We start from the raw sequence: 144,179 nt of genomic DNA, 5'->3' as shown, positions 1-144,179 counted from the left end.
ATCAGGCTTGACCCTTTTCCTCATGAGAACAGTCCAGCCTGAAATGCCAAACCATGTCTTCTCTGGACTGGAAACAAGCATCCTGTTACCGGCTCCCTTTATGTTTTTTATTTTAAATTAAAAAAATGGCTCGTCCCTTGGGGATGGGGTCACCAGGGCCCAAAAAGTGTTAAGGGAAGTTGGGCTGCACAGCGCCCCTTCCACAAAGAAGAGAAAAAAGAGAAGCCGACATCTCACCAGAGGCCCTAGTCCCTCCCTGCATCACTATGCAAATACACCTCTTGGCATGTTTTGTGTTAGGGGTTTAAGTCCCCATGATTTGTAAGGGTCCTTAGGGGCCAACTATCCCACCTGGTAATCCAAGTAAGCCCCACACAGTGGGATTGATAAGAGGTGGTAAGAAGCCATGACCCTTTTTACACCACTCTGCAAACGCGCCTCTTGGCACACTCCTGGTGAGGCGATGAGGTCCTCTAGTGTCCTGAGGACCTCAGGACTAAAGTGAACTTCATCCCCCGATCAGCAGTGCACCAGGTGGAGCATTTGCAGAGTGGTGTAAAAAGGGGGCATTTTCTCAGACCCCTATCAGCAATCCTGCTGTGTGAGGCTTACTGGAGGTAACGGGAGGGCTAGTTGGCCCCCAGGGACCCTCAGGAGGCAATGGGACTTCATCCCCCAACCAACAGTGGTGGACAAAGGGGGCATGGCCTGTGTACACCTCTTAGCAAATCCCCCTGAGTGGGTCTTACTGGAAGTAACAGATAGGCTAGTTGGCAACTAACGACCCCCAGCTGCAAAGGAGACTTTAATCCCCATCGAACAGCGCAAAAGGGAGCATGTTTGCAGACTGGTGGGCACAGGGGGTGTGGCCTACTATGAGAACTTACCAATGCTGCTGTATGGGACCTACTGGAGATAATGGGAGGGGTAGTTGGCCCCAAAGGATATCCTTGGGAGCCAACTATCACCTCCTGTTACCTCCAGTAATTCCCACACAGTGAGATTGCAAAGAGGTTTTTGGAAGGCCATGCCCCCCTTGTGAGAAGTTGGATTGGTATATGCTGTCCACAAATTATAGTGGGTACCCTGTACCAGTCCAAACAACCCCTTATTGATCATAGGTTAAAGACAACCTTTATTGAAAGCTATCCTAGTGGTAGCTATGGAGAGTAGCCTTCCGGCTAAGTCTTGAAGGAATGTAAAGCAGCTTGTTTTACTAGTCTATAATCTCTTGAATGGCTAAATAAAAGACTACCACACCAGGTATATATATAAAATGTATGTATTTATTTTTAAACACACCCTACTACTCTCTTTATGAGGCTAAAGGTCCAAACACATAAGTTACACTTCAAATAAGTAAGTAGCACAAATACACGTTAGGCCCTAGGGGCGAGCCAAACCATATGCTAAAATAGTGGTATAAGAACCACGACTTAACTAGACACAAGGCCTAGAGCCTGTAGAATCACTGGCACCCCAAAGAACCACCCAAAGTAGTGACACAGGGGACCCACGGGGGCAGTGTGCAGTATGTGAACACAGCCACGAGCTCCTGTTTGCTTCTATGGGGAAAGTCGCGGTTAGATTTTTAAAGATTAGGGACACTTAGAATTGAGTCAGGACCAAAGCCTTTTGGACTTAGGAAGTTCTAGGGCTAGCACCCACGGGAGCACCAGAGTACTTGTGTTACTTCACCCAGGGAAGCTGGGTGCATTGGTGTCTTTTGGTGTCGGGTTGCGTTTTCGATTTCAATGAGAGCTGGAGAAGAAGTGCTACTGCATGAAGATGCGAAGTATCCAAAGAGATCCAAGTCTGGATCGAAGATGATAAGAACCTGAAAGCAGAGGGGACAGAGTCTGGGTCACTAGCCAGTGACCAGGAAGGCTATAGGCAGATGCCCACCAATGTCGGGTGATTTCAGGTGAAGAAGGTGAAGCTTGACTGTTCAGCCACGCGGACCATGAGGTGTCAAGGATGACCAGGAGCTGGATTCAAGCTGTCCCACAAAGGATGTCGAGTGCTGCAGTGTTGTGCCCAGATTGGACACAACAAGCCCTGGCAACAGCAACCCACGCAAAGACGAGAAAGATGCTTTGGTGCAGACCAGCAAGGTATGTGGGACTCTCCACTTGGTTGGTAGTCAGGGTACATCTGGAGCAACCAGGGAAGCCCAAGGAAATACAAGGTTACCCTCTCAGGGACCCACCAGTCAACGGACCAGGGATCGCGAAGGGACGTCTAGGCGAAACACAAAATGGCACCGCACTTGGCAGGTGTAGGAGAGAAGGATCTGCTTCTCCTGCATACCCCCACTTTTTGCTGGTGTTTCACAGTTTTTCGACTTTAGTCTGGCTGTGACCCTGCTATTCAGGGCCCCTGCCTACCTGATTCCTCTCTAAATTGATTGCATGTACTTTAGGTACACCATAGATTGAATCCTGAGGTACTCATGTGAGTCCCTAGTATATGGAACTCTATGTACCCAGGGCATAGTTGCCCCAGAGGCCTACCAGGGGCTGAAGCATGTATTATGCCACCCCTGGAAAGCCACCCAAAATGATACCACAGGTCTGCTACTGCAGCCTGGGTAAGGTGGTGCATGCACCCCTTACGGTGAGATAGGTTACCTATATCACTATATCTATACACACATATACACCGATAAGTCACTCTTATGGCAGGCCTTATCAATCCTGAAGGCAGAGTGCTGGGTTCTAATGTGAGAGGATGCTCCGGCATGAGCAGAGCCCCTTTGCAGGGTTCGTAGACCCTTCTTTGATGCTGTTTGTAGTGCAGCCTGACCGTATACTCTTAAGTGCATTATAACCAAACGTTAAATGCTAACTTTGGACTGGCTGCACAGAAACATGCTGTGTTGGGTGACAAACACCTTGGAATCATACCCCCACACCAGTAACTAGTGTGGAAGTATGATCCCACCCTTCTAGAGTGAGAGACATGACAGCACTGGTATACCCGTAGAAATTTAATAGAGCCCTGGCATCACAAAATGGATGCTGCAGAAACAGACACGGGTCTAGCCTCAAGCTGCTGACCGAAACTCTGGCAGGGGAGGCCTGGACAATAGGTTTCCTGTCACAGGGAGGTCTAACCACCTCCCAGACAGGCTTATGTGTATTGGTGCTGGGTGGGAGCACTCTCTGAGTGCTTTGAAGTCCTGCACTGGGGGTACATTTGGTGTCCCTGTGCATAGTCCAGCTCAAACCGGTTCAGGGGCTTCCAGCCCCTGCTCTGGCTTGAAACTGGACAAAGGAAATCGGTGAAGCCACCCCTCTTTCCAAACCCTCCCATAGGTGGGTCCTGAGTGTGTTCAACCCCCTAGCTTAGTATAAGTATGGGACCCCTGTCTTTAGGACTTTAGATTACCCTGAATCCTGGACCTTCGACGCTCTGCTCAAGATCCGAGGACTGAAGAAATCTCCCTTGGGGTCAAGGAGTGACTCCCCTGCCAGACTCCGAAGTATTTTCAGCCCAGGAAGAGGATTTCCTTACAGCACAGAGGCCGACCCGAGTCCCCAGCAAAGCTGAGAGTTGTAGCCCCCGTGAGTAGCGTGGAACCGGAACTCCTGCTCTCTGTGCACTTTTGCAAGTGCATTGGCTTCTCGATGTCCCTTAAAGTCGTGCTTGGGCTAACTTGTAGTCCCCACCTCAAGCACTGAATCCACTGAAGATTGTTGGTATGGTCATTCCGAGTGACCCGTGGGCCACCATTTTGTGTTTCATCTCTTGGTCCGTTCGCAATCCCTGGTCCATTGACTGGTGGGTCCCTAAGGGGGTATCTTTGCATTTCCTTGGGCTTTCCTGGTAGCTTCAGATGTTCCCTGACTCCCAACCAAGTGGTGAGTCCCTCAAATCTTGCTGGTCTGCACCGTAGCACCTTTCTCGTTTCTGCATGGGTTGCTGTTGCCAAGGTTTGTTGTGTCCCATCCGGGCACTGATGCTGCAGCACTCGACATCCTTCGCAGTACAGCTAGAATCCAGCTCCTGGTTGTCCTCGACACCTCCTGGTCTTCGGGGCTGAAGAGTCAAGCTTCACCTCTTTCACCTGAAATCACCCGACGTCGGTGGGCATCTGCTCATCGACTTCCTGGTCACTGGAAAGTGACCCAGACTCTGTCCCCTCTGCTTTCAGGTTCTTCTCATCTTCAATCCAGGCTTGGATCTCTTCGGACACTTCGCATCTTCACGGCAGCAGCACTTCTTCGCAAGCTCCCATTGAAATTGACGACGTGACCCAACACCAAAAGACACCTCTGCGCCTGGCTTCCCTGGGTGAGGTAACACGAGTACTCTGATACTCCCATGGGTGCTAGCCCTAGAACCTATGTCCAAAAGGGTTTGGTACTGACTTATTTCTAAGTGTCCCTAATCTTTAAAAATCTAACCACGACTTTCCCCATAGAAGCTAACGGGAACTCGCGGCTGTGTTCACACACTGCACACGGCCTCGTGGCTCCCCTGTGTCACTACCTTGGATGGTTCTTTGGGGTCCCAGCGATTCTACAGGCTCTAGGCCTTGTGTCTAGTTAAGTCGTGGTTCTTATACTACTATTTTAGTATATGGTTTGGCTCGCCCCTAGGGCCTGACGTGCATTTGCATTTGTGTTATTTTACTGTGATTATTGAAGTGTAACTTGTCTGTTTTGACCTCTAGTCTCATAAAGAGACTAGGAGGGTGTGTTTAGTAATAAATACATATATTTTATATATATACCTGGTGTGGATATCTTTCATTTAGTGACTCAAGAGATTATAGACTGGTAAAACAAGCTGCTTTACATTCCTTCAAGACTTAGCCTGAAGGTTGCTCTCCATAGCTACCACTAGGATAGCTTTCAATAAAGGTCATCTTTAACCTATAACCAATAAGGGGTTGTTTGGACTGATACAAGGTGCCCACTATAACTAGTATACAGCATATATCAGGCCAGCTTCTCACATTGGTGTGCAGTTTGTGGGATTCCAGCTTGCTATTGTTTTACCAGATAATCTCAATTGAGTAACTAACTGAAAACCACTAAAGGTACCCTAGTTGCAAGTTTCAAAGCTTTATTCGACAGCATGTCATAAAAGCAGGTATACATCCTAACAATACTATAAATACTATGATAAAATACCATTTTTAAAACACATTAAATCATGATGCTGGCGAATAATTTTAAGAAGAAAACATCTTCAATGAATAAAATCAATTTAAAAAGATAAAGTCTTGATATTTTAAAATTAATCAGACATCATTTGGTGTCAGGAATTCATTGGCCAGCTTCTAAAAATTTTAAGGTGCGAGAACGTATTATCCAGGCCCACCCTAAGAACTTTGCAACAGCAATAGCCAGACAGGGAGTGCAATCGGATTCAAGTATTCTTAGCGCCTCCTTATACCTGCGTGTTCCAAAATTTATACACACTGGTTTTAGCCATCTATGACGTGGAATAACATACAAGGGACATACAAACAACAAATGTCCTATGTCCTCAATCAGATCTTTGCAATGGGGACACTTATTGTCCTGGGTAGATGACCATCTATGGGTAAATGCTTTTACAGGGAGGGACCCGATTCTAAACTGGAAATACAGTTTTCTATCAGTGGTCCTTTCTATAATGTCCCAATATGCCTCACAAGATGGTGTAGATTTAATATCAAAAAAACGGCCCGTTAGATTGGCATTTTGGCCAGAGCTAAGGGCAGATGTTAGGGTCATATCCCAGTACAATTTTTTAAGAATTGACTTAGATGGGAAACTTGAACCATTTGAGTCATTCCATAAATGTCCTAGTTCTAGTTTTATTAGCAAATCTCTAATTTCCTTCAGCCATAAGATGGAATGGAAACGGTCAGCCCTGATAATATCTTTCAAGGCGATGGCATAATGGACTAGTTCAGGGGTTACCATGATCCTTCGCCAATAAAGGAGTGGGCGTAATCGTGCCAAATCTCAACTTTTTTCCTGCCTAGATCATATGTAAGCGGAACCATTGGGGTACTTTGGGGAACTCCAGTTAGGCAGCGTAAGAACTTGTTTTCTGCCAGTCTTAGTTGGTTCAAATTGGCAAAGCCCCAAGGTTCCGAACCATACAAAGAAGCACTAATAACTTTCATGTTATAAATTTCCAAGGCAGGAGTGATAGGCTTAGTCAGAGAGGATTTGAATTTAGAAACAATTGCACCTGCTAGCTGGTGGAATTTTAAAGCAGCCATGTCAATATGGTTTGTCCATTTCATGTTATTCTGGAGGGATATTCCTAGGTATGTGAATGCCTAAACCTGTTCCAGCGGGGTGCCATTAAAATTAATAACACCTCTAAAATGTTTCCGCTAGTTTAAACACATAAACTTAGTTTTGGAGGTGTTTATCTCGAGACCACGTTCTTGACAAAAGTCACCGAACTTGTTTAATGCTTTCTGGAGCCCGCTTGGTGTCCGCGAAACTATCAGCGTGTCGTCCGCGAACATGAGGACTGGCACACGGGACCCTGCCAATACGGGGGCATCCGTGGGGGAACTTCTAAGGTGGTCGACAATGCCGTTAATATACAAGGAGAACAACGTAGGTGCCAAAACACACCCCTGTCGAACACCACGCTCAACAGGAAATGGGTCAGTCACCTCCCCCTGTGTTCCCCACATGCATAATTGTTCTCATGCAAGCGGACAAGTAACGTTAACAGTTCTGGCGCCATCCCAGCATCATCGAGAACCCTCCAAAGATTAGATCGAGGCACTAGGTCAAAAGCTGATTTCAGGTCTATAAAGACCGCATAAAGGGTCCCATTAGTCAACTTCACATTCCTCCAATAAAGTGCTAGAAAATAGAAAACCTGATCAACAGAGCTGGTACAGGGTCGAAACCCAGCTTGATACGGGGATAAAATGTTGTTTTCTTGTACCCAAGATTGCAATTTGTTTTGCACTAATCGACCTATAAGTTTTTGCGCTGAGTCTATGAGACTGATAGGTCTATAGTTACTTGGTAGTGATTTATCACCTTTTTTAAAAACCGGGATTATTTCCGCACCTTTCTATGAACGGGGAATGGGTGCACCCATCGCTACGGAATTAGCTAGCCATTGAAAATATTGGCACCAAGATAATCTGTCAGTTAAAAACACATCAGCAGGTATCCCATCCATTCCTGGAGCTCTGCCCCCAGTTACACAATCTAGTGCTAGATTGACATCTTTGATCGAGAACACCTGCATTTGATAATAAATAGTGGGAGGAAGTGAATACTCTCCTTCAGATGAATTAGAAGCATATTGCAGTCTGAAGAAGTCAACCCACTGGTTTTTAGCAACATTATTTTGAGGTGATGGTGCCGTCCCTCCTCTATCCCACTTAACTATGGCCCAAAATTGTTTTTGGTCTTTAGCTAAACAGGCAAGTTTCAGATCTTGCCAGTGCTCCTCATCCCACTCTTTCTTAGCCACTAACTGTGCTTGCCTATATAACTTTCTAGCGGTTCTCACACCTTCGATATTTCTTAACCTGAGTGCTACACTCAGGTTCTGGCGAGCAACTTTACAAGCATTATTGAACCATCCAGCCTCGGGTAATTTTCTCTTATTAGCTTTTCCGATCTTAATGGGCTTCGTAAAGAACCCTTGAAGTTTTGCAAAAAAGAGGGTGTGAGCCTCAAGCATGATTAAGGGGAAATTTTTATTGGCAAATTGGATGTTTAAATTAGCCACTTCGTCGATGACCGCTTTTTAAGGTCCTCTATTTCCTCTGGCTTCTCAATGAATCTGTCCCATTTGACATGTCGCATATTGTTCGATACGACAATATCCAGAGTGGTTTTCTCCCTTCCAATTTTGAGTTCTATGAGCCCGTTAAGAGCTTTGAATTCCATACAAAGGGGATTATGATCGCTTTCCTCTCGTGGAATTATAGTCATATCGCTCAGTCTATGCCAAACTCTGATATCCACCAGGAAACAGTCTATGCGACTAGAGGACCTACCATTATCAAATGTGCTAGCGCCCTGGCGATCAGACCGAGTACGTCCATTAACTGCTCTGAGCCCCTTCTCTAAGCAAAGAGCTTTAAGTTGGATGGCTACTGCTGACCATCTCTTAACTGCGGGAAGGTCCAACTGGGGAACACCCCACCTACAATCCTCCTCTGCAGCAAGAAACTGGTCCTCGGGGCCAAGAGGCTCAAATGTTGCATTAAAATCTCCTCCCACAATTATAGACATTTTAGATGAAAATACTGAGAGGTGATGATCGAGGGCAGAAATCACGTCAGATAGAGTTCCTCCAACCGTCCCTCTGGCATAAATGTTAAAGATTGCCATTCCCTGGCCATTGGGCCATGTGATGTTCAATGACAGAATATCGTTCAGTGGAGAACTCTGTTGCTTAATTTTACAGCATAATGATTGGCGGATCCAAATTATTAAACCACCTGATGGACAACCTTTAGATTTTTTAATGGCAAGTGTATGAAAATTGAGAAACCCCATGCGAAAAACTGGGACCAATGACCATGATTCCTGGAATAAGATGATATCAAACTGGTCAACAAAGCTACACCATTCAGTAGAATTCAACTTGTTGCCAATTCCTGCAAGATTCCAAGAAAGAAAAGTCAGCCCTGCCTCAGTTGCGGGAAAACAGGGAGGCTCTTTTATTATTAGTGGACCTTGGGTCTCACCTGCTATCCTGTTCTCATGTTCAACGTTGTTGCATGGAATACCTGGCGGTTCAATTGCTGATACCTTGGGTCCTAAGCTATCACATTCTGGAGGGTGTTAGTGTATGTAGTTCGGTTATCTCTAACTGGTTTTCTATAAGGTTACAAACTGCCCTCCTTTCATGACGGAGGGGGGAGCAACATTTAATGCATTCGATCTCTGCACTATAGGGACGGACAAGCCAGCGGACATGATTATATTCTTGTTCACTGGTTTTGCGTCCCTATCAAGTCAATCACAATCATTTAAATCTGACAAGACCCCAAACCTATTTTCTAAGCTAATATTCCAATTGCTTATTGAATCACTCCTACCCCCTTTGTCGGGGGCCGGAATCCACCTTAACCTTGATGTCGCTTGATTGGCTTTCCAGCTTCTCGTGCAATAAAAATATTTTAGGGTTAGTGGGATAATAGCACCATACCTTCGTTGAGGGGGGAATATATTGCTCAGGACATTGGGGAGAACACCAGAATTTGAAAAGTTAAGAACTACACAGTCCCCCTCAAATTTTTGGGGGTTATGCCATAGCCATGATACTCTCCTTGCCATAATTATTTCCCCTGCTAATTGTTGCTCACCCCATGGGGACATCCTCATATTGTTTGTCATCCAATGCAGTGATTTACTAATCAAGGAGGATGTAGATTCTACTTTGCCGGACAACAGGGTGGGTACATTAGCAAACACTAATGTAAGGGGGTAGGCCTCAGCGATACATTGAAATTGGTCGCTCTCTAGATGTGAAGCAGTGGAACTGGGAGGGGGACCGTCTTTGGGTACCTTCTGAAGATTCTCATCAGTTGTAGTTTGCAAAGGAGGAGGATTCACTATCTCTTTTTCTGCAACCCTTACTCCACCCCTGGCGGGCACCACATTTGGTGCACATCTACTTGACACCGGGGACGAAACACTAGCCACTTCATCCACTGGTATTTTTATCAGAGCACTCAATCTTAATACCTCTGCCATAAGCTGATCGATTTTAGCCACCAATGGTGTGATGATGCTCTCTGTTTTGGAATCGATCATGCTAGCTATTTTTATGGATAGCTCGTTCTCTGGGTCTTTATTGACATGTAGCCCCGATACATCTTCCTTATTCGAGCTTTTAGTTACAGAGGTTAGCTTTCTCCTGCCTGAGCAAGACCCATTGTTTTTGGTCTGGATTTTTCTGCATGCTCTGACTGCTCTAGTTCTGGGAAGAGGAACAAGAGGCGGGGAATCTGTTGCCTCAATATCCAAAACTAGTTCTCATTCAAAATTATATTGCAGGTTAATGGCTGGGGGTACACTTTGTTCAGAGATATCACTGTCTAAGACCTCTATGTCAATTACAGTACTGCTATTAGCCTGTGATGGAAAATCCAGCGATGATTCTGACAGAGGATTCGTCAAAAGGGGGTTAGGGGAACAATTTAACCCTAATGACGCCCTCCTGTCATTATTAATTTTGCTAACAATCTGCACCAAATAATTGTCCATAGTATTCGACGTCGAGGGGGTCTTTTGTTTAGACATGCCACCACGGTTATATGACAATACCTTGCAATTAATCGATTTTGGATAGCACAATCCGAAGTAATAGTTTTGTACACTTACAGAAAAATGCCACTGCTGTACAATGTTACCCAACAGAGTACAATGAGTATTAATACTCAAACACCAACAGTACCTGTATGTCCAAAGTCTTGTGGAATGGGGGAACAATGCAACAGATGAAAATAATGTGGCCCGTCCCGTCCTCAATCGACCTCGGACGGCCTCAGACGGCCCGCCCTTTGCCTGGGCTTAGCCCGGCGCCTGCCCGCGCGCGTCCCGCGACGCGGGAGATGCTCTTGATTTTATGGCGCCTCCGGGCGCGTGATTCGCGTCACCTGGGCCGCTCTCAGGAGCCAGGAATTCTGGGGACTGTAGTTTTCCTCAATGCGGCGGCCGCGTAGTCAGCAGCGCGGCGGTGGCGGGAGAAAGAAGTCAGGACAGCAGCACCCACGGCGCGAATCAGGAAGGGCAGGTAGGTTTTGCAGGCAAGGCTCCCAGCATTCAAAGGGACATCAAGGCGCAACCCACTCCCCCGGAGATGCTCTTGATTTCATGGCGCCTCCGGGCACGTGATTCGCGTCACCTGGGCCGCTCTCAGGAGCCAGGTATTCTGGGGACTGTAGTTTTCCTCAATGCGGCGGCCGCGTAGTCAGCAGCGCGGCGGCGGCGGGAGAAGGAAGTCAGGACAGCAGCACCCACGGCGCGAATCAGGAAGGGCAGGTAGGTTTTGCAGGCAAGGCTCCCAGCGTTCAAAGGGACATCAAGGCGCAACCCTAGTTGCATATAATGCAAGCTTTAGAATACAGTAAGTTCTACTGAACTTAGAGTTGTGTGTTAAGGGATAGCACACCCTTTCTACAACTCAAGAGAGTTTAGTAGGCCACACTAGAGTAGGTAGCGCAATACACCATACCGCACTAGTAATGTCTTCAAGACCAGGAGCAAGTAGGTCCTTGCCAGAAGCCAATGGGCTTCGAGAGTCTCAGTATGATAGACTCCCATTCATGGAACTGAGAGCATTATGTACAAATAGGAAACTGAAGACAGGCAAAAGTCCAACCACCCAGCATCTCATTGAGGTACTCAGGCTGGATGACCTTAGCAGATCTTTATGATCTGATGGGCTAGGCAGAGTGGGTGGGACAGCTCCTGAGGAAAGGCCTAGGGGAGTAATTCCCCATTGACCTGACCTCTGAGGCTGGCCAGGCAGATAACAATGATCTGGACCTGGAAAATCAAGCTCCCCTAGACAGTGATGGAGAGGACCATAATGGACCCCTCCTTTTCCCTCCTGGGAGAGTTGGTGGTGGGCCAAGACGGTCAAGATCTCCCTCAGTGGAATCTAGCCATTCTAACTCATCCACAGGGACCTCAATCTCCTCTCATAGGAGAGAAACCTCTCAGGAGAGAAGGGAGAGACTGCTTAAGTATGAGGAAGTTCAGCTTAAAATCAGAAGAAAGCAGGTAGCCCTAGATAAGGAGGCTCTAGAGTTCTACAGAGATAAAAATAACTTGGGACTCAAGTCCCATGGTTATAAGGTAAACAGTGGTTCCATTGGGTGAAAGAATTACTTTACGCATTAGGCATAGTCAAGCGTTATTCAGAAAATACGATATTCCACTGTAAGCAACACACAAGACAGTTCATATGCAAATCAAATTCTTTATATATAAATTACGTCATTCATATATGTATGCATCGATATTTCATGAAAGGCCGTCAAGCAATAGTGTGATAATACAAGTGACACAGTGAATAATAAGTGCTCGGTGACAGTGTGCGTGATATGTACAGTAGTTTAAAATCGAGGATATTCGAAAGTGGCCAGAGGGTTCAATAGTAAAGCTGCGTGATGGAAGAGTTCCTTTTGGCGCAGATTCTATGTAAAGGTCCACATAATAGTCGACGTTTCAACCCTAGTACTGCACTCTTGATAGGTCAGTGCGGGTCTTCATCAGGACTTGGATAAAGGGTGACGGCCTTAGTAAGAGAGAAATTCAAATTCAAAATAGTCTGGGCCTGTGGAGTTGGTGGGCATCCAGCATGAATCTCAGGATGGGGTTCCACTTAAGTATTCTGTGTTGGTGAAAGGCCTATGTTGATTCACTGGTCCCGTCGCATTCGGGGCTCCACAGTTGTATCTAAAAATGGTTGCATCTAATTTCATGCGAAGAGCTGTCTAAAATCCAGGCGCTTCTAATCCCTTAGTGTGGGTAAAGTTGGCTCTTCAACCGAAGTTAACTCATTCGGAAGATCGGGCGGCAGGCCGGGGGTCCTGGCTCATCTGATTGAATGGCCAATTCAATCAGATGAGCCAGGACCCCCGAATATCCTCGATTTTAAACTACTGTACATATCACGCACACTGTCACCGAGCACTTATTATTCACTGTGTCACTTGTATTATCACACTATTGCTTGACGGCCTTTCATGAAATATCGATGCATACATATATGAATGATGTAATTTATATATAAAGAATTTGATTTGCATATGAACTGTCTTGTGTGTTGCTTACAGTGGAATATCGTATATTTTCTGAATAACGCTTGACTATGCCTAATGCGTAAAGTAATTCTTTCACCCAACGGAACCACTGTTTACCTTATAACTTACTGCCCAGGTTCTGAGGGATACTGGGTCACCCCATTATTTGTTTAACTCAAGTCCCATGGTGGCAGCAACATCCCTAGAGATAGGGAGAGGTCTTATGACCATAGAAACCTGAATACGATTGTCCCTCCCTACCAGATTGGGGATGACATCCACAAATGGATAACTGCACTGGAAAGTGCCTGATAAGTTCAAAGGGTCCCCCAGGAGCAGTGGGCAGCAATCTTATGGCTCTCCTTTGCAGGCAAAGGTAGAGATAAGTTCCTCACTGTTAGAGAGGAGGAGGCAGATGATTACAACAGTCTGAAGAGTGCCTTGATTTATGGGTTTGGCCTAACCACTGAGCAATACAGGTTAAAGTTCAGGGATACCCAAAAGGCACAGAAACAAGACTGGGTAGACATTGTAGATTGTGCTACTAAGGCTCTGGAAGTTTGGTTACTTGGCAGTAAAGTGCATGACTATCAAGGATTGTACAATTTAATTATGAGGGAACAGATCCTTAATAAATGTCAGAATCAGCTGTTGCAACAGTATCTGGTAGACTCAGATCTGACCTCTCCCCAAGAATTGGGAAAGTAGGCAGACAAGTGGGTCAGAACCAGGGTGAGGCAGAATGTACAGAACCAAGGTGGTGAACCCAAGAAGCAAGATCCTAATAACTCTGACAAGGGATGGGGAGAAAGGGAAAGACCAGAAGTCTTAAAAAGGGCCCCAAAAATCATCTTCAGGTGGGGATTCACAGTCTAACAAAGGAAATGGCCAAAAGAAACCATGGTGAATAATCTGTAAGCAGAAAACGCACTGGACCAGTGACTGTACCAAGTCCAAAGAATCTACTCCAGCCACTATTGCACGTAAGGCAACGGTTCCCCCTAGTGCAGCTACAATTCGTAGTGGTAATGTTCAGAATAAGGGTGTAGTAGGGTTGACCCTGGATTCTGAGATGGAATCCGGCCTAGTCAGAGTTCCAACTCAGGCTGTCCTAGTCTGTGATGGGGGCATGGATATGTCCCCCTTTGTGAGTCCCAGTAATTTGGGCAAATACAGACAGCAGCCTATAATAAATGGAAGAGAGGCTTTGGCATTCAGGGACACAGGAGCAAGTGTCACAATGGTGACAAAAGATCTTGTGGATCCTGGGCAGATTATACTCGGTGAAATGTACCAAGTGACCAATGCTAGGAATGTCCGAACAGACCATTCTCTGGCAGTTGTTAACTTCTCCTGGGGAGGGGTAACTGGCCTTAAGAAGGCTGTGGTAAGTGCAGACCTACCAGCACAGTGCTTGCTTGGCAATGATCTAGAAACTTCAGCTTGGGCTGAAGTGGAGCTCAGGACACATGCAGAAATGTTAGAGATCCCTGCTCATGTCTTTGCTGTGACTAGGTCACAGGCCAAAATGTCAAAAACTGGACAGGCCCTGGATTCTGGAATAATGGACCAGGTGTCTCCCAAGAGGAGGAGCAGTAGGGTTCAGGCCGTGCCTTCCCACCTGACTCAGAATACTGATCAGTCCCTCAGGGAGATGATCTTGAGCCTGAAGAAGGAACTGTCCCAGAGGAGCTTGAACCTGGCCAGGTTGAGTTCTTGAGGACAGGGGGCCCTTCCACGTCTGATCTGAGCCAGGAGCAGAAACCCTTCCACTCTCTTGAACCTCTCAGAAAGAAAGCTGCTGATGAGGCTGCTGGGAATGCTTGTGGTACCCATAAAGTTTATTGGGATGATGGACTCCTTTATTCAGAAAGTAGAGACCCCAAGCCTGGTGCCTCCGGGAGGTTGGTTATACCTCTAAAGTTTAGGGGCTTCCTATTGACACTAGCCCATGATATTCCCCTAGCAGGATACCTGGGCCACAACAAGACGTGGGACAGAATTGTCCCTCACTTTCACTGGCCCCACATGTCTGAAGACACTAAGGAGTTTTGTCGCTCCTCTGTGACCTGCCAAGCCAGTGGCAAGTGTAGTAGAGTAGGATCTGCTTCACATGTTTACCCCCACTTTTTGCTGGTGTTTTACTGTTTTTCGACTTTATTGTGGCTGGGACCCTGCTATCCAGGGCCCCAGCCTAGCTGCTTCCTCTCTAAATTGATTGCGAGTACGTTAGGTACACCACAGATTGGATCCTGCGGTACCCTTGTGAGTCCCTAGTATATGGTACACCATGTACCCAGGGCATAGGTACCCCAGAGGCCTACCAGGGGCTGACACATGTATTATGCCACCCCTGGAAAGCCACCCAAAATGACACCACAAGTCTGCTACTGCAGCCTGGGTAAGGTGGTGCATGCACCCCTTACTGTGATATAGGTTATCTATATCACTACATATATACACACATATAAACCTATAAGTCACTCCTATGGCGGGCATTATCAATCCTAAAGAAAGAGTGCTTGGTTCTTATGTGAGAGGGTGCCCCTGCATGAGCAGAGCCCCTCTGCAGCATTCTGAGTCCCTTCTCTGATGCTGTTTGCAGTGCAGCCTCACCATATACTCTTAAGTACATTTTAACCTCGCGGTTAATGCTATCTTTGGGATGGCTGCATGGAAACATGTTGTGTTTGGTGTCAAACACTTTGGAATCCTACCCCCTGCCAGTTCTGGCTACGGGGGTAGAATTCCACCCTTCTAGAAGGAGAGACATGGTATACCCCGTAGAAACATAATAGAGCCCTGGCATCGCAAAATGGATGCTGCAGCCACAGACACTGGTCTGGCCTCCTGCTGCTGACCAAAACTCCCTCAGGGGATGCCTGGACAATAGGGTTGCTGTCACAGGGAGATGTAACTACCTCCCAGACAGGCTTATGTGTATTGGGGCTGGGTGGGAGCACTCTCTGAGTGCTTTGAAGTCCTGCACTAGGGGCACATTTGGTGTCCCTGTGCATAGTCCAGCTCAACCCGTTCAGGGGCTTCCAGCCCCTGCTCTGGCATGAAACTGGACAAAGGAAAATTGGTGTAGCCACCACTCTTTCTAAACCCTCCCATAGGTGGGTCCCCAGAGCTAGTCCACCCCCTTCCTTAGGTATCAGTAAGGAACCTCTGTAACCAGAATTTTAGATATCCCTGGACGAAACTCTGAAGCTGAATCCTGGAACTTTAACACTCTACTAAAGACTAGAGGACTGAAGAAATCTCCCTTGGGGTCAAGGAGTTACTCCCCTGCTTGGCAGGCACCAACGAAGCAATTTGTCGGTCTGCATTTCCAAAGCTCCCGCCAGACTCCGAAGTATTTGCAGCCCAGGAAGCGGATTTCCAGACATCTCAGATGCTTTTCCGAGTCCCCAGCGAAGCTGAGACCTGCAACCCTTGTGAGTAGCGTGGAACCGGAACTCCTGGTCACTGTGCACTTTTGCAAGTGCATTGACTTATCGACGTCTCCTGAAGTTGTGATTGTGATGATTTGTAGCCCCCACCTTGGGCAGAGAATCCACCAAAGATTGTTGGCATAGTCACCCCGAGTGACCCGTGGGCCGCCATTTTGTGTTTTGTCTTGAGATCCCTTCACGATCCCTGGTCCGTCAACTGGTGGGTCCCTGAGGAGGTAACTTTGAATTTCCGTGGGCTTCACTGGTTGCTCCAGATGTGCCCCGACTCCCTACCAAGTGGTGAGTCCCACAGACCTTGCAGGTCTGCACCAAGGCATTTTTCTTATTTCTGCATGGGTTGCTGTTGCCAAGGCTTGTTGTGTCCAATCCAGGCACCAATGCTGCAATACTCGACATTCTTCGTGGGACAGCTAAAATCTAGCTCCTGGTTGTCCTTGACACCTCCTGGTCCTCGTGGCTGAAGAGTCAAGCTTCACTTCTTCAACTGAAATCACCCGTCATCGGTGGGCATCTGCCTATCGCCTTCCTGGTCACTGGCTAGAAGTAGTGACCCCGACTCTGTCCCCTCTGCTTTCAGGTTCTTCTCATCTTCGATCCAGGCTTGGATCCCTTCGGACACTTCACATCTTCCCGGGAGCAGCACTTCTTCGCCAGCACCCATTGAAATCGGCGGCGCGACCTGACACCATTTGACACCTATGCGCCCGGCTTTCCTGGGTGAGGTAACACGAGTACTCTGGTGCTCCCATGGGTGTTGACCCTAGAACTTCCTAAGTCCCAAAGGGTTTGGTCCTGACTCAATTCTAAGTGTCCCTAATTTTTAAAAATCTAACTGCGACTTTCCCCTTAGAGGCTAACGGTAGCTCGCGGCTGTGTTCGCACACTGCACACGGCCCGTGGGTCCCCTGTGTCACTACCTTGGGTGGTTCTTTGGGGTCCCAGCGATTCTACAGGCTCTAGGCCTTGTGTCTAGTTAAGTTGTGGTTCTTATACCAATATTTTAGTATATGGTTTGGCTAGCCCCTAGGGCGTTATGTGTTTTTGTGCTTATTACTGTCCTATTTGAAGTGTAACTTATGTGTTTTGACCTCTAGCCTCATAAAGAGTCTAGGAGGGTGTGCTTAGAAATAAATTCATATATTTTATATATTTACCTGGTTTGATTATCTTTCATTTAGGCACTCAAGAGATTATAGACTGGTAAAACAAGCTACTTTACATTCCTTCAAGACTTAGCCTGGAGGCTGCTCTCCATTACTACCACTAGTATAACTTTCAATAAAGGTTGTCTTTAACCTATAACCAATAAGGGTTTGTTTGGACTAGTACAGGGTGCCCACTATAACTAGTGGACAGCATATACCAGGCCAACTTCTCACATTGGTGTGCAGCGTGTGGGATTCCAGCTTGCTATTGTTTTACCAGATAATCTCAATTGAGTGACTAACTGAAAACCACTAAAGGTACCCTAGGTACATATAATACAAGCTTTAGAATACAGTAAGTTCTACTGAACTTAGAGTTGTGTGTTAAGGGCTAGCACACCCTTTCTACAACTCAAGATAGTTTAGTAGGCCACACTAGAGTAGGTAGTGCAATACACAACACCTCACTAGTAATGTCTTCAAGGCCAGGAACCAGTGGGTCCCTGCCAGAAGCCAATAGGTTTCTAGTTTCCAAGTATGATAACCTCCCATTCATGGAACTGAGAACATTATGCACAGCTAGGAAACTGAGGACAGGCAAAAGTCCAACCACCCAGCATCTCATAGAGGTACTCAGGCTGGAGGATCTCAGAAGACCTTTAGGGTCTGTAGGGGCAGGCAGAGTGGGTGGGACAGCCCAGAAGAAGGGTCCAGGGGGGTAACTCCCCTCTTTGTCCCTCCTGGAAGAGTAGGTGGTAGGTCTAGAAGGTCAAGATCTCCCTCAGTGGAGTCTAACCATTCTTACTCATCGTAGGGACCTTTGTTTCCTCTCATAGGAGGGGAACCTCTCAGGACAGGAGGGAGAGACTGCTTAGGTATGAGGACGCTCAGCTGGAAATCAGACAGAGGTAGGTAGCCCTAAATAAGGATGCCCTAGAGCTCTACAGAGCTAGAAAAAAGTTGGGACTAGAGTCCCATGGTGGCAGCAACATCTCTAGAGATAGGGAGAGGTCTTATGATCATAGAAACCTGAATAAGATTGTCCCTCCCTACCAGAGTGGGGATGACATCCACAAATAGATAACTTCGCTGGAAAGGGCCTCTAAAGTTCAAAGGGTCCCCCAGGAGCAGTGGGCAGCAATATTATGGGTCTCCTTTGCAGACAAAGGTAGAGATAAGCTCCTCACTGTTAGAGAAGAGGATGCTGACAATTACAAAGTCTTGAAGAGTGCTCTGATTGATGGGTTTGGCCTAACCACTGCACAGTATAGGTTGAAGTTCAGAGACACTGAAAAGGCTCAGACTCAAGACTGAGTTGACTTTGTAGATGGTGCTACTAAGGATCTGGAAGGTTGGATACATGGCAGTAAAGTGCATGACTTTCAAGGATTGCACAATTTGAATATGAGGAAGCAGATCATTAATAATTGTCAAAACCAATTATTAATGACCTGCTTCCTAAAAAAAAAAAAAGGGGATGGCCGCGGTAACCACGCCGCGTAACCACAGCTGACCTGACCTCGCCTAGGCCACGCCCCCGTCAATGGAGGCACACACAGGGATGGAGTAGAGGGATTTCGCGCTCACCTTCGCGCCCGGTTTCGTTTGTTTCCTCTCACTTTGAGAAATTCTCTTGCCAATAGCTGTGACTACGGGTGAGCAGAGGAGCCGGGGAGATTTTGTCTCATGCAGGCTCTTTGAGACGAGGGCGTGGAGTGCTGGATTGGATTGGAGTGCTGAGATGAGGAGGTTGCTCCAACAGCTGCTGTAAAACAGGGGAGAAGGACTTCAGCCTGCTGCTGGGCAATCGGTTATACCTTGGAGGGCCACAGTAAGAATTATACTTGTACGAAGCCCACTGGCAGGAGTATTCTATAAGTAAAGTAAAAAAGAAAAAAAAGAAAGGGAAACATTTTTTTTTGAATAGTGGTGCCTTCTGGGAGCTGGAGTCCTGGATAGCTTGCAGGGAATTTCTGACTGTATTTTTGAGGTAGACCTGGGGCAGGCTGTTTCTGCATGAAGAAAAATAAGCTCTCTTAAGGAGTAATAAGGAATAATAAGGCTTTAACCCCCTTTTTTGGAGGATTATAAGGAGGAAGTTGGTGAAAAAGACTTGGAACCAAGTATTTTTTTGACACTGAGCTCCTAGTTATCCCTTGGACTGCTCCTTTCTGTGTGGGGTAAGATACCTGCAGGAGGGTGTTTTGCGGGTTACACTGCGTAGATATGGGGAAAAATCTGCAAACACGCTCCAAAGTAAAAAACCGCATGCTTCTTGCCAAAGAAAGAAGAGAGCTAGCCCGCCTGGCGAATAAACAAAATTTGTCTAAGCTAACGGACCAGTACTCAACTTTTGAGAGCTCGGATGATGGGATTGAGGCGTGCTCGGGCCAGGTTGACAGTTCAGATAAAGTTGGCAAACATGAGAAAATAAATATCGCTCAAATTGCACTGTCCCCGCAGCAGAAATATGATGTAGATAATGGGGAGAAAAGAAAGAAAGCATCCGAAGAAACTAGAGAAGCAAAACAATTCCCGGTATTTTTGAAGAAGGTACCAATATGTCAATCTCCCCCTCCCCCGACTTCGGCTGTAGCTTTGACCCCGGTATTAACCTCCACTAAGGATCTATTTGGAGTGCATGTTGCCAATTCAGGGCTACCATCCAACGTAGTGGAAGCTGCGAATTTCATGAGTCAAAACGGGCCACAAGATAATTTAAATGCCTTCTTTGAACAGGAATTGACCTTAGAAAACGCAAAAGGATTATCGCAACAGCAGCAGGGTGGAATTAATAATAACGCGTCAAGCTTGGCGCCACCACTACCGAATAAGCTGCCAACTCCCCCACCTCCTTCACACCCTGCAAATCGCACTCAAGAGTCAAGAGGTGGAATCAATTTCAAGCACGGGGCGATGGGAACTCAGCCGGTAGCCATATTAGATACCTCAAACTTTCTGCCTGATCTTAACTCCATCACGGAACCAACAAGAGAACTGCAATTGAATATAAAGGATATGTTAAACCTAATCCTACAAGAAATCCGGGATCTTAAACAAAATCAAAAAGTGAAATTGACCTCCCTTCATCAAAGGCTAGATAAAATGAAGGAGGTAATGCTGAATTTCCCAGTAAGGTTAAATGAAGCAGAAGTTAGAATTTCAACTCTTGAGGACTAAATGGTTATCATATCCGAAGAGGCAAAGCTAGCGGTCAAAAATAAACAAAACCTTGAAAATGAGTTAGAAGAATTGGAGAATCATTCTAGGAGATCGAACCTCCGCATTGTGGGTATTCCCAAAGGATTGGAAGGCTCACAGCCCCTCCAGTGGATGAACTCCTTCATGAAGCAAAATATTGTCCCTGAATTTGCTGGTGATTTAACAATTACCAGAGCCCATCGGGTCCCTGCGCGTCCATTCCCTAACCCCTCTAATCCATGGACATTTCTCCTGAACTTCACAGACTTTCGGGTCAAGGAGATGATCTTGACCAAAGCAATTCAGCAAAGACAGTTTGATGTTAATGACACTGCGAAATGTCAAATCTTTTCAGATATGACGGCTGTTGCCGCAAAAAAGGAGAAAAGAATTTGTAAAAATTCTTCATCTTTTTAAGGCGAATGGGGCACAAGCATCGAGCAATCCAAGCTTAAGGTTCTGGTTAGGGGCAAATTTTTCATGTTCTCTAGCTTAGAAGAAGCACAGAACCTTCTTAAAGAAATCTCCCAGGGTCCCTCCACAGTTTAAAGGCTGTCGGCCTCTCAACTATTTTATTATTATAGTTGGGGTCCTTAGGGTTAGCCTTGAAAAGGTTCTAGAATATAAAAATATAAAAGTCTGCCCTAATGAACGTTTATAAAGGAGGAAGGGGAAGTAGAAGGGAGGGTGGGCAGTAAATAAAGAATAAAGGAGAAAGGAAAAATATATATTTTTTTTTGGGCCTTAGGACTTTAAAAGCATGTTCAATTGATAGCTTGAGGGGATTCATTGTTATCCTTCCTCCCCCTTATTATTATCGTTTTTAGAAAAGGGAGAATAAAAAGAGAATGGGGAAGGGGAAAGGGGGTTAAACAAAAAAAAAAAGAATGGAAGGGAGAGAGAAAAGAAAAAGGGATAAAAACCCAGGTGGGTCCCCAAAAAAAGAAAAAGGAAAAATATATATATCTGTTAGCAGAGGACGGGGGGGAGAGGTCATAGGTTAGGTCACCAGGGTGTAATTCCATGACACCCAACTTAGAAGGGAGGGGGCAATGTGGATGGTGTGGTGCTGAGTTAGGGGTCCACATTTTGGGAGGGGTAAGGGGTAGTGGGGTAGGGAATGCGACGGGAAAAATTAAGTCTTGTTTAAATTCCTTTGTTTATCAAACTCAATCAGATCTGATACTTGAGATGTGGTATTTGAGCTTTTTTGTTGTTTATCCTTAGCAATTTAATATGTCATTTGAGAGGTGGTACTTGAGTGGGAAGTGGTGCTATAGTAGTCGGCAAATGCCCTGGTGGGATGAATATTATGGCAAGTAAAGATGTATTTAAGGTTGTTTCATTTAATGTAAATGGTCTTAATAATGGGAAAAAGATGAGGGCAATCGAAATGTGGATAAAAACTGAAAATCCGTCTGTTATATTATTACAAGAGACACATATCTCTACTACTCGACTGTCTGATTTCTCTATCTTTAGGTCATGAGCTTCCTATTGGGGTTTTTCCTCATCCACTGCTTCACATAGAGGGACAGCTATATTATTGAATAAGAAACTACAGGCCGAGGTAGTGAAATTTGAAACAGATCGAGATGGACGTTGGTGTTGGATAACATGCACTCTCAAACAAATTTCTACACCAATCACATTTGTGAATTTTTATGCACCTATTGAAGATCAGTCACAAGTCTATGAAGAATTGTTTCAGTCCTTGATCCTAGTCTCAGGTGACATCATAATGGGGGTTGATTTTAATATTCTTATGAACCCCCTAATTTATTCTTCAAGGTCAAGGAAAAGGCAGATGAAACCTCGATCTTTTAAAATAATACAGCAATACAGCGCAACATTAAACTTACAGGATCCTTGGCGGGTGGCTTTCCCTTCTAAGAAATCTTATTCGTGCTGGTCGGGCAGATTTCAATCCTCATCTAAAATTGATTTTTTTTTGGTCGCTAGTAGGCTTTGTTTTAACCGTCAGGCATTCCTACCCAATGGCTTTTCCGATCATGCAATGCTGACTTTACAGATGGGGGTAGCTGAAGATGTTAAATGTCCAAAAAGGTGGTCCCTGAACCGGCAATATTTGCTGGAAGAAGACTGGATAGGTTCCGTGGCACTGAAAATTAAATGCTTTCTGACACGAAATGTTGAGACGGCACCATTAGCTGTAATATGGGACACACTTAAGGCCTTTTTTCGGGGCTTAGCTATCGGGAAAGAGGCCGATCACATTAAAAAAGCTAAAAAGATAAAAAAAGATCTGGAAAAAAAAGTTCAAACCCTATATGCTTCTGTTCTGAATAATCCTTCTCCAACTAATCAAGATCTCTTGGTCCAGGCGAAACATGAATTTAGTTCCAACTACTATGCTCAAAGTGAGGTGTTATTCCAGATATCTAATCAAAAAATCTACGAGCAGAGTAATTTCACAGGGGGGTTCCTAGCGTGGCAGGCTAAGGAACAAGCCGCTTCCAATCTGATTTGAAGTACTGGGTATTTTAGACCCAGCGGTGCAGGGGCACACACCCTATGACTTCTGGGTTCTCCCTGTTCCAGACCTACAGAAACACAGAGTCTTCTGGGTGAAGTCAAAGATTCATTTATTGGCTGCAGACCAATTACAGGTATCCTAGAAGTACAACAGCGTGTATGTTCTCAGGAGACTGCTGAAAATCATAGAAACGGACTTCTTCTTAAATACACTTTTTCCTGCTTCAGGCATACATTCCTAGGTTTATGATATGGCAATATACAAGTGTACATTTCAAACGAAAGAGTAGAGTCATGATGACCATCCCACATTCCAGTTAAGCCAGCCCACAATTATTTACACAGCAAGGTTCAGATCCCACATCAGATATCGATAGGCCCCAATAAAACACGGGCAGCTCCTGTTGATAGAAACAAGTCATAAAGCAGGAACAGTCAGGTGTGGAAGAGATTAGCCAGAGGCGTGTGTGGGATGAAAGGACTTTATGGTGTGTCAAGCCCTGATGCTAATCACAGGTGGCCGGAGGAAGGGGAGCTCGTGAGACCAGTTTGACCTGGGGCAGCAGAGCCAAGCTGCCCAGGTCACAGAATAGTCATGGAAAGGCAAATGTGCTGTGAGGCCCGTATTTGCTTCATTATAGCCTATGTGAGGGCAATGACAAGATGGCCACCGCTTCCAAAATGGAACCCGCGTAGTGATGCAGAATAACGTGTACACAGTGGATTCATAGCTAGAACGGCATACAAAGCACTTGTACATACCGCATTAACCATTTGCGGTTCGCTAATACCAGGATAGACAGGGGTGGGGCCCTGACCCCTACACGGAAACATAGATTAAAGTACGACAGACCCTCCTTTTGCCCTTACATAGGCAATCACTATACTCATCTCAATCCGAGTCTAGGTCAATGTTCACAAAGTCATGGAGATGTTGCTGTAGCATCATCCTATTACTTAGCTCGTCTCTCGATACAGGTTTCCTTAAACATAAGGTAGCACAGAGGCCACATATCGCAGGAGCACACTGTAGGCACAGACAGGACAGGAACAGAATGGCTAAGATCATTCCAATGACCATCAGAACTTTCCAACCCCAGGCAGATATCAGTTCCCAGAACCACCCCACCAGTGACCAATCTCCTTTATCCACGTGTATGGATTCAGATATTTTGTGCAGTTTGGAGATGGCTTGATATACTGTTGGAGCGTTATCTGGTATGAAAATGCAACAACTGGATTGGATAACCTTACATACCCCACCGCGGTCTGCAAGAATAACGTCTAGAACCATGCGGTTCTGCAAAGTCATGAGGCGGTCCGCTTGGAGCTCAGCTGTCAGATTACCGAGGGCACCAGCCGTTACATTGACAGTGGATTCAACCACACGAGTCAGTTGTCTCAGGTTCCTACTATTTACCATAGGTCCCCAAAACGGCAGGAAACCCAAGAAGAAGTCTCCCGCTTCCTGAACGGCAGTATCCTCCTTACTAATTACGCCCATCACAACTCTAGTCTTGTGATAGTCAGAGGCGGCAGTAAATGTTGGCGGTAGCAAGTTCGCAATATAACATGTGCCCGAGAAATCAGGGGGCAACCATGTATATGCTCGGTCATTGCAGATGAAATATGTGCCCTTGGCAGCCAAAAACGCAGGAGAAAACTGTGATGGGAAAGTGTACGTTTCAGTACAGTCACTTCTCCCCAGTTGAGCTCTAGGATTCTGACCATTACTGTGTAAGCAGAACCGACCTATGTGGGGTACGACCCAGATTGGGGATGAGATTTTTCGCTGTCTTTCACCCAGACTAATACTATACCCCGTTGCGTTCCATCCTACATAAGGTCTCAATTCTTCCTTGGGTATGGACGAGTATGCATCGATATCTCTGCTCATATCGGCAACTCCTTTCATCAAAGCCTTATTATTGGTGATAGGTCTGATGGAACGCGGTTGTCGAGGGGAGTACGTATCTAGAGCATAGAGAAACATGGTCTGGAATGCCCATGACGATCCATTGTAACTAAATGGCAGCACCAAATAGGGAATACCTTTATTAATGGTATGTGGCATTAACCCACACACCCAGCAATTGGTTGTATTCATTACTAGTTGGTGCTGGTGCAAGAGCTGAATAAACGAGTTATTTACAAACTCTGATCGTCTGGTTTGTTCATGTTCAGGCAGAGGGTGAAAAGAGTGTGAGGAGGCAGTAGAAAGAGGTATAGGCTGTACAGTGGGTGCGATGGGCTTTTGAAAGAAGAAAAATACAAATCCAACGATGAACATTATTATACTACATAGTATAAATAGGCACAAAAATACAAAACATTTACTCTTTATAGTTTTACACATCCTTGCTTGAAAGTTCATTTCCTCAACGGGTCTCTCCATCTTAAAAAACTCCATCCTCTAATCGGGCCGCTCGCGGCGGATGAGTTTCTTCTGCTAAGGAGTACGCCTGTCAGTCCAGGGAAACGCCCTAGACCAACCAGAACCGTTGAGCTAACGTCTTCGGTCTGTACCCCAAACTCTTGGCACCGCGACCCTGCGGCTGAACCCGGATGGTGGTTCGAAAAACAAAAATCAAGAAAGTCCTTCAGATGGGAGAGCTTATAATGTCAAAAAGGAAAAAGAAAATAGTAGGGAAATCTTTACTTGTCCATAGGCCTTGGTCTCAAATTATAGCGGAGACGGCCAGGTGCTGTTTGATCCTGGAACAAAAGTTCAGGCTCTGTAGTGTCCAATCGATTTGATGATGGCACAGCTTCTTGTAAAATATCGTTACTCTCTTGGTCTGAAGCTGTGCCTTTTATGCGTGCATCACTGAATGGTACAAAACAAGGTACAGTGTCTGTTTCAGAGTCGGCGATACCCTCCTCGACCCACTGGTCATATGGCAGGGGCAAGGGGACTACCTTGCAGTGGGTGCCATGGACCCAATTCTTTCTCCCTTTCACCCGAACCGCTGATCTCGTTGACAGAAGTACAAGGTGGGGGCCGATCCAACGTGGCTCGTCGTTGCTCTTGCACTGGAAATTTCTAATCAGCACCCATGTGCCAGGGTCGATAGGGTGTCCAGGAGTTTCGGAAGCTTGGGGAAGAGTATCATGCACCTGTTGATGTAAAACACGTAGTTTAACAGTCAAATCATACAAGTAATCGAGTAGTACTGGATGCTCGATCTCACTGAATTTCGTAGGCCTTGGTACACCCCATACGTTGGCCGGGCGGCCAAAAACCACTTCGTAAGGACTAAGTCCCACTCGTGAGTGTACGGTCATTCTGGTGGACAGGAGTGCTAAAGGCAGAGCATCAGGCCATTTAAGACCGGTGCTCGCCTGGATTTTGGCCAGTTTAAGCTTTAGAGCGCCGTTGTAGCGCTCTACTAATCCAGCTGATTGGGGGTGATTTGCAGCGTGAAACTTCTGTTTAATACCTAGCCCCTCACACACATTCTTCATCACTTTACCCACAAACTCACTTCCGTTATCACACCACATCATTCTTGGCATTTCAAACCTAGGGAAGAACTCTTTCACAAGGGCTTTGGCTGTGGATAGGGCAGTGTTATCCTTTAGAGGATAGGCCTCTACCCATTTTGAAAAAGCGCAGACAACCACCAATACATATTTCAGGTTGTTGCACCTTTCCATGTGGATAAAGTCCAGCTGCAAAACTTCAAATGGGTATGATGGGGGTGCAAAATGACCAGCTGGAGTTGGGGTTCCCCTACCAGGGTTATACTTCAGACATACCATACACTTCTTGACCACATTCTCTGCACACTTGGGAATTCCAGCATTCTGCCATACTGGAGCCAACAACTTACAAATTCCTTTCGTACTGATATGTGCCATTCCATGTGCCATTGTAACTACTGGAAGCACATATGCATCAGGCAACAACCATCGCCTATGTTCTGTCAGATCAATCCAACAACCATTCTCATCCAACTTACCCACACTTTCTCTCCACTTGCTTAATTCTTTCTCTGTAGCTTCAGCTTGAAGCGACTTCACACTCTCTATCGTGTTTTCACACATTCCACCATCATCAACCCATCTTGCGGGGCCTGCAACATACATTCTAGTCTTTACATTCTGTGCTGTTTCTTTTGCGATCTCATCAGCAAACGCATTCCCACGTCCAACATCATCTGTGATTTTCCTGTGAGCACTGCATTTCATAATCGCAACTTGCAACGGTAGGGTCAGTGACTCAAGGAGATCATTCACCAACTTGCCATTCTGAATTTTAGCTCCATGCGACGTCAGGAACCCACGTTCTTTCCACAATCGCCCAAAACTATGAGCCACGCCAAAGGCGTACTGGCTATCGGTGTATATATTCACTCTCATTCCTTCAGACAACACGCATGCTCTTGTGAGGGCGATTAATTCTGCTGCTTGGGCCGAATTATGTGGCACTCGTGCAGTTTCCACAACCGTGTGTAAAGTCGTGATAGCATATGCAGCAGTCGTGTCACCATTAGGGAGCTTGAAACACGAACCATCCACCCATAAAGTACCATCACACTCAGTCAGGGGAGTATCTTTTAGATCTACTCTCCCTTTCGTCTCTTCCTCTGTTCTGAACAGACAGTCATGTTGCTCAATCTCATCTAGGTCTGCTGGATTTGGCAATAACTTAGCTGGATTCAGCGTATTGCATCTCTTTATGTGTATGTGATTTGCTAACAGTGTGAGCTCATAGCCTGATAATCGCGCACTAGTCAAGTGTTGTGTCTTGGTCCTGTTTAACCTCTTCGATGCGGCGCCGATTCCCGCTCAGCGCTGACCGTTTCTTGCGCGGGCGTGGTCATGACGGAACGGTTCCGTCATGAGCACAGCTCAACCGACGCTCATGACGGAACCGTTCCGCCATGAGCACCGAAAAGGTTAATAATGTGTCTACAGCATGTGGAACCATAACGATCAATGTGTTGTCCATTACCAAACCAGCAGATTGTCGGATAGACATAGCTGCAGCAGCTGTCGCTCTCAGACAGCTTGGCAATGCCCTCGCTACAGGGTCCAAGGTTGATGAAAAATATGCGCATGGGTGCGGTCTGTCGCCAAAAGGCTGTGTTAACACTGATAATGCGCAACCATCTTTCTCGTGAACATACAATGTAAAAGGCTTGCTGTAGTCAGGGGTACCCAACACAGGAGCTGAACATAATGCATTGCGCAATTCCACAAAACTTTTCTGGCACTCTTCAGACCATGGGATAGGATTCGGTGTGTCTTTGCATGTTAATGCTAACAAAGGTTTTGCCAACAAGGAAAAATTCGGGATCCAGTGCCTACAGTATGAGGTAATGCCCAAGAAAGCACGCACTTCTCTCTGTGTTCTTGGCACACTCAACTGTGCAATGGCTTGAATTCTTTCTGGGGTCAGTTTCCTTCCCTCCTTCGACAAGAGATGACCTAAGTAGGTCACTTCTTGTCGACAATAATGCAGCTTAGAGAGAGACACTTTATGATGGAAAGCAGATAAATGACGCAACAATGATAATGTGGCCTCTTTGCAGATCTTTTCAGTATCCGCGGCAATTAGTAAATCGTCAACGTACTGAATCAGGATAGCGCCACTAGGTAAAACAAGTGCATCAAGCTGCGCTTTCAAAGCTTGGCTGTATATTGATGGACTTTCACAGTAGCCCTGGGGAGCGCGTTTAAAGCGGAAGCTTCGACCTCCTAAACTAAAGCCAAAAATGTCTCTGCTCTCCTCTGCAATTGGGATGCTAAAGAAAGCATTCTTTAAATCGATCACTGAAAACCATGCAGCAGAGGCTGGAATCATCGTTAACAAGGCAGTTATATCAGGGACAACTGGAAACTGTGGCACAACAATCTTATTAACCTCTCTAAGATCAATCACTAATCTGTAAACAGGTGGCTGTGAAGGGTCCGTTCGTTTTAAGACAGGTAAAATCGGACTATTGCAAACGTTGCCTCTTGTCTCTTCAATTACACCCTTATTAATCAAGTCGCTGACAATGTCTAACAACGCTTTCTGGCCTTCATTAGAGATCTTGTATTGGGGAATACGTGGCAGTCTAACATTAGCCTTTAAAGTTACCACGTATGGCGGTATCTCCAAGAGACCCACATCATTGGGACCAGTAGCCCAAAGGACATCCGGAAGGGATGACAATTCAGGCGGCATTGTATTTTTAGACAAGTACATCGGGGAAATCACTTTCCTACCTAATGTAAGTTGTACTCCTGACGGTGAACAATACAGTGTAGCATGCAATCTTTTTAACAAATCTAACCCTAGCAAATTTTCACCACAACCTGTTGTTAGAATCAAGGGTGCTTTCAGCTCGCAAGGTCCAATAGAAAGTGACATGGGACTAGAAATCGGGTTCCTAACTGGGGCGCCAGAAAAACCTACTGAAACATTTATATCGCCAGACAAAAGTGCGCCAGGGAGTTTTGAATGCATGATTGAACTCTTTGCAGCACCAGTGTCTAGCAGAAAGGGCTCCGTTACATTTGCTGTAGTCACCTCAACATACGGTCCGCTCTGATCCACTGGCACTGAAACAACTCCCTCTCTCTGTCTACGGCTGTCCTAGTAATCATTATTTTCTGCATCGCCGTCCTCTGCATAATAATCATTATTGTAATACTGAGCTGTATTACTAATCGCGTTGGCTTGCTGATCAAAGCTATTGATGGTATTTTGAGGCGGAAGAGGACGCGCGTTTTGGGGAACATTCCCACGCCCTCTGCCTCTAGGAGCTTGCTGACCACCCCTCCCTCTTGCGCCATACATATTGCCGTTACGCTGCATCAATTTAGGGCAACTATATTTAAAATGACCTTCCTCTTTACAGTATGAACATTGGTTGGGACCTAAAGGGACACGTGGTTGATAATACCCATTCATTTGCTGATTGTTCTGAAATTGTTGGGGTTGGTGATAGACACCTTGGGGTTGCCTATAATTATTCTGACCTCCACGTGGCGGATAGGCCTGCTGTAAAAGGACCTTTGTTTTTAGTTCTTTCGTTTTCTTTTCTGTTCTATCTTTCTCGTCTTTATCTCTGTTTTCATAATACTGTGCAGTAGCCAGTATTTGCGCTGAAGAGGAAACAGCCCAAGAACTTTCTGAATCTTTTAACTTTTGACACAGGTCAGGAAGTAAATTCTGCACAAATTTATCTACAAATAACCGTTGGCCACCCTCAGTACTCATATCTTGCCCACTGTGGTCAATAAACGTTTCTTCAAACCTGGTAAAGAAGTCTGACACTGTCTCATCTTTCTTCTGCTTGCATGCAGATAGCTTGTCCCAATTTACGCGCATCGCGGGCATTATTGTCTTCATATACGTGATGATTCTACCAGGGAGTTCTGCTATTAAAGGCTCTGGTTTCGCGCCACCAATCTGTCTAGCGTCAGCAGCGATGATGTTAGCCCATGTGTCCCCTAGTTCTGCAGCATGATCCATATTACGAATGGATCCCCACAAAGGCTGTGGAACCACATTCCCAAACAGCATATCTATGTCAGCCAGATTCATTACACAGGATTCTGCAGTTTGTGACAACTCCTTATAATAACCGGTAGGGTTTTTACGGGGATCAGGCAATGTCTGCTTAAGTGCTAACACCTCAGATCTTTTCCATGGAACATGTACCCAAATACGCTGAAAATGTGCTACGACAGGTGGATTAGCATTTGGATCAGCAGGTCTCCAAACTGGGGGAACCTCACGCATCGGATATTGGCGTGCTTTTACCCTTTTTCCCACAGGGACATCAGGTTCAAACAATGACTCTTGACAATCATCATTCCTGAAGGATAATACAACCGCAACTGCTTTATCTACATCGCGATCCACAATGGTACCAGTTCCAAAATCAAATCTCACTCGACACAACTCCTGCGGGCTTGGGTCTTTACCACTATCATCCAATTCCTCACAGAGTATTTCGCACATTTCTCAAAGACATACCTCTGTTTTGGGGCATCCCATTGATGGAAAACGTTGACAACTGATTCCACATCATACAGTGAAGGGAAAACAATCCATCTTCGCGCCATGCGATCTATTACCTTTTTCTCATCGGGGTTAGGCAATTGACTGCGCAATTGCTTACGCTGTAAGCCAGGAGTCGCACCGGATGACTCAAAGAGAGGTGACATTAACGTAGTAACCACGTTAGCTAAACGCTGTCGCGCTGAAGGAGAAGTTGAGGCAAAAACAGGGGGATAAACAGAGGGGAGAAAAGAGGATGCAGAAACAGGTACTGGAGTGGTGCAAGGAAGAGTGTCAGGGGAGGCAGCTGCTGAATTAGACAAAGTCGCAGGAAGCGCGGGGGCAGTTGGAAACACAACTGGCGGCCCTTGAGAGGGCTGCGCTATAGGGATAGGAGCCGGCTGCGAAGCAGCTGGCGGTAGCGGCAAGGCTTGCAGTATATTGACTGGAGGTGGCATATTGACAAGCTGGGGAGGCGCCGTGGCATTTTGAGCATACGGGGGTGGCGAACTCAACAAATGCGACATCAGGGGATCTTTCTCCTTTTCTTTTAACTCATTCTGTTTAGAGTGCGGTAAAGCTGGGTAACATTTGTCGATCCCTAACTTACGCTGTCTGTGCAATTGCTCATTCATCTGCTCCTCCTCATTGTCTTTGAATTGTACAGCTGCTTGCATTACTGTCATACCTTTCTCTCTCCTATTCTTTTTCGCTAGCTTAATTTCCTTCTGTTTGGCTTCCTTCCGCCATAAGCGGAAAGAATCAAACATCGCCGGCCGGGCTTTCTTTTTAAACAATTGAATTTCCAAATTATCTAAAATATCGGTATCGAAACTACCATTTTGGGGCCATTTTAAAACACCGTCTTTTCTGGTGTAGTGGATCTATACTTCGTTATATGCAATGGGGCCTACGCCATGTTTTACATAGAGCTCATAAGTTGGCGTTCCAACTGGAGGAACCGGGCATGATTCCTCCAGCTGGAAATCTCTTCCACAACCCAAACAAAACAATCTACCAAATATTCTAGAACCAGGCATCTTTTGCTCACTAGTCTAGATCCAAACGTCAAAGGATTATCGATTACGATAGTCTCGTGAATACACGAGTCCTTTGGCTTTGGCGTTTGCAAACTCCAAATTTCCAAAAAACGATCCCGAGGGATACCAAACAAATGGGAGATGCTTCACTTATACTTAACTGAATATTGATGATCAATGGCGTCACCAGAAGACTCTCTCGATTGTTTCGCTCTATCAAAACTCATCAAGGGTCCAAAACAGGTCGATTAATCAGGGCAGCAGTCCTTCGTAGCCGTCGGGACGCGGAGAACCTCGCAGAAAAGACTTTCGGACCACGTCGACATGCAGGGGTCGATGAAGTGGCGGCCTTCCTCCGGAATTTCCACATGAAGCTCCTCACGAACCTCTGGCTTGGACTGGTACCGCTGAAATCGTCCCGAGTTGGGCGCCAAACTGAAGTACTGGGTATTTTAGACCCAGCGGTGCAGGGGCACACACCCTATGACTTCTGGGTTCTCCCTGTTCCAGACCTACAGAAACACAGAGTCTTCTGGGTGAAGTCAAAGATTCATTTATTGGCTGCAGACCAATTACAGGTATCCTAGAAGTACAACAGCGTGTATGTTCTCAGGAGACTGCTGAAAATCATAGAAACGGACTTCTTCTTAAATACACTTTTTCCTGCTTCAGGCATACATTCCTAGGTTTATGATATGGCAATATACAAGTGTACATTTCAAACGAAAGAGTAGAGTCATGATGACCATCCCACATTCCAGTTAAGCCAGCCCACAATTATTTACACAGCAAGGTTCAGATCCCACATCAGATATCGATAGGCCCCAATAAAACACGGGCAGCTCCTGTTGATAGAAACAAGTCATAAAGCAGGAACAGTCAGGTGTGGAAGAGATTAGCCAGAGGCGTGTGTGGGATGAAAGGACTTTATGGTGTGTCAAGCCCTGATGCTAATCACAGGTGGCCGGAGGAAGGGGAGCTCGTGAGACCAGTTTGACCTGGGGCAGCAGAGCCAAGCTGCCCAGGTCACAGAAGAGTCATGGAAAGGCAAATGTGCTGTGAGGCCCGTATTTGCTTCATTATAGCCTATGTGAGGGCAATGACAAGATGGCACCGCTTCCAAAATGGAACCCGCGTAGTGATGCAGAATAACGTGTACACAGTGGATTCATAGCTAGAACGGCATACAAAGCACTTGTACATACCGCATTAACCATTTGCGGTTCGCTAATACCAGGATAGACAGGGGTGGGGCCCTGTCCCCTACACGGAAACAGAGATTAAAGTACGACAGATTAAAGGAATAAAATGCCCCTTATCAGGCACATGTTTTGAAGATCCAGCTAAAATAGCTGAAATAATGGTCCAACATTATGGCTCTATTTATAGCTTCGAGCAAAATGTAGATATGAGCTCTCTAAAAAAACATCTAATTGAGAATGATCTACAAAACTTTCTGAGACTGAATATATCGGTATGAAAGGACCTTTTACGATGGAAGAGCTAGAAGGCGTAATTAAAAATCTGCCAAATGGAAAGGCCTGTGGCCTGGATGGACTTCCACCCAAATTTTATAAGGTTTTTTTAAGCTCATTTGCAGAATTTTTTCTTCAATTATTTAACTCTATGTTAGAAGGTGGTGAGGTGCCAGAATCTTTCCGTCAAGGGAATATAGTGAGTTTTCCAAAGAAAAAGGGAAAAATATTGAAGATCCAAATTCCTATAGACCAATAACATTACTCAATTCGGACTACAAGATTTTGACCAAGCTTCTGTCCCTTCGATTTAATAAACACGCTGCGAACTTGATCCATAGCGACCAAAACGGTTTAATCGCAAGGAGACAATTAGCCACCAATACGCATTATCTGGCAGAAGCACTTGACTATTTTGAGATACATAAAACACCTGCCTTGGTGATGTGATTTGACGCCGAAAAGGCTTTTGATTTAGTGGTATAGGATACCCTATTTATGATCTTAGACCATTTCGGCATCCCCAGCAAAATCTTGTCCTTGATCCAGCGACTATATGGCAATGCGGAAGCCAATATAATTATTAACACCTCAATAGCTGGTCGGGTTAAAGTGAAACGTGGTACGCGACAGGGGTGACCCTTGTTGCCAGTTCTTTTTGCATTTTTTATTGAGCCATTGGCGGCTGTCCAGTAATTTCTCCCCCAATTCCATCAATGTCAAAACTGAAGCTTCATGCTGACGACATAATGCTCCTGATTAAGCCAGAGATGAAAATTCAAACCAGAGTTTTTAAATTGTTTGAGGCTTTTGAGACATTAGGGGGATATCGTATTAACAAAAATAAAACTGAAATTATTCAATTATTCAATGTGGCGGGGTGACCAGCGATTTACATATAGATATTCTATTTTGTATTAATTCTAACCCGAAAAGATATCTCGGGTGTATTTTTCGAATTTAGTCTCTGATCTGTACCACTTGAATTATGTGCCACTAATTCGGAAAACTCAAGCTTTCATGTATCAGATCTGTAAATGTAATCTGTTTTTTGAATAAAAAAAACATAAAAAAATAATTGTCAAAAACAATTTTTACACCAGTACCTGGTGGACTCTGATCTGACCTCTCCCCAAGAATTGGGAAAGAAAGCAGACAAATGGTTCAGAACCAGGGCAAGGCCTAAGAATCAGGGTGGTGATCAGAAGAAAGATTCTACCAAGTCCTAAGAGAAAGTTGGGGATAAATCTAAGGATAAGTCCACTACAGGGCCCCACAAGTCCTCTTCTGGGGGTGGGTCCCCAACTCCTTCCTCCCCTGAAAAGAAAGCCTATTGCCATGTCTGTAAAAAGCCTGGACACTGGAAAACAGATCCCAGTTTCCCCAGGGCTGTCAATAAATATATTGTTCCCCCAACTAACACTACCACCCCTCCTGGTACTACCAGTAGTAATCCCCCAGTTGGGAGTAGTGCACCCAAAAAGTTAGGTGCTTTTGCAAGTGTAACAGAGGTGAGCCCTAATTTAAGAAGGGCCTCTTCATCTGACTCCTCTGACTCTGATGGTGATATGGGATTTGCCACTTTTACCATAGGTCCCAATGCATTGGGCAGGTACAGATTGGAGCCACTGATTAATGGTCAGAAAGCTGCGGCATTCAGGGACCCAGGGGCTAGTGCCACCATGGTGACAGGGAAACTAGTCTCCCCTCAGCAGCTTTTACCTGAATTTAAATACCAGGTGACCAACATTGATGGTGTCAGAACAGATCACCCCATGGCCATAGTCAATCTCAGCTGGGGAGGGGTCACAGGCCCCAAGAGAGTGGCAGTGTCCCCAAACTTACCTGTAGATTGCCTGATGGGCAATTACCTGGAAATTTCAACCTGTCTGAAGTTGAACACCAAGCCCATCTCAGAATGCTGGGTAGCCCTGAAAAGGTTAGAGGGGCTGTGATGGCCACAGCCCCACCTCAGGAAACCTTTGGAGTGATGGAGCCTGAAAGAATGGCCCACTCTCTATACAAGCACAAGGGTTGAAGAAAAGTCTTCATCCCCCCAGACTTTAGGTAAGGGTCAGCCTCCTAAGGGAACTGATCCTACCCCTAATGAATGAACTGCCCCAGAGTAGTCAGGCCTGTCCTGGCAACACCTCTGATGGCAGGGGACCCTTCCAAGGTGGTACCCAGCCTGGAGCAGGTAACCTGCCCCTCTCTACCCTGCCTCAGTCAGCCCAGGGCTGCAGAGGTCAGGGAAGCCTGTGGACCCCACAGGGCCCCCTGTCAAGAGGAACCCCCTCATGAGCATATTAGGGACACCCAGTCTACCAGCCCTAGCCAGGTGAAAATTCCTCAACACACTGAGGGATCTCCAATACCTTTGTGTAAGGACCACCCCCCCAGAAGGACTCTGTTGGGCAAGGGCAAACCTGGGACCAAAAGGTTCCAAACCTGCCATGTCCCTCCAGTGTTCCACCCAAAGGGACCCAAATCCCCCAGCTATAGGCAGCCAAAGTTTGCCTCTTAAAGCAAAGTACAACTCAGTCATGGAACAAGAAGCATACATGGTGACCTGTGATCTGAGGAAGGTGAGGCCAACTTTATTAGGGCCTCACTTCCCTACTCAGACACCTCACCAGCCTTTCTCTTTACCAAAACACACCACAGGTAGTGATTCCCCATGGTGGAGACCCTCTCATATCCTTAGGGTGAGGGATAACTTAGTGGACCTTAAGACAGGGGGTAACCATGCTAGTGCAGGTACTTCCTTATATGGCCACTGTTGGACTTGGCCCTTTTTGCAGGGTTATCCCTGAACTTTTTGCCTTCCTCCTGTATTTTTTATGACCTGTTTTTTTTGGTTTTATGACTCTCGGCACATTACCACTGCTGATCAGTGCTAAAGTGCATATGCTCTACCTATTGAAAATTGATGTATGGATGAGTGATTCCCTGATTGGCTGATTTGTATCACTTGTCAGACACTAGTACAGTGCACCAGGAGTGCCCGGGGCTGGTAATCCAAATGCTGCTAGTGGGCTTGCAGCACTGGTTGTGTCACCCACAGAGGCAGCCTTTTAAAGTATGTCTAAGGCTTGCCATTGCAGAGCCTGTGTGCAGTCTGGTACTGCCATGCTGACTGGGCAAGTGCACCCACTTGCCAGTCCCTAAACCTTCCCTTGTCTTCATATCAGACACCCCTATGGTAGGCCCAAGGGCAGGGTGCATTGTAAGTAGAAGGTAGGACATGTCCTGGTGTGTGTGGCATGTCCTAATAGTGAATTACAGCCATTTTCGTTTTTCACTATTGCAAGGCTACCTGTTCCCCATAGGCCAGAATGGGCAGTTTGAATAATACCTCTTATAATCATAACTGACTCAGGGAACATGGTAGTATGCCTGAACTCAGAATGATAAAATACGTCTTTTAGTGAAGTTGATTTTAACATTCTGTGTTTGAAAATACCTTACATTGCCCCCCACCGGGGTTAACCAAACTATCCTTCACCTCACAATCCAGTGCTTTGCACACGTACTCAACACCACTCTCTTTACTGCCTCTGTCATTCAACCTACACTCTTCTGGGCGGTCTTCACACTCACATACCAGTACTTCCACCTTGGGGGAACCCCTCTCCCTGCACCTCTCATCTACAGTCAGTAGAGTATCCCTCCCACCACTAGTTGTGGCGGGGGATTCCGAGGATGAGGTGTGCGGAGGCATTTTGTATGCATTGAAGTCTTTTCTGGAGTTTGGCCGTGGTTCCTGCGTAGAGGGTGTTGCCGTAGTCCAGCCTGCTGATGACGAGGGCTTGGGTGACTGTCTTTCTGGTTTCGGTGGGGATCCATCTGTAGATCTTGCGGAGCATGCGAAGGGTGTTGAAGCAGGAGGCGGAGACGGCGTTGACTTGCTGGGTCATTGAGAGCGGTGAGTCCAGGATGAACCCCAGGTTGGATGTGTGGTTGGTGGGTGTGGGTGCAGCTCCCAGGGTGGTTGGCCACCAAGAGTCTTCCCATGAGGAGGGGGTAGAGCCATGGTTGAGGACCTCCTTCTTGTTAGAGTTCAGTTTCAGGCGGCTGGTCTTCATCCACTTTGCGACAGCCTTCATTCCCTCGTGGACGTTGGATTTAGCAGTGGCCGGGTCCTTGGTGAGGGAGAGGATCAGCTGGGTGTTGTTGGCTTACAAGATGATGTTGAGGTGGTGTGCTCTGCTCAGATGAAGTTTGCGAGAGACAAAGTAATTAGCATTTGTTTTGCCAACCTTGTTGAAGTTGGTGTAATATATATGTGCTGTTATGGAACTGCTATTAATTGTATATTGTGTAATGTGATAATGTGGTGCTGTTATTTATTGCAAACTGTATTATATCCAAAAGTTGCAATACTTCATATGCATTGTTATCTTGTGATTATTCAAATGTTCAGATTGAATTGTTTGATTCATCTGTAAATAGCATTGCGCTCTTAGTATGTCAAATTACAAGAGTGCACCACATACCTTTTTGCCCTTGTAAATAGAACAAGCAAAAACTCCAAAGAGATCTAAGTTGGGTTTGTCCACATATTACTAAAATATTCATGTACTCTCCATTAGAGGACATGAAACCCAGGTTCCACACACAGGCAAAACAGCTGAATTAGTTTTGCCAAGAATGGCAAGCACACACAAAGGCATATGCATGTCCTTGGCCCATAGAGGGAACATTTGACACATACCAAAACACACATAAAAACAAAATATACAGGTTAAAAGAGGGACAAGAGAGAGCCAGCATTCGAACTATGGGCCATCTTTGAGTAGGCCAAGAGCGATAGCCCTCCAATGGTGTTAGCAATTAAACCGTCAGTACCTCCCATACCATATGCAGGAATAGAGGTGCTCACACCAGCTTCCCCTGCACTAGGATTTTAAAATCCATCAATAATAGAACGCATTTAGCCCCCCAACAAAAGAAGGGCAGTTAGGCCCAACCATGAGGGAACAAATGGGTAGTGAACCCAGACACTTCCTGTGCAACCCAAGTTCCTTGAAAAAGTCCCCAAAATCAAGACCATGTCTATCATATATAACACATAGGAACTCTGCAGCAAGGAGAACACACACTCCTACTGGTTTGAGCAAGCTCACACGAGTGACAGGGAGGTTTGGGACAGTTCTAGGCTGTGACACAGCGAGTGAGAAAGAAGAAGGAAGCTCCAATGATGAGGGTGAGGCTCTGTGTTTTGCCCAGGGAGCTGAGGGTGAAAATCATGAACTGATACTCGGAGAAGAAAAAAGCATTCAACCAAACATGACTCATACGTTCCACCATGCTCCAAAATGAAGAGGAATCTAAAATAACAATACTCATAAACAGAACACCATATCACTTCCTAATAGACATAGGGTCAAAAAGGGCATGGCTGAGGGAGGGGATAGTTCCTTTATCAAAAGACACTACAGTTACGCACGGGTTCTCGGGCACAGGGACAAGGGTCCCATTCACGATAGAGGCCCCCATTCAGTTTAGAAAGGAAGCCATCATCAGTGGTAGATACCAGGATTCCCATGTGCCTGGGATGGTAGAATGCTGCGGACTAAGCTGAGAGGCCTCTGCATGATGTCGAGTCCAAGCCTTCTGGGGGGGAGGGGTTTCACCCGGATGACCGGACAGCCCAGGCTCCCTGAGGTAGACTGGATTTTTTCATCCTCATCTGGCAGAAATTTTGGGCCAATCAGCTCTGGTTTTCACAAGCTTGGGTTAGCAGGCTCACCAGTCATTGAGAGGAAGCAGGGTGCTCTATGAGGGAAAAGGAGTTGCTTGAAAGTAGAAATCTAAAATGTCCATTACAACCTCCAGACAAATGTGGGACAATGGGTGTGCTCAGCTTCATACCAAGCATAGCGAGTAGCAGTAGTGCAAACCTTGCAGGTACTATCCAGGAAGAGCCGTAGGCCCTAACCTCAGACACTACAAGGCTGCTTAGGAGGGAGAAAAGGGGCCACAGAAGAGGCTCCCAACTATCTTCCTGCATGACAATTAAGCAGTAGATTATGCAAGATTTAGGAAAACACCAATCAAAACAAGAAAAAATATTAAAACATTGCTTAACTAATATTTGTACTGCCAAAGTAAGAACTAGAGTGTACACACAAGTGATTGATGGAACGCTTGAATTAATCGCTGGTACTGGTAATTACTTAGGCTACATACCAGTCCATCATTATTTTGCACACCATGCCACCCCAGCTTGGACCCAGGCTAATACAAATCAGTCATTACCCTGCTGTAGCTCAGGCCGCCATGCAAGGTCCTGCCTGAAGCAAAACACAAGCAATCCAATAGTATCTTTGCTCTTATTATGGCTCATCAGTCAAGTATAGCTTGATTCCAGTGACACAGTGTGCACTGGAACCAGGTTTGAGCATCATCACCCCACTTATGATGTAGCACTGAAGTACACAAACAGTCATAGGTGGAATGCTCAAATTTACCCCTGCCACTAGTTATTACCTGTGCTGCTTCCTAGTCTCATGCAATTGGCAATGGCTGGCATTAATACACACATTCCATCCATCACCTTCTTTTTGTTGCCCTAAGTGTGTTTGTTTTGGCTTGCAAGATAAACACACATACTTGCCAACTACAAAATGATTCCTCAGCACGGACCATAGTACAAAAAGTCCAACACACACGATTAGCCTTGCAGTACTCTATGGGGCTCTTAGCTGTAATTCCTCATGACAGCGCAGGGTGATCTCATCTGCTGGCACCCACACCTTCTACTTTGTGATTTCTGACTTTTGCAGCAGAGCCTCTGAGGTGCTATGGTTTCCCAGGGCCTGTTTTCTCTGGCATGTTACCCCATGTATATACTGATTGAGTAAAGTACTGATTATTTTTATTATTTTTGCAATTTTATATAGTGCAGACATGGCCCGAAGGCATCAGAGAGCTTCACAACAACCAGGCCGAAAGGGTAACAGCTTACATTAATATTAATTAAGTTCAGACGATTACTTGCTTGGGTGTTTGCAGGAGTAGTCACAAGTACAGTTATAGCATTTCGAAGAAGGAAATACACAGTTAAAGCATTGATTAAGATGGTGAGTTTGTTTAGCGAGGGCAGGTCTGATCGCAATCAGAGAGAGTACTTAATTCTGTTAAAGGATGAAATAACCAAGATGTTGATCAAAAAGGAGTAGTTTGAGTCCTTTTTGAAGGTTAATAAGGAGGTGGTTAGACAGAGGGAGGAAAACAAAGAGTTCCAGGCTCTAGTGACACTTCCAGAGAAAGACTGATTCATGTATCATGATTGACTGAAGGTGGTGGGTTCCAGTAGCAGGGATTGAGCATTTCTGGAATACCTATCTTCTCTGAAGATTTTTCTGTTTCTCGTTCAGATAGAAGGGAGTGGAAGAGTGAAACCTTCTGTGGGTAAAAGAAGCACTTTTGAATTGAGTCCACATTCCAATGAGGACACAGCTGCGGGTTAGCAGAGCAGCAGATATGTGGTCAAATGTCTTGAGACCTAAAAAAAGCATGATGCCTCATGTAGTGTATCTCTCAGCAGGCCAATGTGAACTTTGGGAACGCCTGAGAGGAAGGCAATTCTAGTTTAGAGAGTACAAGAGATTGCACCATTATTTTGAGGTTAGCCATCTATTCTTATACTGAAGTTTTTGCTTTTGTGGGTGGAATCAAAAGACATTCTCTTTCAGTTGGGTTGAGTTTTAAATTGTGTTTTGACATCCAGTTTTGAATCTTTGCAGGAGTTTTTAAAAGCAGGGCAACATATTTTGGTGAGGAGATTTTCAAGTATATTTGGGTGTCATCAGCATAGATGAAGGAGAAAATCCCAAACTTTCTGAGAATAACACATATGTTATGTTATGTTATGGTGATTTATAAAGTGCACGATTACCAATTAGGTGTCCTGGCACTGTCCACAACTCCATGATCCTTAAGCCAGAATTAATTACTGAAACAGCCAGGTTTTTAATGCTTTCCTGAAATGCAAAGGTTCTCCATGCGTCTCAGGTGGAGTGGCAATTTGTTCCAAAGCCTTGCTGCCCCGTAGGAGAAGCTGCGGCCTCCCCAACGTGCTTTTTTTATGACTGGAACCGTAACAAGACTGGCTTCCGCTGAACGAAGGCGCCGAGCAGGAACGTACCTAGTGAGTCGTTTAGTGAGGTATTCAGTGCCTTCTCCATTCATGGCCTTGATCACCAGGCACAGAGACTTAAACTGGACTCTGCTTTGAATTGGCAACCAGTGTAGGTTGCGGATGGCCTTGAATATGGGTGAAAATTTCGGGATGCCAGTTAGTAGTCTAGCAGCCGCATTCTGCAACAGCTGCAGTCTGTGCAGCAAGTTTTCCTGTATATTCAGATACAGACTATTGCAGTAGTCATGCATGGAAGTTACAAGGGCCGTGACCACCGTTTGTCGGCTTTCATAAGGAGGCAGAAACAGGATCTTTCTCAACATTCTTAAGATGAAGCCTGTTTTGGAAGCTACTGCCTTGACCTGTAGTGCCATGGTGAGTTTGTCATCCAGCACCATCCCGAGATTTTTAACTTTGTTGACCGGGCTGGGAAGGGCCCCCAATTCCTGAGGCCACCATAATGGGGTCCAGAAGCTGGGGTTATTCCCGAACAGCATTACCTCGGTTTTGTTAGAGTTTAGCCTAAGGCAGTTGCTAGCCATCCAGCGGGCCACTTCCGACATATAGGCCTGGAAATTATGATCCATTCCCAATTCACGTCCGGGGTATAGAGACACAACGATCTGCGTGTCATCCGCATACGAGGTGACATTAAAACCGTGGCTTCTGATGATGGGAGCGAGAGAGGCTACATAGACGTTAAATAGTGTGGGACTTAGTGAGGACCCCTGCGGGACCCCACAAGGCAGAGAAAAAGGATGGGATGAGAAATTTCCCAAGGCTACTGTTTGACTCCTTTCGGAAAGAAAGGAGTTTAGCAGTTCCCATGCTTTTTGCTGGACACCCCCTCTCCTCAGTCGGTCCATCAACAGTCCGTGGTGAACCGTATCGAAAGCGGCCGATAGATCTAGAAGGATCAAGGCTGCTCTTCCACCTTGGTCCACCGCTGACCTGATCTGTTCTGTGGCCGTAATCAGAGCAGATTCGGTACTGTGCCCCTCCCTGAACCCGTGCTGGGAAGCATCCAGCACAGAGGATTTCTTCACAAAAGCTGTGAGTTGTAGATTCATTGCCCTTTCCACTAGTTTGGCCAGAAGTGGGAGACGGGAAACGGGTCGAAAATTGTTTGGATCCGATGGATCCAAGCTGGGTTTCTTCAACAGAGGGAGAATGGAGGCCTCCTTCCAGACTTTAGGAAAAGTTCCTTCTTGAAACATGCCATTAAAAATGGGCGTTAGGTGGCTAGCTATAGGCACCGGTGCCAGTTTAATGATCCTCAGCGGGCATGGGTCCAGCGGGGACCCCGAGTTGGCTTTAGCCAGCAGATCCAGAGTGTCTTGCAGGGTAAGAGGACTGAACGCCTCCAGGGTGACCGATGACATGGCCCCCTCAGAGATCCCTTGCTCGAACTCCTGTTCAAATCTGATAGAGTTGCTGAGGCTGGTAAAAATGTTATTAACTTTAGTAGCGAAAAACGATGCAATTTTTTTGCAAAGCTCTGTACTAGATGCGAGAGGGGCCGAAACCACTGTGGTTATCTTGGTGATGGTGGAAAACAGCTCTTTCGAAGAATTTTTAGCTGCTAAAATCTGTGCCGCGTAAAATTTTTGTTTTGCTTCTCGTAGCATGCGTTTGTAAGTTGCTAAGCTTGCCAAATATAGCCCTTTTTCCTCAATAGTGTAATCCCTCCTCCAGTTGCGCTCCAATCTTTTACAAGTACATTTTTGCAATTTGAGATCGCTCGAGTACCAGGGGGCTGATGGCACCGACCTTTTAAAAGTGACTTGTCTAGGGGGAGCGAGGTCAGCGCAGGCCTGCGTGAGCCATTTGGTGTAGGTCAATGCAGCCTCCTCCGTATTACTGGAAATGGGTATGGAAGCGGTGGTGAGGGCCTTTGATAGCGTCTCCGAATTCACCCTATTCCATGCTCTGACTTCTTTCCGATTAGTATGGGGCTGCCCATTGGCTATATGGGGTGTTGGCCTAAGATTAAAGCAGACTCCCGCGTTGTCTGACCAGGCCAACGGTAATAAACCTGCGAAGGATAGCTCGGGTGTGTTAGAAAAAACCCCGTCGAGCGTGTGTCCAGCAAGATGTGAGGGGCCAATTACGTGCTGTACCAGCTCAGCTGTTTCCATGAAATTTAAAAGTCGAGCCGTATCAGGCTCGTCGGCCTGCTCTAGGTAGAAATTGAAATCTCCTAGTATGGTGTGTGAATTCCCCAGAAGCACACCTTCCACAAGGGTTCCTAGCGTGGGAAAAAACAAATGTTTGGCCCCAGGGGGTCTGTAAATGAGAATACCTTTAAACGAGAAATGATTAGTTAATCTGATACTAAAGGCGAGAGCTTCGCAGGCTGGTGCGGAAAGTGCTTTAAAAGTTCCCGAAAGTGTGTTATGATAAATAGCCAAACCTCCACCCCTCTTATTCGGTCAATTGAGGACTTCGCAATGATAACCTGGTGGGGTGGCTTTGACTAAATCTGGGCCGGATGCATCGTCCGTCCAGGTTTCAGTGATAAAAGCAATTTTTATGTCGAGATCCATCAACAAATTAGCACATTCAGTGCTGTGCTTCACCAGAGATCTGGCGTTTATCAGAATGCAGGCCACAGCCTTTCCCACATTGCAAGTCACGATTACTCTCTCAGTGCAGTCCTTGTTGGTTCCTGAATTAATAGGTGGAAAAGGAGCAGCGCAATTAGGGCAGGAGCCAGTGGGTTGTGAGTAACCAAAATCGACCGCCCACCGGGTACAATTGCCCATAGTTTCTTCCGGGTTTAGCCGCAGCAATGTGGTTCTAGAGTACTTAAGACGTGTCTGTGTACCTGCTTGCAATCGGGCAGGGGTTTGTGTGCTGAGTGCGACCTGGGCGCGGACGGGCATAGACGGGCTTGCCTTGGGCGCGCCAGCGGCGCGGTCGCACCAGTGCCCCTGATGTAGGCGTCCCGAAAAAAGACTAGAGCGCCGAGCAGCGAATGGCCTTCCAAGATGGCCGACGCTGCACAGCACGCACGTTCCACAGGTGTAGCCTGTTTGGGTCCGTGCCGCGATGGAGGGAGGCGAAGCAGGTAGGAGCGACTGCTAGCTCTATAAACTGATTAACAGAGCGTAAAATCAATTTGTGCAAATAGGCAAAAAGAACAGTATGCAAATATGCAAGGCTCACGATATTTAAAAGCATGCAACAATTTTAAAACAAATCACCTTGGAATACTTGCTACCGTCAGATGCCAGTAAAGTGATATGCGTTATTCCTACTCCCGGCTCAAGCCTCAGGAGTGTGTGGACTCCTGATTCTTGGTAGAGGTTAAAGAGGGTTGGGAAGAGAATCGAACATGGAGGGACCCCTTGGTGAATGCTGAGTAGCCGTGAGTTGCCCATTTTCACAATTTAGGAACAGTTGCTTTTATAGTTCAAGACACAACGTTTAGTCCAACAAGCTCCTTAAGATCAATTGCTGGTAGTTACTTCAAATGAGTGAGTTGGTTGATAAGCAAAATGGATAGATAGCTTCATGGATTTCCCTTTTGACTTTGCTGTGTATTCAAGATAAAATAATAAACAGCAAATAACTTTTTTAAATTGAATCCGTTGAGTAACCGTTTGTTTCTTAGATAAAAATGCAACTCTGTTTGCTATTATGCATGGTATAGAAATTCCATTTACAAATATGAAGTGCATAGGCACTCGTCTTATACTGCAGTTTTCAAAGCCTGCTCGTGAAGTCAGCTTGCAATTGATTTTGTGGTCTGACGGTTCTAACCCTTTTGTTAAAACAGAACTGCAGATCCTTATTCCTCTGTCAATTAAGGCTTTTCTTAATAAAGTGACTCATGCTGTGTGCAGTTTCGGGCATATACAAATCAGAGGAATAAGATCTTTTTTACTGCCACAGAGTCGGCATGCAGTAGGCCCTTTATATTTCCAGCTTGGATAGTTTGCTACTGAGGGAAGTTTGCTGAAGTGACATCTGCTTTTTTAAAAATAATTATCAATCACCATTCAGTCATGAGGTTCATAACTGCCGGAATCAATCAAACACTCCTTCGCAAACTCCAGAACGCCGCAACCAGCCTCATCCTCAGCATCCCACGACTTGATCACATCACCCAGCACCTCTGCGACCTCCACTGGCTAACGTCGAAAAAAGAATAACCTTCACACTGTTGAAACACGCCTACAAAGCCCTCCATTACACTGGACCCCAATACCTAAATGGAAAAATCTCATTCCATGCCTCCAAGTGAAATCTCTGCTCTGCCAACTTAGCCTTAGCCACGGTCCCCTGCATCCACAGGGCCAGAATGGGAGAAAGACCCTTCTCTGATATCACGGCCATGACCTGGAACGAGTTCCCCCTCAGCATCAGGTGAAGCCCACCTCATATGCGAGTATGCACTCTATAAATCCCTGCGTGATTAATTGAACTGAAGATGCTTTTATCAAATATCTAAGAATGAAATTTGGCACTTTTGTTTATAGCATGTTTAAACTAGCATGTTTAAATATTGTAAAAGGCAGATTTGCAATCCATAGCTCAACCATAGTAGCTGTTGTTAGCACTTTATAGAGGAATTGGTTGTACACTTATGTTTTATCATTTTCAAGTTGTATCTATAATGCTTCATTAAGTCCTAAGTATGCTGAGTTATGTGTCAGTCGATAGCCGACCTTTATAAAATTGTACATTCTGCGTATTGTTTTGTTCATGAACCCAAATTCAAGTTGCGCCTGCGCAGGAGATGCGGTCTGGGGCCAACCTTTTTGTAAGTGGTCTTTATCAGTTTGGTTAGTAGAGCAGACTCTTTACCGTATAGGGTGATGCTACCATACACTATAGTTGGAGATGCTGTTGTCGCTATTGCGGAGAGTAAAGGTCTGTAGGATGGACCCTCCACTTTTTTGCTAGGGTTTTATAAGCACTGGCTCTCTGTGGCATATAATATTGATATATTTCTGCTCTTGATAGTTTAGTTTGTTATCAATGTAGAACTCCAGATATTTATAGCAGGTTACTTCCTCCACGAGTTTAATCTCTGCCTAGATGTTCTGATGGAGACTAGGGCGATTACTGATAAGCATTGTTTTAGTTTTAGATACATTGATTTCTAATTTGTTTGCTGTTATGAATTCCGTAATTTCAGAAAGTCATCTTCAGAGGCCAACCTTGGTTAAGCTCATTAGGACGACATTATCAGCATAAGAAAGGTACGATAGAGCAACGACTCTAAGGGGCATATCAACAACAACCGGCGATAATTATCGCTAAGCGCACTTAGCGCTAGGATAATTATCGCCGGCTAGCATGAATTTTTCTCGCTGAGATAGCGTGCTATTAGCAACGCTTATCTCAAAAGCGATAAAAATCCTCACGCTAACTGGCTAACGTGAGATTATCGCTGGAAACCCAGCGATAATCTCACGTTACCTTGCTGATAGGGACAGACAAACTTAGCCATGATATCCTCCTTCCATAGGATATCATGGCTAAGTCAGAAAAATACCAGACGTAAAAAAGCAGCGTTAACCGCGGTTAGCGCTGCTTTTTTTGTCTCTAACAGGGTTAGCGATATTCTTGATAATAGGAGAAATGTTGCTTAGCGACATTTCTCCTATTATTTTACTCTGGAACGCCCCCTTTGCATCTCATTAGAGATGCAAGGGGAAGCGTAGAGTAAAAGGGTGCTAACATGCAAATTTGCATGTTAGCACCCTGTTGTTGATAAGGCGCTAGTTTTATCTCTGCTTTTTTGGCTTTTAAAGCCAAAAAAGCAGAGATAAAGCCCTTGTTGATATGCTCCTAAGTGCGGTGGGTGGGAGTTGATCTTGTTAAGCTTTTGGCTAGAGACTGACATAAATGGGTTAAAAAAGTATGGCGCCATCACACATCCTTGTTTCAGGCCCTTATTTGTGTTACATGTTCTTGAAACCCTGAGCCATTTTCCAGCATTACTCATAGCCAGGTTGGGGAGTAGGATAACATCATGCCTCTTAGCATTCTATCGCGTATGTTCCAGGCCATGTGTTTGGCCACAATATCTGCTGATCCACGCAGTCAAAAGTTGCTTTTAGGTTCAGAAACATATTTTGTTTCTTTTGCTTGCATTTTTCTATTATAAGGGAAATTGATAAGATATTGTTCATTGTTCTAATCTCCTTTCTAAAGCCAGTCTGATTTATTGGGATCAAATTAGGTTTATCTCACCAGTTAATCAGGTCTTCCAGGATCAACAAGGAGTGGTACTTTGCTTCTACGTCCAGTAGCACCATAAGCCTATAGCTTATTGGATTAGCTCCATAACCCCTTTTGTATATTAGTGTTATGATTGATCCTTGCCAGCTAGATGGTATTTGATTTTGTAATTCTACTTCTCTAAAGAGCATAGCCAGGTGGTTGCTCCAAAAAATGCCTCATGTTTAAAAATAGCTTGTGGAATGCCATTCAACTCTGGGGCACCATCACCTCTGCATTTACATATACTGTTAGTCATTTCCTCTAGTGAGTAGGATGAGCAACCTGTTTCATTTTCCTTTGCGATAAGGGGAGAGGAGTTGGCCTAACGGCTAGGGCGGTCGACCTCGAGTATGGAGATCGGGGTTTGAGTCTCGGCAATGACGCTGAACATCCTGTGATTCTGGGCAAATTACTTAATCTCCCCGTGCCTAACAAAAATGAATGTGTGTCCTCATTAGGCCTGGGCGAAAATTCCGTTCCGCTCGCGGAAATTGCGATAATTTGGCATTTTCGCGTTCCGCAGCGAGCGCGAAAATGTCAAAATTTCCGCAATCCGCATCTTACTGGAAATTTTTTGCTTGCTCGCGCTGTAAAAAAATACATTCTAGCGCGCGATCGCCTTACTTGAATCACCGCTTTCGCCAACAAGTTTTCCCGATCCGGTCGCGTTCTCCATGAGATGTTGGATTGTTGGTGCCATTTGCGCTGTCTCGCGACAGTTCGCGCCCGCAGTGACGTCATTCATCGCACGATCACGTCTTTCTTCTCGCGATCATGCACCGCGAGACAAGTGAAAACAAGATGGCCGTGCCCACGAGCAACCACATGGGTAAGTTGGCGAGCCGCGACCACGCAGAAAATACCGCGAACGGGCGGGAAAAAAACTTCCGCATCTTCACGATATTTCCGCGTATTTGCGGAGATTTTTAAAATTTTTGCGAAAGTGAATTTCGCAAATTCTGCCTACCCCTAGTCCTCATGTAACGTAACTGGTGCTATGTAAAGTGCTCTGATACGCGATTAGGGTCAAGCACATGCTATATAAAACTCTGCAAAAAAATAAAAATAAATAAGGATCCCTTAATTTTTACAGTATGGCTTTGCTATGATTCCAATAGGTGCCGCTCCATCTTGATAAATAGAGTTGTCCGAGAGCTTCGCAGTCAATTGTACAGGAGTTGTGTTTTCTGTAAATCTTTTTTTATAAAATTGGCCCATTTGGGATCTTGTACATTTGAGGTTATAGTGTTCGCTGGCCTATTCACGTTGTTTATCCTTCATTTTCTAAAAGCCCATTTTGCAGATGAAAAGAGGCTTCAAACTTGTTCCGTGATTTATTGATGATTTTATTACAATGGTCTGTCTACTGCATGAATAAGTGACTTTGTAGTAAACGTTTTTTCTTCATTTGGTGGTTGGGTGTTCCTAAATTTTGGTCCTAAGTTTGCAGTTCTTTTGCCTCGAATTTTGTGTGGGCTCCATCAAGTTCGCTTGCAGAATAGTGCTATGACTGATTATTTGGGGCACCAGAGGTGCTTGAAGACCTAATGGCTCTCCAATTGTTTGGTACTTTGTAACACCAGGGTTTTTGAGAAAGTGAAAAATGTAGCTTTTATTCTCTTGTAACCTTCTATTTGTTTTCCAAACATTGATAATATTAGTGAAATTAGTTGGCCTCTTGAAATATGGTAGGATTCTTTTGTATTAAGTGGTATTTCTGACCTTAAAGATTTTTATTTTAATGCTCATATCGGGTCGCTGGCTTACTAACCCGGCACCTGCCTGATTCTACCGGATTGCATCTTTCTCTAGTAGGTTCTCTTTTGAATGCCCCTAGTACTTACTTTCATGCCTTAACAGCCCCTGGGGGACTGTCAGTCTATACATTTATAGTTATGAAGACCTAAGTCGGATGATGAGGCCTGGTTGCAGGGTAGTTGGCAATGCAGCCTACTTTGGAATCTCCTTGGTCTGCAGCCTTGCCTGGTGAGGGCATAGCTAGCCCTAATTGTACAGGGTGGTTTAACTGCAGGAGCTGATCAAGTGCTGTTCAGGCAGCCTTTGACAGTTATATGCTCCTTCAACTACAACTGCCCTACCACTACTCTATGCGTGGAAGCCCAAACGCCCAACCCCCAAGCCCCATGCCCGACAGCCTCATCGTCACTAACTGCTCCCCTCTGACAGCCAGAAGTCAGGACAACAGGGCCAGGCAGGAGGGAGTAAATATAGAAGAGGCAAAAAAAAGGAGGTGAATATAAGAAGGAGGAAGGGGGTAACCACAAGAGTAACCGGAAGGGAGGGTTTTACAATGGGTGGGTAGCTATTGGATATTACATGTGGGTGCACATGGGTGCAAAAAAGAGCCGAGTACCGAGGAGCTGCTACTGGTCAACCCACAAGCCGTGCCCAGAACTGGCTGGGTGGCTCCTGTAGGTGGCCTGGGCTCTCACTCTATGAGGGCTCGCTAAGACCCTTGCGCTCAGTCAATGGCTCTGCGGCTCAGCTCACCTCTTCTTAAGTCCCACTGCCTCTTCTTCCCTGCAGGTCATGCTATGTTTTTTTACGGATGCTTGAGCCACAGGGCAGTCTCTCACCACCGTGTCACAAATGCCTCACAGCCTACTGCACTCTCTCTGACTCGCTCACTTGCACCAGAAGCAGAAACAAATCTACGAGTGTGGAGACTTGGTAGTAGTTGTTGATGTTCTTGGGCCGAACAGATTGCTTATCAAGAGATGGGTGATTTGACACATTTTTAGTTGTTCTAGGAACAGGCCCTGTTTGAAAGAGGAGTTCACCATGGTGGTCCATACGGGGAGAAGGTGTGTGGCAAGAGATTTGCAGATAGATCCTGGGATGGCATCCCGATGGTGGTTTTTAGGGTTTTACTTTGGAGATTGTTTGTTGTAGGTCCTGTTTGGAAAATGAAGAGAAGTATTACAAGATAGTAGAGCCGTACATGGTAGAGCCACAACCTTTTCAAGGGAGTCATTGTTGGGCAGTGAGACAAGGATGTCTCCAACTTTTTTATCAAAGAAACCCATGAAGTTATTTCAATGGGCCATGGATCAATTTGTTGCAGGGATTCTGCTTATACACAGAACTATGCGAAGAACCCCAGGACCTCAGTGAATTGTGGTGTACCAGAAACTCACCTCAGAACCCAGAACCCAGTATCCATTCGTTATCCGAGATTTGGCTCAGAGATCCCAATGAAAAGACAACCCAGAACAAGCTACTCAGTGTACTCTCAGGAATGGTGGGAATCGGAAATACCTGTTCGTATATTATTCTCACATCAGTCCACAACAAGAATCAACAGAGACACGGTGAAAATAAAAAGAGTTTATTTTTATAGACCACGTGTCCTAAGATGCAGTACTTTGGCTAATACAATCAGACAAATGATTAAAATCAAAACCATCAGCATCGTTACAATACCATAGAATATAAAAGGGGTGATCATGTTATAATGACAGTGGATACTACCACCTTCCCTTTACTAAGAAGCTAATATTATTATTAGGCTAATAGAAGGTCTCTTAGGCTTGAATAGGGGACCCCATACCTCAAGGATCAGCTTAGTGAAATCACATCACAGGAGCATCAGGAGTCTTCTCGCAGAAAGGCTCGTCTTCGGTCTGAATATTAATTATGATGTCTGCAATATTAAAAGCACCAACTTTCAGGTATTTGCAGCTGCTCGTGTGTTATGGCTAAATAGTGGGTCGATCAACCTAGAGTGGAAAACATGCATTGTGTAATAACCCAGACTGTTTGTCACACCCTGTACAGACCAAGGTCGCTGCGCAGAGCCCGGGATGGTAACAACAGATTGCTCCCGTGTGAGGCAAGGCTCGAGTCAGCAGCTTGTTTAAAGAATAACATGTAAACGCAGTGTCGTGCGCAAAAGCAGCAAGATGGCTTTCTAACATCTAACGTGGTTATGCTAACTTAACAACGTATGTACGTATTAAGGGAGTCCTCACTACATGCCCCATTGATCGAAGCACTATCTAGTAGGCAAGAAAAATAAAGAACGCAGAGTTCAGTTTCGACAGAGCAGAACAAGGCGTATCCAATTGAAACTTTCAGATCGGGCAAAGTCTGAAAAAACGAAAAATGAAAAGGGGAAAAAAAATCAAAAAACCTCAAACGAAAAACGGGAAGAGAAAAAATAAAAAGACATGCTGCGCCGGGTAGCCGTCCAAAGGCACAGGTAAAGTGTATGACAGTACACTCAATCCATGAACGTATATGCAGCATACGTAGCAACTGCTTCCAACAAGAAATCGTTTGCAGAGCCACTAAAAGTCTCAGCCATCCAATTAAGTAAAGAAAAGGAACATACATGTTCTTCAATAAGCGGAGCCTCTAGCACAATCAGAGGGCAACCGAACTGTTCCTCCAGATAGCTCATAGCTAAGAAGTCGCCGGCAGCCCTTGCGATGTCCCAATTACCCAGGATACCATGTGCCGCACCACACGCCATAATCCGAACACCAGAACAGGCAAACTCGTGAGACACTAAGGGCCTCATCAGTCGATCGAAATCCGGCACCGGAGACACCGTGTTGGTTAAGCACAAATCCATAGGCCATTCAAAGGGACAATCCAGGCAGTGAAAGACAGGTTGCACACAGGTGAAGTAGGAATACCTGAAGGATAATCCATATGCCAGGCTCAAAGTCGCCAATGGCAGAGTACCATAAAAGTCAAGCATCCTGTCACGAAGAAGATGCAGACGGGACAGGCGGTCGTGTGGCACAGAAAGAGCAGCCATTCCTGAGTATGAAAAGTAAAAGCAGCACACCTGCCACCAGCGCCAGAATCAGCGGAACACCTCCAAAGACGCTTGAGAAAATAGAATGGAAAAATGCCGGTATTACACCAAAAATAGTTTGGAAAGAGGTCACGAGGCCTGAGCCCACGAGTTTAAAAAAATGAGCCAGGCCGGTTGTAGACGAGGCATTGAAAATTGTTTGGATTAAAGCTCCAAAATGCAGGGGGAGGTCAGTATTCAAAAGCGCCTGTACCTCAGTGCGCGTATTTGCAACGTGAAGGACAAATGTTTCACGGGAGGAAGTCAATGGCACATCTTTTTGGGACAATAGAGCTCTTATTCTGCTCATCTTGTTGAACTCTGCTTTCAAGGTCGGAATCGAAGGCCAGATGGAAACATCCAGCCGCCCATGCGGGGGTGGAAAGAGAACATTATTGCAGCAGACAACCCTCTGCGATCCAGTTACTATATATGGGATTCCCACTAACATCCCGCAGCAAGCCTCATTATTCAAAATCAAATAACTACCGTTTGCAAGCAGCGTGAAAGAAGGCGTAATCACAGGCACTGGGACACCTTTTAGGACACAGGCCAAATTCGGGGCTTGTACATTGCATGCACCGTGTAACTGAATGTGCCTACACACGACAGAATGATCAGGTGTCGTTGTACATTCCTCACCTTTCAGATAAACCTCAGTACCGTCTCTTGTACATCGATACGTAAAAGGGAGGGACCAAACCTCATGTATGAAAGCGGTACCCAGTTGTTCATATCTACCCAGAGCATAGTGTTTCATACAGGACGTAAACTTAAAAAGCGCGAACGGGAGAGTGATCAACCCGTGGATTAACCACGTGGCCGAATTTAGTTCCGCCACAGAGAAAGGTAACGGCTCCAATTTTTCAATATGTAACAAGGAATATGTAGCATCTTTCATGGACATGAACCGCTGCTTCTCAGTAAGGTTAAAGGGAAGGAATAAAGATGTTGTATTCAAATAGTCCCAAGGGACCCTCCCTGCCTTTAACGTTTGCAATGTCCATGCAAACTGCATAACAGAACGTAACTGGTTTTGACCATGATACAATACAGACATATCATCATGCACAATATCAACAACTGAAGAAACAATATTATCTAACGTATAAATTCGTGAAGAGAGAGTGTTAATGCTGTTATCTATAACGGCCAAGACTTTTTCCATATTCGCTTGGTCAATAGCTCTCAATCTGGAAGCCGCCTCAATTTGCGACAATTTCCATACTTCGTTGTAAATAGCATACGCCCACCTTTTGGTTCTGCCACCCACAGGACCTTTAACAAAATCATTCAAATCTATTTTGTCATGTAATTTTGATAAATGAACTTTGACAGATGCCAAGGTGGAATGTCGCAGCCAGGACTGACATAGCTTCCCTACAGAGTATGTAGTTACTGTATGTGACGACTCAAACCTAGGGTCTACCCGTTCTTGAGTATACCCTGGTTTCAGTCCTAGAAAACGACGTTGACAGGTAGCTGAGCCGCGTTGCCAAATTAACCATCCCTCATTACTAAACTTCGAAATATTGAAAGATGTATCAGCAATCAATGACTGCAAAGCAGGAAGGGACAGATCTGAGTGGTTATCCCAACTGGGGTAAGCGCCCAGATCCGGCACAGAAGGTGAATTTAGTTTTTTAGAAGTAGCCAATCCGAAACAGGTGGTTTGGAAGATGGTTGAATTCTAAAACAACATGTGATTTGGTACGAGACAGGCACGGTGTAAAGCTTCAGTTCCCTGAACCTGCCACGGTTTGGAACCCCAAACCGACTTAAGATCAATAGTAGCCTTCCATAGATCATAACCTTTGATTGACAACTCATCCATAAAGGATTTAGAATAGAGTAATTTGGTGTGTGTCAGTCTAACCTTAGAGGCAGACTCTGGCATAACCTTAAAATAAAAGGACGCTGGGCTTGAAACACCGAAATCAGTAAAGTAAGTATACTTATCAACTAATGTAGGTGAACTACCGAAAGAGGGGGCGGGACAGTGTTCCCATTGGGTAAAATTTACAAAATTCCTAAATGTATTCGCTTTATGCAGGAAGTGATTTCCATAATGCTGAAAACAATACTGTTCTGCATAGTTAGCCGCATTTTCATATAAATCTTCAGCATCAAATGCGGCATAATATTTCAAATCTGAAAACAGTGCTTCAATGGCGTGAACATCCCAATCATCAGAACGTATGTTCTGCTTAACCACATCACCCATAGAAACGCGAAAAACATTAGGTACATTAATGACCTCTATAGGCCCATGGATTTGAAATTTAACAGCATCCCACGCGATTCCATCCAAGACGGGCCAGGCAGTAATATTCACAAAATTCTGGTCCCTTTTCATGACGTGGGACGAGGAGTGGGGGGCCAAAGTTCCATTGATAAGTCTAATTGTTGATCTCTCTTTGAGATAGTGGCCATCCACAAGACGGAAAAAAACTATTACGAATCCAATGGACATAAACAAAAAAATACTGAAAAGCAACAGCCAGATGTATGTCCAAGGGGCAACCAAAAAATGTCTTTTAAACCAACTAGCAAAAACAGCAATGTTCGAGGGAGGAGTGGCGGGCAATGAGTTATTGTCAAAGGAGAAACTGGACTGGTCAAGAACTGTAGATTGTAAAACGGGTGAGTGACCATTTGTAGGATAAGCATACTCAGTCTCGTCTGGCAGACCACCAACCGGTGGTGTTAACAGGGAATCAGTAACTGACTGCATCTCGATGGCAACATCAGACAAGGTGATAGAAGCAGGAACCAACATTGAATTTCTTTGCATCGTCTGGCATGAAACTGCAGGAGTCAGACTAAGAAGTATCGGCCACTCGCTGAAGTTTGACATTGTCAATAGAGATGTACCTGTTATCCTTTCGACCAGGAAGTGGAGGTAAAATGACTGTTCTTGTACCCTGCACTCCAAGCACTGGAACCGGTGCACGATAAGAGGGGCCGAACTCCTTCTTGTTCTCCACCTTCTCACGGACCAGGTCTCCAACTCGGGGTAGCCAGCCGACTACCGGAATCTGAACCTCAGCTTCAGTTGTGGAGGGCAAGTGTTCCTTCGAAAGAGTGTCTCTGGCTTCTTGTAGAGTCTGCAAAACAGCACAGTGATCATCTACGTCAAAGGGTGCGGTCGACGCCGCCAAGTCTAGACCATCAAGGTCTGGAACAAACATTCTGATTCCGAAGAGCATCATGTATGGGGTCCGCCCACCCAGAGACCTTCTAGGGAGATTATTAAGTGCACGTTGGACGTTATACAAATGGGCTAGCCAGTTCCGGCCTGTGCCTAAAACACGTGCTGTCAATGATTGCTTTAAGTCACGGTTCATTCGCTCCACCACACTATTACCCTCAGGTCGGTAGGGGGACGAAAATTTGACTAGGACCCCCAAATTTCTCATAGCCTCCTTGTAAGCCTTAGAGGCGAACGCAGGGCCCTGATCAGAATGGAAGGTACCACACGCAAAAGTTCCCACAAAGACACGCAAATCCCTGATGACAGTTCGCGAGTCAACACTCCTTTGTGGCCATACCCAGAGAAAACGTGTGCACGAATCCACTGCAACCAAGATATACTTGTACGCAGTATCAGAAGAAAAATGACCGCAGTGATCTAAATAAACACAACCAAATGGTTTATTAGATATGTACAACTGTGTCTGTGGTGGGCGCGCAACAGAGGAAGGTTTAATCTGCTGGCAAATGTCACAATCAAGTACATAAGCACGCGCCTGTTTATATAAACCAAACCACCAGTAACGTTGTTGTAACAGAGATATAGTAGCAGACACACCGGCGTGGGCTGACGCCAACCCCTCGTGCGCTGCCAATATCAGAGATGGTCTGCAGTCCGCGTTGGGAATAATTCTGTCACCAACGTCGTTAATCCTCACTAATGGGACGTTATCAGGACTTAAATGATAAAAATAACGAGAAGGAAAACCCTTCAGGTAATCACTTCCCTTCTCTGTAGCAGCAATAGCTGCCAAGATGTCATCATCAATCTTACTTTTGGATCTTGTAACTGCTGCCACTAAGTATGTAGCCACTGCGGTTTTTGCTGCCTCATCAGCCAAGCTGTTACCGACAGCATGGACACCAAGTCGTTGGTGACCAAGAGTGTGAACAACATTCACAAGAGGGAGACGTTCTTTAAAGTCTGCCACTCGAACCCAAAGCAGTTTATGCTTAATTGTGCTACCTTTGGTATCTCGGTAATCGTTTTGAGACCAGAAGTGTAAGTTGTCATTGTAGGACTGGACACAATAAAAGGAGTCACTTACTATAAGAGTCGTGACTCGGGTATCAGCAAACTCCAGCGCAAGCACTAGAGCCCGGAGCTCCGCCAATTGCGCGGTACAATCACCCAATGACTGCGTATGCACTGCATCAGATTGGAATTCACCATTTACGAATGTACCTACGACAATTGCGCAAGCCGCAGAATAAGCGTGCTTTGATCCAATCGCGGGCTGCGCCGAGCCGTCAGTGTATATGACACAATGGTAGTCTTCGAGCGGGCGCAAAGACAGAGGAGCCGGATGAACGAATTCATACTGCAAGTACTCTTGAGTCTGTAATGAGGCATCAAAGATATAAGTGACATCTGGCGACGTCAGAGTTGTGGCCCATTGTATCCACCGTGGATGCAAAGCTTTAGAATTAGGTACACTTGCTTTAGTCACTGCCTCTAGGGCAGGATACGGTGTTACAACCAGAATCTGTTTCCCATGCGACAGTGCGCGTTCCTTAAGGATCGCCATCTGTACAGCAGTCAGAACTTTCTCGACTGTGGAAAAATGTAATTCAGCAGAGGTGTACAAGTGTGATTTGTACGCAATGGGGACTGTATCCCCCTCATTAAATGTCAAATACGTGAAACCCACGGCGCCTGGTACTATTCGTATTACCAGGTTAGTGCGGTTATCACGCGTCAGCAAGTACTGTGAAGCAAGAAGATCAGCCTGTAAAGACTGTAAAATAGCAGAGTGTTCTAGCTGCCAGCTAGACTTCGAAAAAGAAGGTTGTACCAAGGCGTATAACGGCTTGATACGCTGGGCATAATCAGGAATATACGTACGTCCGAAATTCAGAAAGCCCAGCAGGGATTGTAATTTCTTCAGCGTTGTTGGAGCACGCAAGCATGCGCACTTCTCCAGAAAGTGGGGAGCCAGTCCCTTACCTTCATTGTTGAGCTCGTAGCCCAAAAACAACACAGTATATTCCGCGATGTGAGACTTCGCAAAATTGAATTTGTAGCCATAGTCAGCAAAACTCACTATAATATTGTCGACTTGAGACAGATGTGGCATCAGCTCATCATCCGTGAGGTAGATATCGTCAACATAGGAGTATGCGTCGGGGTCTATTCTTTCTAAGAGAGAAACCACGCGAGCGGAGAAGACGCCAGGGCTATTTTTGTAGCCCATGGCCAATCTCGTAAACTGTTTTTGTTTGCCGCCCGAAGTAAACGCCGTCCACTGGCTACTCAGTGTGGACAGGTTGTGGCTAAAAAAGCCATTGGAAATGTCAAGTGTCGTTTTAAATCTTTTACACACGAGACTGTCGACAAGAGCCGAGCTGTGTGTATTTTGTACCGCGCAGGTCCGGCAATGGGAGTTTAGGTGCCGGTAATCCAAAACTAAACGGTACGAGCCGTCAGGCTTCGTTACAGTGAATAAAGGGTTATTCATAGGGGACACACAAGTTTCAATAACACCCTGATATTCCAATTGTTCAAGGATTGCCGCGACGTGGGGTCTAGCTTCACGACGCATGGGATATTGGGGTTGAGGCTGGGGCTTAGACCGCAATGGAATCTCATGGCAGGGGGACAACCGGTCCCATCCCACCTGAGTACGATACACCGCTGGCGCAAGCGCCAGCGCCCACTCCTCAGCGTACACTTCAGCCCGGTCCTTAGGCACTGTGTGCGCAAAGGACGGGAGGATTACCTCCTCCCCTCTAGGAGCTTCTAAAATGAAAGCTGGGGGCCAGTCTGCCTCCGCTAGGAGGATATCATAGGTGGTAGTCAGATTATCCCAAAAAATCCCCTTAATTGTACGTTGTATGTCACCCTCAATTAGTAAGACTATTTCATAAAGTCTGTCAGGGGGAGCCACTCTGGTGTCAGCTGTTTCAACAGTAACCATTACATCAGTTGCTGTCGCCGCCAGAAATGGACGCAGAGCTTGACGGACTATGGTAATTTCCGCCGCGCTGTCCAGTAGCATCAGCGCCCATGTCCGGTTCCGAAGCTGTGTGCGCACTATCTGAGGCATACCTCGCCGTCAGAGCAGCCACTTTCTTCTTCTGAAACGGGGGTCTTTGTCGTGCAAATTCGTCCTGCTTGCCTTTACCCTCAGTCTGTCGGGGCTGCTCACGTGTTTGTGGAGCACCCCGACCTTTGCCACCGCCTCCGCCACCGGATTGTGAAGCCGATGTTTCCTGTGAAGAACGAGGAGAACGTTGTTCAGAAACCTGAAATCTATCAGGAGACTTAATAGTAGCACGATTACGTAGATCATAAGTGCGTTCACTACTTGACTGAACGGGAGAGGCAGGCCAAGAGCCCTGTTTCTGCTGCTGCTTTCCCTGTTGTTTCGACCGCCAATTCTGTTTCTGAAAGATTGGACGGTCATCCTTACCAGAGGCTTCCGCCTTACCCATCTGCTTAATATCGGGAACTTTGACCACAGGCTTAACTCCTAAAGAGCTACGACCCAAATCTCTGTACGCACACGAGATGATTTTTGCAAATTCCCGCGGCTTATCCTCTTCTGCAACTTTCTTCAGTTCATTACGAACTTGGAACTGCAACTCATCACCTTTAAGGTTACCCATTATCATGGTAGCCACCAGGTCAAACTGTCCGAGGAGCCGCATTCCTAATTCAATCGCAGACTCCGCACCGTGGTTCTCTTGAACACGTTTAATAACGGAGGGCAGCATCATCATAGACGGAGTGCCAAAGCACTGCGCGTACGTCGCTGCAAAGACCTTGCCCCAGTTTACACAATCATCCACATCGGGGACCAAGTCTTTAGGCAAACTAATGGTAAGGATCCTGTGTTTCTCCACAGGAGATGTATTCGGATATACCGCTTCTATTTGGTCAAATTTTTCAGCAAGCCAAAAGTGGAAATCATCCCTAGTTTGGGGGCGCTTGCCCATAACAGAATTAACCATAACAGGACTAATGACCACCGCGTGGTGGTCAGTAGGCTGTCCCGCAACAGCAGGTGCCCCCGCCTGCATATTGCGCGACACGTACTGCACTAACGCCCTATATACCGTAATAAGGGCAGTGTGCAGTACACGCAACTCAGCCACCGTCACCGCGAGGTAACGGGGATGAGGCGTAAATCCGGCTAGTACCGGCCAAGTGGCCCCTGCAATTGATAAAGGGCCCATTCTCGGCGGTATAACCACATGGGGAAGGGCGCCATTAAACCAAATAAGATGCTGCCAAGCAGATATTGGTATTTCTTGTGTCCTATACGGTACATAGTTCGCTGGCGGGGCAGTGGCAGTGTACGAATGAAAGGTATTATCATCCCCACTCACCGCCGGAATCGTCACCCAAGAGTAGAACAACTCAAATGGATAAGCCGCATCGGCTCCTACCAAGAAGATGACGTTCATACCAGTGTCCGGCACCCCATACTGCGTCAAATGACGTTTCAGAGCTGCACGGCTATGCGCCGCTATATCTACCGACATAAGAACAAGCTACACTCGAAGTAATCAGTAGCACAAGGGTTCAATAACCTTTTTAATGATCAAGCTTGAAGGAACCTATATCAAAAGAACTAGGTAGGTTTAAATCCGTCAGACTTGTTATCCGGAAACAAGAATGAGGGTGTTGTGGACTAACGTAAGCACTACTAAGGCGTTTCAACTCATAGACCAAACGTTAGGTGCGCCATGTTGCAGGGATTCTGCTTATACACAGAACTATGCGAAGAACCCCAGGACCTCAGTGAATTGTGGTGTACCAGAAACTCACCTCAGAACCCAGAACCCAGTATCCGGCTAGCATAAGTGTCCCATTCGTTTTCCGAGATTTGGCTCAGAGATCCCAATGAAAAGACAACCCAGAACAAGCTACTCAGTGTACTCTCAGGAATGGTGGGAATCGGAAATACCTGTTCGTATATTATTCTCACATCAGTCCACAACAAGAATCAACAGAGACATGGTGAAAATAAAAAGAGTTTATTTTTATAGACCACGTGTCCTAAGATGCAGTACTTTGGCTAATACAAGCAGACAAATGATTAAAATCAAAACCATCAGCATCGTTACAATACCATAGAATATAAAAGGGGTGATCATGTTATAATAACAGTGGATACTACCACCTTCCCTTTACTAAGAAGCTAATATTATTATTAGGCTAATAGAAGGTCTCTTAGGCTTGAATAGGGGACCCCATACCTCAAGGATCAGCTTAGTGAAATCACATCACAGGAGCATCAGGAGTCTTCTCGCAGGAAGGCTCGTCTTCGGTCTGAATATTAATTATGATGTCTGCAATATTAAAAGCACCAACTTTCAGGTATTTGCAGCTGCTCGTGTGTTATGGCTAAATAGTGGGTTGATCAACCTAGAGTGGAAAACATGCATTGTGTAATAACCCAGACTGTTTGTCACACCCTGTACAGACCAAGGTCGCTGCGCAGAGCCCGGGATGGTAACAACAGATTGCTCCCGTGTGAGGCAAGGCTCGAGTCAGCAGCTTGTTTAAAGAATAACATGTAAACGCAGTGTCGTGCGCAAAAGCAGCAAGATGGCTTTCTAACATCTAATGTGGTTATGCTAACTTAACAATGTATGTACGTATTAAGGGAGTCCTCACTACAAATTAGGAGCCAAAGTGGTGGAGGGGTTAGTAGTCCATGCATTGACCATGAACAGACCCTTCAGTCTGTTCTTTACTAAAGTCACATGGGCTCTGATATGGGAGGATTTGTCTCTGAATATCTGGTCTCCGTTTCTTTTCTCTCTTTGCGAAGCTTAGTCAAACTCAGGTGAGATGGTGTTTGTCTCCATTGCTCTCATTTTCTGACAATCTTTTGTTCATCATAAAGCTCTAAGGTCTGGAGGGATTTGTTCTGAACAATTTGTAGTTCAGAGGAGCACATTTGTCAATAAGGGATTCCATGCAGGAGTTGTACTTGTTGGTGGCCTCATTAATGTCCAGATGAGGAAAAATCAAAATTAGGGTTGGAAGGGTCATGATGGCCATGGCATCTATGTCAAGGTTGAACCACATTGTCGAATGGAATGGGGTCAAATGTCTTTAAGTTGTGGGAGTTGGAGATTATCAGATCGAGAATGGTGCCTTTCAGATGTGTGGGTTTATGGCAGTGTTGTTGGAAATCATTTGCATTAAGAAAGGAGGTAAAAGTGTCCACATAGCTGTTGCCTGCACCTCCCCGGTAGATGTTGAAGTCACACAGGAATATATTGGTGTCAGTGCTGATGACTTGGAGGAGAAGAAGCCCATGCATTCCTTGATGAAAGTTCTGTTTTGACCAGAAAGGTGGTATATCACATTCAATATGAGGTTGGAGCTTGTTGATGTTGACAGTTCCACTGATATGCATTCAAAAGACTGAAAATGGGCTTTGGGAGGGTTTGGCATCTCAGGGAGTTTCGGTGAATGAGTGCAACACCTCCACAGTGTTATTCTTCCCAGTTGCGATGCAAAATCTATTAATTGGAAGGAAGAAGAAGGTCTAGAACATGGTTCCTTTCCTGTTTATGTTTGGTCATTTCACACTAGAGGGCGGGATAAACCATGGGAGACAGAGCTCACAGACACAATTGATTTTAATAAATAGCAGGTGATTCATGTCCCTCCCAAACAGATGGTATAAGGATAACAGCTGTTCCATCACACAAAGTTGGTTGTCTGTACATGTTTGGAGGGATCACTGAACAGCTTGTTCACCTTCAGAACAGGTCCTTTGTTGTTTATGATTCCGTGAGTGGGTGGCAACCTGTTCTTTAATCACTTTAGCTCCTTGATGTATATGGTAGATGAGACATTGAGCCATGTTTCTGTGAGGATCAGAATGTCAAGATTATGAATCTGGATTGAGTCAGATATCTATAAACTGCATATTGACAATTATGTAGCATGCAGTTAAGGGATACGCTGTCTCTTTCTGACTTGGCTATTGCAGGAGGGTAGTTGGGATTTGTATAAAGTGAAGCAGGCTGAGCATGCCCTGGGATAGAGTATGTGCATTAGAGTGCAATCAGAGATGATGGTGGAGATCAAGCAGCCCCTGTGGAAAGATAGGAGGAGAGGTAGTGGAATTTGAAACTGCATACATTTTTGGGAGATAGAATGGGATTGGGTCTGTTTGAATATCTGCCTCCCAGTATGCTACAGGAGTGTTGGGTTGGTCCGCAAGGAAGATGAGGGTAGCAGTGGAAGATGACAGTGAGTCACTTAGATGGAGCAGAACTGATTTGAGGATGTCCCTTCTTTTGTGAGAGTTGAGAGAATGAGGAAGGAAGCTTGTTGAACAGAGGGCAGTTATGTCATCAATTGTGGGAAGAAAGGGCAGGGCTGTCAGCCACGGACTGTGAGGGGTTGAGGTACGGATAGGGAAGGTACTGGTTGTTGGTATCTGATGTTGGTAGATGTTTGAGAAGGGGCAGAAAAGGTAGGGAGAAAGGGTGGGACATATAGGCTGACTGAGAGGAAATAACTCAAGACACTAGTTTCCCCTGCTCTTCCCTTTGATTCTCACCTGCAGAGAGACCAGGCTTTTACATTACACAATTTGACCTAAATAACCATAAAATAAAGCTGCAGTATTTACATATTCTTTATTAGACCACGGATATGACCAGATGTGACTGCTCTTAGTGCTATCATAGAAAAATCTTACTTTTGTTGTCACTTAGTCTGATGATTTTTATATGTCCTAGACATTTAAACATGAGGTGACCTCTCCTCCTAAGCAGTCATTCTCTTGGCTTTTGAAATTAAGTTTTGTAAAGCAACAGACTTCAGAAAGGTAGATCTTCCTGGTCATAAACAGAAAAGCGTCAAATCAATGGCACAGACTAAAGAGGGGGCGATGGGAAAAAAAAGCTTTGGATGAGGAGGAAAGTGAATGACTACTGGGATCACAGGTAAGTAATCTAGAAATTACCTCTTTGTCTTTGTTCCTTGTCTCCGTAATTTATACAGAAAGATATACTCAAGCCTTTTGTTGAGTCAGAATTGTACCTTCCAAATAAAATGTATGAGCACTAAGAAATATTGAAGTAGCCAGCAAATCTTTAATAACAGTTACTGGATCTAGCACTGATCACAAGACAGCAGATACAATGCTTGTGGTAAAAGTTCCTTGGTACCCATATCCAGACTATAATTGGTGCTAGACATAGAACAAGAAGATCAAGTTGTGAACAAGCAAATGTCACCAATTGATGTAACCTGAAAATGGGCATGCTTCTAAGAGAACATGCTTGAACAGGCCAAGGCAGTTCCATACTCAAAGCCTTATGAGCAGAGGAGAAAGCAGACTTAATCTATCAAGCTAAAGTACCTGATGAAGGTCACAAATCACCAAAGGTTGGAAAGATATGTTCACAAGAACAAAAGGGGTATCTGAATGGCAGATACAGGGAAACAGCCCAACATATATTATACAATGTAAGACCTATTCAGCAGGCCATACAAGTTTTGGGTGAAAGCAGATAGACCCACACCAGGCTCCCTATCAATTTACTGATAAATCATGGACCTGTCCTAAGAATCATGTGTTAACAAAAAGAAATATAGGGATCCTGACAAACTACAGACACCAATTACCCATGTTTCCTTGAAGGGTTTATGGCTATTACGGAGTAAAGCTCTGAGGAGCTAAGGTTCAAGGAACAGATTCACTGACAAATGTATTTTTTTATTTATTTATTTGAAAAGTTTTATAGAGCGTGAACAAGACACAAAGGAGTATCAGAGCGCTGTACAGAGTTGTCTTCAGCCATTATGCAAAACATGTGAAAGTACAACCTGTGGGAAAACATTCAAGAGTAAAGAGTAGGATGTATTTGGGTGCCATGGAGCGCTCTAAGTAAAACATCATACAATAGAAAGAACCAAGATGTGCGATGAGCATCAAGGAATATTAACAAAGAGGGTTCAAGCAAAAATCAACAATTGATGCAGTTAAAGGAGCTATCGAGGACTGGAACAAAAAGAATACAAAAATAAGGTTAAAACATATAGAACATCAGTGAGAATACTTCAAGATTTTGGTTATTAACAAAACACACAAGCATGATCAGTGAAATTAACATTTGTTCATTAGTAATCTTTTGACCAGTTTTTTAAAGGAAGTAGTGGAAGGATTTGATCTGATCTCGGATAGCAAGGAGTTCCAGATTCTTGGAGCAAGACTGGTGAACGCACGGTTGTATGATCTTTTCTTTTTTAATCTTGGAGGTTTCAAAATAAGGGTGGACGTACTTCTGAGCTTCCGGCTAGAGCCCGATAGCTCAAGTTTATTTGCTAGGTAGTGTGGGGTATTGTGGTGTGTGGCTTTATGAGTCAGACAAGCCATCTTGAGTCGGAATCTAGCTTCAATAGATAACCAGTTTAGCTGTAAAAGGTGTGGTGAAATGTAATCAAATTTCCCATAATCCATTAAAAGCCTGGCTAAAGCATTCAAGGTCGCTCTGAGTGAGGCCAAACTTGCTTTGGGAAGTCCTGCGAGGGTCACAAGTCCATATTCCAATCTGGGGATGATCATAGGTTGGACCGCCGGCCTGAGGTCTTCGGGGGGAAATGGTTTGATTTTATTCAGTGCGTTGAGTTGGAAATTGGTTCCCCTAGTAGTAGTAGCACTGATGTGTGCTTGCATATTTAGGTGTTTATCCAAGGTGACACCTAAAGATTTGTCAGAGTCTACAACATGAGTTGTGCAGTTCAGAGCAGTTAGGTGTTTAATCCATCAAAGGGTTTGAGCTGAGTGATTGGGTGAGGTGATCAAAAGAAATTCAGTTTTTAGAGTATTTAGTAAGAGATGGTTCTGGGCTAGCCATTGCTGAGTTTGGGCAAGTGCAGCATTTAAAATGTTTATGTCCTTCTGCAATGAGATCTTCAGGTACAAGTGCCTGTCATCCGCATACATGTGGTATTGAATGTTGGCTCTGTTCAGAATGACTGCAAGACGCTCAGGACAGGGGTACTGGAAGCTATGGCATGATTAACTTTGATCCTCTGTCTTTAGTTGTGAAGGAAGGAGGCAAACCAATTTAGGGCCGGGCTCGACAATCCCATCCTATGTTGTAGGAGTTCAATCAAGTTTTCATGTTTGATGGTATCAAAAGCTGAGGACAGGTCTAGAAGGATCAGGAGACAAGGGACATTTTGGTGAAGGGCTCTCATGGCGTCATCAACAATCTGAGCTAGTACTGTTTCAGAGCTGTGCCTAACTCTGAATCCTGACTGGTGAAGATCCAGGAGTTGATATTTCTCAATATGTTTGCAGTGCTGCGAATGAGCACATTTTTCAAGCAATTGCGCTAGAGTCTTGCTGCTGGTGATAGGTCGGAAGTTGTTAGGATCTGATAGGTCTGCATTGGGCTTATTAGGAATATGAGTAACTTGCCCAACATTTAGGCAGCCCAGAATCTTTCTTTGTAAGAGGGATTCATGAATGATCCTGGACCAAAGAGGGGGAACGGCTAAGACTAAATATTTATAGAGCTTGGAGGGTAGAGGATCACCAAAGTGGTTGGAGGGTTTGATGGATGCCATGTTGCGAAGTATCTCAGTGCTGTAGTGTAGATCCTATTTCCCTTTTAGGCTCTGTACATTGGAATAATATACACTATAGTTTTTGCATAGGACTGAGGTCAGTATGCTCCTATCGAGTACATTAAACTTAATTACTTGTGTGTGCCAGCTAAATCAGAGGTCACTAGAAACTTCTCGAATTAACAAGAAGGGATTAGTTTCTGACAACCGCATAAACATGACAACTTTGTTTCCCTTAGAATCGGAACGCGTCTCAGAATCGTGGAAACAATAGATAACAGTTTTACTCAGTCAATCGTGCATGCTTAATTTCTCCAGAGTTACACGGAAATAGATAGACGGACGTTTCAATAAAAAGATTTATTGAACAGTCTTGTTTCTCGTGTAAGAAACATGAGCTGTAATAATCATTAGATAGTAAGCAAGATATAATACGCACAGAGTAAGCAGTAAGAAGAAATAATACTGCAATAGCTTTGTCTCTTAGCTATGACATATATTCATATATTCATACATAAATAACACAGGCTAAAAAGTGAATACTCGTCTGATGCTTCTAAACTGTTCTACCCCAGTGTACCTAACCTAAGTGTAGTACGAGGCAAAAGTAAGTGCTGTTTTCTATAATATAGTATATACTAAGTTTAGTATGCCAAGAGTCCCTCTAGGTTCTAGCCAACTCCGTACCTAGGAATGAGAGAGGTGGGAATCTCTTTCCAGGTCTCAAACTCTAACACCCCACAAAGGGAGTCAGAACACTGGAAGCTCGATTCTCAGCGAGCAGGGATGACAGCGTCTGGTCAATGCGACAGGCTGGGATATGGTCTCTTCCGAACTTGCCGCGGAGAACCGTGCAGTCAAGTCGTGCTGAGTCATTGGTTTGCAGGGTAAGGGAAGGTATATTTATACCTAAAAGGTGCTTAGGAATGCTAGCAATGACGTAAAGTCGGGCAGAGGTAGACGTCAAGGATGAACCCCTAAGAAATAGTAGTTCATGCATAATAGATTAGTTCTTGGAGAAATCAATAATCCGAGCTAGGGAAAGTCCCGTTCGGCTTAAAGGTCTGGTTTCTAAGAACTCATTCTTACATGGGATGGACGGATGTAGGTGACCATGCCTGTATTTAGATAACATGGCTTAATGCCTAAGTAAGGACTAGGTTTCTATGTCTAAATAAGTGCAATGCAAATTGTGCCTATATAAGGACATGATTGAGGGAAACCTATATACGGGTATCTAAATCAAAACACAACAGTGCATTCTGGTAGGAGAAAACTGCTCCAAGAGGCGTTTTTGAGAGAGCTGCCGAAAGGCGGGTGATACATTGTCATGGATTCTGCCCCCTTCCCTAATCCGGTGGGTGGTAGTTTGGATAACAAAGTTGGGGCAGTGGGTAATAGCTCCAGCTCTATTTTCATTGTTTCTTCAGCGAAGTGTGCTGTAAAATCATCACCACTAGGGAGCCGAGATAATGGAGAAGAGTTCTGGTTATAAGATAGGTTAGATTGTTCCTTAATGATTTCAAAGAGGTTTTTTGGTCTATTTGTGGCTCCATCCACTTGGGATCTGAAGTGTTCGATTTTTGCCAAACGAATGTGTTTTCTGTAAACGCTTCTCACTTTCCTCAGTTGTGAGAGCTTTGTGGTGGAAGGAAGGTTTCTCCAGAGTCTCTCAGAGAGTCTTAGATTGCGCCGTTCATCATTTAGGACACCATTAAACCATGAGTTCAAGAATTTGACTGGGATCCTTTTGAGCTGTATCGGAGCAACAGTCAAGAATGTTAGAAAAGGTGTTAAAGCAGAGCTCAGAAAGATCGTCAAGGTTGGCCAAATTAGAGGGTGGGCTGTAGTCTATTTTTGGTGATTGAGGTTATCATGTTGATGTCGGAGTCCCTCATATTGCAAGTCATGTGTTTCGCTTTAAGGGGTTGTCCCTGTCGACCCAGTCCCTTGTCTAAGACGAGGAAGGGAATTTGAAAGTGATCAGACCAGTCACAGGCTAGGATTTCTCCTATTTGTATGAAGTTGTCTTTGGCAATGATGAGGTCTAGAGTGGCGCCTTTATTTTGAGTAGGGCCTTTACAGACCTGTGAGAAATTGTGGTCAGAGGGGAAGGTCTTAAAATAATGGACAATTGGATCATTTGTGTCATTCCTATGAAGGTTAACATCTAAGAGGAATATGTTGCAGAGTTGATCCGAGCTCGAGCTGATGATCTCCATGATTTGCTTTGTGAAGACTAGATTGTCATCAGGAGGGGGATATATTGCATGCAGCACACAAATCTTCTTGCCTTTTTTCCAGATTTCAGAGACTAGCTGGCCACAGGTGGATAAGTACAAGAGGATTGTTTTACTGTGAGGTTGTAGCGATGAATATAGGCAATGCCCCCTCCTGTTTTATCTAACCCTGGGCGTAGTCTGCATAGTAGGGCTATGCATAGCTACGCAAAGTGCACTTCGCACTACACACGCTTTGCGTAGCTACGCAAACTGTATAGTGCAGTAGGAAAATGCTGTTCGCACTGATTGCACAGTGCCGGATGCTTGTCTGCACTGTGCAATCATTGCAAACGGCATCTTGTACTGTTCAAGCAGTTGTTTTCTGCCGCTCGAGTAGATTTGTAATCGAGCGGCAGCTTTCTCTACGCGAACTGGTAGTTTCTCATCGCGAGCGGTCGCGGGCATGCGTGACCACTCGCAATGAGAAACCTGACCTCCCAGCTTTGAGAATCTCGCCGGAAAGTTTACTTTACATGCTCGTGATCAGCAACTTGATGTTGATGATCGCGAACGAGGAAAAAGTCTCTCCGGGATTATGATTTTGCTCGCTCGCGGTCGCCAACTTGACGTTGAGGACCGCGAGCAAGCAAAAAATGATCGCTACGCCATGTGTTTTTGCACTGATCTATGTGCAATTCGCGTAGTGCGTAGTAGCGCAAACTACGCACGCTCCGCGAGTGTAGCGTAGTACTACTCCCAGGGTTAGTTTTATCCAGATGATCACTTCTGAGAATAGAGTAGTCGGGAGGGATTAGGATGTCAAGAATAGGGGGAGGAAATATCATTGAGCCAGGTTTCAGTGATGATCAGAAGGTCCGAAATATGCGCAATGATGAGATCAGAAATATCAACTGTGTGTTTCACAGCTGATCTGCAATTGAGTAGCATCGCGTTGATGTGCCAGTTGGAAGTGACCACTTCTTGAGTCAAGGTGTTTATGTGAATTAGGTTCTCCATGTTCAACTTTCTGAGATTAAGGCTCGGTTCCCTGTCAGGGTTAGCAATGATTGAGGGGATGTTGTGAATAAAGTTGGGTTGGGAGACCGTCTTTGATTCAGTGTAGGTCCCAAGCAGGGCAAAAATGTCTTCATCAGATAACTGAGGTAGGGGTCTGTGGGGCCGAGAGTGGTGGTTAGGCAGAGGCCTCGATAGGAGCAGAAATCCATTGAGAGTGTGAATAACTGCTGATTGATGAAGCGTAGTTATGTTTCACTTTTGTTACATATATAACAACAATAAATATGCTTTGTAAAGGTTAATGAGCTCTGTTAAAACAGCTAGCATTATGTTTATTGCCTATAATTTGTGTTTTAATAGCTGAACAGATTCCTTTGGAAGGCTCATTTTGAGACACATTCTGGAGTTCATTTGGAATTTGATGACACAGGTGATGCTCCGGTTCAGTATGACATATTAAACTGGGTTGTCTATCCTAATGGCTCCACCAGAGACATCCAGGTCGGTACTTTTGACTCATCTGCTCCCACTGGTCATCAGCTTGTCATCAACAAAAGCTCAATTGTTTGGGACTCTGCGTGGATTAACCTTAATTAGGTCAGTTTGTAAAATGTGCTTTCTTTGTACCTGAGAAAGATACAACATGTATAACATGGTTGCCACGTTGCAAACAGTCTGCTTTCTCAAGACATCACAGAATTTGACATCTAACTGAATGTTGGCTAGAACATATTTAAGCCTAAAGCTACAGATATTTAAATGATGTGTATGTTATACAATGATTCCTTAGAACAAGCTCCCTGATGGTGGCTTCAACGCCTTCTTGCGACTGTGGAAGATTTTGTACTGCCTATTTTCAGCTGTTATACTACAATTTATTACAAAAAATGTGGTTCACACAGCAAGTATGTCTAAATCAACAGTAATTCTAACCCTGGAAAAGCCAGTAATGTTTTGACAGATGGTCCTTCATCACACTCCTCAGCTTTAATGATTATATCCGTAATTAGTTTCTAGACTGAATGTCATGATGTCTTTTGTTATGGACTTCCCAAGTTGGAGCTGCTGCAACAACCCAGGTGATGGAAGACATTCATCAATTAATCTTAGCCATCAGTGGCCCCCAGGAGTGCATTCCAGTGCATTAATTTCCGCCTACTCTCTAGACAGAGACCAGCCAGTGTCTCTGTGTTGTATGAGATGTTCAGGCCAGAAATTGACCTCATGCTCACCTAGACAATTGCCTGCAGCCAAGCCTAGCTAAAGGGGCCTAAGTAGACCCAAACTGATCTGAGTCCCTTGTGCTCCTGTTGGAGGAGACCTGATAGTTTGGGTTGGATGGTTCCTAGTGGAGTCATTCCTGTCAGATTTGCATATGGCTGGTCTCTGTCTAGAGCAGTACGAGGGTGTGAAAAGAAGGACTGGAATGCGGGCCACAGTAATCTCAAGAGGCTAAGATGAATTTAAACATTTCTTCCAATATCTTATTCTTTGTTACTCCTAACTATTTGGCAAAACGTTTTTGCCAAGGAGTGGATGAAGAGTCATTTTGGGTTCAACTAGGCCCTTTGGCCAAAACCATGACTCTCTTATTCGAGCACTTTGGCAGACACATTGGTGCACCAAGAATATTTTTACACTGTTTCAATATTAACATTTATGTACACTGGCTCACACTGAAAACCAATTTTACAAAAGCTGCTTTATATGTGTGATAAAGACACTCTATTTATACCCCTTTTCATCCTTGACCTTATTATTTCAACCTTATATAGTGTTTGTCTTTTTTTACTCACCTTGCAATGTATCCCATCCACTGTCTGGGGTTGTTTGTATTTTGCCTGATTTGCATTCTGATGATTGATTGCTGTATCCTAAGCACCTCTAATGGAGATAAGACTTGCATTCAATCTGTGCTAAGTAATGGGAAGACATGGGTACTTCATTCCTAGGGAGGGTCAAGAGCACCTCAAAGTGAGCCTTGAATGACCTCTATCTTAACATGAATGAACAGCTTGTGTAGTAATGGCACAGGCCACCTGATTTAAGTGAAATAGAGTAATTGTCACAGCACAATGAACTGATGCTAGAATTACTTCCTTTATAGATATGGTCCTCTGCTGACCCACACTTTTCATTTATATCTGGTCCCCACCACCACCAGGCATCTGCATGCTTGAGTGTAAACTTCTCCACAGGGACAATCTGAGTCTAGTACAGCCATGACACCAAAGGATAACCTCCATTAGGAGCCTATCCATCTAAACTGTGGGTATTCCTCATTGGTCTCAGCTTTCAATAACCACGGTCTGAAGGTGCCATGAAGATAAGTGTCTCGTCTGAAGAGTGGGAACCATTTACTGTTCTCTTGTCAGCCCTTAAAACTGATCTTTCCTCACCTTTTCTCATCTTTCCTCATCATCTCTTTTCTTCACAGATTCCCTCCTCTGTCTGTAGTGAGAGCTGCCCCCCTGGGTACCGGTAGGCTCCCATAGAAGAAGAGCCCATCTGCTGCTTTGACTGTGTGCCATGTGCAGAGAGAGAGTTTTCAAACTCCTCTGGTGAGTGATTATTTCATAACTGATAGTGTTTGTAGGCTTTAACAAGAAGAAGTGCATTAAATACAGGAGAGAATCTTTCAGAAGACGTGACTTCCGAGCAAATATTCATGTGATCTGCCCAGCTCGTGAAGTGCTTATGTGAGTCCTCTGTGCTACAGACTAATGAATAATTGCTTTTGTATATAATATAGACAACAAATGGTCTCCTGCCTATAATATAAATAAAAATTGTATTACTTCTTAGCAAAGTATCCTACATAGACACTGGGGGGCATATTTATGGGAAAGGCATGCAGTGCAGTGCAGTGCACCAAGGCATGTTGCTGCACTGCATGACTGTGAAAGGTACAGGAACATGTTCTATTTAAAAGAATGCAGCATATTCCTGCCTTAGTCCCTGCGATGGTGCCATTTTGCAAGGGGGCCTGTATTACATACAGAATTGTTTTTTTTGCAGGAAGGGGCATCATCCTGCACAAAAACAATCCTGAGAGGCATTTTCCTGTATCTTTGTGTGCTTGAGAATGCAGCACACATAGAGGGCCCGATTCACAAATGTAATCGGAGACAAAATCCTACTATTATTACTTCTGGTATTCACAAAGGCCATTTAGGAGTAGTAAAGTTAGGATTCCTAACTTTTAAGAGTAGTAAAGTTAGAAATCCTAACTTTAATACTCGTAAATGCCCTTTGTGAATACCGAAAGTTGTAAAGTTAGGATTTTGTATCAGTTAAACTTACATTTTGGAGAGAGAGAGGTTGGGGGAGCTCTAATGTGCTTGGTGTGCCATAGTTAGACTGAAGATATAGTAACTTGTGTATAATCCTCCCAGGAGAAGCCTCTGTGTGACTACTCCCTATTAGCTAAGCGCTTTAGACAGTATTATTCAGAACTATACACCTCCCAAAGTAAACATTTACTGACAAATATTACTGACTATCTTAATGTACGGACCATGGCATGGTTGGAGGATGAACACAGAGAGCATTTTATCACCTCATTGGCTCACTGAAGAAATCAAAAATGACATCATGAATATGACTAGTGGATGAGCCCCCAGCACAGATGCCTCACTCCTAATTATTATAAAGAATATGTAGAAACATTGCCCTCTCAAATCAAAACACTCTTTGAAAGCGCAGTAGAAAAAGGCCACCTTCCGTCTACAATGTGGAAGGCAATGATCAGAACTACACCTATCAATCTTAGGAATTTCTGAGGGGCGATCTCACAATAATATCCTGATACACAAGCAGGAGATTGTTCTGGACACAATTTAGAAAAGATTCAGGGCTAATAGTAAACTGGGTCAAGTTCCTTCTTTTCCCATTCACAGCAGCCACTCAACCTTGCTGTAGGAAATGACCATATTTTACCTCCACATTTTTGCCCTGTCTGTTTTTGCTGCATATAGAACTCCTTGCAGTCCATTCCTGCTAACAAATAGTATAATGCCTGTCCTGCCCCTTTTAAGATGGTCGAATTGCTATAACCCTATGGAGAGATCAGACATGCAGTTGTTACATTGTGTAGAGGACTGGATCCAGCCTATTATCCTTAAATTGAAGTGGGAGATGAACACAGACAAGAAATTATTGGAGAGAGAATGGATAGCAGTATTGATGCTTGCCAAGAGAGTAACTAGCTAACAACACTTTAAACACATGGGATTTAACTCTCTGCACCAAACAACTCTAGCTCCTGCTAGGATACCCTTATATTTCCAGCCACAAATGAACAATGCCCTAGATGTAAAACTCCAGGGGCATCTGTGTTTGTTTATCCTATGTTCTATTTTCAGTTGTATCGCTGAATATTGGTATTGTTAAAGGGTCTTAATCACATTTTTCAGTCACACCCGATATTAGGCACACCGTTTTGGGTAGGCACTTGCGACCGCACAATTTTTTTAATCACATCTTTGTACTGTTTCGTATTGGCACTAGTAACTGCACGATTTTCGTATGGCACCGCGATTCACATTTTTTACATCGTTTACTATGATCACATCATGCACAGCACTACTGGTAATGGTTTCTCCATTCATTTCCTCGCATCCTTGAGTCACACATCACCGCTGAATGTTTCTTTTCTCGCATTTCTAAGCCACACATTACCACTGAATGTTTCTTTTTGCTACGCATTCATATAGTTCTTGTATTAAAAAGCGCATATCATTTTCTTTGTAGGGATTACCCTCTGACGAAAGGCTAGGCCCGAAATGCAAGGGGGCTTTCAAAATTCCTGAGAAGGGCAAACTCTTTGCTGCTCACAAAACTCCTCCCTGGTGGGCCCTCCTTCCTGCTTCCAATGGGTCAGCTCAGGCCGGTCCCCCAGGTTGGCACTCTGCTCCCCGGTAGGCTCCAGGGCATCCCTCAGGGTCTGCTCCCTCCTGGGCCAATGGAAACAAGGTGGCCGGCTTACCGCGCCCCTGCCCCTTCTCTCTAAGGCAGGGACCTGGGCCATACTCTCAGGCTCCAGGTCTTTCTCAACACCCTTCTTGGCTGCCATGGACCGACTGGTAGCACATGCCCACTCAGGCAGACCCAACATTTGTAAGTGAGCTCTCCTTTCCACCGTAGCCCCTGGTGAGTTCTCTAAATCATTGCCCAACAGACAGTCTATAGGCATGGCGGGCCTCACAGCCACCTGAAGAGTTCCTGAGACCTCCCCCCACTCAAAGGGAACCTGAGCCACCTCACATTGGCTCTCTGTGTTGTCTGCAGACACTACTGGGTAGAATGCATTGGGAACAACCTGCTCTTTGGACACCAACCGGGAGCTGACAGCAGTTACACTGGCTCCTGTGTCCCTCAGAGCCTCCACTCTATGGCCATTGATAATTACCCACTGCCTGTACTTTTTAGTGTTATTAGGCAGTCCAGGAACTACCCCTCCCCATACTCCAATGCTGGTCTCTCTATTCAACCCAGGTCTGACTCAGCCTGCCCTGTCCCTCCAAAACAAGACAGTCAATACACATAACAGCAGAGCACACTGGAAGGCTTCGGCAAGAAAATACCTAATTTCTAAAAGTGGTATTTTCAAATACAGAATTTACAAATAAACTTCACTGAAAGATGTATTTTAATATTCTGAGCTCAGGCATACTAAATTTGTTTTTCTACCATGTTCTGTGGGTCAGTTAGGACTATAGAATGTAATAGCCAAACCTCCCATTCTGGCCTATGGAGAACAGGCAGCCTTACAGTAGTGAAACACGAAATTGGGGGTAATTCACTAACAGGACATGCTACACACATCAGAGCATGTCCTACCTTACACATACAATGCACCCTACCATAGGGGTGGCTTACATGATGCCAATGGAAGGTTCAGGGGCTGGGAAGTGGGTGCACTTCACAGCCAAGATGGCAGTTCTGGACTGCACACAGACACTGCAGTGGCAGGTCTGAGACACACTTTACAAGCTGCTCTGTGGATGGTGCAAACCAGCGCTGCAGGCCCACCAGCAGCATTTGGTTTACCAGCCCTGGGCACACACAGGCCACACTACTGGGGACTAACAGGTAAACCAAATAAGCAAATCATGGATATACTAATTCACATGTCAACTTTACACAGGGAGCATTTGTGCTGTGGCACTGAATGGCAGTGGCACAGTGCCTGGAGCATCTATTACCAGCAAAAACAGAGGAGACACAGTGAAAAATGGAAGGGAGACTCACGCCAATGGTGCCAGATCTAACACTGTCACTAAACCTAAGTCCAGAAAGTGAGAGGTCACTTTGGTGCTGGAGGTTCTATGGAATATGGTATCTCATGCTCTGTACAAGTATACAGTATGTTACCCACCTGCCTCCAATATGTGTTGGGAAGGGTGCAGCTCCAGAAAATTTGTATCAGATCAGCATTTAAGGCGGCGCATCGCGTGCATGCGACATCCTCACGGTGAAAGTATCGATTCATTATGGCAGGTGTGAGGTACACCCTTTGAGTTATGTAGTACTGAATTGGCCTGAACTGCATATTTCTGGGGATACGTGTTGGTCTTTCTAGTAACTGAGGCCACTCTGAGTCTGTAAGCTTTCAGCCTAGATCTTGTTTCCAGCTGTGTGGGAGCTTTACCAAGCCTACCGCTGCATGTGTCTTGAATGAAGCCGCTGTCTGGTCTGTCCCATTACATGTAAGTATTGCATGGTGAGGTGAGACTGTGGCTCTGTGGATATGTCACCCCACTTGGCCGTGATGGTGGTTACCAGCGAGCGCTGCAGCAGGAATTGCCCTGGTGGAACTCCCTCTTCCTCTACCAGTGTCATGTGTGATAAGAGCACACCAGTCACGGTACAAGTCCCGAAGCGTTTGAACACCCGCCTCTTTTCATTCCCAGGTTACTGCCTGGCCTCTGGGAGACCCCTCTAAGGGCATCGGAGGCGCATAATGAGTGATGCCTTAGGTTATGTAAAGGCTCCTGCGAAAGCATTTGATTGCCACTCTGAGTAGCAGAGGATCCGGAGGCCTCATCCTTGTGTCTGGGTGGAAGAGTCTAATTATTTGTGACAATGAATGAGGCGGCTGCGTGGTTGCTGTGTCCTCACAATATCTATTGGCTAGCCATCTCGCTACCCATTGCAGCTGGGCAGAGAAGGAGTAGTGTTCGAACCATGGGACCGCTGAACCTCCGTGGTCCGTGGGCAAATACAGCTTCTTTATCGCCATTCTATGCCTGGCACTGCCTCATATAAAATCTCTGACTAGGCTCTCCTGTGTGGCAAACAAGGAAGCAGGAATATATACAATGGGGGTTTGTGAAGTAGTATAAAAGCCGTAGGAGCGTGATGATTATAGTGAGCTCCACTCTACCAGTTACGGTAAGTAGAAGTGTGCTCCAAATCTGCATTTGGGATCTAATGGCAGCTGTCGCTCTACTCAGACTCCCGTCAAAGAGATCCTTTGGATGTCGATATATTCATACGCCTAGGTAACTAAATGTGTCCTCTCTACACTGTACCCCGCTGCCACCAATGACAAGGCCCGGGTCATGGTTCCCCCCACCAAATGAGCATATACAGGACTTGTTGACAAAAAACCCTTAATCCCAAGAGCATTTCAAACTTGTGCAGGATTTGGTCTAACTGTTCAGGAACCTCCACTATGTTTCCAAGATAAATTAGGAGATCATCTGCATAAAGCGATACCTGATGTGTGCCATCCCCCGAAGGTATACCATCCCCTAGGTGAATGGGTATCATCTCGGCTAGTGGCTCTATTGCTAGTGCAAAAAGGAGGGGAGAAAGAGGGCACCCCTGTCTTGTCCTCCTCCGCACCGGAATTGCATCTGATGTGTAGGGGCCCATGTTAACCCTGACAGTTGGTTCAGTGAAAAGCAGATGGGTTAGCTGCAGGAAAGTCAGATCTAGATCATACTTCTCAAGCAAAGCAAAGAAATAATCCCATTCTAAGGAATTGAAGGCCTTCTTGAGATCTAATATCTAACAGCCGGCCCTCGGCCAGACGCCCACAGAGTCAGTCGCTACCCTGATAAAACGATGCAGATTAAGGGAAGTGCTATGGACAGCACAAAACCATTTTGATCCATGTGAATCAATGAGGGGACCACCTGTTCTAATCTGTCTGCCAAAACCTTTCCAAGTATCTTATAATCGGTATTGATCAGAGCAAGGGGTCTGTAGGAGCCCACATCCATGGGGTCTTTTTTGGGTTTTAATATGGATACCAAGAGCGCCTCTCCCAGGAAGGGAGGGAGCGGGCTCCCCTCAGCTGCAGCTGCATATAGGGTATGGAGATATTGCGTGATGGATAACTGATATGCCTTATAGTATTCTGCCAGCAGTCCATCTGGCCCCGGTGATTTCCTTGTGGCTAAGGATGCAATGGCATCTCTGATCTCCTCTAGTGAGATCAGTTAATTGAGCACTTCCCTATTCATCCATGTTGCCGTAGGCAGCTGCAGGACGCCCAGAAACCTCTCTAGACTTTATTCATTGCAACACTCCTGGGACTTATATCGTTGAGTGTAATGAAGCGTCATGGTTGCATGTATTTCACATTGTGTGTAAAGTATGTGTTGCAAAATCATCCTGTGTCCTAGGCAACCCCCAACATTGTGCTGAATGGTACTGGTGGTAACTGACTCTAACTGACCCTGGGCTCTGTCTAACCAGGCTCAGGGCCAGTGATATGCTGAAAGAGACACATTAGAATACAGTTAAAACACCTACATATACTAGGGTACACAATGGTATGGTGGAGTTTGTGATTGGCATGACCTCCCCTATAGGCCCCTAGTATATAATAGGGCAGGAGGTTTGAAACTACCTAAAAGTCCCCAGTACCCTGGGGCATGGCGGTTTAGAGGCCAGCAGCCTTTTTCTTCACTTGCATGTGTGCACTGCTGAAGCCTGAGGTCAGTTTAAAACTAGCCCTCTGTGCCAGGACTGCTTTTAAAAAGTAAATTGTGCCCAAACTCTACTTTGGTGTTTGGGTCACTTAAAAATGAATAACCTACAATGTTTTGGCATATTAGGGACCCCCGGGGTCTCCCCTAGGTATCCCAGGGGTGGGTGGGCCAGTATTTATAAGGTACACCCTTATAAAATGAGGTTTTATATGCCTGGGTACATTTCACTCCCCACATTGTGGTAAAGTGTTGTTCAAATCCGACTTTGATGCTAGGAGCACAGTGGAGGGACAATCTGCAAGATTCAGAACCCTTAAAGTCTCCCCTAGTTGCACATGGGGTGGGGTTCCTGTAGATATAAGTACTTATAAAATATGTTTTTGTAAGTCCTGGTGCTTTTCCATTGTAAATCCACTGTTACTTAGTTAACATGGTAGGAAGTTTTTGAATATTAACTTTTGATAGGAGAGGGCTAGAAATGCCATTCAAAGACTTCCCCGAATGGTATTACTAAATCCAACAATGTCATATTGTTGAATTTCTCCTAAAGTGTACATACAAGAAGTTATAAGACTTTCTTGTTTGTAAGTCCACATTCAGCCTTCTAGTGGTCTGCCCTGATTGATCAGAGTTAAGTGGATTAGCCAGGCTACCTTGAAGAGGTGATAAAGAGCCCCTGGGGTTAACCAGCTCTGCTGGCAGGGCAGTGTGGTTTTCCATAGGAATGCCAGGCCAGGGGGAGGAGTCTCAAACTATGTTCTTCAAAGAGGAGAGTAGTGACCAGTGTCATTTACAGCTCGGAACTTCTCACCTTAGGCAGATGGTAGGACTAAGGAATGTATGAGTGGATGCAGGGAGGAGAGTCTAAGTAAATTAGCCATCCTAGAGGTGTGTTTAGCCAGCTCTTACCTCCTTGCTGGAAAATCAGCCATTATGGATTTGGAAGATTTGATGCACTCTGGTACAAAATAATGCCACACTCTACAGGATGTGGTGATATATTAGAGGACTTACCCTGCTCCCATTGGTCAGAAGTGACCTCCTGCTTGACCCAGAGAACTAGGAACAAGTATCTGAGAGGGTCAAAGCCCTCCGGATCTGCTGCTTGAAACTTACTGAAGCAAGAAGTACCCTGTTGAGAAGTTTTGCTGTGCAAAGATTTCTAAGGCCTGACCACTGAAGACTACACCATCTGAAACTACAGCCCTGTGGATTATCTTGCTGAAATAGAAAAGCTACTGGTTAAAAGAGCTCATCTGGAACATTACCAACTAAAGGGTTTTGTACCAGTGGATTGTGGGAACTGAAGTTTTCAACTTTCAAGGACCATATTGGAGCTTCCAGACCCTTGGAGTGAGTTTGAGACACTTTGGGACCCCTTGAGGAACTTCAGGAAGAAGTTCAAAAGTTTGGAGAACTTTGAAGCAACTTTGAAAAAGCTCCATGGAGGGACTGACACAACCTGGCCAGCCAGGCTGCCTGTCTTCAACTGCGAGTCGGCAAAGCCAACCAGGTTCATCCCGCTAACAGCTCCATTTCCCCAACTTCCAGAGATTGACTGGGACTAGGAGAAATCTGAAGCCGGCGAACCCCCACTGTATCCAGCTAAATGAGGAGCATCGAGGGACCCCCCGAGAAAAAGCTCCAGAAACGTTTCTAAGTGCGCTCGTGGAAAAGGTGACCAGGAGCAATCGTGAGAGTCAAGCCGCCTGCTTTCCATTGCGTGCCGGACTGGATTCCTGGGTTGCCCCGCTGAAGCGTTAAATTAAAATTTTCTAAGTCTGCTCCAGGGAAGTTGACCGGGAGCTCGTCGAAAGGCAAGCCGGCGAACCCTCACAGGATCTGGACTGGCTGGGAGCTTTGAGGGCCCTCGGGAGGAAAGGCTCCAGAAAAGTTTCTAAGTGTGTAGGTAGAAACTGAGAACAGGACCTGCCATGAGCTGTAGCCGCTTAGGGCTCCATTGCGCCCGTCTTGAAACTTTGACTTTGTTCCGTTCTATCCTGAGCAGGTATAACATATGGTGCTATAATCTTTTAAGTGCTATATGTTGTTAAAACTTTAAAAATTCATATCTCGGATTCCCTACATTGGATTTTTGTCATTTTGGTGTCATTTTAAAGAATTCCTATTGTTATAAATTGGTATTAGATTTTTATTATGTGTTGTGTCTTAAATATTTTCTAAATTGGTGTTTTTAAATGCGTTACATACCTGTCTTAGAAGTTAAGCCTCCCTGCTGACAGCCAAGCTAGCAAGGGATGAGCATAGGAATAATTTTCTAAGACCTATGCTGAGTCCTACCATGTGTTAGTGACCTTATTGTCAGTTGCAGATCTACATTTGCCCCTACCAATAACCCATTTTCCAACAGTATGTGCCCCACATCGGCCCTTAGCGCCCCTATCAGTGTGTGGGTGTGTTCTTTTTTTATCGACCATGCGAGCATATGACCTGCCTTATCCATGATAGCATGTGTTCGGACCATGTGCCCTGCGTAGTTGTAGAAACGATGATTCTCCAGGTTTTCGGCATGCTCTGTGCGCAGTGTGTCTAGACGGCTTAAGTCCCTACCCTCCCCTTCTTCTACCTGTTCTTGTCTCAATAGTTGTGACTCTATTCTCTTCAGCAAATTAGACAGTTGCCTACGATTTTTCCATGTGGCTCTTATGCAATGTACCCTCATTGTTAAATGAATGCTTCCCACTCCACTCATGTATTACTTGCTGTGCCCTCATTTGCCTTGAAGTATGCCAAGATTGCCGTTCCAAGCGACGAGTGAAAGGCTGGGTCTTCCCAAGCAGCAGGTTGGAACTGCCACTTGGTGACCAGAGGGCGATCTACCTCCCAAGCAAGTTGTAACAGCAGGGGGTTATGATCAGAGTGTGTCCAGCCTAGATATTTTATCTGTTCACAAGGGGAAGCAGTGCCTATGATCCCACCAACTGGTCAAGTCTCACATGGAGATCATGCACTGCAGAGTAGTGTGACTAAAACTGCAGGCCTGGATTGTGGGTGCACCATATGTCTAGCAGGGCAGAGTGCATGAGCCAGTCTGTCAGGCTTGCATATTGGAAATAGCAGAGGTTTTAGCGAGGGGTGACAATGACCTATCGAAGTCCACATTCAGCACCAAATTAAAGTCCCCCCAGTAGCCATGATATTCCACTATATTGGGCAAGCGCCCTGTTAGATGAACAAGAAAGGAGGCCTGTTCTACATTGAGGGCATAGATGGAGCCTATCAGCAACATTTGGCCATTCAATCGACCCCTCACGAATGCATACCTGCTCTCAGCATCAACCGTTTCCCCTTCGTATTGGAATGGAACCCCAGCTTTTATCCATATTAGTGCGCGGCACTCATGAGCTGAGTAAGTGGTAGCATATTCTTGGCCTCTCTACCTCCTATGCAAGCGCTCTAGTTCAATGCAGGTCATGTGTGTTTCCTGCAGCAGAGCGATGCAGTTCCATGTGACCAAGTTAACTTGTGTGATATCTGAGTACCACATTAATTTGAAGGGAACTCACAACAAGCAGGGCATAACATTTCATGTGGTGCATGTATGTGCTCTGGGACAACGCTGCTAAAATCAAAACATATGCTTGAACAATAACATGCATAACTGTTGGTGGCGAACTCAGTAGTGATGTTTGCCCAAACTGGGGTGCCCATCTATGGCAATATCTATTACAGTATGGTTTCTGGTAAGGATATGTGTGTGATGTGGCTGTTTAAGGTACAGTTTTCCCTCTGTTGTCAGAGTGCCAATGTCAGCCATCCCGGCTGATACGTGTTGATGGATGTGTGTGAGACATGTGTGTTACTATATATGGAGCTTTATGAGGTGTGTATGCGCATAATTTTGAGGCATTAATATCTAACTGTGTTAATATAAGCAAGTAAATATCCTGGCAAGGCATGTCAGTGGGGTCAGTACTTGAGTGCACAGTTTCTCTCTCCATTTGTGGGGCATGCAAGTGATCAGATAATGTTATCAGCTGTCTGTGGGGTGACATCAGGCAGTTGTGGGTCATCCAGATCATCAAGCGTGGGGGACATCGAGCCACTAGTGATCATCGACTCAGAGGATCTTGCATCCTGATCTCCTCGGTGCACTACTCTCCCGAGTGCCCCAGCTACTTGTATGGCATCCTGCCTTTCCACTCTCCTCTGTTCAGGATCAGGAGCTCTGGAGGCCAAGGCCGTGTTGTTGGGGCCTCCAAGCCTGCCATGACAACGATTTCTTCTGCCTGGCACCTTAGGAAAATCCACTGTAGGAGGCCTGGGCCCCGTCCACAGCCCTGTCTCCTCGAACCAGTCCCAGACCTTGGCAGGTGTGTCAAAGAAGTTTTGCCACCACTCACAATCTAGCTGGGAACACCAGGGAGTAGCCGAGTTCCAGTTCGCAAATCCACTGTTTCACTGTGGTGAAGTGCTCCAGCATCACTGCACCTGTGCCATGTAGTCCTGGAACACCATGACTGGGCGACCACTGACGTTGAGATCCACCATCCACCCGGACATTGTTGCGGCAAGAGCATCCTTCTGCATCCTCAACTCTGTCCTCCATTGCATGCATGCGGTCTAGTAGGTCTTGTAAAGCTGTAGTGTGGCTTTGGGTTATGGGTTTCAGCTCCGTTATGGTTTTATTCTCCGTGTGAGCCCTTTTTGCCAATTTATGATGATTGGAGTGTAGTAGGGCGAAGTCTGAGGTGACCTTATTAATTTTTTACTCCAGTGAGGACCTTGTCTGGTCTAAGGTGGCCCCAATCTTTTCTACTGCCACCAGCACCGAGTCAAGTTTGGCAGAGAGCACATGTGTACAGCCATCCATTAGTATCATCTCCATCCATGCACACAGACTCTGTGCATCCCAAAACCCAAGACACAAAGAACAGAGCATATTAGAATGATGTTACAGCAACAGCTCGATGACCTCATGGCTATCGACATCGACTCAGATTAACGTGAGTCTGTGTATCTTGCCTGAGTTCTGGCAAAAGGAGGGTCTGAGGAAATTCGATTTTCGATCACGATCGAATTGAGCCCCCATTTTGTGCTTCGCCGCCATTTTGTATTGTCCTCACTCAGGCAGCACGACGAACGAAGTCTTTTTCTGCTTTTCCTGCAATATCGTGTCAAAATAGCCTTGTGCCTCTGTTTACAAAGCTGATGTTGGAGACTGGCCGAGTACACTAATTCCTGTCTGGTTTTTCTAATCCCTGTCTTGACTATCTGTTGGTTCACACTATTCTCTTCTGACTTTATCTTATCTTCTGGCCTTCGCTGTCCTCTGCTCGTATTCTCTCGTTTCACAACTGTCCTCCAAAACACACAAACGTATCTCGCTACCTGCAAGTCAGTTGCGGACACGTTAATACATTAACCTGTTGGAGGGATGGCAACCACAATTGGAGGAGAGGCTTCTTCGGGTTGCTCGATACCTATGTTTTCCAATCCTTTCTATTGGCTCTGACTTACTTCCAGACTATTCTTATTGGTTTTTCATGTATGTCTTAGGTGTGTTCTTGGTTAATGTATATGTCACCTATGTACTATAAAAGATTGTGCGCCACGGAGTGAAGTGGCAGTCTCCTGAGAACATACCGTGTGTACTTCTAGGACAACTGTACTAGCTGCAGCTAATAAAATCTGATCTTTTACGCCGACAGAGTGTCCCCATGTCTCTGTTAGCTGAAGCAGGTGAACCCAGGAGATTAAGGCGTACCCTGCGCCGCCTGGCCCATAAGGTTTCTGGTTCTTCAAATGGCGCCCAACGTGGGGCGGCTTCAGAGGTAGTGGTTCTGCCTGAAGGTCGTGAGGAACCCCGCAAGAAAATTCTGGAGGAATCGCGAACCACGTCAAGCGACCCCTGTATGTCGAAAGTGGTCCGAAGGTCTTTTGCAGCGTGGTTTCTCCTTCCTGACGGCTACTGACGACTGCTGCCCTGACTGCTGCCCTGCCTTGTCCCTCTTTTTTTTTGGTGATGTATGGTAAAGCGAGACGATAGACGTGCCTCTGTTGTTGTAAGAAGACATCTTAGTTAAGTATTGGTGGGTCGCTTCCACATTTGGTTCTTTGGTTATTGGGTCCTTTGGTTCTTTGGTTCTTAGGTTCTTTGGGTCTTTGATTCAGGTATTGCAATAACCGAAGCCGAGGGGTAAGTACATTTGTGCTGTGTTAATTGAGTTAACCCCCTTGATGTTTGTGAACAGTCCAGTGAAATAACGATGCCTGGTCTGACTAAGTTTAAGAAACGTTGTTGCTTTGGTTGTAATAGGGATTCCCGGCTGGAGGACTCTTGTCCGATTCCTTCGGTTGGAACTCCCACTTATGAGCTCTATTCTAAACATGGTGGCGGCCCCATTGCCTTTAACGAGACATGGATCCGATACACGAAGAATGATGGTGTTTTAAAATGGCCAGAAAATGGTAGTTTTGAGCCTACATACTAGATAATTTGGAAACTATTTTATTCAAAAGAAAAGCCCGGCCGGCAATGTTTGACTCTTTCCGCCTTTGGCGTAAGGAAGCCAAACAGAGAAAAATTAAGCAAGAAAAACGAGATAGGAAAGCACAGGGTATGACAATTATACAGGCTGCCCAGCAATTTAAAGATTATGATGCTTACAATGCGATGGAAATTTCAGAGAGACAGCATCGTATGGCGATAGATAAATGCTATCCGATGTTGCCAGCTTCCCCTTCTGATAAAAGAAAGGACTTAGAGGAAGATCCCTTGATGACTCACCTATTGAGATTGCCTCCGCCCTATGTACAAGGTGCTAATGCACCCCCGTTGTTACAGCCTGTTCAGCCAGCAGTTGCGCCTCTGCTTGCTCCGGCTCTTCCACATTTGCCCCTCAAGTATTGCCGCCTCTTCTAGCTTTGCCTTCGACTCCTTTTCCTTCATCTTCTTTGCCCTCTGCTCCCCCGGTAATTACTGATTCTTCTTTAGTTAGTTCACCTACTACCTTGTCCTATCCTTATGTCAAATTCTCCGTCTATGCGTAAACGACTCACAGATACGGTCTCTGGTCTTTTATCTCCTTTCTTTGAGGCGTTAAATGTGTCTCCGGCATTTTCTCGAAGACAGTCTCGTAGTCAGTTCCCAGCTTCCGAAGAACGAGAAAGGTTGGACTCTCTCGCTCGCAAATGGATTGAGAAGGGTCCTCAGTATAGTGTACCTGACATTATGCCTACCTTCTCACAGTGGAAGACGCCTATGCAGAGATATGTTTTCAATGTTATGTGTGATACTCTTGTTAAAAGTTGGGAGGATATGGACTTGGGTTCGGTTCCTCAGGGTCTGTTAGATATTCAGGCTAATTTTGATAAGGGTCTCATTGTGGGTTCTAAGGTTGAGGACGCTGTAAAGACACTTGTTACCTTTAGAACTTTATTTACCTCACAGACTTTTCTTGACTACGATCCCTCAGTTAGGTTGACACTGAAAAATTACCCAAGGAGAGAGGTTCCTCCGGTGTGGAGAGAAGAGGTTCCAGCAGCAGGTGCTAATCAAGCTATTCCAGCGAATATGGGTACATGTCCCCTGGAAAAGATCTGAAGTTTTGGCTCTTAAACAGTCTCTACCGGATCCTCGTAAGAACCCTGCAGGTTATTATAAACAATTGTCACAGACTGTTGATGCCTGCATTATGAATTTAGCAGATATTGATATGTTGATGGGGAATGTAGTCCCACAAGCGTTATGGGCTAGGATTCGTAAGGAGAATCATGCTCAAGAATTAGGTGGAGACTGGGATGCTATAATTGTCGCAGATAGAGCCCAAGTGGGTGGTGCTAAGCCTGATGCTTTGATTTCAGAACTCCCTGGTAGGATTATTACATTAATGAAAACGATGATGCCTGCCTTGAGAGTTAACTGGGATAAACTAACTGCGTGTAAACAGAAGAAAGATGAGAGTGTCTCCGATTTCTTCACTCGTTTCGAGGAGACATCCATTGATCACAGTGGTCAGGACATGACTACAGAGGGTGGACAGCGATTATTTGTAGATAAGTTTGTATTTAATTTGCTACCTGAGCTATTGCATAAGTTGAAAGACTCCGAAAGTTCATGGGCTGTTTCCTCTTCAGCCCAGATATTGGCTACTGCTCAATATTATGAAAATAGAGATAAAGAAGAAAGAAGAAAGAGATAAGCAAGAGAAAAAGACTAAAGAATTGAAAACTAAGGTTCTCTTGCAACAGGTTTATCCACCTCGTTATGCTCAGCCCCAGTTTCAACAGCCTCCATAGTTTCAGAGGGTGTATCAAAAGCCTGAGCCATGTACTCCATGACCTTTGTTAGGTCCTAATCAATGTGCCTATTGTAGAGAGGAAGGCCATTTTAAGAACAGTTGTCCGGTTTTATTACAGCACAATGGGACACTATCTGCTCCACGAGGTCGTGGTGGCCTCCAGTTAGCAAACAGAGGTAGAGGTCGAGGTATGTTGACCCAAGAACAGCGTTCCCTTCCTCCTTCTAATTCTGTGAACTACTTTGATCAGCAAAACGTTCGGTCTACACAGTATTACAATGAGGATTGTTATGTTGAAGGCGAGAATGAAAGTCTTCATGTTAACTAGGACAGCCATGGACAAAGTGAGGGAGTTGTGTCGATTCCAGTAGATCAGAATGGACCTTATGTTAATGTCAATACAATGGGTGTTTCAGAGCCATTTCTTTTAGATACTGGTGCGATGAGAAGTTCTATCATTCATTCAAAACTCCCTGAGGCACCTTTGTCTGGATTAACAAATGTATCTGTAGGTTTTTCTGGCGCCCCAGTTCGTAATCCGGTTTCTTGCCCTTTGCCTATTTCAATTGGCCCTTATGATTTAGAAGTTCCGCTTCTCTTAATGAATGGTTGCGGCGAGAATCTATTGGGCTTGGATCTATTGAAAAGATTGCAAGCAACGATATATTGCTCTCCTTCTGGTGTATATCTTACTTTAGCACAGAAACTGACTTCTCCAATGTATTTGTTAAAAGATCAATTCCCACCTGAATTGCTCTCTCTTCCTACAACGCTTTGGGCCACGGGTCCAAATGATGTTGGTTGTCTTCAAGTTCCACCTTATGTTGTTACTCTCAAACCCAATGCTGAATTGCCACGCGTTCCTCAATATAGAATTTCCACTGAAGGTGAAAGAGCGCTTTTGGAAATCATCCATGATTTGATTCAGAAGGATTTGGTTGAGGAAACGAGAGGTAACATATGTAATAGCCCTATTCTTCCTGTTCTTAAACGCACTGATCCTTCTCAGCCTCCTGTTTATCGCTTTGTAATTGATCTTCGGGAGATAAACAAAATTGTTGTACCACAGTTTCCTGTTGTCCCAGATATCACTGCGTTGTTGACGATGATACCTTCTACAGCGGTTTGGTTTACTGTTATCGATCTGACAAAGGCTTTCTTTAGTATTCTCATTGCTGAAGAGAGTAGGGACATTTTTGGCTTCTCTCTTGGAGGCCGAAGCTTCCGGTTCAAACGCGCACCTCAAGGCTATTGTGAAAGTCCCTCTATTTATAGTCAAGCTCTGAAATGTCATCTTGATGTTTTTTCCTTGCCGTCTGGTGCTGCTCTTATTCAGTAGATGGACGACTTGTTAATTGCTGCTGATTCAGAGGATGTATGTAAGAATGTGACGGTTGCATTGTTGCGACACTTATCCAATCTTAATCATAAGGTTTCACCTTCTAAGCTGCAATATGTTCGCCGAGAGGTTACCTACTTGGGTCATCTCTTATCAAAGGAGGGAAGACGATTAACCCCAGAACGTTTCCAAGCAATTGCGCAAATGTCTGTGCCATCCACACAAAGAGAGGTACGTGCCTTTCTGGGCATTACTTCCTATTATAGGCATTGGATCCCTAACTTCTCTCTGTTGGCCAAACCTTTGTTGGCACTCACCTTGAAAGATACGCCTCAGCCCCTTCCATGGACTGACAAATGTCAGAGGAGTTTTACTGATTTACGTGTTGCTCTGTGTTCCGCTCCTGTGCTAGGTACTCCTGATTACAGTAAGCCTTTTACGCTCTATGTTCATGAAAGAGAAGGTTGTGCATTGTCAGTCTTAACACAGCGATTTGGAGATAAACAACGACCATGTGCCTATTTTTCGGCTATGTTAGATCCAGTAGCTAAAGCATTGCCTAGTTGTCTTAAAGCGACAGCAGCAGCAGCAATTTCTATTCGACAGTCTGCTGGAATGGTGCTAGATAACACTCCTATTTTTATGGTGCCACATGCAGTGGATACTTTGCTAAACAGAACAAAAACACAGCATCTTACGAGTGCTCGTTTGTCTGGATATGAGCTGACGCTCTTGGCTAGTCACGTGCATATCAAGCAATGTAATACTTTAAATCCAGCTACTTTGTTGCCTCTTCTAGAAGAGAAAGGTGTTCAAGAACAACATGATTGTTTCTTCCGTACTGAGGAAGAGACAAAGGGTAGAATTGACTTAACAGATACGCCATTAGTGAATCCGAATGGAACGCTATGGGTAGATGGTTCTTGTTTTAAGCTTCCTAATGGAGAGACAACTTCAGCCTATGCTGTTACTACCTTGCTTACAGTCGTGGAAACAGCACGCATCAGACATAATTCAGCTCAGGCAGCTGAACTGATAGCCTTAACCAGAGCGTGTGTGTTATCCAAAGGAAAAAGAGTGAACGTGTATACCGATAGCCAGTACGCTTTTGGTGTGATATTCAATTTTGGACGTTTGTGAAAAGAAAGGGGATTCCTTACTTCCCACGGCACTAAGATACAACATGGTCAGTTGGTGACTGACCTTCTTGAGTCACTTGCTTTGCCTACCCAGATAGCAATTGTGAAGTGTAGCGCACATAAGAAGATGTTGGTCGCGGTAATGCATTTGCGGATGAGGTAGCGCAAAAGACAGCCAGAGATGCTACAAGTCGCATGTATGTTGCGGGCCCTGCAAATTGCGTCAGAGAAAAAGGAATGTGTGAGGACACAGTAGAAAGTGTGAAATCAATTCAAGAAGAGGCTACAGAGAAAGAATTGAGAAAGTGAAAAGAAAGTACAGGAATGTTAGACGAGATGGGATGTTGGGTGGAATTGTCCGAGCACCAACGTTGGCTGTTACCAGACGCTTATGTACTACCTGTAGTTACTATGGCGCATGGTCCAGCCCATCTAAGTGCAAAAGGAATATGCAAGCTTCTGGCTCCAGTGTGGCAAAACGAAGGAATCCCAAGTGTGCAGAAAATGTAGTCAAACATTGTATTATTTGCTTAATGTACAATCCGGGAAAGGGAACCCCAACTCCAGCAGGTCATTTTGCTCCTCCGACCTATCCATTTGAGGTGTTGCAAATCGATTACATTCACATGGAACGATGCAACAATCTCAAATATGTTCTAGTGTTGGTATGTGCCTTTTCCAGATGGATAGAGGTTTACCGCCTGAAAGACAATACTGCTTTATCTACAGCCAAAGTACTTCTAAAAGAGTTTTTCCCTAGATTTGGTTTGCCGCGCATTGTCTGGAGTGACAATGGGAGCGAATTTGTGGGCCAAGTCATGCAAAAAGTTTGTGCAGGTCTTAGTATAAAACAGAAGTTCCATGCGGCAAACCATCCACAGTCAGCGGGTCTAGTGGAATGCTACAATGGTACTTTAAAGCTTAAGCTTGCGTAAGTGCAGGCTAGTACAGGCCTTAGTTGGCACGATGCCCTACCTTTGGCTCTTCTATCCACCAGAACGGCTGTGCATTCTCATTTGGGACTTAGCCCTCATGAGATAGTTTTCGGACGCCCAGCTAATGTATGGGGAGTCCCTCGCCCTAAAAAGTACTCTGATATACCATACCCGATGTTGATAGATTATTTACACGATCTCACAACTAAATTATGTGTTCTCCATCAATAGGTTCAGAGCACTTTGCCAGAGGCCTCCACAAACTCAGGTCATTCCATCCAACCAGGTGACTGGGTTTGTGTGAAGAATTTCCAAAGGACGAAGAACTTGGAGCCTCGCTGGAGAGAACCCCGTCAGCTTCTCCTAACTACTCGTACAGCAGATAAGGTTGAAGGAAAGAAGAACTGGATCCACGGCGTGCACGGCAAGAAGGTTCCTTTGCCTTTGCCCTTTGATCAGTGGGTCCGTAAGGGTATAAGTGACTCTGAAAGCGAGAATGTTCCCCGATTTATACCTTTTAGTGATGCATGCTTGAATGGAACACTGTCGGAAAAAGAAAACGACATTCTCCAAGAAGCTGTACCACCACATTTTCGTCTGAACACCTCAAATCCACGAACATTGTTTCAGGATCCGACTGTACCTGATAAGGCTCATTACGATTTAAGACCTAGATTGAAGAAAAAAACTTGAGATTCTTTCTTCCATGTAGTTTCTATCCCGGTTGCAGGGTCACGGTAGGAGTCTTGGTTGCGACCTGAGTAGTGGCAATAGGCCTGCGGGACTTGCAGTGTCATAGGAGGGCAGACAATCGTGACCAAGTGATTAAAGAAGATTGCCGTGAGCATCCATTTAGAAGATGGAAACTACATTAGGCGAAAGAGAGAGAAAGAACAAAATGAAAGACAATTATTGTAAAATAATATACAGTCGCTGTGGTATAACTTTATGTGTTTTCATATTATTGTGTATTTTGTTGGCGTGTATAGGTTGGATTGTTCATGCTATACAGCAAAAAGTTGTCCCTTCTTCTATTACTGTGCCTTCTTATTCTACTATCTCTCCGCATCTATTTCATACACTTCCTCAACATGAACTCGTTGAATATTACAATAATTCATTTATCCAGTTATTACACCAACACCAATTAGTAATTAATACAACCGATTGTTGGGTGTGTGGACTAATGCCTCATAACACAGAAAAAGGGATGCCATATTTAGTCCTTCCGTTCTCTTATGAAGGTTCTGCTTAGGCTTATTTTGTTATTTTCTCTAACGCTTATCAAAGCCGATTTAAACGACCTGTCAGTTCCTATATTGGTGGACCAGATTTCAGTCATAGTTCATTGATAAAGGGAATGGTAGCTATGGCTAAAATCGTGGAAAACAGTAAAATTTCTGTTGATGAGAGAAAAGCATATACTAATTGGAACGTCACTCATTATATCATTAGCCTTAGTGATAAGGTTAAACAGGGAAAATCTCCACCAATTTGGACTGTACCTCATCAAGGCAATTTTTGTTTGCAAATAAATGGCCAGACTACTGACATCGAACAGAGAAAAAGTTTTCGTTCCCATACATACATCCACTCATCTCAGAATTCGCCGCCGTTAGTTCCATCTCAGGGCACGTATTTTATCTGTCACGATAGAGCCTATACGTGGTTGCCAACTGATTTTTCTGGAAAATGCTATATAGCTTTTCTTCTTCCCCCTACATACACTGCTTCTTCAAATTTTCATGGAAACAGATATGGCAGAGGAATTATTGATTCCAAAGACACAGCAGGACAAGAGGGAGGAGACTTTCTTAAAGGATTTCTTCCTTTTTGGGGTCCTATGGCAAACAGCAGGAATATGAGACAACTGGTTCGTGTTGTAGAGACTACCATAGACATCACTGTAGGAGCTTTGAGTAATATTACAGCGGAACTACAAGCAGATCGTCTTATGACTTTACAGAACCGAGTTGCCTTAGATGTTATTCTTGCAGATCGTGGTGGAGTCTGTAAATTGATCAAATCAAGTTGCTGTATTTATATACCTGATGATGCTCCGACAGTATACCAGGCTATCTCTAAATTACATATAATCTCCGAATCGATTCATCAGGACGAAGGAGATTGGTCTTTATTGGGATGGTTTTGGGGACTACTGTCTAAATGGGGTTGGAAAGTGCTAACATTCCCTGGTATGGTTTTAGCCATCATTTTCTCTTGTTGTCTTTGTATGCACTGTGGTCCCACCATCTGTGACCTTTTTGCTACTGTGTGCATCCCAAAACCCAAGACACAAAGAACAGAGCATATTAGAATGATGTTACAGCAACAGCTCGATGACCTCATGGCTATCGACATCGACTCAGATTAACGTGAGTCTGTGTATCTTGCCTGAGTTCTGGCAAAAGGAGGGTCTGAGGAAATTCGATTTTCGATCACGATCGAATTGAGCCCCCATTTTGTGCTCCGCCGCCATTTTGTATTGCCCTCACTCAGGCAGCACGACGAAAGAAGTCTTTTTCTGCTTTTCCTGCAATATCGTGTCAAAATAGCCATGTGCCTCTGTTTACAAAGCTGATGTTGGAGACTGGCCGAGTACACTAATCCCTGTCTGGTTTTTCTAATCCTGTCTTGACTATCTGTTGGTTCACACTATTCTCTTCTGACTTTATCTTATCTTCTTGCCTTCGCTGTCCTCTGCTCGTATTCTCTCGTTTCACAACTGTCCTCCAAAACACACAAACGTATCTCGCCACCTGCAAGTCAGTTGCGGACACGTTAATACATTAACCTGTGGGAGGGATGGCAACCACAATTGGAGGAGAGGCTTCTTCGGGTTACTCGATACCTATGTTTTCCAATCCTTTCTATTGGCTCTTACTTACTTCCAGACTATTCTTATTGGTTTTTCATGTATGTCTTAGGTGTGTTCTTGGTTAATGTATATGTCACCTATGTACTATAAAAGATTGTGCGCCACGGAGTGAAGTGGCAGTCTCCTGAGAACATACCGTGTGTACTTCTAGGACAACTTTACTAGCTGCAGCTAATTAAATCTGATCTTTTACGCCGACAGAGTGTCCCCATGTCTCTGTTAGCTGAAGCAGGTGAACCCAGGAGATTAAGGCGTACCCTGCGCCGCCAGGCCCATAAGGTTTCTGGTTCTTCACCAGCACACGCATTAACTTGCTGAGTGTTTGTGCATAGTCAGCTCATTGCTAGCTGTTGTGCTGAAGACATTCGCCATGTGTGTTCATCGACTGCATCAGAAATGTAGTGCTTGTCAGTTTGGGCCACTCAGACCTGTGGGGATGTGGCGTGTGTCAGGCAGTTGTCTTCCCTAGTGTGGTCACTCCTGGGGAACCCTATGTTGTGAGCACGTGAGGTGATAAGGATGTCTGCTGTGGAATGACGGCTGTGCCCATTGTGATAGCTCTACTGAGGACCAGGCATTTGCTGTTGAGCCTCCTATGAACAGTTGTCCGTTTGTCGCACTTGACTAGGCACAGCATGCTCAGGCACTCCCTAGGGAGATGTAACCTAGTGGTCTTCACCAGGTGCTATGCCACTTCCCCTCCACATAGGGTGCTCCCCCGGTGCCCTATCTGCTGTCAATGGTGTCTGCCCGCCATGCTAAGGTTTCCCAGGAGATATAGTTTGTCTCCAGTGTATGTTGACAGTGCCTTAGGATGCCATGAGGGCACCCTGCCACAGCGATCTTGGCCCGATCCGACCCCCGGGCTCACTGGACCGTGCTGCTGAGAGGAGCATCGGTTGTCGCAGCTACTCCATGATGCCTACACAATCCACTGTTAGTGCCATCTAAGTTTCCCAGCAGAGTGTCTCGGGGGCCCCTACCCTGGGGCACTGCAGCAAGGCCCACTGTCTGACCTACGATGAGCTCTCCTTTGCCGCCAGCTCCCTCACTGTATTTAGGTGTCAGGCTCAGTGCTCCACACCAGTTGTGTGTCTCGTTGGGCAAGGTGTCGTCTATGTGTGACAACAAGGTCTTCCAGGCTGGCACTGGGCCTTCCTCACTGGCTTTTCAGGTATGCCTCCCTGCCTCCTCCACACGCAGGCAATGGTTTTGTGGCTAAAATATTCATTGTGGACCCCGGTTTTCCCCTGTGCTACCCCGCACCTGGTGTTATGAGTCAAATTCCAGGACCAGCCACTGCTACCAGGGCTTGAGTCACGGAGCCCCAGGCCTTCTCTCGTTCATTCCCCCAGAGGGGAGCACAGTAACAGCCGTCCAGCGAGCCTCTCCAGCAGAGGGTCCGTCCTCGGTCTCAGAGCAGGCCTGCCAAGACTCCGATATTGTCTTGCTCCACAGGGCTGCAAGTGCAAACCTCAGTGTTAGAAATCGGATTTCTGGTTGGCTAGGGCTTGCGCCTAAGCCAGACAGAAACCACCACTCTAGTCAGGGCAAGGGAGTTACACACTGATGATAACCCCTGCTCACCCCCTTAGTAATTTGGCACTAGCAGTCAGGCTTATCTCAGAGGCAATGTGTAAAGCGTTTGTGCAACATAAACAGCAACACACAAGGCACACCACAAAAGTAACTCCACAAAAGGTTGTATCAAAAATAGCCTTTGTATTATCATAAACACATTATAAACTTAATCACATATTTACACTGTGCCAACCAGCATTAGGCAATATTCACAGGGGATTATATACAGGACCAGGCCAATCGGGCCACGGTCAGAATCATCAGAACAGGTAAGTAAATGCAAAACACAACCAGTAACTACTGGTACCATAATGACATAAGCACTATCACATTAGCTTTAAACATCATGCTAAATACCATAGCATGACATTAGGCAATAAGTCACATAAGGCCCAAACCTCATTTTTTTTTTTTTTTTTTTTTTTTTGTTGTAAGACATTTATTATGAACAAATGAAACAGATGGTGTACACTGCGTCACGCCAACAACCCGGAGGCAGGCCGCTATCAGGTAGGTTATACAAAGATTACATATAAATATCTCTAAGGCCCTCATCCGGCCGGTGGATCATTCAGAGGTAAACTTAAGATACAATAAAATCTTCAGTGTGTACTGTGCATCTCTAGCGAGTAAACGGTCTTACTTTTTTCCCAGTGCTGCTGACAATTGAAAGATAGCGAAAATCAATGAAGCCGCCCCCGAATAAGCAGCAGTCAACCACCCGCTGCAGCAGCCTATAAAAAGGATGTGTCGGTCAGCACCATGTTTCTCCCAACAGGACCCCCCAACAAGCTAAACCAAAAACGTCAAACATAGGTGCAAGTACTTGAAAACAGCATTTATACCACATTCCAGTTCACAAAGGGGTCGCGCGGGCCCGCCACAGGTTTTCCAGATAGAGGGCCAGCCATGTTCAGGGCGGGCTCGGAAAGGTATCTTGGCTGTGTACGAATTAGCGAAGGACGGGTGGGGTGGGGGGGAGGGGGGGAGGGGCAGTGAATTATCCACAGTAGGACCAGTAGGGCGGGAGGGGGGGGGGGGCAGGGGACTCTATCCGGGTCAGTGGAGGCAGTAAACGCAAAACTTACGTCTGGGCAGTTCCTGTCAGTGTAAGCGCGGGGCAGCGGGACCTCTATCGTTAACCTACGCAGCGCGCACCTTTAGCCCATGTCGTCTGAAATACTAGTAGCACGTGAGGTACCGGCGGAGTCAGGGGCCGTGCGTTCTGTAGTCCACTGTACAAACGGGCCCCATATGTCAGTGGGTCTGGAAGCGGTGGGCATGGTCTCCCAATAGTGCGTCAGTTGAGTGTGGCCGTAAGTCACATCCCTGATCCAGCTCTCAAGCGTGGGGAGGGCCGGCCTGCCCCAGTGTATAGCGATCTGTCGTTTGGCGTATAACAGGAGTAATGCATGTAGTTTCCTGTCGCAGGGCTCAGTGTGCTTAACATACCCCAGCAATCCCAGCAGTGGAGACGGTGAGTCACTCCTTTGTGTGATTTGATTGATGGCATTGAAGATCCCTGACCAGTATGCCCCCAGCTTGGGGCAGCTCCAAGCCACATGAATAAAGGTGGCATCGTCACCCCCACATTTCCAGCAAGAGGCATCCTCACGTATACCCATGCGGCGTAGTAGTGTCGGAGTGCGGTAGTATCTGTGTAGGAATTTGAAGTGGATAAGCCGCAGTCGGTAACTCGGTGATAGAGCTGTGAGTTGAGCGCAGCAATACTCCCATGCGTCATCCGGCAGCTGGTCCCCCAGGTCCTCAGCCCAAGCGGCCTCGGCCGTGGCTACTGTCACCGGGGCTTGTTCCTGCATGCAGTTATATAATCTGGACACCAGCTTTTTAGGGGAGGGTCGTGAGAGCAAGTTTTGCAGGGCGGCTAGTGCGCAAGGCTCTTCCGGGAAGCACGGTCCTATCTTCTTGCAAGATTCCCTAAGGGAATGATATAGTAATTTGTCAGCAAACGTGCAGGGCTGGTCATCCCCATCCGCAGGCATCTCGAAAAATGAGCCATCTGGATATAGGTCAGCGAAGGTGAGAAGTCGATTCCCACGGATAGTGAGGACGTCACCTCTTGCCGTCAAACAAGGCAGCATCGGGTTGCCCCTCAGAGGAACCGCCGGCGCATAAAGCAGGGAGAGACCAGCTCGTTTCCGAAGTTCACGCCAGGACCAGCGGACCATTTCCACTGTGTCCACATCACGCGACGGGCACGTAACCTCTCCATATAGTGCCACTCGTAATGGCAAGGGGGCGACTACTGCCAGTTCCACCGCCACATGCGGCTGGTAGGGGGTTGGGTAGGCCCAGAAATGCAGGAACTGAGCTTGTGCACAGAGTGAATAGAGCTTCAAGTCCGGGGCCCCCAGGCCTCCCTGTCGGAGCGGAAGCGTGAGTAGGTCCCAGGAGACTCTGGCCTGGCCGCCGGCCCACACCAGTTTCAGCAGTAGTGAGCGGACCCGGGTGTGGAAGTGCGTTGTCATAGGTAGTGGTACGTTGACGAACAAGTACAAGAATTTGGGAAGGACCACCATTTTGGCCAGTGCAATTCTAGCGACCAGGGACAGCGGTAGCTTATTCCAGACTTCGACCTTTCCTTCCAACCAGTCCACCGCCCTACCAAAATTCAGCGACCACAACTCCTGTACATCTCGGCTGATCCAGATGCCCAAATACTTGACAGCTTCCGTCTCCCACCTGAGGGGGTAGTCAGGGGCAGGTCTAACAGTGCTCTCCGTCAGGGGGAAGGCCAATGACTTCGACCAATTAATGGATATCCCTGCCAAACCCTCAAACCTCACAAATTCACGAAGTAGTGGGCTCAGGTTGTCTTTAGGGTTCAGGACGTACAAGGTGACATCGTCCGCGTACAGCGAGATCAGTAAGCTTCTAGCACTGAATCCGATGCCCCTGGCAGTATGGTGCTGCCGAACTCGAGCCGCTAGTGGCTCCATCGCAATCGCAAAGAGGAGCGGGGATAGAGGGCAGCCCTGCCTAGTACCCCTCGAGACATCGAACGGCTTGGAGACAAGACCATTAACGCTCACTCGGGCTCTGGGTTTCGTGTAGAGGAGCTTAATAAGGGTCAGGAAGTTTTGGCTGAATCCCATCCGCCTCAGCACACCGAAGAGGTAGGGCCATTCTAAGGAGTCAAAGGCTTTGGTGGCGTCCAAAAACACCACCGCTGCCTGTACTGACGGGTGTAAATAGTGAAGGACCGAAAAGATCGTTCTGAGATTATGTGATGTTGCTCGGCCAGGGATGAATCCCGATTGATCTGGGAGCGCTATCATCGGCAACATCGGTTGCAATCTATCGGCAATTACTTTTGCGTATATTTTGGCATCTACGTTTATAAGGGACAGGGGCCTGTAAGAGTCCAGCTGTTGGTCATCCTTGTCTGGCTTGAGGAGCGTGACAATGAGAGCCTCACGCATGGAGTCTGGGAGGGAATTTGACTCGAGAGCCTCGACAAACACAGAGTGTAGTCTCGGCGCTAGTTCAGCCACGTAGGTTTTATAAAAGGAGGTGGTCAGGCCATCTGGGCCAGGAGCTTTATTGGCCGGCATGCTTTTAATCACCTGGGCGATATCTTGCACTGTAACGGTGAGGTCCATGTATTGTCTGTGATTGTTGTTGAACCACACGAGTGCTATGGAGTCAAGGAAGTCCCGTAGTGACGCCGGTGTCGTGGGCTGTCTCGAGGTGTACAGAGCAGCATAGAAGTCTGCGAAAGCGCCTAACACCGCCTCTTGGCCTACCACTAGACGTCCAGTGTTGTCATAGATAGTGTGTATGTAGTTCGACTGTGTGCGAGGAGCAATCAGTCTGGCAAGAGTCCTGCTTGGCCTATCTCCCTCCCCATACCTGCGCGCCTCTGCCTGCCGCCCTAGAAACCGCACCTCTCGCTCCGCCTCCTCATTAAATGCCAACAGTTTAGTTTTCAGAGCGCCAGCAGTCGCCAACGCTGGGTCGGAGCTAAAAGCAACATCTAGGTCCTTCAGTTCCCCCTCAAGTTTAGCTAACGCGTCTCTTATGGTGCGTAGGACCCCTGCTTTTCGTGCAATACATTGACCCCTTATAACAGCTTTAAATGCATCCCACACAATGGCTTCAGAAGTGGCTGACCCAGCATTCTCAGTAAAATAATTAGTGATATCCTCTCTTATCTCCTCTACAAACACAGGGTCTGTGAGCGCGTGTGGGGGAAGGCGCCATTGGAACGCCCTATGTACAGCGTCGGGGGGATGCAATACCAACATACATGGAGCATGGTCTGATAGTGATCTAGCCATAATATCAACATTTGACACCCATGTCGCAACCTCAGGAGACACCAACCAGAAATCTAGTCGCGACCAAGCAGCCTTATGAGAGGTGTAGCAGGTCCCTACTTTTGCACCCGGATTTCTAACTCGCCACACATCTGAAAGTAGACCCTCCCTCATGATATCAAAAATCGCTTGGCGCGCTCTAGTGTGCTGCGGTCTGCTCACACCTTTGCGATCCGCGTCATCATTTAACACAACGTTGAAATCCCCCCCCAACACGACCGCCTGACAATCCAGCAACACAATTTTCGCCCAAACATTTCTAAAAAAGTCAGGATCGTCCACATTCGGGCCATAGATTGCAGCTAGGACAATGGGTCGCCCCTGTAAAGCCCCATGGAGCAGGACATATCTACCCTCCGCATCCCTCACATGAGTGTACTCCCGCCAATCCAACCCTCTGCGAATGAGTATAGCTACGCCCCTCGCATAATTTGAGTAAATGGAAGAGTAAACGTGCGCCCATCTTGAATTCTTCAATCTAGCTGAGGGGGTGACATTCAGATGTGTTTCTTGTAGGAAGCAAATATCTACATTGTGTCTTGACAACATGCCATGCAGCAAGCGGGCTTTTTTGAAGTCCCCAAGGCCTCTAATGTTCCAAGTCCAGATTTTGATTCCTCCCATTAAAGCATTTGACAGTCCCGAACCCCCATCACCCAACCCCGCCCCCGGAAGCCGTCCTGGCACCTAGACCCCGCATCCGTAGACCCAGCGCACTGAAATATAGGCATGTGTAGTAGTACAATGCACCCAATACGAACCAAAACTCGCAACATAATAAAACCCCCCCTCCACCCCCTGCCCTCAGCAACCCCCCAATCAGGTCGTGACATATCCCAGTAACATGTACGCAATGCGTTGAAATACCCCAACATCAACAACAAAGGGAGGCACCCCATGAGGCGTGGTGCGCTCGGCTAACACCCCCGTATACGCGGGGTGGCTACTATCAAACTTTAGCGGTCCTGGGTTCTGGCATTGCCCCCACCCCGCAATCCTCAAGGTCCGCAGCCAACCTGTGTCCCAGTGGGAACGCGGAGACGGCAGCACAAGCCGGTGCACAATGGCGTCTCAGCAACCCACCCCCAATTAGTCAGTTCGGGAGGAGCAAACCTGTGCGAGAGTTCAATCCGGCTTTCAACTGTGTCGCAAAGAGTAAATTTGCAGCCTTGCAGGGTGAGCATGTCAGAGACCTCAGTCGTTGTCACTCAGGTGTTCCGAAGCTTCCTCGAGTCTTGGCGATTTTCTCCTGACCCCAGCACAAATGTGTTTAGCGAATTTGAGGGCTGATTTGGCGTCAGTGAAGAAGTGTGAGGTGTTTTCGTGGAGGACCTTCAGCTTTGCCGGGTATAGGAGAGAGTAGGGCACGCCGGCTTGTAATAGAACTTTCTTCGCTGGTAAAAATTCCTTCCGGGCCGCTTGCACCAGAGGGGTGAAATCTGGGTAGAAGGATATGTGATTACCCTGATGCGTGATCTTGCCCTTCTCTTTCGCCAATCGTAGAATGATGTCCCTATCTTGGTAGTTAAGTAGTTTAGCCAGGATCGGACGCGGTGGGGCCCCCACCGGGGGTTTCTTCCCCAGTGATCTGTGTGCCCTCTCCACCGTGAACACCGGGGACAAGTCCGGGTCGAACAGTTCATGCAGGAGGTTCGACACAAACGATTCCATCTTTCCCGTGTTTGTAGTCTCTGGAACGCCCGTAATGCGGATGTTGGATCTTCTGGAGCGCGCTTCCAAATCGTCCGACTTGGCGCGCAAATTGTCGAGTTCGCGCTCCAGCGTCGTGATGTGCCGCTTAGCCTGTTGCTGGAATTCGCAACACTCAGTTTGGCTATTTTCGAGACAGTCCAGTCTCTTCTCGTGGGTGTCCACCTTAGCCTTCACGGTTTCGAGTTGCGCCGTCATGGTATCAAGTTTTGCATCTATGCTCTTCAGGCTGGTCCTCACCTCCATGATGAGGGCCCCAAAGTCTATGTCTGGGGCAGCACCCTGCGACGTCGATGTGCCAGCATCCGGCTCCATTGTCGCGTTCTTCGGAGGCTTTTTACCGTCAAATGTCAGCTTAGGTTGTTTGGCGTCAGTTTTCCCCATCGCAGCAGTCAAGAGATATCCACCGGCCAAGCAATGGGGCAGCACCCCTCTGTGCCACCGCTAGCAAGTGCCCCGTATGTGCGTGACTGTCCAGGCGGCGCCAGTGCGCGCCAGGCGTGACTCTTAACACGCGGCAAGTAGGGTCAGCCGCGTTAGTGAACTCTGTAGGTGCCCAGTGAGCTCAGCAAGCTTCAGCGTTTAACTAGGGCCTTCTCCGGATTCAAAGTGGCGGGCTCCCGCAGTGCAACGAGGTGTCCGCTCACTCCACTAGAAGAGCGCCGCACCGGGGCTCAAGGGATTCAGGGCTGCGAGGTTCTTCTCCGGGTGTTCAATTGTGTGACCCGCCGAGCTGAAGATCAGTGGGAGGTCCCGGCGCTGCTGCGAAGCGGCAGGATCAACTGTGCCCCTCGTCCCTCCATGGCACCCTCTCACCTCCTCTTCGGTCGTCGCCTTGATGTAGCTGGCGCAGGCCAACGTCTACGATCTCCACCGGGCTCGACACCGGCCAGCGCCGCCCTCGGTGGCTGCAGGATCCCCGCACCACGGCGCGGCCGTTCCGCCAAGACGCACCGGTCTCCTCTATCTCCCCGCAGCCTTCCGCCAGGGGAACCCTCCGTCGGCAGCAATGGGGGTTTAGCTGCGAGGCGCCCACAGCAAGTGCCGCTCAATCTGCTGGGGCCTCTGCAGCCGCGGCCCACCGTGACTCGCGGCTCCCGGCGAGAGGCACTTCCGGCGCGGGTCAGGACCAGCCCGCCAGCCGGCAAAAAAGTCGTCCGTCTCCGCTGCGAGGGGGAACCGTCCCCGCGCTCCCGGCTCGGGTCGGAGGATCACCAGGGTGTAGGCAGCAGAACCCGGGAGGTGTGGGGTTCCGCAGTCGCCAGGAACAGGATTATGAAAGGATTAATCGGAGTAGCCGGCGGAGCTCACTCAAAGAGCGGCCATCTCGCTGCTCGGCTAGCCACGCCCCCCAGGCCCAAACCTCATTAGCATAAACACTGCGCATTAAGCCTCACCGACATAGCCACCCATTTTGCAATAACAGTGGGTTTAAATCACATCACACAGTAGACAGCACATTAGGCATAACATTACGCATAAATTACATTACGCATAGACCTCATAGCAATATTTGTAGGCATAAACACATGAAGAAATGGACATCACATTAGGGCTTTGCGAGGGAGTGTAACCATGCCCTCTGCCCAGAAAGCTGAGGCTTATTCCAGGGCTATCCAATTAACCCTCTGGCTGCCAATGCAGCAGAATCCAAGGTGCACAATTGCACTGACACCACTGTGCCTCCTAGGTCCCCACTGGGACTCCTCCACATGGATCTGGCCTAAACGACACAGCTGCTACTAATTGCGGTGCAGCTGTACGGACAACTGTGGGCACTGGCACATACTGTGCCCTCTTGTTCCCCACTGGTACTCTCTAAGGCAAATGTGCACAAAACCTTTCAGCTACCGGTGCTGGTGCGGCACAGTTGGGATCAAAAGAAAGAGGGCCCGCTCTGGGGCTCTGTAAAATAAACTGACCCCAGGCGGGGCAGCTGTAAACATAGCCAGAATTGAATAGGCATGGGCCCCTCTGGGCCCTCTAGACCCCCACAGGGGCCCTAAAAAACAATGTGGCCATGTTGGAGCGGCTCACTCTCAGGCGGGACCGCTCAGATCACCCCAGCACCGGCAATGTGCCTCGAAGGCACCCACAGACAAAAGGACGGCCTCAACCCCACTCACTGGGGCTTGGATGGGGCTCCTCTTCTTGCGGCGTCTCTCCTCGTGTCACCGGTGACATGCAGGCAGGGTAGGCTCCTGCCAGGATTTCCCCTTCAGCCTCACTCACCGGGGCTCTTCAGCAGAGTGAGCCACGGAGGTGGGGTTGGCTCCCACCGGTCTCAGGCCACCCGGAGCAGGGCTCCTGCCTGGGTCTTTGCTTATGGCCACCTTGACTGGTCACCAAGTGCTGACTTCCTGCCTTCGTCCATTGCCCAGGCCCCTCCCACAGTCAGGCAAACGCACCTGGCTTCCGTTTACGGCTCGGGCCGTGGCAGTGATTCCTCCGGCAGCAGGAAAGTGTGGGGTGGGCACCCGCCTCAACAATACTTATTTAAGGGGGGGCAACCACCAAGCAGCACCGCATGCACCAGTTTAAGCGCACATGAAGCAGGGTAGGCTCCGGCTCTGCACCAAAATGCGGGGTGGGCAACCGTTCGTTAGGGGAAACGTGGGGTGGGCACCCGGTCCTGTAGCAAAAATATGGCGAAATGCGGGGTAGGCTGTTTTAGGAGGGGCGCAGGGGTTCCCTTGCAGCCTTGCACTGCAGATGCCAGCTCTCTTTCCTCAGCAAATTAGGATATAGCGCTCACGAGGTGCTAGGAGAATGAAAGGTGCAGTGCTCCCAGGCCGCAAGGAGTACTTCAAAGTCCAATGGGCATAGCTAGGCCCAAGGAGGCCATCACACAGGGCCCTCCAGCAGGGAGGTAAGCCCTTGTGGCGGTTCCTCCTGGGCCCCAGCAGCACAAGAACAGCCCCACAAAAAAGTCCAGGAAAAGCAACCTCTTTATGGGGTCACAGCCCCAATATTTATATCACCTTTTCCCTTTGTCTGCTCCAGCACAGGGCTTGGGGAACCAGCAAATACTGGTTCAGGGGGGAATTGAGGCACTTTGTTTACAAGGCTCCTCTTCCCCTTAGTCAGGTGAGGGCTCGTCTTCAGACACACCACAGGGGGGCGGAGCCAGCATTGTACAGGGCAGGCACAATCCTATTCAGGGTCAAGGGACTACTCCTCCCACTACTCCAAACATAGATGTCCCATTCAGCCTAGCGCTGACTCACCCTGCCCCTCCTGGAGCCACACACACCTCACCAGCCCCTGTCACTAAAAAGCCAGACATGCAATTCACACCAGGCAGGCAGACACATAGCACACAGAAATGCCAACTTCCAAAAGGGGCATTTCTAAAATAGTTCTAATAAATATGCGCACACCATTGCGTAGCATTTATTATCACTATTCCAAATATACCAATCTTGACCGCGCTGCGCCTCTCATATCAGGAATTACCACTGAAACACTTATCAGGGAATCCCCAATGCATTCCTATAGGAGGGCAACCCCACAGTAGTGAGAAACCAAAATGCCTGTTTGTCACTACCAGGACATGACACCCACTTAGGGTGCATGTTCTATCTTCTACCTACAATGCCTCCTGCCCATAGGGCTAGCTAGGGCCTACATTAGGGGTGACTGACATGCAGTAAAAGGGGGGTCACAGACATGGCACATGGTTTAGGTGCCACATCATAGCAGCAGTAACACTGCGCGCACAGGCCCTGCAATGGCAGAGGCCTGGGATAGGTTTGAAAGGCTACTTTGGTGGGTGGCGCAATCTGCGCTGCAGGCCCACCAGTAGCATTTAATTCACCAGCCCTGGGTATATGCGATACCACTTTACAAGGGACTGACAGGTAAATTAAATAGGCCAAACAGGTATAGACCAATCCTACCATATTTATCACAAAGAGAAAACGCACTTCACACTGGACAGCAGTGCTAAAGTGCCCAGAGTCCTAAAACCACCAACACCATGTCAGAAAAAAGGATAAGAGAAAGGCATTAAGTTTAGGGATGACCCTGCAAAAAGGGCCAAGTCCAACACTCGCCACAATCACAGCCGTTTCCTCCAGCCATGTTGTACATGCTCCTATACCGAGCACAAATGCTGTAGGCCTCTGAAGTCGTTTCCACTGGGAATTAAGCTCACACAGGTTCTTGGGGTCACCAGCGGCAACCGCAGTTTGTTAACAAACACCCCAACGTTGTTCAGGCACAGATGGCCCGGATGCAGGAGTTTTTCAGGAGAACTGGGCGATTGAAGATGGAGCTCCAGCTGCTCGAGTCCACCATGCTGACTTACTAGCCACACCCCTGTCCCTTCTGTAGCACTGATAGTTCTGGCACAGGTAGCACCAGCAGTATTTCAAGAGGGCTTTCCTTCATTTGCATGTGGGCTTGTCACTATGCAAATGAGGGAATCTCTTTGTCTCAGTGCCCCCGCCGTATTATGAATGTGGTGTGAGGCAAGCGTGCCCTTAGGAGGCACACTAAAAGAGCACCACTAAATGGTGGCACATTGTCAGTTTCTGTGCACCCCCTGATAGCAGCCTTTTTGGAGGGGGAATAGGGGTCCTATCAACACCCAAGACACCCCCTTGCAGGACACTGCAGTTACTCACTTCAGTCATCTTCAAGGGGCTCTCTCACCCCTTTTGCAAATTTAGGAGATGCCTCCTGTACAGTGAAACACAGAGTGGCTTTCAAACAGCCATTCCGCATTTCATTTAAATGTACTCCCCGAAGGTCAATGTGAGTTTGCGGTTACCCTGCCCTCAGGTCAGCCCATTTAACATAATAAGGAGCACTTTCCCTGTTTGCACATGGGAACCTGGACTACGGTAAAAGTGCGCCCTGTTAGGGCTCAAGGTGAAAAAGCTAAATAAGTAAATAAGGTAAGAATGTGCATTTTACTTTTAACCTTTTATGTTGAACAGTTTCCATTTCAATTTTATTTTTTTCCGACAGGAATTATATTCTTTGTGTGGATGCATTTCTTCCTCCTCATTTACTTGAAAAATGGGGACGTTCCCTTCCCATTCCTGCTCTGAATTGAAAAATATTCCACTCTTTAGTAGTAGTATTTTATATGCATGTAATTCAATAAAAAGCTTGTAAAAATATTTCCAAATACCCACATCATTTTGCAGACCTACACCCGCAGAGCCTGTGCTTCGGCAAATGTGTATATACAAATAACAAATGTAGATCCTATAATTAGGATGTGTACTTATAAATCGCAAACAACATTTGAAGCAAACTTGGGGCCATATGTAGGTACCTAAATACCGGTCGGTAACGGCCGAAAATCGGTAAATATCCCATTACCGACCGGTATTTAGGCAATTGAGATGTAGGTGGCTGGATTTCAGGATTCGGTAATTTACCGAATCGGAATTTTAAGAAATCGGTAAAATACCGATTCGGTAAATTACCGAATCCTGAAAACCTATGTAGGGGGCACTCAAGTGAGTGCATTTTTGGTTTCTGGATTCGTTATTTACCACCAACTACAAGTTAATGGTAAATAATGAATACCTTTTAAAAAGCAATGTTGTTCTTTTTGAAAAGTGCCATGTAGCAGACATACCTGCCCTTAGGGCAAGTATGTGCGCCACATGTGCACACATGCACGATTCAGGGGTGCAACAGGGTGTCAATGTGACACCCTACCACCCTTGAATATGCTCCCCCTATTACCGATTCGGTATTTACCGAATCGGTAATAGTGAATGGCTTCCCATTCATTCCTATGGGCCTCCAGGCCCATAGGAATGAATTGGAAGGGATGCATTATTACCGATTCGGTAAATACCGAATCAGTAATACCGAATATTACCGATTCGGTAATATTTACCGAATGCTTACCTACATTCTATTTACCGATTCATAAATACCGAATCGGTAAAATTCGGTATTTATGAATCGGTAAATAGAAATTATCTACATATGGCCCTAAGTGAGCAAAACACATTTGCGAACCTGACTCTAAATAATAAATGTTTTTGTAAAGGTTTTATGCTAACTCAAATTGTTACTTGTGTCAGAGTATGTGTAGATTTTGCTTAGTGCATGTCAGTTTTCCCATTCTCTCTCAGTCAAACATTATTTTGTATGTATTCCATTATTATTTGCATATGGTCGCTCAAAGACTTTTCATTACTAGGAGTTCCTGGAGATATTACAATTATTTACCTTTATACATCACTTTGCCCTTCAATCACAAGCACATTTTATAGAGCAGACAGTGACATAATGTTATGATTCCATTTGTTTTTGCTTTTAGATATGGAAAACTGCCTAAAATGCCCTGATGACCAGTTGCCCAATAAGAGGAAGGACGGCTGCATACAGAAGGAAGTGGTTTATCTTTCATACGCTGATGGCCTTGGTGTGAGTTTAGTCTCCATATCTATTGGTTGCTCTATAATCACAGCTGGAGTGCTGAGAATCTTTCTCAGATACCGGGACACATCAATAGTCAAAGCTAATAACAGAGATCTCAGCTACACCCTTCTTGTCTCTCTAATGTTGGCCTTTCTCTGCTCCCTCCTATTAATCGGACGCCTTCCTCATGGACCTGCCTGATCCAGCAAGGGGCATTTGGGACTATTTTTACTGTTGCTGTATCTTGTGTATTAGCAAAAACAATCACTGTTGTAATTGCCTTTAATGCCACAAAGCCAGGCAGCAGCTTAAGCAGATGGCTTGGACCCCGGGTATCTGCCTCTATGGTCCTCTTGTGTACAATGGGAGAAGTAGAATTTGTGTCACATGGCGTCTCACCTCTCCACCTTATCCAGACACTGACACACAGTCTGAAACTGGCAAGATGATCCTGTTGTGTGCCCAGGGCTCTAACACTGCCTTCTACCATGCAATTGGTTACATGGGCCTGTTGGCTTTTATGAGCGTTATGGTGGCCTTCCTAGCCAGGGACCTGCCTGATAGATTCAATGAAACCAAGTTCATCACATTCAGCATGCTGGAGTTCTGCAGTGTCTGGGTGTCCTTCCTCCCAGCTTACCTCAGTACTAAGGGCAGGTACATGCTGGCTGTGGAGATCTTTGCTATCTTGGCTTCCAGTGCTGGACTGCTCTGCTGTATATTCTTTCCCAAGTGTTACATCATTCTGGTCAGACCCAATTTAAACACAAGAGACAATCTGGTGGATAGGAGAAATTTATAGCCAGAAACATTGTTTTAATGTGCCTTATTAAACTGCAGAGTATTTTAATAAAATAGCATATTCGATTTTTATTAGACACCTCTCATCTTTTCAAATATGTGTTGCCAGCTCTTTCAAATTCTTTGCACAACAATGCTGAGTTTATACGCAAAATGAACATTACAGTTCTTATAAGTTAAAAACAAAGATGTTGCTGCAACATTCCTATAATACCAAAATGCATTTAAAATTCTTCAATGTGCTTTCTTCGGTATTTTGTTAGTCTAATATCAGAATGTTTGTAATTCCCACTGTCAATATCTTTAAGTCTTTTGCTTTATCTACAAACTCAACATAATTATCCTGCAGTTTACATGGCTTGTAGTCTGACATTTACAGTGGAGGTTGAGATTTGGTGACCCTACTCCCACTAGGAGCATCTTATACACTGATCACAGAAGAATGAGCTAGCAAACTTGCTGTCTGATCATGGAATGTCAGTGAGGGAAGTAGTTTGGCTCTGAGACCGTCCAGTTTATTTCTTGATTTCTATCACTGAAGGATAGGGTGTTCCCAAGATTACCCCCACCTACATGTAAGGATTTCCTTCTTCTGTAAAACCAATCCAAATCTATGTCACAATAGGGCGACGATGGTCCCCTTCTACACTCTGTATCTAACCTATCTGGAAAGGACTCATGCAACAATACCCTGAGGCAAAACATGATTGTCCTCTGTAACTCATATCTTTTTTGTTTCTGAGGATTTCAACTCTGAGCCAGAAGCTTGATTTATAGTATATAGTCTCCAATGGAAAACAGCACTGAGAAACATTGTCTGAGGTGCCATCAGGGCAGAATGATTTTCAGATCTCTATGTACATTCTTCAAAGAAAGGTTGTTTGGTCAATGGGTCAATGCCCTTTAAAGAGAACCCAGTATAAACAGACCCACAATGTTTTTGTTTCATTTTTAATAACTGGGTGTTTGATTATCAAGCATTTAGTATATTTAAATGTTTTGAGTTAAATAGTTCCTTACAAATCGCATACTTGGGGGTAGATTTATAAGTTTGTCTTGCAGTGCAGTGCGGCAAGTCACCTTGTTGCGCTGTACTTCATGAAAGGGAAAGGGAAGGAGTGCACTGTATTTAAGGCAATACAGCGTATTGTTCTTTTTTCCCCTGAGCGGGCACCATTTTGACTGCCTAGTGAATGTTGAGTGAATGAATGAGTGAAACACTTTATGAAGTGCACGAACACCCAGAGGCGTCTTGGCACCATACAGAGCAGAGAGGAGCAGATGAGAACTAAGCAGTATTGGCGAGGATCATTGGTTAAATAACCAGGTTTTGAGACTTTTCCTAAAAACCAAGAGTGAAGGGGCTGATTTCAGTTCGAGTGGCAAATGGTTCCAATAAAGAGCAATCATTTTGAGAAAAAATTCTTCCCCCCAGGTGGCGCATTTGAAGGACACAGCATTAGGTGTTTTATAGGATAAACAAAGAGCCTTAATGGTAATGCAGTGGCTAACCGGGAATGAATGCATACAATTGTCTAATGAAAGCCCTCACTGAATGAAATTTAGGAATTTTCAGCAGAAATTGATGTGCTGCATTTTGAATGGTCTTCAATTTCTTAACTGGAAGTTTTGGAAGGCTGATATAAAGACGCTTACAATAATCCAGTTGTGAAAGAACTAAGGCGATCAACCAGAAGAAAGTTTAGATTTTTTTTACAATTCTAAGCCAGTATCAGGAGGAGGAAGTAATCAAGTTGACTTGTTCTTTGTATTTTAGTTCCCTCTCCAATAGAAACCCCAGGATTTTACTTTGGATATTGACGTAGAAACCGTACCCAAGTCAGAGGGCCACCAGCCAGGAGGCCAAATGACTGGATTATTGCTGAACTGACTAACCCATGCTTTTACAGAATTAAGATTGAGGCAATCATTGTCATTGCACTGATACAGTTGTTAACCGTGATGCCGTAATACCATTCACTTTTGGCCAGTGAGACTATTATATGTGTGTCTTCAGCGTAAGATGCCAGGGATAGGCCAAATCATTTGATCAGAGCAGCAACTGGGGTAACATAAAGATTAAACCAGATAGGAGACAATGAGGACCCCTGAGGAACCCCACAAGGCAAGCAATATGGCTCTGAGTTAAAACCATCAAGTGACACCACTTGTCAGCATCCTGAAGAAAGGATTCAAGTAACACCACTGTTGAGTCACAAATCCCTAAATCCTGCATTTGGTCAACTAGTATCTCATTGTTGACCATACCAAAAGCAGCTAAGAGATCCAGCAGGATCAAGACTACATTTCCCCGATTGTCAAGAGATGATCGAATTACCTACGCTGCTGTGAGAAAAGCAGTTCTGGTGATGTGATTTTCTCTGAAACCAAACTGTATCATCTAAGAGATGATTAGCCTCAATAAAAGAGGAGAATTGGAAATTCATATTCTTTTTCTTCTATTTTAACCAGATAGGGAAGTCTAGCAATGGGTCAGTAATTGTTGGGATCAAAAGTGTTAAGACGCTACTTTCCAGGTGGTGGGGAAAATGCCATACAAGACTGATGTTTTGCAGGAAGGGGCAGCTTCCTGCAAAAAAACAATCCTGAAAGGCAAATTCCCATTGGAAAGTGGAAGTAATGAGAAAAAATAAAGATATATCTCCTTGTTAAACCTCTCTGAGAAGGTGCATCTTTTTGGTGCATTCCCAGGTTCACCAGTTTTGGAAAATATGGGAATGCATCAAAAACCATGGGAGTTGCGCTGGAACGCCCACGCAACACTCATGGAAGGCCTCCCTAGCAAAGTAAGGCAATACAGCGATTTGTATGGCGTTGCTTTACTCCAGATTCATAAAGCCACTCAGGGCACTCAAAGTGGCCTTGCGTAGCTTCATAAATTGCATTTAAGGTGTGCATCACTCTTGCACCATGTTTTTAGTATAAGAACGATTGCAAACTGACTCATAAATATGCCCCCTGGTCTTTAACTCACAAGAAAGAATTGTTTGGAGTAAATAAATGAAACACATACATTTGTATGGCTTTTGTTATAATCATGCATTAAGGTATCAGTGAGCACCATTGCATCAGGAAAACTATTACCAAAGTAACTAAAGGATATTTTCTACCATCATTTCTTTGCTTGAACTATGCCCAAAGCACTACTAAAGGAGGGGTGATGATGATACCACCTTTTCTTTAAAAGAAAATCTTTTTAAAAAAACACCTAGAAGAATTAGGACTGTGCTGTGTCATACTTTTTGCCACAATACTGCAGTGTTGTAAAGCCCAGGATGCAAATGGACCCTACAGGAAACCTTGAAGTAATGCGGTAAAGCCTTCTGGTTGATCCTCCCCTACCCAGTCATAAAGATATTCACCAGGAAATAAACTGATTTTGCACTGCTGTCTCCTGATAAGGCTGATCAATTAAAAAATTGTTATTGATACCAAATTTAGAGTTATTGTGAACATGGTGACTCCGGATTCATCGGAGAACGAGAATACACAGGGGCATATTATCAACAAACTGCGATAAATATCACAGAGCACACTTAGCGCATTTTTGTCTATTGCCGGCTATCGCTGGATTTCATCGCCAGGTTAGCGCGTTATTATCATCACTTATCTCAAATGCGATAAGAAATCCAGCAATAGCAGCAAAACGCGGCATTAGCGCGGGAAATGCTGTGACATTATTTGAGCGATAATGAAAACCTCGCTGATACGCCCCTGTGGCCTGAGCCTTGCAATCCACCTCCCATTATTAAGATGGCTAAGCCAACTTTATAGCAGGATAAAGCTGCGATAAAGGGGGCTTAGCGCGATTATTATCATCGCTTCGCAGGTCTGCTGCCGGCTTGATAATATCGCAAAGCCGTGTTAGTGAGTTCTCACATGCTGTTTTCCTCATGAACGCCCACTTTGAATGTCATAAGCGATGGCATTCCGGGCGATAAAAAAACAGCAGCCATCGAGCGAAAACAAGCGCTAACAAGGGTTAGCGTGCGCTTGTTATAGTGCAATGAATATCTCGCCGCTTTTTTGGCTTTTAAACCCCAAAAAGCGGCAATGTAGCCCTTGATAATATGCCGCACAATGTTGCCACTTCCTTGGAAGGCTAAGGAGGTGGGGCCAAAGCAGGTAAGGGAATGATTTATGAAAGATGGATCTATGGTACAACCAGGGCTCAAATATCTTTCACTTGATTGCCACTTTGTTTTTGAGAACTGCTAAGGGTGGGGAAGTTGAACAGGATTGTAATACACCCATCTGTGTGTTGAAAGTGCAACTGTGTAAGAAAGGGCTTAAAAGAAGCCCATGAGAAATTATATAACCAAATTAAAGGGCCTCTTAGGGACTGAAAAGTCACTTATTTATAATTTCCTTTGTAATCCCCTGAGAAACCTAGCTACTCTACACAACAGCAGTTTCTGGTCATTCAAAGAAAGGACCCCCAGAGAGAAAGGGACTTTAATCCCCATCCAAGAGCATTCCAGGGAGCTTGTTTGCAGAGTGGTGGGCAAAGGGAGCGTGGCCTGCTTTGTGAACTTACCAATCTTCAATCAATCAATCAGGGGTTTATTAAGCGCTCTACTCACCCGTGAGGGTCACAAGGCGCTCGGGGGGATTGCAATCTCCGGATCACCCAAAAAGCCAGGTCTTGAGCACCTTCCTGAACATGTACAGGGTAGGGGAGCATCGTATGTTCACCAGGAGCTCGTTCCAGGTCTTGGCTAAGATGTAGGAGAAGGCTCTCCTGCCTGCTCTGTTTCTGCGGATGCGGGGGACTTCTGCCCAGATGGGGTCGACAAAGCAGAGGTTCCTCTTGGGTATGTGGAAGGAAACTCTCTTGTTGAGGTATTTGGGTCCAATGTTGAGGGAATTTTAGGCGTTGGTGAGGAGTTTGAAGGTGACCCTCTTCTCAACGGGGAGCCAGTGGAGGTCTCCTAGGTGTTGGGTCATGTGTGCATGGCGCGGCGTCCCAAGGACGAGACTGGCTGCGGAGTTATAAATGGTTTGGAGTTTGTGTAGCAGAGTTCTGTTGATTCCCGCATAGAGGGCATTGCTGTAGTCCAGTCAGCTGGTTACTAGAGCGTGAGTGACAGTCTTTCTGCAGTCAGGGGGGATCCATTTGATGGTCTTGCGGAGGATGCGCAGGCAGTTGAAACTGGCAGAAACAACGGCATTGAACTGGCAGTTCATGGAGAGGGAGGAGTCGAGGAAGATGCCGAGGTTTTGTGCGTTGTCTGTAGAGGTGGGTGGATTCCCAAGGGAGGAGGGCCACCAGGTGTTGTCCCAGGCGGAGGTGCAGGGCCTGAAGATGAGGACTTCAGTTTTCCCTGAATTGTGCTTCAAGCAGCTCTCTCTCATCCAGGCTGCGACGTCCTTCATTCTTTCCTGGAAGCAGAGTCTGGTGTCTTCGGGATTCTTCGTGAGTGAGAGGATGAGGTTGCTGTCATCGGTGTAGGATACTATACTGAGCCCATGTTGTCTGATGATGGCAGCGAGGGGGGCCATGTAGATATTGAAAAGTGTGGGGCTGAGCGATGATCCTTGGGGTACCTGCAGTTGATATCGGTGGGTTCAGAGAGGAAGGAAGGGAGTCTGATCCTCTGTGCTCTGCTGGTGAGAAAAGATTGGATCCAGTAGAGGGCAGCTCCTTGCACCCCCGCGTCGTGAAGTGTGGCAGCTAGCGAGCGATGTGAAACGGTTTCAAAGGCTGCAGAGAGGTCTAGAAGGATGAGGGCCACAGTGTGTCCCTAGTCTAGTAGCATGCGGATATCATCAGTGGCGAGCAGTCTGGGTGCTGTGGTTGCTGCGGAATCCCGATTGGGAGGCATCTAGGATGGAGTTCTCTTCAATGAAGGCGGTCAGATGAGCTTTTACGTGCCTCTCGGTGACTTTGGCCGCAAAGGGGAGGAGGGAGATGGGCCTGTAGTTTTTCAGGTCCGTCAGGTCGTCCGTTGGTTTTTTGAGGAGGGGTTTAACCTCCGCCTGTTTCCAGTCATCTGGGAAGATGCCAGATCTGAAGGAGGCGTTGACAGTTTGTCCTAGTTCGGGTGCGATGGCGGCAGCGGCTCTGTGGAATATGTGCAGTGGGCAGGGATGCAATGGGGCTCCTGAGTGGGTTTTCTTCATGGTCGTGTTGATGTGTTTGACGGTGGCGGGATTCCAGGACATGACTGTAGGTTTGTCGGCAGCAGTGGGGAGGGGGGTGGTGTCTGTCAACTGTTCGCTGTCGTAGAGGACCTTGATCTTCAGATGGATCTAGGAGCTGAGATTGTCGCAGAGTTCCTGGGAAGGTGTGATGTCCGTGGCTTTGCTGGGGGGTTTTGTGAAATGCTGAATGATGTTGAACAGTTCTTTGGCATTGGTCGCGTTGGTGTGCACTTTGTCTCTGATGAAGGTCCGTTTGATGTCTCTTATGCGCTAGTGTTATTCCTTTAGGGCGCTCCTGTGGCTGTTCTGTGCTTCTGTGGTTTTCTGGTTTTGCCAGGTTTTCTCTAGGCGTCTGCAGGAGCGCCTGGCTTCTTGAAGTTCAGTGGTTAACCAGGCAGCATTCAGAGGTTGTTGTTTGGTGGGGTGGCGGACGGGAGCGAGCTTGTCGGCGCAGCTGGAGATCCAGCGGTGAAATTCTATGGCTGTGGTGTTGGTGTCGGTCGTGGTGCTGGGGGGGTCTTGGAGGAGGGTGGTGTTGAGGTGTTACTTTGTGACTTTGCTCCAGTTCCTTCGAGGGGGATGTGGGGCAGGCTTGGGTGCATTGGTGGTGTTGAAGGTGACGTGAACACAGTGGTGGTCTGTCCAGGGGGCTGGGTGGTATGGCTGAAGCCAGTGTTTGTCCCTCCTGCGAAGATGGGGTTGAGGGTGTGTCCAGCTCTGTGCGTGGGTGTGTTGACGAGCTGCTTCAGTTTGAGGTTGGTGAGGTTGTCCAGGAGAGTGGTGGAGTCGGGGGTCTTTGCAGTTGTCGAGGTGGAAGTTCAGGTCCCCAAGTAGAATGTAGTCAGTGGAGGTGATAGTGTGGGGTGCGATGAGCTCAGCGATGGTAGTTGCAGGGTGCAAGGTCCTGGTGGTCTGTAGATGAGGGTACTGCGTAGAGGGGTCCTGGGGCTGGTCTGGATCTGGAAGTGGAGGTGTTTAGTGTTGGAGTGGGGGTCACTCGTGCTCGAGGTGGAGAGTTGGAGGGGGTCTTGTGTGCAATGGCGAGTCCTCCTCCTGGGCGGTGGGGGCGGTCTTTACTCTCATCTTGTAGCCGTCGGGGATGGCAGTGGCGATGTTGGGGCCGGAGTTGGCGTTGGTCCTGGTTTCCATGAAGAATGCGTCGTCGGGCGAGAGGGTGTCAACCAAGTCCCAGATCTCTACAACGTGTCGGGAGCGCACGTTGAAGAGGATGCATGTCAGGGTTTTGGCGGTGCGTGCATCCGGCGGGCCTTCAGTGGATGAGGGGGCATTGGCGAAGGTGTAGGATTTGAGGCAGGTTCTGCCTGAGACCTGTTTGTGGCAGGTGTTCCGCAAGGATCTTTCGCAGTCAGTGCGTCTTCCGGGATTGAGTGAGTGGAGGGCGGTGGAGTTGTAACAGTGGGGCTTTGGAGGCCCAGGGTTCCTGGCGCTGGCCGCGGTTGGAACGCGGACGGCGCAGACAGGCTTGCCTTAGGTGCACCTTTGAACAGCTGCCATTAGGAAGGGAAAGGGGGAGGGATGATCAGCTGGGAGGCGGGATCGGTAGTGGAGGGGGTGGTACCGTAGGTGCAGTAGTGGTAGGGAAAATGAAGCGGGGAGACAAGCTTAGATTAGGGAAGCAGGGAGAGAAAAAAACACAGTAGATCACCACAACAATAGAGACACAATAATCTCGGACTGGCCACAGAGAATAAAACTACCATACAGAGAATAAAAATATCACACTCGGCCGAGGTGACTGGCATGCAGGGGGCTCGAACCCCTCTTAGGAGGAGGAGAGGAGGCTTTTACGGCAGAGGAATTGGCGCGGAGCTCCTGGGGAGAGAGTGTGTCCTCAACCAAGGTCAGAGGACTTACTCGCGCTCCCCCGCAGCGGCTGCCATTAAGAAGGGGCGGGGGAGGGAAGATCATCTAGGAGGTGGGATCAGCAGTGGAGGGGGCGGGCCACAGGTGCAGTAGCGGCGGGGAAAAGGAAGCGGGGAGACAAGCTTAGATTAGGGAAGCGGGGAAAAAAAACACAGTAGATCATCACAACAGTAAAGATACAACAATCTCGGACTGGCCACAGAGAATAAAATTACCACACAGATATAGGAGAGTAGGATCTGCTTCACATGCATGCCCCTACTTTTTGCTGGTGTTTCACTGTTTTTCGACTTTAGTCTGGCAGGGACCATGCTATTCAGGGCCCCAGCCTAGCTGCTTCCTCTCTAAATTGATTGCATGTACTTTAGGTACACTCCAGATTGGATTCTGGGGTACCCTTGTGAGTCCCTAGTATATAGTATACAATGCACCCAGGGCATAGATACCCCAGAGGCTTGAAGCATGTATTTTGCCACCCCTGGAAAGCCATGCAAAATGACACCATAAGTCTGCTACTGTAGCCTGGGTAAGGTGGTGCATGCACCCCGTACCGAGGTATAGGTTCACCGTACTTCACCTACCACTGCACATAGTAACCTATCAGTCACCCCTATGGCAGGCCTTATCAATCCTGAAGGCAGGGTGCTTGGTTATATGTGAGAGGGTTCCCAGGCATGAGCTGAGCCCCTCTGCAGCCTTCGGAATCTCTTCTCCGGGGTTGTCAGTGGTGCAGCCTGACCATATACTCTTAAGTGCATGATATCTTAAACGGTTAATGCTAACTTTGGACTGGCTGCACAGAAACATGTCATGTTTGGTGTCAAACACCTTGGAATCATACCCCCACATCTGTTCTTAATGTGAGGATATGAGCCCACCCTTCTAGAGGGAGAGACATGGCAGTACTGGTATACCCAGTAGAAATCTAATAGAGCCCTGGTATCACAAATGGATGCTGCAGCCACAGACACAAGTCTGGCCTCTTTCTGCCGACCGAAACTCCAGCAGTCGAGGCCTGGACAATAGGTTTCCTGTCAGAGGGAGGTGTAACCACCTCCCAGACAGGATGATGTGTATTCGGGCTGGGTGGGAGCACTCTCTGAGTGCTTTGAAGTCCTGCACTGAGAGCACATTTGGTCTCCCTGTGCAAAGTCTAGCTCAAACCGGTTCAGGGGCTTCCATTCCCTACTCTGGCATGGAACTGGACAAAGGAAATGGGTGTAGCCACCCCTCTTTCCAAACCCTCCCATAGGTGGGTCCCTAGAGCTAGTCCAACTTCTTCCTTAGGTTTAAGTAAGGAACTTCTGTAACCAGAGCTTTAGATATCCCTGGACGAAACTCTGAAGCTGAATCCTGGAACTTCAATGCTCTACTAAAGACTAGAGGACTGAAGAAATCACCCTTGGGGTCAAGGAGTGACTCCCCTGCTTGGCAGGCACCAACTAAGCATTTTGCCGGTATGCATTTCCGAAGCTCCCGCCGGGCTCCGAAGTATTTGCAGCCCTGGAAGAATATTTCCAGACATCTCAGAGGCTGACTCGAGTCCCCAGCAAAGCTGAGACCCGCAGTTCTTGTGAGTAGCATGGAACCGTGGGCCGCCATTTTGTGTTTCTACTTGAGGTCCCTTTGCGATCCCTGGCCCGCCAACTGGTGGGTCCCTGAAAGGGTAACTTTGATTTTCCTTGGGTTTCCCTGGTTGCTCCAGACGTGCCCTGACTCCCTATCAAGTGGTGAGTCTCCCAGACCTTGCTGGTCTGCACCGATGCATCTTTCTCCTTTCTGCGTGCGTTGCTGTTGCCAAGTCTTGTGTCCAATCCGGGCACCGATGCAGCAGCACGCGACATCCTTCATGGGACAGCACAAATCCACCTCCTGGTCATCCTCAATGCCTTTTGGTCCTCATGGCTGAAGAGTCAAGCTTCACCTCCTTCACCTGAAATCACCCGACATCGGTGGGCATCCGCCTATCGCTTTCCTGGTCACTGGCTAGTGACCCAGACTCTGACCCCTCTGCTTTCAGGTTCTTCTCGACTTCGATCCTGGCTTGGATCTCTTCGGACACTTCGCATCTTACCGGCAGCAGCACTTCTTTGCCAGCTCCCATTGAAATCGACGATGCGACCCGACACAATTTGAGACCTATGCACCTGGCTTCCCTGGGTGAGGTAACATGAGTACTCCGGTGCTCCTGTGGGTGTTGACCCTAGAACTTCCTATGTCCCAAAGGGTTTGGTCCTAACTCACTTCTAAGTATCCCTAATATTTAATAATCTAACCGCAAATTTCCCCATAGAAGCTAACGGGAGCTCCCGGCTGTGTTCACACACTGCACACGGCCCCCGTAGGTCCCCTTTGTCACTACCTTGGGTGGTTCCTTGGGGTCCGATCGATTCTACAGCCTCTAGGCCTTGTGTCTAGTTAAGTCATGGATTTTATACCACTGTTTTAGTAAATGGTTTGGCTCGCCCCTAGGGCCTGACATGTATTTGTGCTATTTTACTGTCATATTTGAAGTGTAACTTATGTGTTTTGACCTCTAGTAAAACCAAAGGGGATGATGGACGAAGTGTTGACGGAGTGCTCACCCCCAGTCAACTGATCTGGGTTTAATCCATCATCATTCTTTAACTCACTCCGCCACCCCAGTTCAGACATGCTCTGCTCTGATAATGCATGGGTTTGATTGATTCTACACACCTTATCCCTTTCTTAATCTTTGTGCTGTCTACCATTAGACCCCCTATTCTTTTATGTGTGTATAGTCTAATTATGGGGATTAGAATTTGGGCAGGTCTTTAAAAATATTTTCCCTTAGAACCTTTTTTCAGGTGGTAGTGTTGATGAACCTCATGGGTACATTCCAGCCCGAACTGCCAAGCCATGTCTTCCCTGGACTGGAAACAAGCATCCTGGGACTGCTTTCTGGCTAATCAGCCATAATCAGCCAGGCTAGCTTGAATCAAGTGGCAAATTAAGCAATTAACCCACGTCTGAGCATACCCTGCCAACTTAGGGCACACAAAGCAAAACCAAAGGGGATGATGGACGGAGTGTTGAACAATGCAAGCACTCACCCCCAGTCAACTGATCTGGGTTTAATCCATCATCATTCTTTAGCTCACTCCACCACCCCAGTTCAGACACGGCCATATGCAAATCAGTCTGACCCTGTGGGAACAGTCAAGCCCGAAATTGCTCATAAAGAGACTAGGAGGATGTGTTTAGAAATAAATACATATATTTTATATATATACCTGGTGTGATTGTCTTTCATTCAGCCACTCAAGAGATTATAGACTGGTAAAATGAGCTGCTTTACATTCCTTCAAGACTCAGGGTGAAGGCTGCTCCCCATAGCTGCCACTAGCATAGCTTTCAATAAAGGTTGCCTTTAACATATAACCAGTAAGGAGTTGTTTGGACTGGTTACAGGGTGCCCACTATAATTAGTGGACAGCATATACCAGGACAACTTCTCACATTGGTGTGCAGCGTGTGGGATTTCAGCTTGCTATTGTTTTACCAGATAATCTCAATTGAGTGACTAACTGAAAACCACTAAAGGTACCCTAGGAACATATAATACAAGCTTTAAAATACAGTAAGTTACAGTGAACTTAGAGTTGTGTGTTAAGGGCTTAGCACACCCTTTCTACAACTCAAGAGAGTTTAGTAGGCCACACTAGAGTAAGTAGTACAATACACCACACCTCATTAGTAATGTCTTCAAGGCCAGGAACCAGTGGGTCCCTGCCAGAAGCCAATGGGCTTCTGGTTTCCAAGTATGATAACCTCCCATTCATGGAACTTAGAGCATTATGCACAGCTAGGAAACTGAGGACAGCAAAAGTCCAACCACCCAGCATCTCATAGAGGTACTCAGGATGGATGATCTCAGAAGATCTATAGGGTCTGTAGGGGCATGCAGAGTGGTTGGGACAGCATGTGAGGAGGGACCTAGGGGTGAAAATCCCCATGACCTGACCTCTAATGCTGACCAGGAAGATGACAATGATCTTGACCTGGAAAATCCAGCTCCCCTGGAAGATCAGGGGGAGGGCCACACTAGCCCCCTCTTTGTCCCTCCTGGTAAAGTTGGTGGTGGGCCTAGAAGGTCTAGATCTTCCTCAGTGGAGTCTAACCATTCTGGATCATCTATAGGGACCTCTTTTTCTTCTCATAGGAGGGAAACCTCACAGGAGAGAAGGGAGAGACTGCTCAAGTATGAGGAAGCACAGCTTGAAATCAGAAGGAAGCAGGTAGCCCTAGATAAGGAGGCCCTAGAGCTCTACAGAGCTAGAAAGAAGTTGGGACTAGAGTCCCATGGTGACAGCAACATCCCTAGAGATAGGGAGAGGTCTCATGACCATAGAAACCTGAATACGAGTGTCCCTCCCTACCAGAATGTGAATGACATCCACAAATGGATAACTGCACTGGAAAGGGCCTGTAGAGTTCAAAGGGTCCCCCAGGATTATTATTATTATTATTATTAAAACTTATATAGCGCACAGCTACCCTGGGGCATCCCGGCGCTATGAACAGTGCATCAACCGTGGGGCCATGGAATAAAGATAGCGACTCACAGGGGAAACAGATGTGTTTTCAAGCCTCTGCGAAAACGCAGGGTACAGGTCTCAGCTCGGAGTTTTAATGGGAGGGAGTTCCAGAGCATTGCTGTATGCACAGAGAATCGCCTCCCTCCCGTGCGTGATCTTTTTACTCTCGGGACCTGGAGCAGACACCTCTGGTCAGACCTCAGTGCTCTATTCGCTTTATAAGGTACTACCAAGCTCCCTAAAAGAGGAGGCCCGCCGCCCTGGAATGTTTTATGGGCGATGGACAGTGCCTTGAACTGTACTCTCTCCCGCACCGGTAACCAGTGCAGTGCCTTGAGAGCGGGTCTGGCGGATTCTGTTCGGGGGATACCCATAAGGAGTCTAGCTGCCGCGTTTTGCACCTGCTGAAGCTTGTTAAAAGTCGATTCAGGGGCGCCCAGAAACAGACTGTTGCTGTAATCAAGGCGAGATGTTATCAAACCCTGAATCAACAACTTCCTTGATGGAAAAGGAAGAAGCGGAAGAATTTTCCGCGCAGCCCGCAGCAGGGCAAAACAGACTCCCGCAGTTCTTTTGGCGTGAGTTCTAAGGGAAAGATCTTGCTCCAGCCAGACTCCTAAGCTCTTGATCTCCTCTTTCATGGTTGGAAAGTCACCCATACAGCTTGGCCAACATGAAGGTGACAGTGGTGGCGCTTTGTTTCCAAGCAGCATGATCTCTGTTTTAGAGCCGTTCAGCTTCAGGGCTGAACTGCTCATCCAGGTGTGGACGTCCGCCAGACATGAGTACAACAAGTCAGGGTTCTCCACCAGTTGAGGAAGGGCGACCACAAGCTGAGTATCATCAGCATAGCTGATGATTTTGATGTTATAAGGGGTCACCACATCCTCCAGGGGGGCCATATAGACATTAAATAATGTCGGGCTCAGGGACGAGCCCTGCGGCACCCCCCACTGGAGAGAAATAGATGGAGACTTGTTGCTTCCTTCCCAGACCTGATAGGAACGGTCTTCCAGAAATGAGCAGAGCCATTTCAGGGCGACACCTGCCACACCCACCTTTGACAGCCGTTGGGTCAACACCTGATGGTCAACGGTGTCGAATGCCGCACTCAGATCCAGGAGGATCACTGCCACTGATCCTCCCGAATCTAAGATGCGCCTCGATTCCTCAACGACCGCCAGGAGGGCCGTGTCGGTGCCATGGCCGGGACGGAAGCCGGTCTGCGAGTCTCGGAGCAGACCATTTGACTCAAGAAAGTTGGACAGTCGATGGTTAGCAAGTTTCTCAGCAATTTTGCTGAGACCTGGCAACAGAGAAATGGGCCTAAAATTGGCCAGCTCAGCAGCGTCAAGGTTAGATTTTTTTAGAAGAGCCTTGACCACGGCTTTTTTCCAGGTGGGTGGCACCAGACCACGAGAGAAGGAGGCGTTGATCACGTTCGTAATGGGCCCAACCACAGCGAATGCCGCTTGTTTTAGGATTTTAAAAGGGACAGGGTCCATGGGGGAACCGCTTTTTATGGAAACTATAGCTTTTAATGTTTCACTTTCTGAAACTGGGCCGAACATGTCAAGGGAGAAAGGACACTCTTTTATCCCCACAGGGAGGGGTTCTTCTTGAATCCCATGAAATATAGCAACCTGGGGTAAAGAGTCTAGTATTTTTACTATTTTAGTGTGGAAAAAATTGGCCAACTCCTTACACCTCTCAGGGTCATGGGTGACTGCTGGCTCTGGAACTTTTAGCAGTTCTTGCACCACCTTAAAGGTCTCCCTGGAGGAGTTTGAGGCAAGTTGTATTCGCTCCTCAAAAAATTGTGCTTTTGCCAGGCGGAGGGCCGCTTTATAGGCTCTCATCGCTGTCCAGTAGTCCTTGCGCCTGGCCGCATCAAATTTCTTCCTCCAGGCCCTTTCCAGTTTCTTACATCCTTTCTTAAGCAGGCGGAGCTCAGCCGTGAACCAGGGGGCGGAACCCACTCGTTTCTCCCTCTTCTGTAGGGTTTTCACCGGTATGAAGCCATCAAGCGAGGCAGTCAACCATCGGTTGAGGTCAGCATCTCCTTGAATCGGGTCTGCCTCAGCTACGGGTTGTGAATTTGCCAGGGCCTGAGTCCAGTCACCGATCGGTAGTCTGGACCATATACGGTCCACCACCACCTCTTGAAATGTCGGTTTAGAGGGCAGATTGATTTGCCATTCCATCGACACTAAGAAGTGATCTGACCATGGGAGCGGAAGAGCTGGTCTGGCCCTCAGCCGAGGGATGTTCGAAAATACCGGATCCAGCAAATGGCCCTTCACGTGGGTGGCTCCTGTGTTGACTAACCGGAGCTCACAAGCAGATAGATCTGCTTTGAGGTCTGCCGCGATCATATCCGCAGTGTCCTCAAAGTGCAGGTTCAGGTCCCCTAGCACAATGAAGGAAGATGTGGATGTTGCCAAGAGGGTGACCGTTTCCATCACAGAGCTTACGAAGTTGCCGACCTTACCCGGGGGTCTATAAATCAGCAGGCCAGCCAATGTAACCGTTGGTGATACCTGTATGGAAAAGTGGCAACTCTCACAATCTGCCACCAATCCCCTCCAGACCCTGCAATTAAGGTTATCACGATAGATAACGGCAAGTCCACCCCCTCGTCCCTCAGATCTATCCAAATGACCAATAAGGTACCTTGGAGGGAGGGCAAGTACAATGTCCGCATCAGAACTAGAAGTAATCCACGTTTCCGACAGAAACAAGATGTCTAGTTCGTGCTCTTGAATAAGAATGTTAATTTCTACGGCATGACACGGAAGTGACCTGCAATTAAGCATGCCGCATAGTAAAGTACTTGTATCAGGAGGAGGATGAAGCAATGCGTCCAATCCTCGTGGGGGGAGTATCCACGCACCCAAGTTGGTAACAGGGTACTTTTCCGGGGGATTAATGCGTAATGCAAGTAACTCATCTCGTGAATAGATGATACGCAATAGTGGAGAGTTTGACATAGTACCCTGCCCTAAGCCCGTCTGAGCCCGGACGAGCCCAGACGGGCAGGACTCTGGCTGGACTCCGGCGTGGGTCCGGCAACTCCGCTGCGCATCTCCGCTGCGCATCGTCATAGCGAGCTTTAAGTAGGGCGTGGAGTCCGGTCTGCGAAACTAGTGCGCTGGCCGAGTGTCACCACGAGGAGTCCCTGCCTCACCCAAGATGGCGGACGCCGTTCTAAAGTGTGTCCAGAGAGCTAAGTGAGTCCGCTCCCAACAGCGGTGCTTATTATCTTTTATGTGGGGGTAAGCGCTATATATCAGGTCCGAAAACACAATTTGCACCGTAAATACGGAATAATATTAAAAAGCGCTAAGCGCTGCCAGAAATACCACCTAAAGTTTTAAAAGCGCGAGAGCGCTGACAAGTGTCGTGTGAGCGCGTCAAAGTCCTCCTGGAGCGTGGTACGAGTGCCTTAGTTCAAGGAGCAGTGGGAAGCAATCTTATGGCTCTCCTTTGCAGACAAAGGTAGAGATAAGCTCCTCACTGTTAGAGAGGAGGAGGCAGATGATTATAGCAGTCTGAAAAGTGCATTAATTGAAGGGTTTGGCCTAACCACTGAACAATACAGATAAAAGTTCAGGGATACCCAAAAGACACATAATCAAGACTATGTAGACTTTGTAGATTGTGCTACTAAGGCTCTGAATGGTTGGTTACTTACAGCAAAGTACATGACTTCCAATGATTGTACAATTTGATTATGAGCGAGAAGATCCTTAATAACTGTCAAAATCAGCTGTTGCACCAGGACCTGGTGAACTCAAATCTGACCTCTCCACAAGAGTTTGAAAAGAAGGCAGACAAGTGGGTCAGAACCAGGGTGAAGCAGAAGGTACAGAACCAAGGTGGTGAACCCAAGAAGCAAGATCCTAAAAACTCTTACAACGGGGGTGAGAATGCTAAAGACCAGATGTCTTCACAAGGTCCCCCCCAAAAAATCTTCTTCAGGTGGGGATTCACAGTCTAACAAGGGAAAAGCCAAAAAGAAACCATGGTGCAAAATCTGTAAGCAGAAAACTCACTGGACAAGTGACTGCACCAAGTCCAAAGAATCAACTCCAGCCACCATTGCCCCTAAGGCAACTGTTCCCCATAGTACAGCTACAATTGGTGGTGGTACTGTTCAGAATAAGGGTGTGGTAGCATTGACCCTGGGTTCTGAGATGGACTCTGACCTAGTCAGAGTTCCAACTCAGGCTGTCCTAGTCCTAGTCTGTGATGGAGGCATGGATATGTCCTCCTTTGTGAGTCCCAGTAATTTGGGCAAATACAGACAACAGCTTTGATAAATGGAAAAGAGGCTTTGGCATTCAGGGACACAGGAGCAAGTGTCACAATGGTGACAAAAGATCTTGTGGATCCTGGTCAGATTATACTTGGTGAAATGTACCAAGTGACCAATGCGAGCAATGTCAGAACAGACCATTCTCTGGCAGTTGTTAACTTCTCCTGGGGAGGGGTAACTGGCCTTAAGAAGGTTGTGGTAAGTGCAGACCTACCAGTACAATGCTTGCTTGGCAATGATCTAGAAACTTCAGCTTGGGCTGAAGTGGAGCTCCGGACACAAGCAGAAATGTTAGGGATCCCTGCTCATGCCTTTGCTGTGACTGGATAACAGGCCAAAATGTCTAACAAAGAACAGGCCCTGGGTTCTGGAAAATGGGCCAGGTGCCTCCCAAGAGGAGGAGCAGTAGGGTTAAGGCATTGCCTTCCAACCTGACTCAGAATACAGATCAGCCTCCTGAGGGAGATGATCTTGAGCCTGAAGAAGGAACTGTCCCAGACGAGCTTGAACCTGACCAGGTTGAGTTCTTGGGGACAGGGGCCCTTCCAGGTTAGATCTGAGCCAGGAGCAGAAAACCTGCCCCTCTCCTGAACCCCTCAGAAAGCAAGCTGCTGATGAGGCTGCCGGGAAGGCTAGTGGCACCCATAAGATTTATTGGGAAGATGGACTCCTTTACTCAGAGAGTAGAGAACCCAAACCTGGTGGATCCAGGAGGTTGGTTATACCTCTGAGGTTTAGGGGCTTCCTATTGACACTAGCCCATGATATCCTCCTAGCAGGAAACCTAGGCCAGAACAAGACTTGGGACAGAATTGTCCCTCACTTTCACTGGCTCCACATGTCTGAAGACACTAAGGAGTTTTGTCGCTCCTGTGTGACCTGCCAAGCCAGTGGCAAGGCAGATGGAACCACAAAGGTCCCCCTGATACCAATACCTGTGGTGGGGGTTCCCTTTGATATGGTTGGGATGTAGTGAAGACAGGGATTTATGTGCACACATTTCTATGTTAGCATAAGCGCTTTAGAAGGTAAACGCCGTGATGCCACTTTGTTGCTTTTGCACACAACACTACAGGTGGCTGTTATTACAAGTGGAACTGCTTGCTTGCTTTTTCTTCACATGAGAACGGTCTGTTGTTCACATTCCTAGATGTGCACTGTGACCTTAGTCTGAACACTGTGTGCAGAAACTGTCAAGGTCAAATAACAATGTATGCGGTTGAATTCAGGTGGATCGGCCCACGATCTAAACACAACAAGCACACAGCTGCAAACATCTGAAACTCAGGTGCCTTTAATATTGCATTTGCATGCATGATTCAGGCACTTGGAGAAAACCTTTCCAGACACAGAGAGTTGATCCTGTGATTCACCTAAGCTGATCTTTGAGGTATGGGGTTCCCCATTCAAACATAGAGACCTTCTATTAGTATATAAAACTAGCTTATTACCGAGGGGAAGGTGGTTCACAAGGCATTATGGGGCCTGTTTCCACTATCATTATAATATGATTTCTCCCTTCATTTTCTGTGGAATTGTAACAATGCTGATGGTTTTATTTCTAATCATTTGGCTGCTTATGTTAGCCAAAGTACTGCACCTTAAAGCACGTAGTTAAAAATAAACATTTTAAACTTTTCCGTGTCTCTGATTACTCTTGTTGTGGATTGATATGAGAATAATAACAAAAAGGTGTTTCTGCTTCCCACCATTCCTGAGAGTACTCTAAGTCGCTTGTTCTGGGTTGTCTAATCATTGGTAGCTTTGAGATGAGACGGAGAACGAATGAGACACTGATCGGATAGGGGTTCTGGGTACTGAGGTGAATTTTTTGGTACACCACAATTCACAGAGGTCCTGGTTTCCTGTGCATAGTTCTGTGCATGAGCTGAATCCCCGCAACACGGTGCCCAGCATTTTGGTCTTATGATTGAGACCACTTAGTAGTGCTTATATTTGTCCACAACACCTCACTCTTGTTTCCGGTTGACGGAAGTGACGGTTTAAACTAACCCTGGGCATAGTGGGCATAGTGGGGCTATGTGGAGCAGCGCGTAGTGTGCTCAAATCTACGCACACTTGCACGCTCCGCTTAGCCCCACTACGCGCCGCCCGCCTCCCGCCTCCCGCCCGCCCTCCTTTTAAAATAATGTAAACCATAATAGAAAAATTAAATATAATGCCTTACCTGCTGCACGGCATCTCCGGGGCTCCCTCTTCCTCGTTGACAACTTCTTTTCACAAATGCGCATGCGCGGACGCCCGTGCAATCGCATTTCTTGCGAGAAATACGCATGCGCGGGCTTCCACACATTTCTGTAAAGAAGTTATCGGAATGAGGAAGAGGGAGCCCCGGGACGCCGCGCTCCAGGTAAGGCATTACATAAAATTTTTCTATTACTTTACATTATTTTAAAAGGAGAGCGGGCGGGAGGCGGGTGGCGGCCGGAAGGCAGCTCCACTTCACAGTGGCGTGTGCGTAGCGCTGCCTGCTACGCCTACTTTGAAAACTGCGAAGCAGGCAGCGCTACGTACACTGCGTGCGCGAGGCGGAGTACTACGCTCGGGGTTAGTTTAAACCTACCTATATCGTTAACTCATAGGTTCATTAAAGCTTGACAATTAAAGTGGTTTCTTTTTCAATTACAGACCCATTTTGTGCTACGGGTTAATATAGATTGTTTTTCTTCGCTGCGTACCTATGGCTGAAGTAGCTATTGCACAGCATAGTCGCGCACCTCACCAGCGTCATTTGACGCAGTTCAGGGTGCCGGGCGATGGAATGTCTGTTATCTTTGTAGTGCCGATGCATCCTTGCCCTATGAGTTGTTTTACTCTTGGGTTACTCTTCCAGAGGTAAATGCGGATGAAAAGGCATTTCACGCATACACTCCTACAGCAGTTCCAGCTAATTACACGCCGTATAGGACGCAGGAAATTCCAATTTCTGCTTGGCAGCATCGTATTTGGTTCAGTGGCGCCCTCCCCCACGCCGTTAATCCAGTTCGGTTATGTCCCTTGTCTATTCCAGGGGCCACTTGGCCAGTCTTGACCGGGTCCACACCACATCCACAATATTTGCAAGCGCCGGTGGATGACTTGCGTCAACTCCATACCGCCTTGATTGCGGTACATAGGGCTTTAGTGCAGTACGTGTCTCGCAATGTCCAAGTGGGGGCACCTGGGGTTGTGGCGCAACCAACTGGCCCGGCCGGGATTATATTAGTTCCGTCATGGTTAATTCGGTAATTGGCAAGTGCCCCCAGAATAAGGACGATATGCCTTATTGGCTTGCTGAGAAATTTGACCAGCTGGAAGCAGTATTTCCAAATTCTACTCCTGTGGAAAAACACAGGATCCTTACCATTAGTTTTCAGAAAGACTTAGCCCCAAAGGTAACGGATTGTGAAAAAAAAGTGCTTCGGCACTCCGTCTATGACTATATTGCCCTCCGTGATCAAGCGTGTTCAGGATGAGCACGGTCCGGAGGCAGCGGTCGAGTTGGGAATGAGGCTTGTCGGTGTGTTCGACGTAGTTGCTGATCTCATCCTTGCTAACGTCAAGGGAGATGCGGTTAACTTTCAGGTGTCAAATGCCCTGCGCCTCGTCAACGTCGTCGTTAAACCCATGCAGTTACCGAAAATTATTGCGGAGGCTTATTCGACCACTGGCCACAATAGTTTGGGCGTTAAGCCTTTTGCTAAAACAGCAGCGCAACCGCAAACTCAGACAACTTTTCCTAAACAAAATTGGAAAACTAAGAAACTAAGGAACAGGGGAAGCAGCAACAGAAACAGGGGTCTCGTCCCTCGTCACCTGTACAAGTGACTACTGAACGCACTTATGAATTGCGCGATCACACTAGAATTACATCTCCTGATAGATTTCAGGTTCCTGAACAACGTTCTCCTCGTTCTTCACAGGAAACATCGGTCTCACAGTCCGGTGGAGGAGAACGTGGCAAAGGTCTGGGTGCCCCACAAGGACGTGAGCAGCCCCACCCGGCTGACGGTAAAGGCAAGCAGGATGAATTTGCACGTCAATAACCCCGTTTCAGAAATAAAAGGTTGCTGCCCTAACAGCGAGGTATGCCACAGATAGTTAGAACACAGCTTCGGAATCTGACATGGGCACTAACGCTGCTAGACAGCGCAGCGGAGGTTACAATAGTGCGGCAAGCACTGTGTCCATATCTGAAGGCGACAGCAACTGACACATTTATTACTGTAGAAACTGCTGACACTAGAGTGGCTCCCCCTGACAGACTATATGACATAGTCCTTTTAATATGAGGTGACATACAACGTACCATATCAGTGATTTTTTGGGAAAATCTAACCTCTACTTATGACATTTTGCTGGCAAAGGCGGACTGGCCCCCAGTTTTTGTTTTGGCCGCCCGTAGAAGGGAAGAGGTAATCATCCCATCTTTCGCGCACACTGTGCCGAAGGATCAAGCTCAGAACTTTGCAGAAGAGTGGTCACAGATGCTTGCTCCAGCATTCTACCGTACTCAGGTTGGGTGGGATAAATTATCACCAAGCCGTTACGGTCTATGCCACAGCCACAACCCCAATATCCCATGCACCGCGAAGCTAGATCTCACGCTGCGGAAGTCCTTGATCAATTGGAATATCAAGGTGTCATTGAAACATGTGTGTCACCCATGAATATTCCTCTTTTCACTGTAACCAAACCTGATGGGTCGTACCGCCTACTTTTGGATTATCGGCGTTTGAACTCTCACTGTCGAACGTGCGCGGTACAAAATTGCCCTCGTTGATAGTCTCATGAGAAAAGGTTTAAGACCACACTTGACATCTCCAATGTCTTTTATAGCTATAACCTGTCCTCTATTAGTAGTCAATGGACAGCCTTTACTTCCGGCGGCAAACAGAAACAGTTTAAACGATTAGCAATGGGCTATAAAAACAGTCCTGATGTCTCTGCCACACATGTATTCTCTCTGTTGGAAAGCATTGACTCTGATGCGTACTCGTATGTTGATGATATCTATCTCACAGATGACGAATTATGTCCGCATATGTGTCGCGTTGACAGTATCATTGTTATGTTTGCGGACTTTGGTTACAAATTTAACTTTGCAAAATCACACATTGCGGAGTTTACAGTGTTGTTTTTGGGTTATGAACTCAACAACGAAGGTCGAGGTTTGGCACCTCACTTCCTGGAGAAATGTGCATGTTTGCGCGCTCCAACAACTCTGAAAAAACTACAATCTTTGCTGTTTTTTTAAAACTTTGGGCGTTCTAGCATTCCTGATTATGCCCAGCGTATCAAGCCGCTATATGTCTTGGTACAACCTACTTTTTCCAAATTGAGCTGGCTGCCGGAACATTCAGCTATCCTGCAATCTTTGCAGGCTGATCTTCTTGCTTCTAAATATTTATTGACGCGTGATAACCACACAAACCTGGTAATAAGAATTGTGCCTGCCGCAATGGGTTTCACGTACTTAACGTTCAATGAGGGAGACACAGTCCCTATTGCTTACAAGTCACTCTTGTACACTTCAGCTGAAATGCGCTTTTCCACTGTCGAAAAAGCCTTGACTGCAGTGCAGATGGCGATTCTAAAGGAGAGAGCGCTGTCGCAAGGGAAACACAGGTTGGTTGTCACAGCGTATCCTGCCTTAGAGGCAGTGACGAAAGCCAGTGTACCAAATTCTAAAGCCTTGCATCCACGTTGGATAAACTGAGCCACTTCTTTGATGTCTCCGGATGTCACTTTCATCTATGATGCCTCATTGTAGACTCAGGAGTATTTGCAGTATGAATTTGTTCATCCAGCTCCTCAGTCCTTGCACCCGCTTGAGGATTACCATTGTATCATTTACACTGACGGTTCGGCGCAACCGGCGACGGAATCTAAGCATGCTTATTCATCGGCCTGCGCAATAGTGGCTGCTACTTTTGTGAATGGAGAATTCAAGTCTGATGTCGTGCACATGCAGACATTGGGTGATGGTACCACTCAGTTGGCAGAGATTCATGCTCTGGTGCTTCCACTGGAGTTTGCTGATCCTCGAGTGACTACTTTTATAGTGAGTGGCTCTTTTTACTGTGTTCAGTCTTTCAACAACAATTTATTCTTTTGGTCTCAAAATGAGTATCGTGATTCCAAAGGTAGCACAATCAAACATAAAATGCTTTGGGTTTGAGTCGCAGAACTTAAACATCGTCTGCCCCTCGTGAAAGTAATTCATACTCTTGGTCACCAGTGCGTGGGTGCCCACGCTGTTGGCAACAGTTTAGCTGACGAAGCAGCAAAAACAGCAGTGGCAAAATATCTAGTAGCAGCAGTTACAAGATCCAAAAGTAAGATTGATGATGACATCTCGGCAGAAATTGCTGCAACAGAGAAGGGAGATAATTACCCTAGAGGTTTCCCTACTAAGTACTCTCATCATTTAAGTCCTGATAAAGTTGTGTGAGAACTAACAACGTTGGTGACAGATTGATTCCCAACGCGGACTGCAGACTTTCCTTGATAACAGCAGCTCACGAAGGTATGGCTTCTGCCCATGCCGGCGTTTCAACGACTATTACTATCTTAATACAATGTTATTGGTGGCGCGGATTGCATAAACAGACTCGTGCTTATGTCCTTGATTGTGACATTTGACAGCAGATTAAACCTTCAACTGCTGCGTGTCCACCTCAAACACAGTTGTACATATCTAATAAACCACTTGTGTTTGTTTATTTGGATCACAGTGGTCCTTTCTCCACTGATACTGCGTATAAGTACATCTTAGTTGCAGTGAATTCGTGCACACGTTTTCTATGGGTCTGGCCACAACGGAGTGCTGATGCTCTAACTGTCATCAGGGATTTGTGTGTCTTTGTGGGAATTTTTGCAAGTGGTACCCTCCATTCATTCAAGGGTCCAGCGTGCACCTCTAAGGCGTACAAGAGTGCCATGAAGTCTTTGGGGGTCCAAGTCAAATTTTAGTCTCCATAATGGCCTGAGGGCAATAGTGTTGTGGAGCGAATGAACCGTGACTTAAAGCAATCCCTGACATCTAGGGTTTTAGGTACTGGCGGGAACTGGTTGGCCCATTTGTATAGCATTCAACGTGCACTTAATCTCCCTAGAAGGTCTCTGGGTGGACGGACCCCATACGAAATGCTCTTTGGCATAAAAATGTTTGTGCCGGACCTTGATGTTCTAGACATGGTGGCGTCGGCTGCGCCCCTTAACATAGATGGTCATTCTGCTGTATTTCAGAATCTACAAGAGACCTGAGACAGTCTTGCAAAGGAACACTTGCCCTCCACAACTGATGCTGCACTTCAGATTCTGGTAGTTGTCTGGCTACCTCGAGTTGGTGACCTGGTCCGTGAGAAGGTGGAGAACAAGAAGGAGTTTGGTCCCTCTTATCGTGCTCCAGTTCCAGTGATTGGCATGCAGGGTACAAGAACGGTCATTTTACCTCCACTTCCGAGTCACAAGGATAACAGGTACATCTCCATTGACAATGTCAAACTACAATGAGTGGCCGATTCTTCTTAGTATGACTCCAGCAGTCTCTTGTCTAGCAATGCTGAGAAATTCTGTTTTGGCTCTGGCAAATACCAACAGGCCTGACATTGCCATCGAGATGCATACAGTTACTAATCCTTTATTGACTCAATCGGCCGGTGGTCTCGTTGAAGATACTGAGTATACCTATCCCACAGATCTGTCGTTGCCTGGTGTGCAAACAAGTGCAGTTGACCAGTCACGTTTTTCATTTGACACTAACTCTACAACATCGAATGCCCCATCGAAAATTTCTATTTTTGCTGTTTGGCTTAAAAGACATTTTTTAATTCCCCCTTGGACTTACATTTGGCTGGTGCTCATATCTATTTTTTTGTTTATGTCGATTGGATTTGTGGTTGCATTTTTTCGTCTAGTAAATGGGCACTATCTAACCGAAAGATCTGTAATTAGATTAACTGATGGAACTTTGGCCCCCCACTCCTCATCACACATCATGAAGAGAGACCAGACTTTTGTCAACATTACTGCCTGGCCTGTGTTAGATGGGATTGTATAAGATGCTGTAAAATTTCAAATTCATGGCCCCACAGAGGTGATCAATATCCCCGATGTGCTTCGGGGATGTTGTGAAACAAAACATATGCTCTATTGATTGGGATGTCCAAGTCGTAGAGGCTCTTTTTTCTGATTTGAAATGTTATGCTGCTTTTGATGCTGAGGATCTGTATTTAGACACAGCAAATTATGGAGAATTGTTTTGTTACCAACATTATGGCAATCATTTCCTGCACATAGCATATATATTTAGAAATTTCGTTAATTATACGCAATGGGAACATTGTCCAGCACCGATCGAAGGCAGCTCCAAAACTTTAGTGAAAAGATTTACGTATTTTTCTGATTTCAGTGTTTCTAAACCGGAAGCCTTTTATTTTAAACTGACTGCTGCATCAGCTTCCAAAGTTAGACTGACCCACACTAAATTACTGTATTCAAATTCCTTTATGGATGAATTAGCTGTAGGGGGCTATGAGCTGTGGAAATACACCATTGATATTAAATCTGTTTGGGGTTCCAATGCTTGGCAGGTACAAGGCACAGACGCTCTACGTTGTGCATGCCTTATACCTCATCACCTGTTGTTTTTTAATTCTACTATTGTTCAGACCATCTGCTTTGGATTGGATACTTCTAAAAAGATGAATTCACCTTCTATTCCTGATCTGGGTGCTTATCCAAAATGGGATAACGCACAGATCTATCCCTTGATGAATTGCAATCATTCATTACTAATACATCCTTCAATATTTCCAACTTGGATCCCGAAGAATGGTTGTTATGGCAGAAAGGTTCAGATTCCTGTCAACATCATTTTCTGGGTCTGCTCCCTGGTTATACACTGGTTAGGGTGGACCCCTGATTTGAATCTTCACATTCTGTTATTACCTATTCTGTAGGAAAGTTATGTCAAACCTGGCTGCAACATTCCACCTTGGCATCTGTTAAACTTCATTTATCCAAACTAAATGACAAAGTAGATTTGAATGATTTTGTTGAGGGCCCTGTGGGTTACAGGTCCAAAAGATGGGTGTATGCTGTTTACATCGAAGTTTGGAAATTATTTCAAATTGAAGATGCTTCTAAATTGAGAGCGATTGATCAAACAAATTTGGAAAAAAGTGCTAGCCGTCATTGATAATAGCATTAACACCCTTTCTTCCAGAATTTACACATTAGATAATATTGTTTCACCTGTTGTGGATATTGTACAGGATGGTTAAAATCAATTCACTCAATAATGCAGTTTGCATGGACTTTACAAACATTGAAGGCTGGGAAAGTTCCGTGGGACTACATAAATACTTCATCTTTATTCTTGCCGTTCAATCTGACTGATAATCAACAGTTCATGTCCATGAAGGATGTGACATATTCACTATTGCATATTGAAAAGTTGGAACCTTTACCATTTTCTGTGACTGAATCAAACTCAGCAGTGTGGTTTATCCATGTGTTAATCACACTGCCATTTCCATTGTTCAAGTTCAGTTCATGTATGAAACACTATGCCTTAGGCAGATACGAACCATTGGGTACCGCTTTCCTACATGACATTTGGTCACTCCCATTTACATAGAGGTGCCTGAGAGAGGGTGAAGAGGTTTATTTGAAAGGAGAGGATTGCAATTCCACACCTGATCACTCAGTAGTTTGTAGGAACATCCAATTGCATGGCGCATGCAACGTTCTCAAGCCAATGTTAGCTTGCATTTTGAAGGGAAATCCTGTGCCAGCGATTACACCAACTTTTATGTTATTAGTTAACGGTAGCTATTTGCTTTTAAATAATGAGTCATGCTGTGGGATGCTAGTAGGGATTCCGTACTTTGTAACTGTCTCACAACGAGTAGTCTGTTATAAGAATGTCCTTTTCCCAACCCCGCATGGGAGACTGGATGTATCCATCTGGCCTTCCATACTAACCTTGAAAGCAGAGTTCAACAAGATGAGCAGAATAAGGGCTCTATTGTCTCAAAATAAGTCGCCCTGACTTCCTCCTATGAAACATTTGTCCTTCACATAGCAAACACCCGCACTGAGGTGCATGCTCTTTTAAATACTGATCTTCCACTTAATTTGGATGCTCTGATTCACACTATATTCAATGCCTCGTCAACAACTGGCTTGGTGCATTTTTTCAAAGTTTTGGGCTCTGAAAAGGCTTTAAAATTAGCATTTTGAAAACCTTTGAAATTCACTGAAAAAAACTTTTGCATTGAAAACTATGCTTTTACTGGGAGACAAGATAGTGTACCTGTAAGAGACCGCTACGGTCTCCGAATCCCCCATTGCTCGATGCTGTTGATTGAGGCAGTGTGGAGTGCTAAAAATACCCAGAGTGCTTTGGGGGAAGGCGCACATTGCTTATTCTGCGTATCTAGACCGCAGAAGTGAATACGCAGTCTGTGTGGCAGCTGACTCACGGATGGTTCTGGTGGCGCCAAGGGCTTCCATAGATCAGATCTCTGTCTCCACTCGAGCCGCTGCTGAGCTCCTGGCTGTGCTCGCGATATGGCATGGGTGGCTCTCGGCGGAGAAAGGCATCAGATTGAATATGCCTCCCAAATCCATTTGTTCTACCTGAGATCGGAATAGAGAAGCTGGACAATTAGTTTCAGTGGCCCGCACTTTCATAACCACACTGGCATGCCCCCCCTCATGCTCCAAGGGCCCATTGCCTATCATCTCCGGGGGGATCAAAAACTAAAGGGAGCAAGGGTATGGAGGCCAATCCAAACAGGAGTAATGCTGGGGAAGAACGATGGGCAAAATGGATCCACCCTTCAGCAGACAATGACAGAATTCTTCCCCATGGTGGCTGCCCCTGATGAACATAAGTGCATCATCACTGAGGTAGGAGGGGATGGGGAGGCAGAGCACCATTCCACAAGTCAATGCAAGGAAATGATCCTTAACAGTGATGTAAACAATAAGAGGGACGGGACAGAATTAGAACAGTTGGACAATAATACAGAAAATGAAATCTCTTTGACGGGGCAGGCAAAGGTGCAGGGGTCGGAAAAGAACAGGGCGTTATTCCGTGGGAGGAAGCACCTCAGACTGCAGAGGGGAATGCTGCCCAACCCAAGGCTGTCGATCATCTGCCCTCCAGTAAGACCAGGCTGGAGACAAAGACTTTGATAAAATTGGTTGCAAGCCACCGGTCTTTTGAAGAGTCCCTGGATCCAGGGGATACGTTGTTTTCCTTGACCGATGGTTCAGACACAAGTGCTGCAAGCATGGTGGTTTCTGGTGTTGAGAGTATTTCTATATCCTCTAGCTCTGATCCTGGCAGTCAGACGGACAGGTGCAATATGGTACTCCATAGGAAAAGAAACTCCAGGCGAAGTAAGGAGCGGGTGTCCCAGGGACAAGGCAGGGAAGGCCTGAAGAAACAAGGAAGCCTTGCCCTAAAGTGGGATTATTCTGCCATGCAAAAGGAATATGAGGAACCCTATTCTGCCAGAAGAAAAGGACATAGCAGTCAGGATTCTGTGGAACCAACCCTGAAATTGATCTATGAATCGATCAATCAATCAATCAATCATAGCATTTGTATAGCGCGCTACTCACCCGGAGGGTCTCAAGGCGCTGGGGGAGAGGGGTCCGCTACTGCTCGAAGAGCCAGGTCTTGAGTTGCTCTCTGAAGGAGAGGTGGTACTGGGTCATCCGAAGGTGGGTGGGGAGGGAGTTCCACGTCTTGGCTGCCAGGTAGGAGACGGATCTTCCTCCGGCGGTGGCTCTGCGGATACGTGGTACGGCGGCGAGGGCGAGGCTGGTCGATCGTAGCTGGCGGGTGGGCGTGTAGAAGGTCAGGCGGTTGTTGAGGTACATGGGGCCCAGGTCATGGAGAGCTTTGTGTGTGTGGGTGAGGAGCCTGAACGTGATCCTCTTGCTGACGGGGAGCCAGTGCAGGTCTGTCAGGTGGCCAGAGATGTGGCTGTGTCGGGGGATGTCCAGGACGAGTCGTGCGGAGGCGTTCTGGATGCGTTGGAGTTTTTTCCGAAGTTTGGCTGTGGTTCCAGTGTAGAGGGTGTTCCCATAGTCCAGTCGGCTGGTGACGAGCGCCTGGGTGACTGTCCTTCTGGTTTCGGTGGGGATCCATCGGAAGATCTTACGGAGCATGCGCAGGGTGTTGAAGCATGATGATGAGACGGCGTTGACTTGTCTGGTCATCGAGAGGGAGGAGTCCAGGATGAAGCCCAGGTTGCGTGCGTGGTCCGTTGGCTCGGGAGTGGTGCCCAGGGATGGGGGCCACCAGGAGTTGTCCCAGGCGGAGGGTGATGATCCCAGGATGAGGACTTCTGTCTTGTCTGAGTTCAGTTTCAGGCGACTATTTTTCATCCATTCGGCGACTTCTTTCATCCCCTCCTGGAGGCTAGTTCTGGTGGTGGTGGGGTCGTTGGTGAGGGGGAGGATCAGATGGGTGTCGTCCGCGTAGGAGATTATGTTGAGATTGTGTTGGCGTGCGATGCCTGTGAGGGGGCTCATGTAGATGTTGAAGAGGGTCGGGCTGAGTGATGATCCTTGTGGTACGCCGCAGATGACTTTGGTGGCGTCGGATCTGAACAGGGGGAGGCGGACTATCTGAGTTCTTCCAGCGAGGAACAAGACGATCCACTTCAGTGCTTTCTCTTGGATCCCGATGTTGCTGAGGCGCTACACTAGGGTGCGGTGGCAGACAGTGTCGAACGCTGCAGAGAGGTCCAGGAGGATGAGGGCCACTGTTTCGCCGTTGTCGAGCAGGGATCTGATGTCATCGGTGGCTGCAATCAGTGCGGTCTTGGTGCTGTGGTTTGCTCGAAAACCGGACTGCGAGGGGTCGAGGGATCCGTTTGTCTCGAGGAAGGCGGCGAGTTGTCTGTTGATGGTCTTCTCGATGACTTTGGCAGGAAAAGGGAGGAGCGAGATGGGCCGGAAGTTTTTGAGGTCAGTGGGGTCCGCAGTTGGTTTCTTCAGGAGGGCGCTGAGCTCGACGTGCTTCCAGCTCTCCGGGAAGGTGGCGGTATGGAAGGAGGTGTTGATGATGTCCCGGAGTTGGGGTGCGATGATGGAGTCGGCCTTTTGAAGACGTGGTGGGGGCAGGGGTCGGTTGGAGATCCGGAGTGGATGGTGTTCATCGTGCGGGTGGTGTCTTCGGTGCTGACCGGGGTCCAGGCGCAGAGGGTGGTGGTGGGGTGCGTTGGTTCGGCAGTTGGGTGCATGGTTGGTGCACCGAAGCTGTTGTGTATGTCGTCGATCTTGCGGTGGAAGAACGAGGCGAGAGAGTCGCAGAGGTCGTGTGAGGGAGTGATGTCGTTGTTTCTGGCGCTGGGGTTGGAGAGCTCCTTGACGATGCCGAAGAGTTCCTTGCTGTTGTGGGCGTTGTTTTCCAGTCTTTCTTTGAATGCTGTCTTCTTGGTGGTGCGGATCAGCTAGTGGTGCTTGCGGGTGGCGTGCTTGAGGGCGGTCATGTTGTCTGTGGTTCGGTCATGGCACCAGGCTTTCTCGAGGGTGCGGCAGTTGTTCTTGGAGTCCTTGAGTTTGTCGGTGAACCATGGGGCTTTCTTGCTGCCGGGTCTGCTGGGAGGGTTCTTCAGTGGTGCGAGGTCGTCGGCGCAGGCGGTCAGCCACTGTGTGAGGTTGCTGGCTGCTTCGTTGGGGTCCGTTGTGCTGGCGGGTGGGTTCTGGCTGAGGTAGGTGGTGAGCTGCTCGGTGGTGATCTTGTTCCAGCTCCGGCGAGGAACCTGTTGCGGTTGGTGGTGGGTCGTGGTTCTTCTGAAGCTGAAGTGGACGCAGCTGTGGTCAGTCCACTGGAGTTCGGTGGAGTGGCTGAAGGAGACGTGCTTGCTGGAAGAGAAGATGGGGTCGAGCATGTGGCCGTCGTAGTGGGTGGGGGTGTTCACCAGTTTCTTGAGTCCGAGGTTGGCGAGGTTGTCCAGCAGGGTGGTGGTGTTGCAGTCCTTGTTGTTCTCCAGGTGGAAGTTGAGGTCCCCTAGGAGGATGTAGTCGGCGGAGGGGAGGGCGTGCGGGCTGATGAAGTCTGCGATGTCTTCGCTGAATGGTGTGCGTGGTCTAGGGGTGGGCGGAATTTGCGAAAGCGACTTTCGGAAATTATCGCGAAAATGTTTAAAATCTCCGCAAACACGCGGAAATATCGCGAAGATGCGGAAGTTTTTTCCCGCCCGTTCGCGGTATTTTCTGCGTGTTCGCGGCTCGCCAACTTACCAATGCGGTTGCTTGCGGGCGCGGCCATCTTGTTTTTACTCTTCTCGCGGTGCATGATCGCGAGAAGAAAGACGTGATCGCGCGACGCATGATGTCACTGCGGGCGCGAACTGTCGCGAGACAGCGCAAATGGCTAAAAACAATACAACATCTCATGGAGAACGCGACCGGATCAAGAAAACTTGTCGGCAAACACAGGGATTCAGGTAAGGCGATCGCGCGCGCGCGCGAGAATGTATTATTTTACAGCGCGAGCAAGAAACAAATTATCGCCAAGCTGCGGAAACCGGAAATTTTGACATTTTCGCGCTCTCCGCGGAACGCGAAAATGTCAAATTACCGCAATTTCCGCGAACGGAACGAAATTTTCGCCCAGGCCTAGCGTGGTCCCGGGGGTCTGTAGATGAGGGTGCCTCTGAGGGTGGTCTTTGGGTCGGTATGTATCTGGAAGTGGAGGTGCTCGGCGGCGGAGAAGGTGTCGTCTGATTTGGTCGTGATGCGGATGGTGTTCTTGTGTACGATGGCGATGCCTCCTTCGGTCTGGTTGACGCGATCCCTCCGGGTGATCTTGTACCCGTCCGGGATGGCTGTGGCAATGTCGGGCGCTGAGGAGGCGTTCATCCAGGTTTCTGTGAGGAAGGCAATGTCTGGCGATGTTGTGTCGAGGAGGTTCCAGAGTTCGATGGTGTGTCTGTGGATGGAGCGGGTGTTGAGCAGGATGCACTTGAGGTGGTTGTTGCTGGAGGTCGGCTTGGCGGGTGTGGTGCCTGTCCGGAGGCAGGAGAACTTGCAGGTTTGGCAGGTGAAGGGTCCGTTGGCGCGTTTCGGGGTGGCTCGGTAGCAGGCGGGGTCCCGTCCGGCGTTGAGTACGTTGAGGGTGGCGGTGTCGTAAGTCCGTCGTGTGGGCTGGGAGCTACGGGGACCAGGGGTCCTGGCGCTGGGCGCGGTCCAGGCGCAGACGGGCGTAGACCGGCTTGCCTTTGGCGTGCCTTCGGAGCGCAATCGGCACGCCCGGTGCGTGTGCTCGCTGCGCGTACACGTGGACTTCGCCATAAATGGCGAAGTAGGAGGGAGGAGCAGCTGGGAGGCGGGAGCGGGGCGACGAATGGGGGTGCAGAAATAGAAAGTGGGTGGGGCCGCAGGGGAGCAGCGGCGGTGAGCGGGGGTAACGCGAGTGGGAAAACGGGCGAGGGGGCAGGTACAGCGGACAACAGCGGGCAGTCCAGAGAGCACACACACAGGCAAAGTACAAAATACTAGAAAACAATACAAAATGTAGCAGTGAAATACAATACTTAGCGGTGCGGCGGAAAAACACGGGCAGAAAACAGGAGGGAAAATCACTAGCTCAGCAGCAGGGCAGCGGTGAGCTCGAGGCAGCAGCGGTGGAGCCTGGCACGCTCACGGGGAGACGCGCAGTGTGTGGAGCGACCGGCCCTGAAGCAGGGACAAAGGTCACAGCTCACCACTGAGCGGACTCCGCCATAAATGGCCAAGTGGGAGGGAGGAGCAGCTGGGAGGCGGGAGTGGGGCGGCGAATGGGGGTACAGAAATAAAAAGTGGGCGGGGCCGCAGGGGAGCAGCACCAGGAAGAGACATGGCAAGACAGTAAACAAAATCGTCTGGAAACAATAAAGCTACAAGGAGCTGATAGAAAGGTCGCAAAAGCCTGATCCAAAATGGGTGAAAGGATTACAGCTGAGGAAGAACGTACCACTGGATTAGAGAAAGAGGCAACAGAAAGACAAGATCAAACTGAGCCCAGGCTGCACAGATAATGGACATCCAATGGAAACTGGAAGATTACAAAAACCGGCAGAGAAGCAACAATATAAGAATCCTGGGTATAGAAGAAGGCATAGAGGGAAGCGACATAAGAAGCTACGTTCTAAAACTGCTGAAGGGGATGTAATGGGGCACAACAAACACAAGGGAGATCCCAGATAAAAGGTGAAACCATATACTGGGCAAAGAAGAAAAAGAAGGCGGTAATTAATGCAGGGAGGTGGTTTTTTCAAGACATAGAAAGAATAAAACAATTGTCATGGCAAGTTTAAGGATAACCTCGGTTAATATCTGTGGGTTAAATGACCCTAGAAAACCACTCAGGGCGCCGGACGATTTGAAAATGCTGTGGTCTGATATTGTTTGTCTCCAGAAGACACAGATTATGGGAACGGAAAACGGAAAAAAAGGTTTTAGATGAACTAATGTATAATCTTATAGGACACACTTCACAGGGCACTAGAACTAGGGGGGTCGCCATCTTAACCAGGGGAAAAGAGATTGTTTGCAAGAAGCAATTGGGTGATAAATACGGGCGGTGGGAGCTACATACGTCTACTTTTTCATTTACTCTATGTTCAATATATGGGTCAAAGGGGACGACCCCGAGGTTTTTGATTTTTTGAATTTAGAATTAGCAGGATGGTTGACCCCCATTATAATGTGTGGGGATTTGAACATTAATGGGATTGGGGTGTGCTGTGGTAGCGGCCCGGGATTATACAAAGGCCGAAAGCCAAGGGTTTATATGGCTCTGTCCCACTTAGGGAATGGATTATTAGATACATGGAGAGAGCTAAAAAAGGTAGAACCTGACTCTGGAACTACTTATTTCTCGGCTCTGGCCCGACTGGATTATTTTTTTGTTTCTCAGGGGCTGACTTCAAAATGCTGCATCGAAAAATTTCCCCGAATAATGTCAGACCATGATCCTCTAGTTTTTGGAGATATTATAGGTGAAGGGCGAGAGAGCACAACAGAACTGGACTATTGAAAGGGGACTGTTAGTGTAATAAGGGTATATCATCAATATGAAAAAATGGATAGAACAATTCCTGGGATATCATAGAGTGAGTGCTCGAACTGGTAGCGTGTGGGACGCTCTTAAGGCAGGTATCCGTGGAGAGACACTAAGTTTTAGCTTACGCTGCTCTAGAAATCAACGTCAACACTTAAATAAATGATACCAAAGATTGAGAGAAGTGGAAGAGGATTTAGTTTGGGCAATAGAATCCGGAGACAATATTGAGGGTATACTGAATAAGCTTGCCTTAGCTAAAGCAGCGATAGGGGATGTGGTGGTAGCTAAGGTCACTGAGAAATATCTGACACAAAAGGAAGAATGTTACGAGTGTAGCGAGCGATCAGGACGTATATTAGCAATTCGAACTAGACAAAATAACGTGCAGAAGGAGGTCATATCAATAAAGAATGATCATGGGAATTTGGTGATGACAGTTCAGGGAATCAGAGAGGAATTCCGTAGATTCTATATGAAACTATATGATTCTGAGGAAACTAGGGAGGATATTGCTGATAATATAATTAAGGAGTATCTAGACGCTAGTAGTCTGGAGGAATTCTCCTCGAAAGACATAGAATCTTTAATCACTGCATTTTCATGTGATTAAATATTTAAAGCACTCAGTGAGCTTGCAGCAGGGAAGGCTGCAGGTCCAGACCAAATTCCACTCAAGTTCTATAAAAATCTTTGGTCCATCCTCGGGGAAGAATTCTCCAACATGCTTTGTGGGGTACAAGTGGGGGAGCCACCCCCTGAATCCTGGGCACAAGCCTGTATAGTGGTATTCTTGAAGAAGGGGAAGCCAGCCACAGATTCAGGTTCTTATCGGCCGATCACACTAATGAACCAAGATTCCAAAATATACTCAAAGGTCTTGGCAAATCGCTTCAGCCCTGTCCTCGGCTGAGTTATCTCACCTAGACAGGATGGATTTATACCTGGGAGGGGCACTACAAATCACGTTAGAAGAGTCGCAGCAGCAGTCTAAGGAGACCCTATGGCACTTAATTTACAACACACCAAGGGGTGCATTGGCACACTTGTTATATCAGGCCCTATCCTCTCCCTGCACCACTGTTCAAACATGCCCCCTAACACGTTGTAAGTTGGGGGATTAAGTGCCTGTTGAATCCTGAGGGTGCCTTAGGGACAACTAGCGCACTTGGTACCTTCAGTAAGCGCCACAGAGCTGCATTGTAGAAGTGTTCCGAGGCCACGCCCCTTTTTACACCACGCTGCAAACGCGGCTTCAAGGGGAATTAATTCCCCAACTAACAACGCACCGGGGGCATCTTAGCGGAGTGGTGGAGTAAGGGGGCATGGCCTCCAGCGAGATGCCGGCTTTTTTTCTTTTTCTTAACGAGGGGGGCCCCTTTTTTTTACTTTTTTGGGGCTCTGAGGACCCCATCTCCCAGGGCCTGACACCTTTTTCTAATTTTTTTTTTTTTTAAATCGTGTGGTCCCCCTCTTGAGGTCAATTTCAGCCATGGGACCCCATCCCCCGGGGCATGGCCAGACTTTTTTTAAATTGTATATAATATGTTGAAGGGGGCTGCATGGCTCCTTTCCTCAGGCCAAATATGGCCCCAGGGACCCCATCCCCCATAGCTGGCCTTTCCTTTTTTATTTTTTAATATTATTGCTGGGTGGGGGGCCATGGAATTGAGCATACCCTGGGGCCTGTCCTCTGTGATGGGGACCTTGGGGGGAGCCCGGGACATTGCAGGAGCTGGCCCTGGGGGGTGGTGGTCCCCAGGTCACTCAAGGGCTCCAGGAGGGGGGCCACATGGCCCCCCTCCCCATGTTTGCAAAGCCCCCGGGAGGTGATGATCCCTGGGTTCGGGATCCTTAACCAACCCCAAATTTGAATATTTGGTGCCCCGGGGAGGTGGTGGTCCTTGGGCCGGGGGGCCCACGAGGCCCACCAAATTTTTTGCACAATGCCCCGGGGAGGTGGTGGTCCCTGGGGCTTCAGGGGGGCCACATGCTCCCCCCACACATCTTTAATAAAGCCCCA

The 144,179-nt window shown here is 46.6% G+C and overlaps 1 pseudogene; it reads left to right on the top strand.

Annotated features, from left to right (window-relative positions):
• The first annotated feature begins 43,340 nt into the window (after positions 1–43,340).
• LOC146863718 (vomeronasal type-2 receptor 26-like) lies at positions 43,341–108,151 on the top strand (annotated as a pseudogene).
• The last annotated feature ends 36,028 nt before the right edge of the window (positions 108,152–144,179 follow it).

Source organism: Triturus cristatus, chromosome 2_1, assembly GCF_964204655.1.
Source record: "Triturus cristatus chromosome 2_1, aTriCri1.1, whole genome shotgun sequence".
Lineage (NCBI taxonomy): Eukaryota > Metazoa > Chordata > Amphibia > Caudata > Salamandridae > Triturus > Triturus cristatus.
Note: the sequence above shows the minus strand (reverse complement) of the source record. Positions and strands in the feature narration are given on the sequence as shown.